Consider the following 144,179-nt stretch of genomic DNA (forward strand, 5'->3'; position numbering starts at 1 on the left):
AACATAAAGCTGAAGATTAAAAAAATAATTTGTTAAAAATGGTTTAGAATTACTAATTCCCTCATGTAAACATGAATAAATATTTCAGTTCTTTAAATTCCTTATTCAAAACCATTTTCAACATGTGAAATAAATTTTCCAACAAAGTTTGTCTTCTAAAGATAGGAAAGAAATCACTAATAGTAGTAATTAACTACAAAAATGTAGTTTTTTGGCCCATTGTATATGCATATAGAATTTATAATTGGACTAATTTAATCTGCTGTTTTGTAATTTCAATTTAAAATCTATTTTGATCAAACAGGTTATTTTGTATACACATTTAAATACTTGAAGACGAAAAACGCTTAGTAAATAAATGTAACAAAATGTATATTTTTGCATCGCTGTCTGGTTTCTTGCAAAGATATCACTTTTGAAATGGCAATTAATGTGCATAAAAAAATAAGGGAGTGTGGTTATGAATAGGCCACTAAAAATATATGAAAAAGTATTTACATAAAATTAATTTAAATGCTACCAATAAATGAAGTTACTTGCTGTGTCAAACACATCAAATGTGAAAAATTTACGAGTGATTTTTTTCTGCAAAATAAATACTACCTAAAAAGGTTATTTAATGACAATTATAGAACCTTTTGTAGACTAACTTTAAATACATGTCAATGTTTGAATTTAAATGATCTTCAGAATTATGAATACACCACCTTTGCCCTGATTATGAAGATTATTTTTCGAATTTAGAATCTCTTTCTCTTTTTTTTTTCCTTTGATGTATGAAACTTTTATATGGCTGTTAAAGATTTTAGATTAAATGGTAGTTCAAAAGGCATAGTTTATAATCATTTCTAAAGAAAAAACTTGCCATATGATGTATTCAAAATATTAGTTTTTTAGAAATTAATTACGATTTGATTATGTGAACACAAAAACAAAATTAGACAGAAAAATTGATGACACAATTTTAAGAAAATAAAGAACAAATAGTGTTTTTCTAAGCATTTATTTCATGAAAGATAAGAGATACATTAGGTAACATACTAAATAAGCTGAATAAAATAAACAAATCACAAATTTTCTGCTCATTTTTAAATGAGAAAATAAATCTTGCTGCACTTATTTAAGCAGAATTATTTCAATACTCAGACAAGACTAATTCACGACAGACAAGGTTGTCTCAGCAAGATCCGCCAATAATCTCTATTAGACCTTGTGGTCTATCAGTCTTTGTCCCTAAATATTTCTTATGGTCTACATTTACACAAACCATCCATCTTGAGTAAGGAATTCCTATTTTATGAACACCCTATACACTTGTAAAGAACCTTTTTTTTATTTAAAAAAAAAACAAGATTATCACATTTAAAAGCAGTCCAAGCAATCTGATATGGCACTTATTTCATTACAGGGTAGCTTAATTATTAAAAAAAAAAGGAAAATCTGAACTTACTTTATAACAACTTTTTTAAGACCGTGTTAAGATTATTTCTTTTTAATATTGCAATTTATAAGTTGAAAATATATTTCCTAAATCAAAATTTAATGTGATTTTGGAAATGGTGCTTTAAAACTGGGAGTAAAACATGAAATTAAAGTAAATTAGTTTTTTATCTTAAATTGAGCTATCAATGCTTCCAAGAATAAATTTTCTGGTGAAAAGGCTAATCCCAACGCAAGTGAACAATGGAAATTTAATGATAAGCAACATCATGAAATGATATTGCAGAATTACAAATTTTGAAAGTTGGTTCGAGTGAATATTTTAAGTAGCTTACATTCGTCAATAAAAATATAATACAGGGTTAAAGAAAACATAGAATCACTCAAATAAAATAGGACAAAGTGTGCAAAATTTCTTATTAATTTCATTTCGGAAAAAATATGGTGACTGAAGGTAAGAAATGCTAAAATTAAAATGGGGGACTTAGGAAGCATTTATAGGCTACAAAGAATACAAATTTAAAATAAAATACATAAAACTTAATTTATGATCTTAGAAAATAAATATTTTATTGCTAGCTATAAGTAGGCTTGTAAAATAAAAGCATTATTTACAAAAAAGAAGTAATTCACATTCTTTGACATAAAATTGAATTCATTTTCTTACGAAAAATCAAACTAGAATAAACTTAATTGTAAAAGATTAGCCAAGGGTCTCAATTCTTGTTTCCGAAACGCGTGGCAATGCCTTTCCGTGGGGAAATGTATGGAATTAAGTTGCTGGACGTCTTTTTCTGTGTTCCATATACTTCTCTCTAAAAATAAATTAAGCCTTGTTATATAAACAAAAATATTTTATCGTAAAAATGAATTAAACTACTCAATTAAAAGAAAAATATAGAATTTAAATATTCACTCTATTAAAAGGAAGCATTAAATCGAACAAATATTAAAATATACGAGAGCTTGTTTACTTATAGAATTAAAATTTTTTAAGAAAATAACTAAGTAACAAAAAAATTATGAAAAAAGTACGCTTTAATAAAATAAATAATAGGCTAAATTTTTAAAATTTCTCAATATAAAAATCATTATAAATTCTTAAGTAATAGAATGATATTTTAAAAAACTTTTTTTAAGAAAAGAAATTTAAGCATCTCCAATTCAAATTTTAAAAAAAAAAGTATGCTTTATCAAAAATAAATGAATAAAAAGGATCATCATTACGAAAAAAACTTTTCTTTAAAAAGTAAAAATTGAAAGTCTTAAACATAGGACAAGATAAAAAATAATGTGCTTAAATCATTTGTTTATACCTTGCTTGCCTATGTAACAAATAGAAATACATAATTGAAAAAAATTATATGTTTAATTCTGTGTAAAATAATAATAACCTAGTTAAGTTCTAATTCTGTTGTTTTCGTGTCCATGGATCTTCAGATAACATCAAAGGTCTGGACTATTGTGGTCGCTAGCTTTGGTGCCTCTTGACAAGTTCTAGTTCTTCCTAGTTTATTAAAAAATGAAATGTAATAGAGATTGAAGTTCGAATAAAACATTTCATAGAGATATTAAAAATTATGTATAGTAGTATGTGACAGGGAAAAAAATGCTATTGAAATAAAATAATCAAAAAATAATGCAACCAAACAAAAAAGTTAAATGTAATTTTTTATAGTATTATTTAATAGCAAAATTTAAATACCTTCTGATACCTCATAAATTTATTATTGCAGTGCCTTTTACTGCAAGTTATTTTTACAATGTGTAAAGTAAAAGAATCCTATATGAAAACTTGAGGTTGTCAAAAATTTCAATATTCTTTTATGTTACTAAATACATACTTCATCTTTTTTATTAAAACAAGAAGACTTTAAAAAATTTTTTTTTATAGAAACTAGTATCTGCAGCAAATAGCTGATCTGATAAACTAAAAATTTTAAAATCTAAAAAATATAATTGCAACAATAAAGTCAGAAGATCCATCAAATGTTAAGACCCCATAATGTTAGTTCTTGAAAATTTTGTTTACATATATCATGAAAAATGATTATACGAATTGAAAAATTATAGTACATTATAAAACTTATTTATCCAAAAATGTTATGATGGCTAGATACAAAATATAATTTTTCATTATTTAATCTACTAATGATTAATAAAACTGCGAATTAGATGACTAAAAAATGTTAGTATGCCTAAAAGTGAACAATATTGAATGACTAAATAAAAATAATAAACAATACAGATTTAAATTTTATGGAGAATTAAAAAAACACATTTTCTCAAGCAAAATATAACACGTTTTTTTTTCTTTCAATAACTCAAAAACAAAAAACATAACTTAACATTTTTTGATAGTTACTAGATTGAATAAATTGGGATAACTGTGTGTAAAATAAGATGTCCCTAGGATTGGGCACTGAACTTTGGAGCTTTTACTGACCATAAATTCTTATTATTTCTTCGATTTCTTTTTTAAAAAACCTCACTTTTAAATAAATTTCCAGTTTCCTGTAAGAACATAAAAATCAGCTAAAATAAGAGGTGCACCAATTTATAACGTCTAATTATACGGCCAATTTTTTATGTTCTTATGAAAAATAGGAGAAATGGTTATTCTACATTCTATAAATCTTCAAGCAAGTTATTTTTTAATAACTGTTACATTTTGAATAATATAATTATTAATTGAGCAAGAATAACTTAGCTGACAATGATTTTTTTTTAACATATTACAGTCAAATCATTAAATTTACAGTAGTATTCAAAATGATTCGATGATTCACTATGATAAAAATACATACATATATATATATATATATATATATATATATATATATATATATATATATATATATATATATATATATATATATATATTGAAGCAAAGCATGCAATTTACCACTAAAATGTTTGAAGTGAACTTCATTACATCACACCTTTGGAAAGTGAAATTGTTGCGAGCGTCACACTGGTAATTATATTCTAAAAGAAATATAAAGTGTCCATCTTAGATTTAAAAATTAGCTTTATAGTTTGAAGAAACATTTCATACTTATAATAGAGAACACCAAACTTTTTCAACTGATAAGTTTCATCAATATATTAAAATCAAGCGACTTTCTAAACTATTCAAAAACAAAATCGGTTTAAATTTTTTAGTGAGTATAGTTGACTCTCATTTCTCTCAAGCACCCAAATTTGCTTTGATTCCAAAACAACTGAACCGATTAAACTTTTTGTGACATTACGAACTATGAATTCGGCAACGGATTTAAACTCAAAATTGAGGCCCTCAAGATCTCAGGAACACAAACACGTCCTAAATAATGTTATTAAAATAAATTTGAATTTAAATAAATGACATGTAATTCGTTAAACCTATTGGAAATGTGCTATAGTACAAAATCTGAAGATAAAATTTCTAAAACTGATATCTCTTTAAAAAGGTTAAAATTTTGGCTATAGTTTCGTAATATTCGAAAAAAAGCGCTTTCGACAAAATTCTAAAATATAGAGATCTATCGACGAAGACTACTCACTTCTGCTCGCTCTGGTTATTTCAGTTTCCGTTTTTAAAAGCGTTATATGTTGAGCCATCTCAGTTAGATTTGGCATGTGACATTGTTAGCGGCAATCATTGGTCGATTTTCTAGGGGGGTTGCCATTCGGGGAGTTGTAATGAGGCTTTTTTTGTTTCCGTGTAAGAGAAATATATATGGGTCATTCTCACAAAAACAGTCATTTTCATGTCCCCAGTATATTTTATGTTTGTTTTACAACTTACGAAAAAAAAATTTTCAGGGAAAGTGTCCTTCAGAATGCAAGCTAACAAAAGAATAAAAATAAAATTATCAATTTTTATTTTTTATTAATTTTAGGTAATAAAAATATGCCAATATGTCATTCCCTCACTTGTCCCCACTGCTGCTTTAAAAAAAGAAAAAAATTGTTTCTGAAATAAAATTTTTTTTTTTACAAATTTGTGTTTTTTATTTGAGAATATTGAAATATAGAATTCAGAAAATAAATTTTAAATTTAATTTCTGATTAAAATATTAACACAGCACTATTTTAAACTTTGTCCCCAGTGCTTCGCGTCATTCCCTCACAACAATGTTCTTATCACCTGCAATCATCTTAGAATAAAAATATTTTCATAAAAACTTCGGAAGTTAACAACTGGCATCATAGAACAAAATTGCAGTATGTTTCCATCTTCAACTTAAAGAAGCTTTGCTGTGGAATAAATTTGAATGAATCAAATCAGGTAAAATTTTTTACATTTGTCATTCCCTCATGTCGTTTTTTAGAGTAAAATAAAATACAACTTCATCGAGAAAGTGGATAATTATATGTTGCTTTCTTGTATGAATATAATTGTACGTGATTGACTTCAGAAATTAATAAAGCCTAACTGTTATTTTTAAATTTTATTGAATTCATCATTCCCTCACTAGTGTATAAAGTGAGGGAATGACGCTGAAGTGAGGGAATGATTCAAGATGAGTATATTATTAAATTTTTTTTTGTTCAATCGTGCCAGCCAATTTTATTTCCCAAACCTGTAAAAACTATTAAATATATAAGACTAAATTATAATAAATATTAGATATACTCGTACTTAGTATGTTATCATTTTCAAACTTTAGGTAGATGTAACTTAGATAAAAACATGTATTAAAATAAAATATCATTCCCTCACTATTAGTGTCAGTCCCTCACTTTTTAAATAGTGAAAATAATTAATTTACTTATTAATTAATTTGAATAATAAATTAATAAATTGATTTATTAAACTAATTAATTTATTTATTAAATTAATTAATTAATTATTATAAATTAATAATTATAAATTAATTATTTAAAAAATTTATTAATTTAAATATTAAGTATAATTTATAGGATATATACTTTCTTTATAATGCCATTACATATTTCTATTAATATAGAAAGTTTCAGAGCTTTTTATTCACTTTACTTTTTTGGGATTTTATGAACTGAAAAATGACAGTTTTCGTGAGAATGACCCATATAGATATTTTTATTATTCATTAGAAAAATGCTATTTAATTTTTATACTAAAGTAAAATTCTTTATTGCTGTGTATTGTTGCAATTGCACTAAAAGAAGTTCGTTTTTTAAATTAATTGATAGGTAGTTGAGAAGCGTTTAATCGTTAACGTTTGATGTATCAAAGTTTACTTTTGATACAAAGAATGAAAAAACTAATTTAAAAAATTTGCGTTCGATGCACTTGCAAAGTAGTTATAATGGAGAAAATCTGTATCAGAAGTATAAAAAAACTAATTAAAAGAATTAGAGTTCGATGCACTTCAAAATTAGTTATAATGGAGACGCTCTGTATTTGATATAGTATGACGTTAGTAATCAAATTATTTAATATCAAATTAATAAAATAAGACATTTTTAGAATTAAAAGTAAAATAAAAATATAACGATGAATATTTAGACACTATTTTAGGGGGGGAGGAAGCTAAATTTATTGCTGTAAAATTTTTTACATAACCTTTTTATCTGACTTTGTCGATGAAATGGCTATGTCTAAGAAATGATACTGTCGATTAGAATGACCCTGTCGACATATTAACTTACTGAATGGTACTGAATTTTATTATATTAGATCAATAATCTAGCAGCCTATTGCTTTTAAATTTACGAATGAGGGTTACTTAGTGTTAGATGCTTCTATTATATGATAATTGCTGTTCATGTCTTTGGCCGTCCGTGAGTTTAACATCGGTAGCGTGACGTGTGCTATGAGATGAGCATATTTAAATGAGATGGTGGTGAAAAGATTTTGTTGTAATTAAATTGACTAAGTTTTTAATGAATTCAATATAAATTGGAAATAAATTTGTAATGAAAAGTAGATTTAAAATTGTTTTGCACAAAGTAATCTGACTGAATAGGCTCCATAATGCAGGAGCCCCTGTCTCTTAGTCCATTCGTGATGGCAAATATTAAATTCTTTTGCTAAAAGAATATTCAGTCAGCGAGTGTCTCCACCAATTATTTCTTCCTCAGCTAAAAATTTTTTTTCTTCGGTTGTAAAAATGACACACACACAAAATAATCTTTTAATTACATAACTGGCTTAGCCCTATTAGCATTAAATATTATATAAATAATAGTTATATCAAATATACTTTATAACAATTTTAGTAACAATAGGTACGATGGAAATTGTTTCTGCCATTTGATGATCTGCAGAACATACTGCATTAGCTAGGTTACAAAGCGACTACATTAAACGTTTGAAATTTGTCGACAGGGAAAAGACCTGTCCTTCTGCTTATGCTATTAATTGTTGTGAAGGATGGTGGACTAGTGGTGCTCTTAGGGCGATGGACTTGATCTATATATTTCTGGACCAGGGTTGGACAGGAATCAGAGGTTATGTCATTTCCTGATTACATAAGTAAATCTTTAATTTCTCATCACTTCTTATTGAATTCAAATTTTTCCACAGATTTGACTCTTGTTACAGACCCTGTGAGAAAAAGTATATATTTAATATCTTTTCATAACATGTTTTTACAGCTATAAAAACTACTATAATAAATATAACTATTTTTTTTTTATTTATCTCTGTTTCCAGTTCAAAAATTACCTGAAAAATTTATTAAATACTTTAGCGGTCGGGAATGAAAACCGAAATAATTTGATGGGTTAATGCAGGGAGGATGCAGGACAATACGTGAGACAAATTGCATGCTTAGTAATTCTGAGTTCTACCCATTGAATTATATTGTAAAAGATATCACAATGTCTTAAAAAACACTTTCAAATTAAATAATCAAAGTTTTAAATAAATATTAAGTGCTTAATAGTCTTAAATTAAGTGTTTTCTATGAAAAGTTATACTTTTTTTCTCGTATAATTTTAGCTTCGTCTGCTGGATTTACAAGCTAATCTACCAGAAAAGAATAATTCAATTTTGAGATGCACTGCCGGACACTGCAAGTCGAAAATAATACACTTTGGTAGAAGACTGGGGGCCGTAAGTATGATCCTGACAAAAAACAAAACAACTGGTGTGCATTTGCAACAAGGTGCACTTTAAGTCTCTCGTAGATTAAAGTAGTCTTATTGGTTGTTGTGTAGAAGTTTGAAGAAAGGCGCATGCCTGTGTGATTCATCCCTATACTTTGTAAAACAACAGTGAATATACACAATATTCACTGTTGCTGATCATTTTATAAAATCCTTCAAAAAAGCATTTCAAGATTCCTTGGTTTATTGCTTGAAAATATATTTGCAAGTAAACAATAACTTGCATTGATGGAATAAAACTGTACAAATATTCAACAGGGAAAATTTTTTCTCGGAAAATTTTTTCGGAAAATAGGAAAATAAAAATTTATCACTTTAGTAAAATAAAAGCACATAGTCCAATCGTTACTTTTTATATTAAAGAATAAAAATTATTTCTTTTAATAACAAGTATGTGTTTTTGACTTGTATTTTAAATATAGCTTATCTATGTCATAATAAACAATGACGGTCAGAACGTATTGCTTTAATAATTGAGTGATGTTTATTTTTATATTAAAGTTTATTTTCATTAAAAAAATTATGTTGTGAAATAATGTTTGTCGTAATCTTTTTTTTAATTCTTAACTACTGTAGTGTGTAATTTGTTCTGAACTTCGTCATAAATCTTCAAAATTTTATATAATGGTAGTTGACAGATAAGATATGTTCGTTAATAAAACTTAATAAAATAAACTGCTGTTTGTAGAAAATGCAACACCATGAAAGAATCATCAGAATCAAATGAAATTTAATGCAGAAACGACTTGTACTGATACAAATAAATGATGAAATTTTCAAAACAAAAGAAACAAATTAAGCGTCCGAAATCAGTATTTGGTGCAGCCACCACGCGCTGCAATAAGTGCTGCTATACGACGTGGCATGGAGTCAAACAGATGTTGAATATCTGCTTGAGGAAGAGAATTCCATATCGCTTGTATGCGCAACCAAAGTTCGTCTTTGGAAACTGCAGGACGCGGATCACGAGTGAGACGCCGACCAACCATATCCCACACGTGCTCAATAGGCGACATATCCGGCGAATAAGCAGGCCAAGGAAGAAGTTGCATGCGTTGTGCTGAACAGAAGTCTCTAACAGTCCGCGCAACATGTGGGCGTGCATTATCCTGCTGAAAGATAGCTCCAGGGATGCCTTGAAGGAAAGGAACGACTTCGGGCTGTAGCACTTCACGGACGTATCTGTTGCTATTGAGATTACCCTCAATTCGTATCAAATTGGATCGTCCATGATACGAAATCGCACCCCAGACCATAACTCCGGGTGTTCGACCACTATGTCGTTCAATAATACACTCAGGAAGGCAGCGTTGACCGGCATAACGTCTAACACGAACACGGCCATCATGGGTCCACAAATTGAAGCGTGATTCATCTGAAAAGACAACTTGGTGCCAATCAGCTCGCCAGTCTCTGTGCTCAAGAGCCCACTGCCGACGCAGCCGTCGATGATCCGCCGTGAGGGGAATCCTGTATAATGGCACCCTTGCACGCAATCCACGGCGCAGCAGACGACGACGAATTGACGAAGCCGACAATTGTACACCTGTAGCAGTAGACCAATGTGCTGCCAGCTGCCTGGAGGAAGCTGTGCGATCATTCACCGCCATGCGGAGCAGGTGTCGATCATCGCGCTCTGACGTCACCTTCTGTCGTCCAGTGCCTGTTTTTCGAGTTGTTCGGTGCTCGTCGGTCCACTGCTTCCAAACTCGCATCACTGTGGAACTGTTCCGCTGCATACGAGCTGCTATTGCGCGATAGGAAAATCCTCCTTCTCGAAGGCCGATTATCCTCCCTCGTTCAAACTCCGTAAGTTGCTTGAATTTCTTATTCTTCCGTCGTGGAGGCATACTCAGGTCTCACTAAACGTTTGCCACTAACAAATAATCATAGACTATTTTCAACGTCCCGCTACAGCACTTTATTTATACGCTTTCAGCATCAATTCAGAGGGCGCTGCGCGCGCCACGCACGCGCGATGGCTCTGAAACTTTATTAATTTGCATAATATCCTATAATTGACATTTGCTGCGAATTTCATTTGATTCTGATGATTCCTTCATGGTGTTGCATTTTCTACAAACAGCAGTTTACAATGCTTGGAATTTGTTTTAGTGCTGCTGAGGTATTATGAAAACAGATATATTTAAAATTTGGTTACTTTTAAATTTTCAACATGTCAAACTCATTTTTATTTTAACATTGTCATTAAACATTAACTCTAGCTAAGGAGTATATTTATACTACTAGCATTGTACTAGCATTTATGTATATAGGGGTGATTCTCACGAAATATGACAATTCACTGTCCCTTGCTCCAAGATCTAATACTATTATACTAAACGAACTTTTTTTAAAAAAATTAATAAATAGCATCGCTGTTAGCATTTTAGAATTACTCTGCGCTAGCAATGACTGTTTTGTATAATTAAAAAATTTAATTGAACTTCAAAATATCATTTTTCTGGCATGTCACAAACAATGTTTTCAATAATAACTAGCTTCAAAACTTCCCATACATTTTTCAATATATAATTTTTTTTTTATCTCAACCGATGTAAGCATTTCTAGAATATACTCAGAGGGTACTATTTACAAAAACTTCGTTTAAAATAATTTTTTCTGTCAATAATTTGTTTGTCCCAAGAAAATCTGTCATTTTTCTGGCTACTTTTATTTAGTGGTTTATAACCAAAATAGATAGAGCCAGCAATCAATATCTTATGTTAATAGATTGATTAGATACCTTCCTATACAAACATGTCTTGTTGCATGAATAAAGAACCAATTTTCTGGTTTAAAATATATTTCAAAAGATTTTTCGAGGTGAGTAGGTTTTTGTGTTATTTTCCTGTTTTCTTGAAATCATAAATAACAAACTACATAGATTTATCTGAGTTATTTTAAAAAATCCTGTTGTTTTCTACAGAATATAAATGTCTTAGGCCAAAATATTAAATTAAAGTAAAGTTATATGCTATAAAATGGTGAATTTGTCATTATCCTGGCTTATGAATGCCAGGACATTGAAGTGTTACCATAAATTTTCTTTAACTGCTAATATTGTAAGGAGGGAAAGCAAATATAAACCTAATACCATGTTTATGTATGATTGTAAAATGCTTGGATGTAATCAAAGTTATTTATTTATTTAATGATTGATTATTATACATAATTTTATTCTGTACATATCAGGAACAAAATTTTTTTTGATTCTTTCTACAATGGATAAAAATAACTAATTTAAGCAATTTATGGTTCATCTAACATAAAGGCTTAAGTTGAGTTACTTACTATTAAGTTAAAATGACAGTTTTTTAAACTTCTAAGCTAATATGTCATTTTCCTGGCATACAAGATTTGGTGAATTTCGATTTTATTTTTTTTCTCGAGCAAATGTCAATGAACTACACTGCTGTCTGTAAGATATTAATAAGTGTAACTAAAGAAATATACAAAAAATTTTAGATTATTTTGAAGATTTTTTGGTCCGAATTGTCATGTTCAAAAAGAATCACCCATATATATTTTTTTATCAAAAGTGATAGTAAAATAATGATAATAGTAAAAATTTCTTTGGCTTAATATTTAAAATTTAACTGAAGAGCGTTAATGTGTAAATACAAAAAATTTAAACGAATGTAGAAAAGAAGCTTGTTTAAATTTTAATCTGTAAGGTCCTTAATATTCTTTGCGAAAACAAAGTTTTTATGTGGCTAATTTTTTCTATGGCTAATTCATCAATATCAGAGACTTGAATCCAGCCTCTGATTATTACTTTTTTTAACTTTATTTTTATAAAAAGCTCTGTTTTAAAATGCTTACACGTTACACCAACTTTTTCTTAAATCTATTTATGTTCTTAATGTATTATCTATAAATAGCGAAACACGGGAAATGGAATTGTTTTAAACAAAAATCTATTTTATTATAGAAATGTTCTCAAAAGATTAATTGACTGTAGATAAATTTTGATAATTCATACTAATGGTAGCTTTTAAAAGATGATGTAAGAAATTAAATATTTTTCCGTCTATTCTCCTATGCAATTATATGTTTGTGCAAATTTACATTTGATAAAACATAATAACTATTCCTATTTTTCGGTTTTAAAATTAAAACGTTATGTAATTTATTTGGCTAAGATTGTTGGTTCAGTATGTAGCACCTCTAAATAATTATGGAATTGTAGAAAATGTCTGATGTGCCCATGTAAAGTTATTTTTGCATTTAAATTACTGGCTATTTTTCAGGACTCGGAAAACAGCCCGTCCGCCCGTCCTCGACGGTCAAAAATTCTCCGCGGACAACGAATTTCTCGTATCCGACGTCCGCGCAGACGGCCATTTTCCCGTTAATGTTCGTGATACATTTTAAATTTTTATTATCTTACAAGAGTCTTGTAAGTTACAAGGCAGCAAAACGACCCACAATACAGCAACATACTGCGCATATATTGATGTTTTCTCTGTCTGGGAGTACTGCAGCGGTTGAAAGGGGCTTTGCAGCAATAAACTTACAAAAAAAAAACACAATACGTACTGGTCTTAAACAAGAAGCTTTAAAAGCAATTATGAACATCTATAAATGGAAAACCCCTTTCAGATTTCTGTTCAGAAACCTCTGTAAATCTTTGGCTTGATTGTGGAACTGGCAAACGTCATATTTGATTCATTTAAAAAACGCAGTACCCTCGGATAACTTGACCCTTGTCATTTAAATTATTTTATAAAAGAAATACTAGGTTACTATTAGTAACCTAGTATTTCTTTTATTACTGTATAATGTAATCCTAGTAACGACTAATTCATTGTGCAATTTATATAAATGTTTGTAATAAATAGGAGAAAATTATATTTTTATTTATTTAAAAGCGACGGGTTAGTTTCAACGGAGGACGGGTGCATTAATGGACAAGCCGTCCTCGGGGACGGGTAAAATTTCTGAGTTTTTTCGAGCCCTGCTATTTTTATAATATTAGATACTTTCCTGGTTTCACACCCTAGAAAAATTTTACGTTTCATTTGGGATTCAGGTATTTTGTTAAGTAAAATTGCAGATATTGAAAGAATAAAGTTACTTAAGTATTTCTCCATTTAATTTCAGTGAAAAAAGAAGTGGAAGAAATATTTGTAGAAGTGAGTAATCTGAATATTTTTGAAGTATGTTCTTTTTTGTGTCAATTATTGCAAAAAATGGGAATTTAAAAATTAAAAAATTTTGTTTTAGGATTCTTAGGATTTTAGGAAAAAAAAAACTTTTTTTGGTGGTTAAAATTTTCCCTCAATTCAAATGTAAATTTAATTTTAATAATATAGATTGGTTTTTATCATATAATTTCAAAATTTGAACAATGCATGATAATTGTGAAATTACAAATGGCTAGAGCAAAATGAGAGGTGACAAGAGTTAGTAAAACTGCCAAGATAGATTAAGTTAATTCATTTGAAAAAAATATGAATTCATTTAAAATTAAAAATAAGCACTTGAAAATTATTAATGATATAAAATTAATCAAACAACCCATTGCATAAAAGATAGAAAAAATAACAACAAAAATTTAGCAACTCAAGTATTATTTCTTTATTAAATCTGAAATATTTATTCCAAAAAACCAACTGGTCACAAAGTATACTTTGGAATAAGAGGGAGAAAAATTGATGGCAGCAGAATTTGGTAAAATAATTTTATATAGTATTTCTGTACTGTTATGTAAATAATACGTGGAATGACATTATAAAACTATAGTTCCATGTTTTTCTCTTTCTTAAGAATACAAGGAATCAAGTAAAATTATATGGCCGAATTATTCTACTACCGTCTAAACTTTCCCCTTGCTTACTCCAAAAATGAAATGCGACGCAAAATAATATCAGAAAATGCGAAATTTAATATTATTAATCATAGATAATATTAGTTTATATGGAATCGAAACAAAAAGTTTTGTTAGTTAACCAACTGTAAAAAAGAGTTACTGTCAAAATAATTTTTGGCTTACTTTTTTCCAAAAACGTTTAAATTTTACTTCCAATGACAGTGTTAGAAAAGGCATGGTCCAATTAAGTTTTTCTCAAACCTTAAATAAAAAACTACAAGCTTTAAATTTAATTCATGTTTATTTTATTTAAAGCTGTGATTTTAAAACTTGAATCTATGAAACTAAATAATTTAAAATAATTAGTAATAGAAATAAAAATATTAAGTTATGTAATGAAAAGAACAATTAATGGAGATATAGTACTAATTTCTATAGGACAAGCATAAAAAATTGCCACTGTATTACTGACACTAATGATGCACTTTGTAGTAGGTTTTTATTGAAACAAAAATTATGTCCTTAGAAACAAAATGAAGAGGTTCTTTTAAGGGAACGGTGAAAAAAAGTCATATTATTATCGAATCCAATTATGCTTAATTTTGGTAATCTGTAAAAATTTAAATAAAAAAAATAAGTGTAGTACTAAAATGAAAAATTAATGGAAAAATTGAACTAACTCGTTTGAGAGAAGCGTAAAGAAATATAATTGGAGCCAATGCAACTTAATTTTGGTAAAAAGAACTAATTAAAAATTTAAAACAATAAGGTATATATTTAAGAACTATTAAGCAAAATAGAGAAATGCCACTAATTAGTTTAGGAGAAATGTAAAAAACTGCCATATTATTATTGACACCAATGATGCTGTGTATTTAATTATAGACACTCTTGAGAATTGAAGCAATTTTAATAGGTATTAAATGTACGAATATATAGGGCATATATACTGGGAAGCTTTAATATAGGTACTGCGAAAAAGAAAGTTTTCTCGCTTTCTTTAAAGGGATAAGTATCTGAGAAACACGATCTTATTTTTGTAGATTTATGTATATTAATTTAGCCTACCTTTGCGTTTTGTGAGCCAGGGAAAAGACAACATAAACATAAAATCGAGCGTTACAATTGATCATGAAAAAGGTCATATGTATTCTTTATAATATTTAAAGTTGTTTTTTTTAAATAATTTTTTTAAAAAAAGTTTTATTTTAATTATAATAGCATTTTTTTTATTCTGAATTATATTTGCTTCTATAAAACAAAAGAACTTTAGTTAATAAGACAATCTTCAGAAACATGTGCAGTTTTAATCCCATCCACATGAATACTGCTTGTGTGTTTATCAGCAACCATATCCCGCAATCTTAGACTCAACTCGAACTCTTTGATCTATGGAAGTGATGATCATACTGTTCATTTAATGTTTTAACAGTTGACAGTACCTTCTGAAAATATTTTGAGGGGTCGCTCTGCATGAAATTCAATTCAAAATTTCTCTTGAGGTGAAATTCTACTTGGATGCCTTGGCTCATTTTAACAATAAAAAAAATAATATTTTAAATTCAATAATATTTTAAATTCAATAATATTAATAATAAAATAATAATAATTACATTAATATCAAAACTTTCCTTTTCAGGATCTTTGTTGGTGAAAGGAGCCTTAATATGCAATAGTTGTAAATAGTTGGTCTCGAAAAAATGCTTCAGATTGTGAAATGTTTAAAATCTTTTCTGCATAAGAACGACAATTTCTCAATTTTTTTTAAATATTGTGGTTTAAAAAAAGTAATTAAAATATGGCTTGATTTGATTGATCTTTCCCTGTTTTAAAAATATAAGGGTTAAAATCTTGCTTCTTCTGTGAAATTACTTCAATTCCTATACATTTTATTGCCATAAATTACATTATTTTTAATCTTCTTTCATTAGCACAAAGGCGCCAACAACTTGAATGCTTTTAATGAAGAAAGAAGTTTAGGAAAAAATATTATCATAACCAGCACAAAGCCAATCAAACTATTAAACTATTAAACAATAAAACTATTTACTCTTCCGAAATTACCAGAATTCCAGAAGGTTATAAACAGTTTTTTCAAACTTCTAAAGTACTAGTTTCAAGAACAACTTACAAACAAGGAATGTATATAGTTTCAAGTTCTGAGAATGAAGAACCTGTGTTTGGAAAAACATTATTTTGTGAAAAGGCTCCAAAGTTTAATTTGTTTGTAATCTTTTTAAATCTTGTTGTTTTTCTTACAATCGACTGAAAAATGTGATGTAGTACAAGTAATAGCGCCAGAAAAATATATAACAATGAATATGTTATAAAAATATTGCTTTTTATCAAATACTCACCATCACTTACTAATATGTAAAAAAATGACAGTAATTTTTTTCCAAACTGAGTGAAATTTTAATCTTTTCATCAAGTAGTAAATTATGTTTGTTAAAAAGTGATTTAGTTATATTGTAAACTTTAATTCATATGAGGCAGAGTATATCAAGAAATTTAATATCTTGTTAAAATATTGAAAACTATTTTTTGATGATCCCAAATTTTAAAACTGTAAACATTGAGGTAACATAATTTTTTTTTTTAAAATTACTGTAAATTAAAAATAAGTTTGAATTGAATGCACTCTCTTAGTAACAAAAACATACAATCTATCATATTTTTGAGTGAATATTATGTATTTTTTTGATGAATGCTGTGATTTGTATAAAAATTATAATATATTTAAATTTCAAGATTTTGCATTAAAATTATTACATTCTGTGCATGTATACAAACATCAAAGTGATTGTAAATGAATAAATTATGTTTGAATATCGATCTAGATCTGTATATTTTTTGTTAATATTTCCATGTCATTATTTTTAAAATTTCTTAATTTACTTCAAATTTATTATTTCCATACGCCAATATATTTAATATTGAAATGTTTCCTTAATTAGAGAATGACCTATCCAATATCTTTTTTATATAAATCTTTACATGTGAAAGTAATATTTTCATTTTTAAATAATTTCAAAATACATTAATAAGAATTTGAATGAGCCTAAAATTAAAATTCTCCTTAAAACATTAGTGAGTGGTACTAACTCTATAGCATCTTTTGGTTCTTTGACGAATGAATTGAAAAAAATGATTTTCATTTTAAATAAATCATTTTGAAGAAAGAAAAATTTTTTTATATGAAAGACAATATTTTGAAAGCGCTAAAAAAGCAGAAAAGGTTAGCATCATTATTAAATTATTATAAAAAAAGAGACGATAATTTAAGTCAAATTCACATAAATCAAATTATAATTACTTAAATCCATAAAAATTTAAAAAAAACTTTTAATTTTAAATGTGTTTATTTATATATATGAATATTAAATGACACATTTAAAATAAAAATAGTGTTTTGAAATTTTCATAAATTTAAATAATTAAATTATAATTTGATTTATATAAAATTTATTTATATTATCGTCTCTTTATTTTATATTAGGTTCTTTCAAAATACCCATGTTTGGTGCAACCTTCTCTCGTTGTCTGGAGCGAGTAAGAGCACTAATATATAGTAAAACTGAACACGAATTTATGTAGCCAGCAAATGAATACCAATGTTAGGCGCAACATAGCTCGAAATTTTTTACAGCGCAGCTAGGTATGATTGCTTTAGGATATTAATTTTCGATTAATAATACATGAATGAAGAAAAAGAAGCCAGTACTTGAAATATTAAGTTTCTTTCATTTTTTTTTCATCTTTGATATATGAATAAAATAATTATACACGTATTTTTAAAATTAGGCTGTATATACTCCTTTTTCTACAATATTTACTTAAATTCTTTTATGTTGTTTTACTTGTCAATTGTAATAGCTTGTAATTATGTTAACAGTTATTTTACGGTATAAAAACACTAAAATGCTTATACCGTTCTGAATATTTTTTTAACATTATAGGAGGATATATTGAATATTTTTGAAGAATAAAAAAGTTGCGAGCTAAGAACTGGCGTCATTAGTAAGATATGCATATACTAGTGCCAATATACCATAAATCATAATCCTAAATTTATCCTAATGCATAAATAATCATATGTGAACTATCTAAGAGCAAATAACATGATTTGTTTTAAATTGTTTTGCAAATTTATCATTTTTGTTACAACGAAATGAATATTCTATTATTGTTTTTTGTTAATAATCTGAAAATTTACTCGAATCACACAAATGCTCTGAATCTTTATTACATTTTTTAATATTAGTTAAAATGTAAGGCATTAATTTTTATATTTTATTTGATGCAATCTAGCATATGGAAGGCTACTGCAAAAATTCACCAATTTTCTACAAATATTAAAAAGAACAAATTTAATGTTTTATGTAGAAAGTGAATTGTTACTCGGAAGGACGAAATATTCTTTAAAAAATTATTCTACCTGTTTTTCAAAATTTATTTATTATCTTTAGATTTTTGAGTTGAAGTTATTGGAATAAAATTATTAAATAATTGAAGAATGGAATTGTTTATTTTTTTACAATATATATATATATATATATATATATATATATATATATATATATATATATATATATATATATATATATATATATATATATATATATATATATATATATATATATATATATATATATATATAATAAAAAATAAATAAACTGCAAAACTAATAAAATACATTAGTTAATTATTCTTTTATTTAAATACTAAAGCAGCAAAGCATTTTTTATAAAAGAGTTGTAAGCTTAGAAGATTGTTGCACTGTAGTTTTTCATAGTCACCACCCATAATATTAAGTAAATATGTATGCATATTAGTGGAGTCACATTATTTATGAGAGGAAGAAAGAAAACATGATAAAAAACTGTCGAATCAAAAGTAAGATGAAAAATATCAAAACCAGTACCTGATTGAACTAGGAGGAGTTTCCAAATCACACTCAAACTACTCATTCTTTCCGACGGCATTCAAACATGTTTTGATTTTTCAGTAAGTACCATCTTCAATTTTGACAGATTTCTTCTCTTATCTGAAAAAATAGTTATGTTAATGCTATATACTATTTTGTTTAAACTTTAGGAAGAATTATAGGAAACCATATATATCAAGGGTAATGGTTATTGAAATGTATGCGTAATTGTTTGTTAAGCAATTTTGAAAGGTGTTCTGTAATAACCACTCTTAATATATATTTTGAAACCTTTGTCAACATTGAAGTAAAAAAAAATAACGAATTAGTGCTCGTCAATAAATAGTTTAGTGAAGAAAGAATTTAAATGCATTATTCAAGTTCAGCGAATCACTTTCAAAAGGAAAGCAAGGTTAAAAGCATCTAAATCAGTTTGATTGCCAAAGAAAATGGGAAGGAGTTGAAACGTGATTTTTGTGAATATTTCAAACTTTTATCAGACAATCAAGCTGGTTTTGTTGTTTTTATTTTTCTGATGTTCTGAAATTCGAAGAAGTTTGATGAAGCATTTCTTTATTCACCAAAAACTAAATTATCTCCCAATTAAGCATAATTTGCATCTCCCAATTCATTAAGTTATTTTATTTTTACTTTTGACAAGGCTACTATAAAGCCCTATAGTAAAGGTGGTTAGTACAAGCAACCCAGTATATAATTTTTTTAACAATTTAGTTTTAGATTTCAGGCTTTTTAAGTTCATATTCAGTCTCTGTCGTAATCGGAAATTCTGTCAAAAGACAGAAAAGCGTCTTCTATGATTTTGAACAGACTTGTCAAATACCTCGTGTTACGTGATTTCAAGACTTTTATAATATTTCCAGAGTTTAATTGTTGTATACTGAAACTGTTAATTAATTTCACTTTATTGCTTAATATCTATTTATACAGTTACAAGGCCTCCTAAAATTTTTATAATAAAAGACACTGAAAAGCTAAGACATTTAATTATATATGCAAAAATATCACTTTTTTACACTAATAGAGAGGTTATGGAATAATTTATTTTGTTGAACTTATTTTAAATTAGTTTTGAGTGAAGTTAACCAGCAAATAGGCAAATGAAATTTATTTCGTTATAGTTTCTTATAAGCTGCCAATCTAGTTTGATTAAATAATAAATTCATTGTAGGAAATCATTATACTAACAAAAAGTTTTGTTCGCCCTCTCATAAATAAAAGTATGGCCAAAACAAGTTTTACCTAATTTAGTACAAGAAAACTGTAAAATTTTGCTAAAAGTCGCAGGAAACTGTTGGCACTACAAAAATTTTCATTATCCTACCTAGTCTATAAAAATGAGGGGAAATTTAGTATGTTTCATAAGCATTGCTCATTACCATCTTCAAAGTCTGTCAGAAAAAATAAGCTTAGAAAATTTGGCTATATTTTCAAAAACCAGAAAATTGACGCAGCATTAAGTTGAAATTTTTTCTATAACTATGATGTATTCTATTACAAAATACCGATTAATTCTATGACGTAACTTAAGCTCCCCATAAAAACAATCAATTTTGTAAACCGCACGGAAAACAATTAGATTTCATATGAAATTATTATTACTTCAAAAGATTTTTTTTTTGTAAAACAATTATTAATAAATTTAGTATTGCATAATTAATATTCACCGCATAATTAATATTCACCACCATAATGCCTGGATAATTTATATGTTTCGAAACAAATACTCTAAGAATTAGATTACATGAGCACCATGACAATTCTACGACAACCTAAGTTTGCCAGCTATGCAAAACAAGTTATTGCTAACTTATGTTCTGAAAATCACAAGCTAGAATTTAGCCTCCAAATGTCAGTATATTGTACAAATTTGTTAACACAGTGTTGTATGTCTATCACTACAAAATTCCAATAAATATTCACTAGTATATAAGACATATTAACTCGATTCTATGATGGGGTACCTTTTCATAGATGACCATTGACATATTCGATAGCTACCATTCCCATGTTAGAAATTTATTTTGTTATAGTTTATAATAAGCTGCCAACCTTGTTGGATTAAATAATAAATTCATTGTAGGAAATCGTTATATTAACAGAAAGTTTTGTTCTCCCACCCATCAATAAAAGTATGGCCAAAACAAGTTTTAGCTAATTTAGTACAAGAAAACTGTAAATTTTTGCCAAAAGTTCTAAGAAAATGTTGGCACCACAAAATTTTTCGTTATACCACCTAGAAAAAAATATAGCCAAAACAAGTTTATGCAAACTTTTAATCTAGAAAGAATCTCAAACATAGGCTGACTTCACAAAATTATTCGAGCATATGGTGCTTTAACAAAACGTATCGTTAGCTGTCCCACCAGGAAAAGTTATGGCCAATGCAAGTTTCTCAAAATGTACGACTTAATATTTATAACCATCGTTGAACAGCCGGCCCAATTTTTCGGGTTTATGACTACAAATGTTAAACTCCATAGCCATGTAATTTGGAATCCAGTCCAGAAGAAGGGGGGAACTCCTGGATCAAGTATTGGGAGAAATTTGCCTTTGTGGAAGACTTTTTGATGGAACTCACCAGCATTTGTGTTACGTGGAAAGGAAAACCATGACAATCTACCACGGTCAGCCTGACGGCAAAGGGACTCTAACCCATGATCCGTCAACCTCTCAGGGTGTTTTACGTCAGCACTGTGTTCAGTGCAACCTGGATGCGGAATTCGTTTCGACCAGATATAGCTGGGATTCGAAATCTCGTTGGAAGACGAACGCTCTATCCACCGTGGTTCTACGACTTAATATGTACGAAACCACAAGTTTGAATTTCGCGATTAAACGCTTAACTAACTACTCTTAATTTTTCTTCTTCTCAAGAACTTAAAATAATATTAGTAGATTCATACAAAAAGCAAAAGTATAGTGGGCAAAATAAAAAAAATGACCACTTCTATATCTTTTGGCCTAATGATTTTATCTTCATGTGCTAAGATGCTAAATTAATAGAATTATTAAGATAACATCTTAGTGCATGAAAAATTATAAAGGTGCTCGCTTCTTTATTTTGCACATTGTATATAACACACTATTAACAAGCGCATTTAATCTATAAATTTATGAAGGATCCACAATAGGAACTCACTTGTAATTTTTACTTTCTTTTTAAAGAACTTAGACCAATATTTGCAGCATTCCTAAAGTAACAATATAAAGAAAGCAAACACTTCAATATTTTTTTACTTAATAATTGAATCTTCATTTACTGAGATGCTATCTTAATTAGATAGCCTCATTGAGATTATCTTAATGGTTTGATTAAGATAGCTCCTTAGAGCATGAAAATCCAACCGTTAGATCAAATGTTATTAAGGTACTTGCTTCTTTATATTGCACACCGTACATAGCACACTGCTTTAACAAACATTTAATCTATAAATTTATGAGGCATTCACAATGGGAACTTACTTGTAAAGAGGTAACAGAGACTGGTAATCGGAAGGTGAAGTGGTCTCAGGAAAATAACTGAGTATTCCCAGGCGGTGGGGGCAATGTTTCTGCTCACATATAAGTGAAAAGCGTTGCTACAGTTTCCCAATTAGAGTGAAAAGCAAACTGAATGGTCGCTTCCAGGCCACATTGAGATCGGGATCGTTTGAAAAACTTGGGATCAAAATGCTGTTGTGCTGCAATAGCACTACCTAGAATTATCCAGAGAACATAAAATTAGAATAACTTAAACAAAGTTAAAAGCTTGACGATGTTCACATTCATTAATTAAAATAATAAACCACAGCAGTATCTTGCAAATTTTAGCTAACAATTTGAAGCACCCTTGATTGATATTTTATTGTATCCTGATTGAATCCTAGGTGGTATTCCTCACTCAGATAAATCCTAGGTTTATGGTATTCTTATTGAACTATCTAGTCTAATATATTTACATACCTAGACTTATATTTTCTAACTGAATGAAAAAAAATTTCAAAATTAAAATTTCATTAAAACATTTTTTTTTCAAATATGGGATATGCAGGGCAATTTAATTTTTAATCCTTGAAGCCCATGCGCATAAAATAGTCAGGAGTTCTTAGATGGTATAGGGCAAAATTAGGAAAATTTGGCAACAGTCAGTTGTAACATTTTCAACAGTATAAACTTTTTCAAAAATAGAAAATTTTAAATGGTTAAAAATTGTCAATAAATAATAATATCAGGAATTTCTTTTAAAGCATCTCTCAAAATATGGTAAATATTACAATTGAAAAATGCAGAAAAATTTAAAAAAACAAGTGTGAAATAAAATAATTTTCTAAGTGTTATGACATATTCATATTAGTTCCATATTTATTTAACAAGAAAACCAATAATAAAGTGCACGTGTTTCACATTTTTAATAAAAGGTGGCAACTGGCAATTAAAGTTTTAATCACTATTTGTAGTAGTTAGCCATCCTGTGGCGATCGTTAATTTTGACGTAAGCCCTAATTCATAATCAAAGATAAAATATTATTGGCTTAATAGTTGTTAAATTTTGATGAATGAAAAAATTTGAATGAGAGATGACATCGATTGAGAACATAGTGAATCTGACAAATAATGACAGGTAATGAAACGGAAGATTTTTGTGTGATATAACATGCAGTATCTGCAAAACTAGGGGTGCACAGTTTGCAGCCCGTGGGAGATCCTAAACAAAATGAAATTTTCAAAAAATTATTCAAAAAAAAAAAGGAGAATGTGTAAAATTTTAAATCGCACTTTTGAGTCATCACTTTTTGACGCCCTTAATTTTCACAGATTTTATAGTAAATCTATGTCATTCCTAAAATCGCATTTTCAGCAGTTATTGTATGGAATTTCACAAGGTTTAAAGAAACCCAATGTTTTAATACGATAATGACATGCTAATTTAAAATTTTGGTGATCAGTTTTTGAGACCAGCTTTATTTTTACCAATTTCATAATAAATCAAAGAGACCTTTCGATCTTACAAGTACCGATAGGTGGAGTTTTTCTTTAAAATGTTGATAGTATGAATACGAAAATATTATGAATTTCGAAGTTGAATCACAAATTTAAATAATCACATTTAAACGCACTTTCTTTAAGACAATTTTATCGGAAATCCAAAAAAAAATTTAAACAGTAATTTCTATACTTTTCCACATGATTTGAAAATCCTGTATTTTTACGTAGACATTATTACGCCAGTTGAGTTTCAAATTGCACATTTAAGTAGGGGAGAGTGGGGTCAATTGTAACATTTTTTACTTAACTATTTTTAACTAACGAAAAATCCAATATATTATTAGTATTAATTGACAGACGAGTAAAGTAGACTATCCTCTACTAGAAAAAATAATAAATACCTAATTTTAAATGTTATTATATTAGTTATTAACAATTTTTGACAGTCGTGCACTTGTTACAATTGTCCCCACTTACGGGGTCAATTGTAACAGTTCATAAATTCAACTAAAACATAGTTAATTATACATAGTATCATAGTTGTGATATATTTCTTTATTGATCAAAATAGTAGTGATATTTTAGGAGTAAAAATAATAATGAGCAGAGACCTAAAGGGTTAAACTTTTAACTTTAAGGGGTTAAAAATTTTAATTTATGCTGTGAAAGGTGACAAATAAAATAATGCACATGCAACATAATATAAATGATATAGGAAACTATTGGTGGTTCTTAAAGAGTTAAGTAATGGTTTGTAAACATAGGATTATTTATTTTCAGCTGTTACAATCGTCCCTTTACTTATTGTTACAATTGTCCCCAAGACGCCATTTCAGCTTTATTTGTTAAAAACAATGCTAGTTAATTAGCAAAACTAATCTTTTTTTTATTGAAATGTTAATTTAGGTGTCCACTTACATATTCGGTTACTAATTTTTATTTGTTTTAACAAAATTACTTTGTTATGATATAGTATTCTAATACCAAAAAAAGTACTCGCGTGGCGTGAAAATATCTTTTGTGATCTAACTCCTTCAAAAGTACATAAAAATGATTGCCATCAGGGGTGTACATGTAGATTTATTAAATACACCTTGTGCGTCACCTAGGAACCAAATCTAGAACCCGACACTCGAAATTTTTGCTCTGTTACAATCCTACCCTGTTACAATTGACCCCACTCTCCCCTAATCAATTTTTGATGCACTATATTTGTGCTAATTTCCTCTAAAATCCCTAGTTATTTTTCAGCAGTGAAAACATCGTATTTTCATAAAGTAATGAAAATCTTGATATTTTTAATGTGATATGAATCTTGAAGTTGAATCCCAACATTAAATAATCACCTTTTTACACGTTTTGTGCCGATGTTAATGAAAACCTAAATGATTTTTTAAGCAGTTATTTTCGCTTTTCGAGTTGAGATATCACATATTTCAAGTTCTAATATCACGTATTTTTATTACAATATTATTAATTACAATATAATTAATTATTACCATATGCGAATTTCAAATCTCCTATTTAAATAATCATTTTTTGACACACATTTTTAATGCCGACTTCATTGTAAATCTAAGTAATTCTTTATCTTTTATTGCACTTATTTCTTTCTATTTTTCAAAACTTTTTTGAGGCAATTGTGCTATGCATTCACACGTAGTTTTAAAAATTCAAAAATGTTTAATACAGCATTCAAATTTTTTATCTTCCTTTTGACACGCTTAATTTGTGCTTATTTCATTCTAAATTTAAGTTTTTTTTTCTTCTTTTTTGACATATTTATTTCTATCTTTTTCTTTTCTTTATATTACGACATATGAATTTCTAAGCGTGCATTTATATAAAAGCAGCATAGCAACATTTAAACCGCAATTTCAATGCTAAAAATAATATTTCCGGAAAAACCTATTCATGAAACAAAGTTAAAAATAAAGACTATCAGAAACTCTATTAAGAATGCTGTGCTATCATAAAAATACCAATAAAACTAAATATAATATATGAAAGCGAAATAGAGAAAATAAAAATCTATCTTAATTCTCAAAAGGGAATTTTAAAGTAGAAAATCTCAGTTTTCCGATTTTCGAGAAAAAATGTTAATGAAAATCTAATGCCGAAAAACTTAACTTTTTCACATTGCCACATTTTTAGAAAAAAAAATTTGCTGCAAAATAAAGTTTATTGGAAACGCTCTCTAAAAAATGCTGTGTCATAATAAAAATGCTGATAAATGAAAAACTATTAGAAAGAACAAAAGAAAAAATTAGGAAAAAAATTATTCTTAGTTCCCAGAACAAACATTAAAAATCGCAGTTTTCTATGTTACCGTTTTATATACATTACAGTACAGGAAAAAACTGACAATAAACAAATAGTCTAACTGAAACGTTCCGTTAAAATGCCACACTATAATAAAACATGCAAAATGAAACAAAAAAAAAACATCTCAATTATTTGAACTAAAAGTGTCTAAAAAATGACGAAATTGACTATAGTTAGATAATGGGGAAGAAGTACGAAAAAGTATGGTTTAACATAAAGTAATCTAGTTTCAATCCTTCAAATTTCATTTTTCTATTAATCTTCCAGAAGATAAATTTGCAAGCACATTAATTTTAAAATCACAAATATGTGAAAAAACTACTATGTCTAATAGAGTTAAAAATACGATTTCAGATTTTTTATTATGTCTACACAAATTCCAAAAAAAAAAGAACTTAAAAAAAAATACTTTTCCAAGAAATACTCTGCTGAATATTCGGCCAATCATTCTTGCAATTACATTTTTGACAAAAGAGCATAATATTTGTTACATCCCTAGTTATATTACAATATTATTACTAAGTTGAAGGATACAATATTATAATACAATATTATCGCAAAGTGGAAGAAAACGTGAATTTTAACTGCTCACTGCTTGTAATTTTGATCTCAATTTATTGTTGCTTAAATGATTTTATAAGGGAAAAAAATAAAATATTTACTGCATAAAAAATCTAATCATTCAATAAAAAGAAATAATAACTAAAGTTTATTACCAAATGATTATTGAATCTTATTTTGAACAATAACGTTTTGTTTTTATTTTAGGCTTTAGCTTAAGCCTTATGAATTTTCTTCAATTAAAATTACGCAATATGTATTTAATTTTTTTATACTTTCCATTTGTGAGCATTTTTTGTTATTAGAATTAATTTTAAATTGAGCTTTTGTATTGCGTGATAGAATAATATAAAAAAATTTTTAAACAAACATTTTTCCTCAATGCTTATTTTTTATTTTATTTATTTATTTACTTTTGATAAATCTATTTTTGATATAAAAATTATTTTTTAAAAAAAAGGTATTAATTTTTTTTATTTTTGAACAAATTTTAATAATTAAAAGCATTTAATTTTCTGCAAATATATTACTAAATTTACTGTGGGATGGAGAGAGGTCGCACCCCGAGAGGTTCCACTGTACATAAAAGAATACATTGTTATTACCAGCATTGTTTGCAGTAACAGAGTGATCTGAAACTGAGACATCTGATGAGTTGCCTTGAGATTTGACAGATGAATTTTGTTGACTAGATGTAGAATACAATGATGACTGTGAATGAGAAACTTCACGACTAAAGGTTGTTTCTACTTTTGTATAACTTTCAAATGAAGATTGAGATATTACTTCGCAAGACTGTGATGTCATTACTTGGGCGTGGTTGAAATCAAGTTGATCAAACATGCATATGTCATCTGAAGAAGCACTTTGATTTACTAAAACATACAAAAGAAATGCATATAAAAAGCATTTGTTTAAAAGGAAAATTTTAATATTAGAGCTAGTAAAAAATTTAACATTTTAGCAAATAATGCATTTTAAATTTGTTTTTATCAGGATTGGACGGGTTAAACTGAATAAAATTTGTCAACAAAAAAAAATCTCGGCAGATTTTATAGAATTTTCTGATTTTTGTATTATAAGATTTATAACATAATTTTTCAGTTAGGCCTTATTCTTAAACATAAAACATTTTACTAAACACTTATATGTGCCATTTAAGATTGAAAATAAAAAATGTTTTTTACAAATCCAATTTTTTTGGAAAAAAATATCAAGCTTTAAGGCACCTCAAACATATATTTGTTCATTTTCCAAGAAATTTTGGGCATTTCAGTTGAATATACTGACATTTATCCTAATTTTACACAATGATAAAATTCCTTGACTTATTTCTTTTTGGTGGTGACCCGGGAAAAAATTACCATAATTTTACCCCACAAGTTAAATATTTTTTGAAATAATAATAAGAAGAATGCTGATAAGAAACTATAGAAATGTTTTTTAAAACAAATTCACTAGTTTGGAAATATTATTCAGTCCTACATCATTTTCTACTAACTGATATCAGTAGGCAGTTTTTTGATATTCTTATGTGTCTAAGATGCTGAGCTAAATTGCCCTAAAATGATGACAAAAATCTTTCAAAAATTTATAAAATCCTAAATTGCCAGAAAGACTGTGAATGCAGAACACTAATTAATTTGATTGATCATTATTATTTAAGAAACTTCTTTAACTATAAGTTGAATGGAATTATTATTAAAATTTTAAAACCAAGTAAAAATGGTGTAAAATTTAAAAAAAAACCTAGTTTTTAAAAAATACTTTTTTTGTAAATTATGTATGTTATATTTTAAATTGCAGTTTGTATAAATTTTAATTTAAAAAATTGAATTTCAGAATCTTGAAAATGCAATGCAAGTGCGAAAATATCCATTTCATAAAAATGAACTTGAATTTAAAAACATATTTAAAAATCATATTTAGACAGCGGTTTGGCTACTGATCATATTGTTTAAAGAAATAATATAGTGAATTTTCTCAGAAAAAAACTAAAACTTTTACAATTTTCATTTTACTATTTAAGATAATAAGGTCTGACTTTTACATGAACAAAATGTTACTAGAAATACTTTTTAGTTAAATAAAGATAAGGAACATAACAGTGGCCTCATGAACACTTTTCACCACTAATGCTTGAACTTTTTTTCTTTCATAAAAATATTTCATGAAAAATATTTTGACACTATCCAGGGGAAGGTTATATATTGAGAAAAGAGAATGTCACATTAACAGACATAAAATAATTAATAAGTATATTAAAACCGGAATAAAAAACCTACAGTTTTAAAATACAGGCTGAAAGGTGTGGTTGATGACACTATACCCCTGCCACACCTGCTTCTTTTCAACCTACTTTTGTTTGATTATCTTGTGCAAACTTGCTTTCTCTACCCTGCTAATCCACTCCATTGTTTCTTGTTATAACATGTTTGAGATTTTCTGCTGCATCTCAGTGTTTCTTTCATTCTGTGTCTAACACCGAGTAAGTACAGTATGCCTGTTAGTGGCATATTATTTGTGATATTTTCAAGTAGTTGAAACTTCATCCATTTAACAATATATTTTAGTTTCAAATTACTTGTGAGAAAGTATAAATATAACATTTAAAAAAATTGTTTTACTCTAGCACAATTTAAAAACTAAATTTTCAACTAATTATAATAAAAAAAAACAATAAAAAAGAATTTAAGAAAATTTAAATAAAGAGTAAGTACAAAAAAATATTCTTAAATATTTCAAAATAAGAAAGTAATAGTTTTACAACAAAAACTTTGAATAACATTTAATGTGTTAAAAAACTTTTTCTAAAGTCATAGATTTAAATTTATAAATTTCAAATAATAAATAAAAATACAAATATGTGTGCAAACAACTAGCATTTCCTAATATAATTCAATCCATTGAAAATTTTTCAATTTTTCAATTGAAAATATTTCACTGGGAATGATTTTAACTTAATCATTAAATAATATGGGCAAAATTTCATAAATCCGCAGTAATTTATGTAATGAATAAATCCTTAAAAATTCAATATCTTTTTTTATTAAGTGTAGAGGTAGTTTAGTGATTAAGTATATTATGTGGGGGGGGGAATTCAAATTTTGAAAATACTCAAATCCTAAGAATAGGTTAGAATTTACTTTTAACAGTTTTCAGTAAAAAAAAAAGATGATTTGTAACCAGGTTTTAGAAATTTCCATACAATATTAAAATGCTTTTTATAAATCATATAAAATGTCACAAAATATTTTTTACAAGGCTTGTTCCTCAAAAGCAACAGGTAGCATTACAACTAATGATTAAGTTGACTTCGATATAAAAAAAAAACTTTCTAATTTGTCACATAAAAGTGTAGAGTTAATTTAATTACATAAATACGATATATTCTCAATAATAAACTGGCAAAATTATATTCGTAAACATAAACTGTCGGCCATACAAACTTAAATTATTAAAAAATAGATCAAAGTAGCTTAAAAATAAAAGGTAAAATATAAGTTACAGTAGATTTTTTAATAATCTCCTAAATAAAATAAGTAATGAATGTGGTAAATCATAAATTAATATAACCAAATCACGTGTTTATAAGTTGTTATATTATCATACATTGATTCCGTTTCACGCAATCCAATTATATTAAATAATAATTCCAAGAAACTGAAGCGGTAAGATATTGCTTGATTAAAAACATCATTCGCTTCAGAAATAAAAGATATGAATAACTGACAAGTCCTGAAAATTGACACCTTTTTTTTTTGAGCACTTAAAAATGTCGAATATTATCCCCAATTTGTATACTTTTGAAGTGAAGTTTTTAATCAAGTAAAATCCAATTATGCGTTTGATATTGTTATTTTGTTGAAAAATGTGACAATTATAAGAAATTACTAGCTTGTTAATTATTTTTATCAAAGAATATGGAATAAAACTAATGATTTTAATATTCTAGGAATGAATTAAAAATAGTGGATTTAATGCAAAAATAGTAATTTAAACTTTTTAAAAATTTTTTTTAAGGAATCTCAAAATCAAAATTAATGAGAAATGCCTTATCTGAAAATATTGAAATAAATAAATGCAAAAAGATGTGAAAATGCAAAATAATTACTCAAACATTAAATTTATAAAAGTTACTTTTTTTTTAAATATTTGTACAAAAAAAATTTTTTTATGGTACTTTTCTGATACACGTGTAGCTTGAAATAATTTTTCATGTTGCTTGAAATAATTATTAAATGTTAATTATAATAATTATTATAGAAATATAATGTTATTAAAATCATAAATATTATTAACTAAATTTGAATTCAGAAGACTACAGGAATTATTATTTGTTTAAATAAACTGCTGTTTGTAGAAAATGCAACACCATGAAAGAATCATCAGAATCAAATGAAATTTAATGCAGAAACGACTTGTACTGATACAAATAAATGATGAAATTTTCAAAACAAAAGAAACAAATTAAGCGTCCGAAATCAGTATTTGGTGCAGCCACCACGCGCTGCAATAAGTGCTGCTATACGACGTGGCATGGAGTCAAACAGATGTTGAATATCTGCTTGAGGAAGAGAATTCCATATCGCTTGTATGCACAACCAAAGTTCGTCTTTGGAAACTGCAGGACGCGGATCACGAGTGAGACGCCGACCAACCATATCCCACACGTGCTCAATAGGCGACATATCCGGCGAATAAGCAGGCCAAGGAAGAAGTTGCATGCGTTGTGCTGAACAGAAGTCTCTAACAGTCCGCGCAACATGTGGGCGTGCATTATCCTGCTGAAAGATAGCTCCAGGGATGCCTTGAAGGAAAGGAACGACTTCGGGCTGTAGCACTTCACGGACGTATCTGTTGCTATTGAGATTACCCTCAATTCGTATCAAATTGGATCGTCCATGATACGAAATCGCACCCCAGACCATAACTCCGGGTGTTCGACCACTATGTCGTTCAATAATACACTCAGCAAGGCAGCGTTGACCGGCATAACGTCTAACACGAACACGGCCATCATGGGTCCACAAATTGAAGCGTGATTCATCTGAAAAGACAACTTGGTGCCAATCAGCTCGCCAGTCTCTGTGCTCAAGAGCCCACTGCCGATGCAACCGTCGACGATCCGCCGTGAGGGGAATCCTGTATAATGGCACCCTTGCACGCAATCCACGGCGCAGCAGACGACGACGAATTGACGAAGCCGACAATTGTACACCTGTAGCAGTAGACCAATGTGCTGCCAGCTGCCTGGAGGAAGCTGTGCGATCATTCACCGCCATGCGGAGCAGGTGTCGATCATCGCGCTCTGACGTCACCTTCTGTCGTCCAGTGCCTGTTTTTCGAGTTGTTCGGTGCTCGTCGGTTCACTGCTTCCAAACTCGCATCACTGTGGAACTGTTCCGCTGCATACGAGCTGCTATTGCGCGATAGGAAAATCCTCCTTCTCGAAGGCCGATTATCCTCCCTCGTTCAAACTCCGTAAGTTGCTTGAATTTCTTATTCGTCCGTCGTGGAGGCATACTCAGGTCTCACTAACGTTTGCCACTAACAAATAATCATAGACTATTTTCAACGTCCCGCTACAGCACTTTATTTATACGCTTTCAGCATCAATTCTTTTTGTACTTTTGTGAGAGACGGGCTTCATGTTTGCGAACGGAATCCTTCGTTTTCCCGTTTGTGTGTAACGTTTAAGGTATTCCCCCGTCTACGTTCTTTGGCTTTTCCAGCCTCGGTAAGTTTAGGCCTCGGCATCGCATTTTTCTTGCTACAACTCTAACTTTTGGGACCATGTCAATCAGGTTGGACTCCTTTTATTTGTGATATTCACCTGAATTAGTATTGAAAACAATCCGGTTTGAACACAACTCAAGAAATGCTAATGGGATCCCTCTGGTCCCATATCTCAAAAACAAACTCACCGAATTAACGCGTAACAAAATTAAAAGTGAACAAAAGAATTAAAAAAAATTATCAAACAGCAACGGTTGCCACAGCAACGCATGCGCACTGTTTACTATTACTCTAGATTATTGAAGCTGAAAAGTGGGGAAAACTTGAAATTCAAAAAAAGATTCATTTTGTCAATGGGTAAAAAAGTACTAAAGTACAAAAAAAATTTATGAAATATTTATGCAATTGGTGGACGAAATTAGGAAATATTAATCCTAAAGTTCTCAAGTAATTCTTAAATTTAATGAATAAAAGAAAGATGGAAGTTCTTAGGTGATGAAGCTTTGGGATTCTTCAATGCTCTGGAGATCCACATGGAAATATGTAATTAGTGAATGATCCCAAAGTCAAGTTCGAACATAAGGGTACTGAACTGTAAACAGAATATCACGGGAAGGCCATTTGCTTTCCAATGGCGAAGACGATGGCTCGTCATCCACGGTGAAGTTAACAAGAGAGATAAAATTTTATATCGGTATTAGGGAAAAAATTTGAAAATGTTTAGTTGGTTCGCGTTATCTGCAAAAGTTCGAGAGATTTTTTGCGGTTTGATTCCTAAGGGTGGAAATTGAAGTCTGAAAATGAGAATCTTTTGCAAAATACAGCAAAGTTGCACATGAGAGGGCAAAAATCCTTCCTACCGAATACAGCTCAGTATACGCACATGCGGACCCCCAAGTATTTCATCAAACATGTACGTTTTTTTTCATACACTACGACCCAACAGTACGACGAAGTAGATAGGCAGGGGTCTGTTTAGAAGAAATTTGGGTCCGTTAACGGACCCTTCACAAAATATCTTTTCATAAAAACGGACCCTTCACAAAATATTTTAACTTGAAAACGGACCCTTCACAAAATATTTTAACTTAAAAACGGACCCTTCACAAAATGATTTTTCTTTTAATCGGACCCTTCACAAATTTGTTTGTCTTCATTATTATTTTATTAATCGAATAAACCTTTACCAGGGCAGAAAACAAGAAAGATGGATGTAAACGAATTAAGTTTTGTCTTCGGCAGACGATTCTTCCATTATTCGTCCGAACTTAATATTATGCGTTCAGCAGTATAGGCTAAATACCAAATATTTGTATGTTGCATCTCTAATTTAGAAGCAGCAATTGTTGTTTATTTTTTAAAATTTAATTTTTTTAATTATAATTTTACAGTGTTGAGCATAATCTTGTATATCTTTACAATTTAAAATAATTGTAATTTTGCAATAATTACAATTACAATTTTGCAATAACGGACCCTATTTAAACAAATTCATAAAAGCGGACCATGGTTGAAAGAATGTGAGTAATTTTTTCACAATTTCACGAAAAACGGACCTTTCACAAAATGTCTGGACAAACCCCTGATAGGGGTTGAATTAATTTCGAAAACGTTGAATAGAACAATGTCTTTTTGCATAATTCATGGCGAAAATCAACATGGTAAAGAAAAAGTATCTTATTTTGGAAAAGGGAAAAATAAAGCCCTTTTTAAAAACTTCCATTATAAATAATGGCCTGAGTAAATACGTCCATAATGACTAGTGCAACAATTTAAGATAGCTTTCATCTTAAATAAACAAAGACCAGCGAAATTATTGGCAAACTTTGGTTAAGATATTAATTAATTATTTAAAAAAATATTAATGTGATCTTAGATAGTGTAAAAAATGCCTATAAACTATTCACACCATTTAAAAACGTTAACAAGAGGATACATTTCGTTTTAGACAATAACAAATATTTCTTACAGTAGTTTGAACTAGCCCACTACAAGTGAAACTACTGTAGTCGCTTCCTTTTTCGTAGTGTTTAGAGTAGTGTAAACAAGCAGTGTAACGATAAAAATAATAGCAACTATTTTTATCGTTAGTTGAGAAAAAAAGTACGGTTCAAACGGATTTAATTTTTCGAATTTGATTGGTGCAAATCTTCACGGGTTCGTCAATGGATGCAATGAAAATGAGCCTTTGGCTGCGGCTGAACTTTCACAGAGATTACGTAATTAAAATCACGTATAACTAGAAATTAAAAATAGCTATTACGTAAAATAGATCATAACTTTCACACTTTCCGGTCACACTTTCACATATAAATGCACACTAATAAAACATTCATGTTATTTCAAAGACGCGGAACATATTTTTATGCACTTAATTTCTAAGAGGAAATGAAAAAGCCTTAAACAATCAAAAAGATGCAATTATTTGATAATTTCGCATTTCTTAAATTAAATATTCGATGTCGAAATAGGTATAAAAAGTTGAAGGTTAAATGAATAAATTAAAAACAAAAATTTTTTTTTTGGAAAAACAAACTCACTCTTGTGAACATAAATATTTCTTAATTATTCCCTTATTTTTAATGTGAGCCAATTTGTTATTCAAAACAATTTTGAACATAGGTTTAAATTAAGTTCTCCGTCTCCTTAAATTAGTGAAGTAGTTACTAAAAGCTAATTCAAGAATTGGTCGATTGTCATTGCAAAATAGCCTCTATTTTTTTAAAAGAGACAAACGAATTACATTTACAATGATTGTTATTATTAATTAACTCTTTAAAGACCGAAGCAGTGGAAATTTTACCACCGTTAACATCCTCAGTTTTTCAGAAGAGAAAATTCACAAATGAACTCACCCTCTTTGTTGGGGGTTCTCTTTAGTCATTTGCTCCCCCACGTCACTAATAAATCAAAGGCGTGCTCTACTTGTCAGTGAAACTTCATGGCATTCAAACTGACAATCGGCTTGCTTATTTTTTCCCCTTGGAACGTTTTTCTGGTTAAAAATTCAAAAGCAGGAATTAAGTAAATAATGAGATTTTTTTTCTCCATATCTTCCTTTTATTTATACATAAATTTTTTGTTATTTTATTTATTTTTTAAATTTGGGGTTATTTTTTCTTAAAACAGATTATCTTCAAATGCCTATATCATGCAAAAATAGAAGAAAAAAATCATCTTGAAAATGTGTCGAAAATTCAGTAACAAGAACAATTTTTTTAGTTATTTTTTGTTTCAGTTAATATTAACTAAATTCACGCTTTTTTTTTTTAACTTTATGAGTCAAATAAATTTCAAATAATATTGAAGTTTGATCATGGAAATGTTTTTGCATTAATTATTAGAGAAATATTTCCTTGAGCTATTTTTCTGATTTAATTGAATACTTGGAAAAATAACAGATAACTTTCAAATGCTGCTTTCAAAACGTTATTTGGGTGTAACTGCAAGGAGAGAAGCTGGAACTGGTTCTTAAAATACTGTTAAAAACTTGCAAATTGAAGAATTTGAGTTTTAAGAAAAAGTGAATTTTTTTAAGGTAAATTTTGAAGGAAAAAGCAAATGCTTATGGGATATGGTAAAAAATTAATTCATTTCCTTTCAATTTATTGTAAAGAAAATTTTTTAGCATATATACAAATGTGTTTTCTTTAGTAACAACGGAAATTACATCTTATGTCTGACTTATCGGATATCCTTTTTTAATTTTATTTATTTAACTTCATCTGTTTTCTCCAACATCAAGTCGGTTGTCAACATCAAGTTTCTACAATTTATCTGTACCTGTCTTCATTCAGTATTTATTTACTTTTAATTTGAACGTACACTTTAGTGGTCTTGTAGGCACACTTTAGCTCTGTAAGTAAAATGGGATCAATTTGGTTCAGATGGACAAAAAATATTTCATTTGTAAAATCTTTTCTATCAAAAAAAAATGTGGAAAATTATCTTTTTTCCTTTTAACTATGAATTTTTTAAAAGGAAATTATTTTATTATTAAAATTAATAGAGGCTGCAATTGCAGTGATATATTTTTTAAAATTATAACATAATTTCATTAATTAATTTCGTTGGATAAAAAGAGAGCATAATTAAATATTTTTAAATCTTCAAAGTCATAAGTTTAAAAAATTTTTATTTTTATTATTATTATCATTAATTTTTAGTTTTTTTTTTTTTAATTTTTTTTTTCTTTTAATTTTTTTTCTCTCACATTTAAAGATGCAGATAAACCATCGTAAAAGTAAAGTATGCATCTTCCAAGCATAATTTTAAACACTTTAAAAATCCTTTCTTTTTAAATTCATACAAGCACATTTTTATTTATTGAAACTTTGCTTAACTAAATTTATTAATGAACAAAAAGTTTCTCTGTTGCAGTGAAACTTTATTTTCATATTTATTTCGGATAATACCTAGTTCAATGTGCAGAAATATCACGTAAAAGGTATTTCTGCACATTGAACTATAAGTAAAAGAGCAATAATGCATCAAAATGACATGGGAAAAAAATTATTTTTAGTTTGAATTACAATTTAACAGTTGAAATAAATTACAATTACATTTCCAAATTGGATATTAGCAACTGAGTGCAAATTAAATTTGTTAACATTGGATTTGCAGTTAGGTAATAAAAGAATTACAAACAATTTTGCGCAAACAAGATAGTTTTGTTCGATTATTCAATTGGCAATCTCAGTTCAACCTCTCAGTTTAGTCACAAAAGGGAAGGGCATTAGTCCCACTTTTTGACAGGAGATAATCTATGCTCATCTTTGAATGAATACTCCTTTGAAATCTTCAATTTATTGTATTCAGACTCCTTTTCACCTGCCTAATGATTTGAAAGGGTATCACATTCTTAGGTTTCTTTTTATCCTTAATAAAAATTAGCATATTTTTTCTTCAGCCGACTATCAGCTGGTTATCCCCCCCCCCTTTTTTTTTCTGCAAACCCCAAAATACCGAAAAAAAGCAACATGATTACACAATGATTACCCATTTTACTATTTAACAAAAGGCTAACACAAGTTTGAATTAAGAAATCATGCATAATCCTTTTACTGTGTACTAGAATCAGGGAAATAGCGATCCCTATGAAAACCCTTATATAAATGCAAAGAAAAAGAATTTATACATAAACATATAATCAAGGAAAAAGAATTAAAAGGATAAATTGGCTATTTATCGAATAAAATATTTTTTTTTCTTCTTTTTTTTAGCTTTTTCTGAAGCAGAACTATTGTAGTTGAGATAAGAAAAGCTTTCTTTCCCCACTACAAGGAAAGGTTAGCTATTTCTTTAACACCTCCCTGTACAAAACAATTTAAAATTCTGGTGTTTTCAAAAAAAGAATGAAAAGTAAAATATCCTTTCTATGCATTGCACCTGTTTAGCTGAAAGCGTTTCTTTGAAAGGGACAAAGGAAGCCTTAGTAACCCACCAACTTAAGTCCTAATTATTGAGTGCCATGCAAAGATAATCTATCCTTGATTATTTAGCAAATGTGTTATATAATGACTTACAAAAATAATTATTGACTAAATTTTCTTCCAGTTTTTAAGAACTATATAAATTCCCGTGAAATTGATTTTGTTTACAAATTTTGATATTTCATAGTAAATAAATTTTTCGAAATCTTCTTGATGCACCTATTTTGTATTATACTATTATATCAATTACTATGCATTTTAGTTAGAGAAATTTGTAGCGCGCATTTTACCTTTTGATTTGTTTTAAAACCGTTTGTTAGGCGCAGCATATCTTTTCTCTGAACTTGTGTCAGTAAACCCTGCATTAAATTCAACTCAAAATCTCCTCGTTACAACGTGTAATATTCAATTATTTAAATGCAATTATCTTTTAGCACCATAGTGTAAACAAAATTAAGAAAATAGTATAAAATAACTAAGCAAAACTATAAACGAGAAAAAATGTACAAGTTAAGTTAGTCACTAGTTTTAAGTATTTTTTAATGAAACTTTAATATTTACTTCCATAGTTCAATATTTAATAAAGGTAAATAACAAATTTCATTTACAAATAATTTAAAACAAATATTAGCACAAAGACTTTGCATTCAGTACTTTCCCCATAAGTTTTTTAAATTTAATATTTTAACTTGCACATCATGTTATTTTCTTACCGTCGTTGAACAGCCGACCAATTTTGGGCTTACGACAAGTAATGTTCAGCTCCGTAGCCTTACAATTTTATATCCAATCCAGAAGACAAGGGAACTCCTGGATCAAGTTTGCCTTTGTGGAGAACTATTTGAAGGGAACTGATCCCTATGTGCGTCACATGGTAAGGGAAACCGCGAAAACATCCTAAGGTTAGCCTGATTGCGGGGGACTCTAAGTCATGATCCGTTTACCACTGTGGTTATCAGCACTGTGGTCAATGCGAGCCGGATGCGAAATTCGCGTCGACTAGCCATCGCTATAGAATTCGAACTTGGTATACCTCATTGGAAGGCGAATGATCTGTAACCTGGGCCACAACGACTCTACATCGTATTATTAGAGCTAATGAGATTATGACAGCAATTTTGAATGAGGAATATTGTAACGTTAACCAAATATTGTGTAGTAATTTAAATTTTTATCGATTGTTTGAAATAGTAAGAAATTAACTAAAAAAGATGGATTACTTTTCAAATTAATTTTTTTTATTAATTACAGATTTTTGTGTCATTCTGTACAGAGTTAGTACTATTTAAATGAAATATTTTAATTCATTGATCAAGCAAATTAAGCCTGCAGCGGAAACAAATAATATTGTTAGACAAAAAAATTTACTTAAATAGAAAAATTTCTTTTCACAATTATTTTAATATATGCATTTAATTTAAAAAAGAATGAGTTTCTCCATTTATATTAATTTAAAAGTTTATCCGTTTCGCGTAATGAAAATGGAAGTATGTTAGCTATTTCTCTTTATATCATACTCATCAAAGGGGTAAAAATCTATATATTTTTAAATAATTAAGAAGCCTAGATTTCTCTTAGAAATTAATAGATGGTATCTTTGGTATTATTCAATAGTATGGATAAAATATTTTCTTTGAAATGCATATAAATGAAATACACTGGTTATCATAAATTAAGGAAAAATCACAAAAATAGCGATAACTCTTTCAAAAGTAAGCCAAACCGTGCAAAATTTGCATATGTTGTCCACTAAGAGTAGCTGAGTAAAATTGCAATATGCAAATTAGTGGCGCTGCACTCGGCTTACGTCATCTGCCTGGAGCATAAAAGTCCAAGTTTGAGAGAAAGCACACAAATTTTACTGTGATTGCGACATTGAAAATCTGAGATAGCCAATTCGTAATAATGACCTCTAGGCATCATTTGCCTGAAGAACTACGATGGAGAACCATCGGGAGACTAGAGGCAGGGCAGAGTCAATCAGAAGTGGCCAGATGGCTAAATGTGAGTCCATCTGTGGTTCATAGACTTTGGAGGCAATTTCAAACCACAGATTCGGCATCTAGGAGGTTCAGTCAAGGACGGCCAACTGTTACGACCAGTGCCGATGACCGATATTTGACATTAAGTGCACGCAGGAATAGAACCGCTACTCCGACACATCTTAGATCCTCTCTTGCTGCAGCCACCGGAAGGTTGGTGTCAACGTCAACTGTGCGCAGAAGGCTCCACGAAGGTGGTCTGTATGCGAGACGACCAGCCATTTGCGTGCCGCTCACATCACGCCATAGGAGAGACCGTTTGCAGTGGGCCCGACAACATGTCCACTGGACGTCAGATCAATGGAGGCCTGTTCTCTTTACGGATGAGTCCAGGTTTAGTCTAGAAAGTGACAGTAGACGTTATTTGATATGGAGAGAACCTGGGACCCGTTATCATCCATCAAACATCCGTGAAAGAGATGCATACGGAAGAGGCAGTGTCTGTGTTTGGGGAGGCATATCCTTAGGAGGGCGCACATACCTCCATGTCTTTCCAAGGGGAACCGTGAATGCTCAGGTTTATCGAGACAACATCCTTGATGCTTATGTGCGCCCATATGCCGGGGCAATTGGTGATTGCTTCCTGTTACAGGACGATAATGCAAGACCACACAGAGCTCGCATTGTTGATGATTATCTTCAACAGGAAACAATTACTCGCATGGAGTGGCCAGCTCGATCCCCGGACTTGAATCCTATCGAGCACGTTTGGGATGCTCTAGGGAGGCGTGTATCTGCCATCAATCCGCCCCCTCAGACCCTTGCCACGCTTGCAACTGCTTTACAAGAGCAATGGCTCTCACTTCCTATTGAACTGATAGACCGCATAATTGAAAGCATCACACATCGCTGTTTGTGCTGTATTGCTTCTAGAGGCAATCATATTCCATATTAAAGGTACTTTTTCTATTGCAAACCGATACTTCCAATTTGTTTATTTTATACATGTGCTAATTTCTATACTACTATTAATGTCTGATAATTTCTTTTTATGTTGTTTAATACCTTACTATGTGTTGTATATTGTGGGTAAGTTTCATAAAATTCCATGTGTAATTTCTTGAGTTATCGCGATTTTTGTGAATTTTCCTTAATTTATGATAACCAGTGTATATGAATCTGAACCAGTCTGAATTATTTTGAATGATGTCTAGTTTTATCAATAAATATGCTACACCTTCAAAGCTATATTTTGCTCAACATAAAATGTCTGAAACATATTAAAACAAGAAAAAAAATAATACTTAAACAGTTCTTTATAGTATGAAATTCATATGTAGCTACAAAACTTCCTTTATAAACTTTTCTTTTATAAACAAATTCCTTTTATAAACAAATAAATATCTATTAATTCAGCAATAATAATACTGTTCTTAGAATTCAATAATAATACTGCTTTCAGAAGAGTATCAAATCAAACTCGAAAATTAACGTTTTAAATAAGGTATGGTTCTTTTTAGCTGGTGGGTTAATTTTTATTTTCTTTAAATAGAGATTAACTTTTAAAATTACTATTAAATTAAATAATTTATTTATTTGAATAAACTATTGATGGGGTTAGATTTAGCATTACAAATGAGCGTATTGTCAATTCTATTTAACCACCTGCACTCATTTACAGACTTTACCTACTAATCATATGAGAGTACTACCAAATGGTACAGCAAATAGTTGCGGCGTTTAGTGAATGGAAATAGATTCCAAGTATTTTTCAAAGAAGATAAGTTGCTATTGTCAATGCCTACCTATTAGCTTCCCTTTTCGGCTTTGTCACAAAAGAACTGGATTTACTATCCTTTCCCCGTACGGTGATCAAGGAAAATCGCTTTCAGCAATTGTACTGACTGATGATTTTTTTTTTTTTTTTTTTTTTGGAAATCTTCAATTTGTTGCATTTAAACTCGTTTTTAGCAACAAATGATTTAAAAGGTTCACTATAAAACTTTTCTCTTATAAATCTATTCATTTTGACATTTTCCCCTGTATATATATATATTATTATTATTATAATTATTAAAATAGTTAATGTAATTTGCTCAATTTTTAAGTCAACTAATGTATCTAGCAAACTGACTTAAGTATTTAAATGAGTGAATAGCAATTAAAATTACACCATTAAAAAAATCCAGATAACAGATACTATTATGTATCGTGACTTGAAGATAAATTTTTAATCGGGATGTTTTTTGCTGCTATCTGATGCAGGACACAAATTTATTTTATACAAATTTATTTATTTATTATAAGACTTACTATAAGATTATTCAATTAAATTAAATTCATATCAGCAATGTCATTTAATAACTTTGCATTAGTCATGTTTTGCTATAAAGGACCAAATTAAAACAATAAACAAAACAATAAACTTAATTTTAAGCTGATTTGGAAATTGTAATTGCAGTGAAAAAGTAAATAATGATTAAAAAGCTCTGGTTTACAATTAGAATATATAACTTGCTGCGGAAAGAAAATGTATTCAAATTTAATAAGCTATTTCATAACAATTACCTAAAAACCTTACAGGTGAAATCAGAAAAACCATTTCATTCAGAAAAATCTGCGACATTGTTTGACTATACCTATTGAATTACTTATATACAAAAACTGCATTATCAAAACTGCTTACATATAAGTGAGATGGCATTTATAAAAATCCTTTATGTGTGAAAGCAATTTCCTTTAAACAATAATTTTATATAACTTCTTATCCTTAAAGATAATTTATATATTAATTGATAGGAAATTAATACCAAAAAGAACGAAATTACTATACCGAAATTATATAATACAATGTAAAAAAATTTAGAAAAAAAAAGCTGGATTATTTTTTTTTTAAATATTTGTATAGTATTTAAAATTATGTATAATCATAAATTTAGATATAATGGAATTTAGTTTTCTTTAATAAAGCATTAAATAGAAATTTTAATAAGAATTTTAAGATTTAAAAATTTTTTTGTTAAAGTAAAACAAAGTCTAAAATATCTGCACTAGCTCAAGTTTAAAAGATATATTATTAAATTAATGTATTTTAAATTATTTTATCTATCGTTTAACATTCACTAATGAAAAGCACACTGTAATAAAATTGATAACTGAAAAATACCAAACAGGTTAGTGGAGAACAAAATGGAAAGAAATAAAATATTTGATAAAAAAATACCTATAAAAAGTTTATTAAATGATAAAAATAGTAACCTTTTTTTATTTTATTCAGGGATCAAAATTTCCATGAACGGGTTTAATGATATTTTAATGATACTATTTTAATGATAACATTATCATTAAAATATCAGTGATTAACAGAAAGCATTATACAATGTTGGCTTTATTCAAATTTTTTTCTGTAATTTCGGTATTTATGATAGTGTATTTGTAATTATACAAAAAATTAACGTTTGGTAGTCAACAGTAAGCACATTACAATTTTATTAAAAAGATATTTGTTTTAATGGACTCTGATATTTCAAAAATAAATTCCCAAAAGAACGCCATTCCCGAATTTTTAATAAATGAATAAAATGGTCCAGTTCAAACAACAAACAAATCTGTTACAAATTAAGAGGATTTTGTGTTTCCCTAATATAATAGTGATAGAAATAGACTTTCTAAAACATTATTAGTGTGAAAGTCAAAGAAAATTATTTAACTTATGGAGAGGCTTTAAGGAAGCAACACTTGTAAAGAGGCTCAAAAATGATAATCAAAAGCCTTACATTGAAAATATTAGACTGAAACAACTTAATTTTCCGAATAATTACTATATAAATTAAAGTAAGAGAATAAACTCTCAAAAATACTTTTTTATTTTTACCAGAATTTTTTTTTTTTTTTTTTTTTTTTTTTTTTTTTTTTTTTTTTTTGCAAAATGAAAATATTAGGAGCTGGTTTTTAAAAATAATTGCTTTTGCAGATTTTGTTATTTAATTCTCAGAAACTTCAATAGAAATGTATAATACTTCATGCTGTTATATGTTTCAAGTAGAAGACTTTATAAATAAAGTTAACAAGACAAGGATAAAATGAAAACCTCATTCATTCATTGACTAAATTAAAAACATAATTGAAAATTTTATTTTGTAATCTTCTCTTAATTGAACGGATTTTATTCACTATTCTGATGTCAGATATATTTTTTTAATTGCCTCGACTTACAAAATTCAATGTAAATTCTCCTTTTGCTGATATAACACATGTAAAAAAATCGGAAATGATTTAAACTATTTAAGAGGAAAAAAAACTTTACTAATTTAATTGATGTGAGTAAAGTTAAGAAGTTACCTATTCAAACACCATAAGGTAAAACCTAAACCACAGTAAGGATCAAGGTAAAGAGCTATATGTCTTGATGAATATAATTCACAGGCAAGTTTCATACTTGTACAGAAAAAGGTTGATGCTGCATGGGACATCTAAAATTCTTTTTAAGTCAAAATACATAGACTGAATAAAGTTATAAATATCTAATCCCAATTCATTTAAAACAATATTTTAAGAATACAAATAAAACAGTAAAATATTTTTATACCTTAATACCAGATAAGCATTCCAGTTGTGCTAACATTTAAATCCAAATAAGCTATCATTTCAGGAGTTGGGGCTCTACTTATGCCAGTTAATTTCTTTTTTGGAATGTAATCAGTAAGGCCATGACTTTATAACAACAACAGTGACAGCTTCCTATGGGCAAAAAAAAAATTAAAAATCTAATTTAAAATTAAAAATTTTCATTACTATACAATAATAATTTTCAAAAAGTTAAAAAAAAGTACAATAAGCCATGTTAAATATATCAATTACACCGAGCATATAAATCATAATTAATAGAGAAAAAAAACACTGAAAGAACTTGTAAAACACTCCTCCTTATCTATGGTAAATATTTTAATATATGGTAAATATTTCTAAGATTTTTAATAGACATTTTTAAAAAGTGTTTTTTTAGCCATAATCCTACATAACACAATACATCTAACAGATATTCCTGCAAAATCAACCCTACATTCATTTTTGAGATGAATTTTATACAAATCAAGTATTGCTCAGCAGCATAAGTAAAAACATCTTGATTCTTTTTTAATGTTTGTTTGTCCTTAAATGAGTGTTTTATTTCCATTGTAAAGATATAACATTTCAAATTTATTCTTACCTCTATCAGTTATTATTCATTTTTAAAAATCAGAAATTGGTATTAAATGAAAAATAATTAACTTTAAAAGTACTACAACAATAGGTAGTGGCAGGTGGCACATCAAAGATTGTTTATGGTAAAAAAGTAGTACATATTTCAGGCACATAGATTTGGCCCAACCATGATCAAATTCATATTTAAAGCAAAAGATTAAACTGATCTTCAGTTCGATTGTGTTTTTATAACATAAAATGTGTGAGGGTAACATAAAAATATGCTACCCACATGCAGGATCTTGGTGTTTACCTTAAAAAACCATGAGATTTACCTTACCTTATGGTGTTTACCTTAAAAAACCATAGATGCATACTATAAACTAATACAGGGTGCGTAGACAGATTTTTCAACATAAATAAGCACTTTTTAAGAACTCAAAAAATATTTTTAAGCACTTTCACAAACAAAAATCATAATTAGGATCCGTACAGTAATAAAAATTGTTTTTTCGATCATTAAAATTTATAAACATAAATACAATAAATTCTAGTTTCTGATAAATATTACAGCGAAAATCATGCATCTTTTGTAATTTAGAACAGCAATCGACTCGGCAAAGAAAAAAATCTCTTTAAAGATAGAAAACTAAGCACTATTTACAAAAAAAAAAAAAAAAACACCTTTAAGGGCTTATAAAATACATAAATCAAAAATAAGCACCTTTAAGCAGTTTTTAAAAACGCTACACTACGCACCCTGTAATATACAGTGAAGAAACTGATAAAGCATTTAGACTGAATCCAATAGACTTTTCACGTTCAGCGTTTTATGCACAAAACATTTTTCAGAAAGAAATTCAGTTTAATCATCTTAAAAAAAACACTAAAAAAGTGAAAAAATTTTTAAGAGTAAAAAAACTAACCACTAATGCTTACCAAATACACCATTAGGAAGAAAAGTAAAAAAATCGTTGCAGAAAAGGCAGACTTGCCTGCATAATTACTAAACATCTGCACAAGATGTTACAATTTTGAAGTAAGACCATCCAGTTTTTATTTGACTAGTGAACAAAAATTATATTTTGATAAATATGACAAAATAATCCTAATTGAAAAAAGCAAACCTTCAAGAGTAAACTGGTTGTAAAATCTATTTTTCTATTGATATTTTTACTTACTTTTGCAAACAATTGGACAAAACTAAAGCAAGACAGCAAATTCCAACTTGATGAATACTATCAATAGCTTGCAGTACTCATCCATTGAAAACTCTAAAAAGTATAATAGAAACAGTTCATAAGAATTATCATCACAAAGCAAATTACACAATTATATTTTTTTAACAAAAAAAATTGAGTGAAAAAACTTTAACAATACTGTAATATTTTGTAAAAAAGCACGGCAGAATTCAACACTTTTAATTGGTACTTTTAGCCTAATAATGTCTTGGAAACAAACATAAAAGTAAAATTTAAAAAATAAATATCTAAGATTAAATATTAAGATAAAATTGTTTTATGAATTCAAATTGTCAAAATTGAAATAGAATACAATATAGTGAACACCATGCAGCAGTTTTGCCAAAACATAATTTTTTTTTTAAATTTAGTACTGCCATAGTTTTGAGAGGATTACCTTTGGTTCATAAGATTTTAAGCATTACATTTATGAACATTTCTCTTAAAATACAGTATATTAAGCAGTATTTTGAGACGCAGCATATCAATGATCATTAGGCTTCTCAGTTCTCAAGCAATTTTTATATACTTTGGTAAAATTAAAGAGAAGAGGAGACTCCTAATCACCAAAAATCGATGGTTTCCTCAACAACCAATGATAATTAAAGATGCAGGGGAGATAAAACCTTGTTTCCAAGATTCAGGGCTTTCAAGGAGATAAGTTGAGTAATTTTTTTTCATTAATAATTGGACTTTCCTTTCATTTATTTCTTTTCTGATTAATAAAGAATAAATGAGAAGCTGGAAATTCATAATCATTTCAATTTAAAATTAAGAGAAACAAGTCACGTTCATTAATGTAATATTTATAGTAGCAATAATAATTAAGTACCAATAATAATAGTAATATTGTGAAAACCCATTCTTTACCCACAGCACTAAATATGATAATACGGCCTATCTGACAATTATTTAGTTTAAAGAAACTAAATAATTTTCAAATGGGCCGTCTTTAACATCTAATTTTGCTGGTGCTGTGCATATGTTAGTATGACATCTTCATAAAATTATGGCACGTGGGGTCTTCATAGTCATATATTACAACTTAAAAACATCCATACTAAATTTACTATGAAAGTATTCATGAATTCTGATTCAAGATTCATAATTAGCAAAAAATACTATCGTTAAGTTTTAATGAGACAATATGTTTACCATATTTGAAAAACTAATTTTTAGCTTTTAAGATGTGTAGCTGGCAACCTGAAAAGACTAAAAAGAATTTGAAAATAATTTTTTTTCCCTGAATTTTTTTTTAGTTGTTATAATTGTACTTGACGGATGCCATTTGGGTAAACTAATTTTAAGTTTGACCTTGCAACTTAGATTTGTATAATCAGCAAACTTAAAAGCATACCAGAAATTAAAAAAAAAAGGTATACTTTGAAGAAAAGTTTTTTTCACTTTAGAATGGCTGGCTTGGATTGGAAGGAAATTCAAAAATTAAAAACTTGACAATTAGGGGAAAACAAAATAACAATGTGCTAGAAACTTTTACTAGTTGCAAAATAAAAAGTTACCCATACAAACTTTTCCTCTAAAATTTGTGTACATTGACATTTTGGAAATTTCCCTAGTGATTCTTGGTGTAAAAATCCTTATAAACTGGTGAGTTTACTTGTTTTTAAAATGTGACTGACAAAGACTCAGCTTATAATGAATTTACTGATATGGTAATTGTAATAAATCAGTTAATTATCAACTTTCAAATTGAGAGATAGAAAGATGCATCTAATTGTCAATTTACTGATATAAAAATCATGACAAATTAGTTAACTTACCTGTTTATTAAACAATGACTTATAACTTAATAGTAATTTTAAATTTGATAGAACAGTAATACTTTAATGTAAATATCAATTATATTAAATTTGTAAATTTTTTTAAATATTTGTTAAATTGCAAGCTAAGAAATGAAAAATATATCAATCAAAGAAAAAGCTAGTGAATAAGGTGAGAATTACAAAATTAAGAATTTATAGAACAAGAGAAGAAATATTTACAAGTATACTTAAATTACTTACCTCTTCTTCAGACTAATCTGGTCTTTGTTTTGCAATTACGCATATCCGTTCATCCCGTAACACTCTGACAGAAAACACAGTGATTCTACAATGTAAATTTATAAATTTAAGAAAAACATGTTAGTAAAATGTATCTTTAGTACCGCACACAAATACAAGACCACCCTATAAACAGAAGTAAGAATTACAGAAAAATCATAATGGACTACTGAAAATAGAGTTTAGTTTTAAAGGATATCTATTTTATAATTTCATAACAAATAATAATGTTATTTCTTATATTAATTTTAAAAAAATGGAAATTACTATACAAGGAGTTTGTTGAATAGTATTTTAATTACAAATAAACTCTAATTTTACACAGCATATATAGTATATGAAAATTTAAAAGAAAAATAAGCAACATCAGTTATTATAGATTTTCAAATAATCATTTTGCTTTAAAATACTCTAAATTAGAAAATTATAATCTTTCGATAATAATACTTTTTTAAGAACGAAGACTTTCAAAATATTAGCCTTGACCGATTCTTTATGACAAAAGAACATGAATTCCAAGAAAAAGTTTTTTATTGTGCAAAACAGCTAACTAAAATAAATTGATAAATAAAATGCTATATACAGGGTATCTGCTACATTTTGTATTTTCAAATTCATGACTTTTCATGATTTTCTATGACTAATTCCAAGAGTTTTTCATGAATTAACAAAGTTACTATTTTCGCGGACAAAAACAGAACAATAAATTAAAAAAAGCATTATAATAACATTAATTAAAATTATAGGTATAACCAAAACTTCTATACTCTGCATCTTTAAAGTTATAGATTTTAAATTTAAAAAACAGAGTAAAGAAAATATATTATAAGAAAATATTATACACAGCTCAAGAAATGCTAATGGGATCCCTCTGGTCTCATATCTCAAAAACAAACTCACTGAATTAACACATAACAAAATTAAAAGTGAACAAAAGAATTTTAAAAAAAATATCAAACAGCAACGGTTGCCATAGCAACGCATGCGCACTGTTCACTATTACTCTTCTTTATTATAGTTGAAAAGTGTGAGGAAGTCTGAAATCGAAACCAAGATCCATTTTGCCAATGGGAAAAAAAGTACTAAAGGATAATAAAAGTTTATAAAACATTTATGCAATTGGTGGAAGGTTCGTCAGTTGGAAATATTAATCCTAAAATTCTCAATTAATTCTTAAATTTAATGAATAAAAGAAAGAGGGAAATTCTTAGGTGATGAAGCTTTGGGATTCCTCAGTGCTCTGGAGACCCACAAGAAACCACGCAATTAGTGAATGAGCCCAAAGTCAAGTTCGAAGATAAGGGTACTGAACTATAAACAGAATACCGCGGGAAGGCCATTTGCTTTCCAATGACGAAGACGATGGCGCGTCACCAACGGTCAAATTAACAAGAGAAATAAAATTTTCTATCGCTATTAGGGAAAAATTTGAAAATTTTTAAATGGTTCCTGTTATCTGCGAAAGTTCGAGAGATTTTTTGCGGTTTGATTCCTGGGGCGGAAATTGAAGTCTGAAAATGGGAATCATTTGCAAAATACAGCAAAGTTGCACATGAGAGGGCAAAAATCCTTCTCACCGAATACAGCTCAGTATACGCACATGCGGACCCCCAAGTATTTCAGCAAATATGCATGGATTTTTTCATACACTACGACCCAATAGTACGACGAAGTAGATAGGGGTTAAATTAATTTTGAAAACGTTGCATGGAACAATGTCTTTTTTCATAATTCATGACGAAAATCAACTTGGTAAAGAAAAAGTATCTTATTTTTGAAAAGGGAAAACTTAGCCCTTTTTAAAAACTTCCATAATAAATAATGGGCTGGGTAAATACGTCCATAATGACTAGTGCAACAATTTAAGATAGCTTTCTTCTAAAATAAACAAAGACCAGCAAAATTTATGGCAAACTTTGGTAGAGATTTTTTGAAGCTATGATATACAAATATTTATATTAATTAATTATTTAAAAAAATATTAATGTGATCTTAGATAGTGTGAAAAATGCATATAAACTATTCACACAATTTAAAAACATTAACAAGGGGATACATTTCGTTTCAGACAAAAAAAAATTTCTTACAGTTTTTAGAACTAGTGCACTGCAAGTGAAACTACTGTAGTCACTGCCTTTTTTGTAGTCTGTAGAGTAGTGTAAACAAGTAGTGTAACGATAAAAATAATAGCAACTATTTTTATCGTTAGTTGAGAAAAGAAGTACGGTTCTAACGTATTTAATTTTTCGAATTTGATTGGTGCAAGTCCTCGCAGGTCCATCATTGGAAGCAATGAAAATTACGCTGTGGCTGCAGCTGAGCTTTCACAGAAATTACGTATTTAAAATCACGAATAACTAGCATTTAAAATAGCTATTACGTAAAATAGATAATAAGTTTGGTCACACCTTCGCATACGAATGCACACTAATAAAACACTCATGTTATTTCAAAGAAGCGAAACGTATTTTTTATGTACTTAATTTCTAAGAGGAAATGAAAAAGCATTAAACAATTGAAAATACGCAATTATTTGATAATGTCGTATTTCTTAAATTAAATATTTGATGTCGAAATTGGCATAAAAAGTTGAAGGTTAAATGAATAAATTCAAATTAAAAAAAAATATTTTGGTTTTCTAGGGGAAACAGTTCCTATGACAAATCTCGTATCACCCCCCCCCCCACTTGAGAAATATTATATTTTCTATTTTGTAAGATGCAAAATAAAAGGGTTATCTGAAGAATTAATCATTTTCACAACATAGTAAAAGATTGTTTAATATATGATCAAATATTTGCAAAAAAATTATAGCAATTCAAACTTTAATAAAGCTGCATTTATCCGTAAATTCTCAATATTAAGTCATAGTTTAATATTTATGTCATTCACTACTATATCAGATGAAACAATGTAGCGACAACTTAGCTGATTTAATGAAACACAGTTAAAGTGCAAAGATTTTTATGGTTAGGAAAATGATGTTCTGTTTTTTTAGGGGACAATAACACAATGTTGAAATAATTATCACACTTTCTTAGAAATTAAACTAAAGGAAGGAAACTAATATTTGAAAAAGTAATAATTTTTTGAAGCAGTAAAATAATAAAAATTTAAGAAGCTTTTGGTAATACGGATTATGAAAATTACTAATGAAGTATAACTGCCTATTTCGGTTCATTTTTTAATCATTAAATAAAACAGCGATTGTAAAAATATTGATTGTGATAGCATCATTATATATAGCACTCTTCTTGCATCCAAAAAAAAAGAATTAAGCTTTCTTACGAAATATTTTTTAAAAAAATATTGAAGCACTCAACGCTATTGTTTAAATTGTATTGCAAAGAACATTTTGAAAAAAATTAGAAGTGGCGATTAAAATTATGAAAACCGCTATTGTTTTTACTACTTTTCTAAATTTATACAATTCACAAAATAAAGGGTGAACATCCCGAATAACGTATGATCTAATGATCGGATATTTTTTTCTGGATTCTTAGGACTCAATCTTAATAGTTATGTTTTAACCTATAAAATTTAATTATCGAAATTCAGGCTAAAAAATAATATCTGATAAATATTTATTATTTTATTAAGTAATAACCGAAAAAAAACTTGATATCTGAGGTATAAAGAAACCTTCTATAATTTTAAAGTATCTAATTTTAAGTAATCAATAGATTAATTTGATAACTTTAATTTATCGAATTTCAATACAAAAATCGAACAAAATCGTTTGAATAGTTTTCGAGGAATCAAATTTTGAATATACGATTCAAGATATAACATTAAGAAAAATATATTTTGAAGAGTATTTCGGTGTCTGAATGAAAAACCAATATAAAAGTTTGATGATGCGTTTCTTGCTAAACTTTCTAGAAAAAAAACAGCGATAAAGCTGGAAATCTATTAATTTATGAATGAAGCAAAAATAAATTATTCTTAGTCTAATTAACAGGGCCATTGGCATGTAATAAACACTAAATTACTTAATAATATTTTCACAAGAAATTTCAATGCATAGAACGAAAAATTCGAAATTTCAAAATTGGTTGCTGTTATCATTAAGATAATTTCAATAGCAAAATAATGAACAACGACACTATTTAATTGCATTTATTTTTGATTTACCAATGCCCATATTTAAAATTGATTTGTCATAAAGGCTTGATGGAGTGTAATTTTTGAACCCAATCCAAACATTAAAATCCCAACATGCATGGAGTAATTCCAAGGATAAATAAAAATATTTTCAGAAGAGATTGCAAATAGCATCAAATTATTTTAAAAATTATGTAATATTTTTAATTTCAAAAAATACTTATATTTGTATTATCTTAAATTTTCAAACAAAATTTTAATAAATCTACTTTAACAAAAACTTTAAAAAAATGTTTTCAAATCTACTAAACCAAAGGTTTTCGGTACGAAGTTTTTTTCTTATTATTTCAACTTAATAGTAAAAAATTAATAAAAATTATAATACTTTTAACTGAATATAGCATGCGCAATTGTAAAAAAAATTTTTTTACTGTTGTATTAATATTTTAAGAAACGTATAGTTGTAACAAATTTTAACATATCTGACGGATGTAAAAAAATCGGGTAAGACTCAATGCATTTATATAAATGTTTAGAAAAAGAGTACGTAGTCATTCTTACTTTATAGGATGAAATAAAAATCCAAATTTTTTTTTTTAAATTTTCAAACTATAACGATATTAAGTAAATGCATCTTTAAACATACATCTCACATCTGTTTTTATTTTCCAGAAAAGAACGGGGTGTGTTCAATCTTAAATTGTTTGATGGCTTTAACCCTTTTGAAGGCCGTGGTAAGTATACTTACCACCACGTTTTACCATTTTTAATTCAGCTTTCTTGAAGTGAGTTTGAATAAAATTGGTAGCCATTTGTCACTTTTAAAAAACGTATAAAAGTTATAAAATACATAATTCCTTTTGAAGTTTGTAGCATTTAAGGCATTTATTTTATAAATAAAGAAAAATAAAAGTCAGTAAGCTCCTAATAGGTCATGTTAAATACATTTATCACCAAAAAAATGGCATTTTCATAAACTAAATGAGTTTTTTTTTTATATATATCAATTACTGTTTTTAAAACAATTTCAATTCCAGAAATACTTTAATTTACCTTTACTAGAAATAAAGGGCCCGTTAAAGGGTTAAAATAGTTGTCAAACGATAGACAAAAAGCGTCTCCTTAGTATTTATTATAAGGATTCCTCATCTTGGGTGGCACCCTCTGTTGAGGGAAATGTATTTTTTCTTCGTTCTCACCAATTTACAAAGGGGAGTCGTGGTGGCTCTGGGGATAAAGTGCTCCCATGAGGTGAACTGGGTTCGAACCCTAGCGATGGCTGAGCAATACGAATTTCGCATCCGTCTCGCACCGATCACAGTGGCGACGCAAAATATCCTCAGTGGTAGATGGATCATGGATTAGACCCTTGCCGACAGTCTAACCGTGGGAGGTTTTCGTGTTTTCCTCTCTATGAAACGAAAATGCGGGTTAGTTAAATCAAAAAGTACTTCACGAAGGCAAATTTCTCCCAATACTTGATCCAGGAATTCCCTTGTCTTCTGAATTGGGTTCAAAATTACAAGGCTACGCAGTTGTTGAACATTAGTTGCTGTAAATCCCTAAAATTGGGTCGAATGTCCAACGACGGTTATAAAATAAAATTTGCAAAGGAGTTAAATCAATTCTACAGATTTTCACAACTGATTAAATGGTAGTTAATTAAGCCTCGTTGTTTGATGGGCATTGGACAGGGGGACGTTTAATGACCAGCGTGTAAAAATACGTACTTTTTACTTTCGTATAAAGTAAGAAAATTGCCATGCATCCATAAAAGCGAAAAATTTTCTTGATGGTATTTTTCCACTAACTATTTAGATGAATAAGCTCTTTTTAAGTTAAGGAAAATGAAAAAGATTGTGTACATCAAAATTCAAGTTTATTGAAAGTATTCCTCTTGTGTTCTGAAATCTGCTGTTTTGAGCGGAAAAAAGAAAGCTAGCAAAAAGAACCGGTAGCAAAGTTATTAAGGGTTTTATATAGTATAAATAGTATTACTGTAACTAGAAAAAAAAATTAAAAGTGTTTTTGAATCTTAATTGAGAAGTTAAAATTGAATTTTTGATGGAAACAGGTTTAGATCTTAAAATTTATGGAATATGAGAATGAAATTCTTACCTTAATTATGGAGTATCACATTATCAGAAAAGAAGGCCGCAACTTGTTCTGCGAAAATTGCAAATAAAATATATAAATATGGTAGTAGGCATTTCAAACCATAAAATTCAATAAAAAATTCATTAAAAAAATTAATGATACTTATATTTTTCAAAATGTAAGTGTGCACGGTGCAAAAGATCATAAGAGCAGGGAAAAATGAGACAGTAACTTTTAGTTTGTCTATTTAAAGAACTCCCCTTAGGACAAAGTCTAAAACCGTCTACTGTTATGGAAAACAGAAAACAGCAGAAATAATTTATCACAAGAGGGTACTTTTAATAAAGTCAATGTTTCATTAACTTTGGTAATAAGCACTGCTGGTATGATGGTAGTTTAAATTGGTGTAGTTTTAATAGGTAGCAAAAGTACTAATGGTACAGTGTATTTTATTAGTCTATTTGGTACCTATTAAAACTGCATCAATTCTGCGCAGTTTCATTATAGATATTGTTATTATAGATTTTTATTACTAATGTGAATTATTTTTATACCCAAATCCCTCCAAAGGCTCAATTTTAAGAACTACCCTAATTATACTATAGATCTGATTGGATGGAAATTATAAGTAAATCAATCAAGCAATTTATTTCTGATTATTAGTCGTAAGTAAATTATACTTTTACAAGCTTTTAACTAATGTACTTTATTATACATGCATATACCTATAAATTAATTATATGTTTTGTACTCAAATAATCATCTCATTTTCAAGAAAGTTGAATCTTAGTGAAAATAAATTTTAATTTAGAAAATTTTGTGTTAGATTGTCTGCATTTTTTTACTCTTTAGCATTTTAAGATAGTAGTTTAAAAAAAATCTAAGTAAAATTTAATGAAAGTTGTTAAAAAATTCACTGAAAATTTGAAAAAAGTTCAGAAGAAATGTATTGTCTCCGATACTATAACATAATTTAATAATATATATTAATTAGTCAATTGTTAGCATTAATTAGTTAGCTCTTGAGTTCACCCTTTTGAGCTGTTCAGACCGACACTTATTAGTTTTCCTAAATCCGATCATTAGAACAAAAGTTATGCAGAGTTCTCACTTTCTCTCTTTTTTTTTTTAAGTAGTCCATTTGAGATGCTAAATTTGAATGAAATCAGAATGGGATGTTATTCATGCAAATTCATTGTTTCTACAGCAAAATTTATTCCTTTAGTTGCATTTGTTTTTGCTATTATTGTATGAAAGGTTAATACTTTACGAACTTGATATCAAAACAGTTTGAAAAGATGGTACAATCGTGTCGATTTATTTATTTTTACAAATGATTTTTTTTTAAATAATTAAATTTTTTTTGTTTCTTTTTGGTAATTTAGTATATTTAATGTCGCATTCATCATGATGCACTTTTTTTGGATCTTGGTCCAATAGATGCGATTTTTTATATAGCAATTTTGCCAAACGTATTTCATTTTTTTTTTTGTTTTAATATTCATTTTCAGCCAGTTTCTTCAGGAAAAAAACCCAGCCAGAATGTTAATTTTTATAGAGATTATTTATAGAATACCTACTTCTCTTATTTACTAAGGAAACATGATATATACTTATTAGTAAATTATATAAATAATTGATAAATTAAGTTATTAATTAATATCATAAACTAATATTCAATTTTATTAATCAATTAACAGAATAATTGATAAATCGATTTTATTAATATGAAGAGATTGAGTCGAAAATAGAACTATAGTCATGAATATTAAAAAAATTCTTTAAATCTGAAACAAGTCTTATAGTTGGAGGTTTTATGGCAATTGTTTCGCTTTCAAATTTCGAACTTCTCCAAACTGAACTTTTTAACTTACTCAAGTGGAAATTGGAATTTAGTTAATTTTTATATCTGAATGACAAAACTACCCATCGAATATTTGGGGACTATCATGACGCCCGGTGGCTGAGTGGTAGCGCTCCCGTGCCACAGGTCCTTGGTTCGATCCTTGGGCCGGGCAAGGTTGACTCAGCCTTTCATCCCTTCAGTAGGATCGATAAATGAGTACCAAGCATGCTTGGGAACTAAACACTGAGAGTTTCGCGTTCGGCTGACCCCCTAACCGGAACATCTGCTCCTGCACTCCAGAGCCCAAGGTCAAGAAAACTGAGATGGGCACAGTAGGCCTTGGCCCTCTATGGGCTGTCGCGCCACTGAGTTCAGTTATTTCTATATCATCAGTCCAGAATCTTATTTTCAATCAAGATTAATAATGTTCTTTGTAGTCTTGGAAGTAAAGGAAATGTCTTTTAGCTGTCACCAACGTTTGTGATTCTGTAGTGTGTCTACCAATACATAACTACAATACCAATTCACTGGTATGTAATACATGTTAACTCGATTTTATGCTGGGGTACCTTTTTATAGATGAAAGCTGACATTTTCAATATAATTCTCGCCACATTGGTGACCCGGACGTGATAGAAACTTCCATTTCGCTCTTCACAAGCCTACTTCGAAAGGAAGGTCTACATTGTACAGTTGACTTGCTACTCGTGACTGTGACGTTATCCATCTCCTCGCACTGTTGCTGCTCAGTATTGATCATTCTCAACGTCGGCTAGTATACACTCGACCTTTAATGGCAACACAGGGGCGATCACCACCACCGTGACCTTAATACAGCTCTCCCGGCTTCTCACAAAACAGCAATGAATCAAGTAGTGGTTCACCGAATTCTGTTACAGATGAAACACACAATTCTAATTTACTAGTATATAAGATATGTTAACTCGCTTCAATGTTGGGGTACATTTTCATAGATGACTTGTCGATATGACTCTCCCCACAATGCAATTGATATTAAACAACCTTGCAAATTTTATTTTTAAAGCTTAATAAAATTTATTTTCACTTTTGTTTTACTTTAAGTCTCATGTAATTCGTTTTTGAAGATTAAGTTATAAATAATTTTGTGCTCATTTTGTAGCTCACTCGAGAATTAAAAAAAATTTTGTGACATCTGAATTTTTTTTACTACTAGTTATATTTCTAAAATAAATTTTGTTACGTCTGAAAGTTAAAAAAACTGTAAGCAAAAATTAATTATTCACGCAATCTGCCTTGTAAAATTGTTTTTGTGAATGACCTAAAAAAAAATGATCCTAAAATAAAATTTTCTTTCAAGCCTGCGCAATTTTAACAAATTTTTATATTAACTATAAAAAATGGTAATAATAGATCCTAGAATGCCTTATATTCTGGACAAATATTTATTTCTATATAAAACCCTTATAGGCTTACAATATAGGACCAATAATCAGGTGTCTAAATTTCACAGTATTGGTTCTGGGACGATTTTAACATTGGACCAATATTAATTTCTATATGGGAACCTTGTAGGTTTAGGATATATTGGAGTGCCTATATTTAATATTGGTCCTAAAACTTTCAATAATGGAACAATATTTTTTTCTATGTAGGACCCTTATAAGCTTACAATATTGGTAAATATCTGGATGTCTGTTTACAATATTGCGATGTCCAGATTTTCTAATTTAAGTACTAGAATAGTTTTCAGTAATGGACCAATATTGACTTGTACGTAGGATCCTTATAGACTTATAATGTTGGGTGAATAGTGGGGTGTCTATATATATATATATATATATATATATATATATATATATATATATATATATATATATATATATATATATATATATATATATATGGGTTCTAGATTGAAGTGAATCTTGTTCCAGTATTGAAAGCCATTCTAAGACCAATATCGAAAAATGTAGGCATCTCAATGAACCCTTGGTGCATGTTCTTATAAGAGCCTTAGGCCACCATTCTTTGGCCACCTCTGCCATGTAAAAGAAAAAGGGACAAAAAAAAAATTCAAGTTGAGATATGTTTGGCATCTTTCTATTATAAGCTACTATCGGAAATAAATGTTTTTCAAAAATTTGTTTTATCAGTTTTAGAAAAATCCATTTTAGCGTTTATAGCATTAGCAATAGAGAAAAAACAGTTGTGAAGCCACTTTTTATTGAAATCAGTAACGAAGCACTTGCATTGTTTTTCATATTGCACGACAGAACTGGAGCCAAAGTAAAATTGTTGCTTGGGTATTGTTTTTGGTTATTATTTTTTATTGGCGAGGTAGCTAACCAAAGATTTTGGTGCGATAATGGTTTTTTTCATTATTATTTTTTATACAAAAAACTGGCGCTTTCGGTAAAATTTAAATACTGCAGTTTGAGAAAAATTACATGAACTTGAAATTAATTAACTTTACATAAACTTCAGATAAATTAGATTTTGTTAGGGTGAACGAGAGGACAAAATTTTTTAATGGGCTAACAATGTGCTAAAATGGGAGACAAAGTTCTAACTGATGTTTTTTGATCGGAATTGAGATAAAATTCGTTAGGAGGCAAACTTTAAGCTTGCGGTTTCTGGGAAAAAGAATCGCAATATTTTGTCAAGGCCATATTGTAAGAGAAGTTAAACAAAACGTTTTAGTGGGGTTATGGATTGCCTACTATGGATTTTGTTTAAAAGCAAAATTCAAGCCTGGCGATTTTTTTAAGTTAAAAACTTGTATTGGCCATTAATCACTTTCATTTACAAGTGGGTTTCCCTTATATACACTACCGGTCAAAAGTTTGCGAAAATTTTGAAATCTACAAAAAAAAGGTCGAAATTCAAATGTTCATAGAACTACGAAAAATCATTCAAATTGCATGAAAATTTGATATGTTCTAAAGTTAACCCTCTACAGTTAGATACATATGATCAAATTGCAATACTTCGTTTTTTGCGAACTGAATCCAGCTTTTCATCATGGGTTGTTTCTATGATGAAAAAAGTTGTTAAGTTTGAACACTTGCCAAACTTGTAAAAAACATTTTTTGTTCTTTCTGCTGATAGAAAATAGTTATTTGAACCGTTCTATGTAAGCCCTCAAAATTTCAGATTGATTTCATTTTTTTTGATGAAGTTATAGAATTTTGAAAAACATGTGTACTATTCTCGATTTTTGAGCACTCCACATATGCGGTCTTTTGGTCCATACATCTTCTACCAAAGAACTTTTTAATTTTAACGTTTTCTATATTTTCAAATAATTAATATTTATTATAAAACAGATATTCGTATTCATTATTGTAATTATTGTTATTAAAAAGAATTTATTATGAATATGATTAAAACAATGTCTCTTAGATGTCACATTTCATCGAAAATTTGTTTGTTCTTGCAAACGATGCTCTGATATTTCGAATAGAAATCAGTTATGGGACATTTTACAACAGGAATGAAACTCTATATCACTTAAAGTGATTAATGGTTTGTTATAACGAATGCCACGCATTTGTAAGGCTATAATAAAAGCAAAAGGTGGATGGTTCGAGGAATCTAAGATTTGAATGTTAATTTATTTAATTACAAAATACGAATAAGAATATGTTAAATATTTGACCTGTTGTAAATAAAATAGTTTGGTAAAAATGCGAATTTTTTATACTATTGTTATTATTTTTTTAGAATTATTTATGTAATTATTGTTATAACTTTTTATTTTAATTTAATGTAAAGTAAAAATATCACAACAAGACTAATACACATGAGCAATAAATATAACAATAATAATTACAATAATGAATAAAAGTATTTGTTTTATAATAATCATTAATTATTTGAAAATATGGAAAACATTAAAATTAAAAAGTTCTTTGGTAGAAGATGTATGGACCAAAAGACCGCATATGTGGAATGCTCAAAAATCGAGAATAGTACACATGTTTTTCAAAATTCTATAACTTCATCAAAAAAAATGAAATCAATCTGAAATTTTGAGGGCTTACATAGAACGGTTCAAATAACTATTTTCTATCAGCAGAAAGAACAAAAAATGTTTTTTACAAGTTTGGCAAGTGTTCAAACTTAACAACTTTTTTCATCATAGAAACAACCCATGATGAAAAACTGGATTCAGTTCGCAAGAAACAAAGAATTGCAATTTGATCATATGTAACTAACTGTAGAGGGTTCACTTTAGAACATATCAAATTTTCACTCAATTTGAATGATTTTTTGCAGTTCTGTGAACATTTGAATTTAGACCTTTTCTTTGTAGATTTCAAAATTTTCGCAAACTTTTGACCGGTAGTGTAGCTTAAATTTCAAGGCAAAATATTCAAACTTTCAGTTTGTAGATCAAAAATTATCTAAAACGTTTCTTCGTAAATACTATAATGGACTAAAAATATTTTTCGGGGGTAATGGTTTGCTTAACGATTTTCTATAATGGACTTGCTATTAGGTTAAAAAAAATAACAAAACTTATTTCCTCTTATGCTTGATGACTTTGGGGAAGCTAATGATAATTTGTTTGGTAGGATAACGATTTACAATGAGTACGCTAACGGCAAAATTTCTTTTGTTTAAGCGACGAGCTAACGAAAATGTTTGGAGGGCGGTCGTGATCTAAATGCTTCTTACAATGCGTTAAATTTTATGACGAAATTCAATTTTATATTTGCCCACTTTACAGTTTAGGCTAAATTCGCTTTTCACCGAAAATTGCTTGGTGGGATAACGATTTCCTACAATAAACTCTAATTTCAGGCAGACAATGGTGTTGGTGAAATGGGAGTTACGAGGAGAGAAAAACCATGAAGACCTTCCACGGTTAGCCTAGCGACAAGGGGACTCTAACCCATGATCCGTCTATCACTGAGGATATTTTAAGTCAGCACTGTGGTCGTTGCAAGCTGGATGCGGAATTCGTATCGACCAGGCCTCGCTGCGATTCGAACCGGATTCACAACATTGAAAGGCGAACTCTCCTGAGTCATTGTGGCTTATGATTACTGTATTGATAGTAGCCAATCAATTTTAAAATCATATGATACGATGGTTGTAAAACTACGAAATTCAACCTACATGATTTGTTGCTGGATTGGCTGAAAATATTGTAAAAGTGCATGAACTTAAATTCATCACCATTCTAGTTAAATAGTGTATCAAATTTTCATTATTAATTAAAAATAGAAAGATGTTGGGTTGAAAATCGACATTTCTCCATTTATCGATTTGAGCAGACTATTTTAAAATCCTCATTTACTAGTAGAAAATCGAGTAGAAGACAGAGGGTTTTCTGAACGTGCACAAAATTCGGGAATATCTGAACCCATATCTACATAAGAATTTTAAAGTTTGTGATTGTTTTTCCTATTAAAAAAATCCCTTGTAATTATACAAGTATTAATTTTGAAATACATGTTTCTTAAAATTTCAAATAGCATACAATTGTCCTAAAAGATTTATATTTAAATAAAATGAGATATTTTTCAGTAATTCAAACATAACAAAAAAAGGTTAACTATTTTGATACACTGTCAAATTGAATTCAGAAACAAATGTTTTGGTTTTTTTAAAAAACACAGTACTTCTGTACCAGCTATAAACGGCTAGTTTACAGCTGGTAAAAGTTAAAATGAGAGAATGTCGTGCTAATGAAAAACTAGCTAAAGTGACTAAAAAGGCAAAACATGACTCGTGATGAGCTGAGGGGATAGAGCGTTCGCCTTCCAATGATGTGAACCGGATTCGAATCCCAGCGATGTTTGGTCAATACGAATTCCGCATCCAGCTTGCAACGACCACAGTGCTGACTTAAAATATCCACAATGGTGGACGGATCATGGGTTAGAGTCACCTTTTCCTCTGGCTTACCGTGGATCTCGTGGCCACGAAGGAAAATTTCTCTTAATACTTAAACCAGTAGTTGCCTTGTCTTCTGGATTGGGTTCAAAATTACGAGGCTACGTAGTTGAGCACTAGTAGTCGCAAATCCCAAAAATTCAACGACAGTTATAAAATATAAAATAAAATTGAAGATTATTTTTTTTCAAAAAATGTCAATAACTTTTAAAATATTTAAGATATTGGTCCATTTTAAAGCCAAATAATTATTCACGTGAAATGGTATTTATAGATTAAAATAATCTTTTTGCTTCTAGTGACTGGCACTTAAACTGCGAATTTTTTTAATTTTCCTGGGCGACAGAACTTCGAAAGCCGGTGTTAATCGCATTCAAATTTCGACAATTAACGTAAGCACCTGTCACTCCTCCGGCAATCTCATTTTCGTGCAATGTAATTCTCCTCCTTAACCTTGATCAACTTTTTGAATTTCGATTTAAATATATTAAAATATAAATGAGAGATAAAAGAATAAAAACCAATTTGGAAAAGATTAAAAAATAAATAAGATCAATTTGGAAAAGAATCGAAACCAAGATGGATTTCTTTTCTATTTTAAATATAACATTGAACTAGAAAATAAATTTTCGTATTCAGAGCCATCAAAGGTGGGGCAAGTGATCGTCTGCCCACAGCTCTAAGAGGCTTCACGATGTTAATATTCAAAACATTTTTTTAAGAATAAAAAAAATTGCACTTTATCGTTATGATAAACTTTTTGTTTTATCATTAGGATGATATGGGAAAGAAGGCAATAGAATCCTTATGTGTAGGGGAAAAACTTTCGAAATCAAAATTAGAATGTTTAAATTAGAAAGTAAGACTTATTTAAGAAAAATTTAGACGAAAATTTGAAGGACAGAAAAAATTTTACAAACTAAATTGGAGGAATTTTTTTTCTTCAAAATTAAAGATGAAATTCTTAGATCTTGCGATTCTATCCGAAGGACACAGCATAAAGAGAATATTTTATGTTAGTATTGGTGTAACTTAGTTCAGTGTTTCACTAATAAGTTAATTTTTTTATTTTAAAATTTTCATACTGGGAACATAATGATATCTTAATTATATTTTTTGATTTACGCTTTCTTTGCAATTTTGAAATATATTTTAATGACCATAATAACCCAAGATTAGAATGATTGTGAGAACTGGTAAAAAAGAACTTTTTCATTTATTATTCTATTGATATTTTTATGACGTATTCACATTAATTTAAAAATTCTTATTTAAAGTAATCAATTCTGAAATTAAAGTGAATCACTTTTTAAAATGAAAATGCCAAATTGTTATTGAACAAAAAAAAACTATTTCTATAATAAAATTGTCAAATTTTATATAAACGTTTCCTTTATTTTTAATATAGCTTTATTAAAACCTTTTTGTATCTGTGAAGGTGAAATTTTAACCACTTTTCCACTTGCCAGTGCACTCAAATCTCTTTTTGCTGCACTATGCCTGGTGTCAATGGAGGTTTCAATGGTATCATTATAGCTACAAGAAGACTTTTAACACCAAATGAAATTTTTCTCTAATCTAAAACGTCAATGACATTCCGAATAATCTGGGTACTCTTACTTCAACTACAGCTCTATGTCTGAGAACTACACAAGTTTAATAAGTAAAAAAGTTTTCCTGATCAAGCAGAATTTGACACTATTATTATTTATCATTAGGTAATATCTTTGCCACTTTTTGACTAGCTAGTGTGCTTAAATTTTAACTGGAGTATTGTGTGAGACAGTACCAAACGTTTTCTATAACGCTCAGCTATAATCAAAATGTTACTAGTTATTTCAACGTCTAAGAGATGCCCATCGAAATTTCGATTACTTTTCAACAAGCTATCGAGCTCAAAATTTAACTTAGTGCGTGATGTTAATAATCCAATTTGATATTATTCAATTACTACTATTAGTTCACGCTCTCCCTATATATCTTGTTCAAATCGTTCATAAAATACTCATCCACTCAACTTCAAATGCATTTTCTTTTTAATACTTGTAGTGGGTGTGACACTTGATGTTAATACAGTTTTATTCAAATATTAATTCATTCATTAAATTTAATTCATTAAATTTAGTTAGGAAATTTTTTTAATTATTTAATAAAAAGTAACTAAAAAAAATTTTTTTTTATTGACCTAAGTAAGAATTGAGTTTATTTTTTTTTTTATATTACTTTTTTTTTAAAAATAATGCCAGTAAAATTAACGGCAATCTTATCACTACTTTAACTAAATTTAATTTTAAAGTAGAAACTCACAAAGAAAATTACAGACATCAAACTAAAATAAAAAGTTTAACAAATTATTTTCTAAAATGTTTTAAATTGGAAAAATATTTTAATTTTTGTTGGACCTAAAATGGGTAACAAATCTTAACCAACACAGGGCACATTATTAAAATCATTATCGGCGGACCATGCGATACTGGAAACAGCGCCCTAAGCTTTATTTTGAAAAAAAGAAGCTGGATTAAAATAATAATAATAATAATATTAACTTTTTTTTTTCTTGATTTGTCTCGCTGTCATTGTCATAACGCTGTGTAAAATAACTTTTTTATATTTTAAATTATTATATTTTTACCAGAAAAATATAAAATCTGTATCAACTCTAAATGTTGATTTAAACATATGAACAAGATGAATAACAATTAATGATAATTGTTAAAAAAGAAAGTCGTTAGTTTAATTCATGAGAATATAAAGTATTCTAGAATAAATATTTATTATAGGCAATATTTATTATAGGCAATATTTTTAATAAGCATAATCTTTTATGACTAACAAATATCAAATCGTAAACATTAAAATTTATTTTTTTCGCTCTAAAGTGAACTCAAACAGTGTCCGATTCTTCAAAATAAACTATTTTTGTGGTTTTATTTTCAATAGAAATTACTGAAAAAGAATTTTGACTCACTGTCATTATGGACATGTCGATATTAGACATTATGTAGCAACAATTCTCAATATGTTTTGCTCCATGCAGTTCTTTCATCATTGTTAGATCACTTGCTTGTCGAAATCTGAAATCCGTAAAGGAAACTATGAAATCTAATTAAAACGTGAATAAAAGTATAGTTATATGCTTTCATAAATTGAAAATAAGGACCTAAAGTTCTAAAAAAAAAGAAAGCGTAATTATTTTAATGGAAAAAGTTCAATTAACGTGTCTGCACTAGGTGAAAAAAAAGTTAAATTTGTCTCAAATCGTCAATAATGAAAAGTGCTCTTCTTAAATAGAGGCTGAGATTTATTTTGATGTTTTAAAATACTTGTTTTTAAACCTTATAAAATGCCAGTCGGGGACCAGCTGGTTTGTCTTTTAAAGAAGTAGAATTTCAAATATTTCGAGATTCAAAATCAAAAATTAAAACATTATGTAAGCATAAAAAACAGATATTGTTCAAGTGAGAGGGGATTTAATTTCTGCCTCTGTTAATTTCTTGCATGATCTTATGGTATTGTGATGAATTTGTTATTAAAATGTGCAGTACAACATATGCTAACATTAAAAAAACATACGCCAGTAATGTCAATGGCGTCTTGATAAAAAATAAAATTATCAACCTTCCCAAAATCAAACTGCGCACTTATTTTATTTATTAATTACCAGTATGGGGTGAAAAAAATGCATCAATAAATCTGTAATGAACAACACTGCAAAATAGTTCAAAAAATTTTCACACAAATACCGACATAAACAAAGTTAAAATAATTAGAATGCTTTTTTTTATTTATTATTATTTGTTGACTCTTACTTCCTTTACATTATTATCTTAAGCAAAGCTGATTTTTAGCAGTCCATCCTATCAAAATAAAGGTTAATTTTATTCAGCGTCATCTGACATATCTATTCACATAATAAGTCTATTACAAAAATTTACAGTATTGTTGCAGCTGTAATCTGCACCAAATGTACTCTAAAATATATTGTACCTATTTAAAAGTATATTTGGTATCTATCAAAACTTCACCTATTACCATAATAGCGATCATTGCCAAACTTAAGTATCATTGATGTTAATAATAGCATGCCGACGGTGCCACGTAATAAATAAATATATTTTATGTACATAGCATATCTTTATGTCACTTATTTTTATGTCATTATTTATTATAAAAACTAATTCAGCATCACTTTTTATGCTCGCTTAAACGAGTCACATTTCTCTGTTTATTTTGACTTTTAGTACATAGCTTATTATTGTACTTTAATTAGTAATTTGCCAAAATTAGTTATCCTTGGCGTCCATAATAATATTAGTGTTTTTTATCTTTATTCCTCATTGAATTAGTTCCATGTTTCCAATAATTTTGTCTTTTAGTGCAAAACTTAAGATTTTATTTCAATTAGCGTCAATTTTAAATTGTTTAGTTTTGTAAAATCACGATTTAAAAGCATAATTATAAACAAAATAAACGCTTGTTTTCAGATAAACTTAGAAATAATAATTTGGTGGTGCAGTTTGCTTATTCATATTAATCACACAGATAACCTGTCATAACAAATAAAATATAAGTAAGTATAACAGGAAGCTCAATAAACAACTTTTTTATGATTAGAGCTATAAGCTATAATTTATCTTTAAAATATTTGAAGAAACTAAACCATCCACAGCTTATTTTAAAACACTGGCTTCCACTAAGTCTATGAGAAAATTTTGTTCCTAAATGCCTCTGTATTTAAAATACAATTTTAAAAAATCAAAAATCGGGCTTCGCAATTAAGTTTATAATCTTACTTATTTAGATACATTTTTAATCTCGTATTTTTACAGCTACTCACAGTGTACCCAAAATTCGGCATAGAGACACACAAACAGACACTCAAATTTTAAATTTATGTATATAGATTATTTGATACTTTTCTCGGCAACTTTAACATATTAGGTTAAAGTAAACACATTTTTAGCAGCCCATCTAGTAGACGATCCTAGATTGTCCTTGTAGACGATCTTTTATAGTACCCCTAATAGATCTCCATTTTGTTTTTCAGTACAAAACTAATATTTTTCATTTCAATTACCGTCGATTTTAAATTATTGAGTATTATAAAAAGACGTTTCAAAAGCAATATAAACACGATGGTTTCAAATAACCATAGAAATATTAAATGTGCGATATAGTTTGCTTATGCTACGACGATTACGTTAATCAATCAGTTAACCTTGCATAACTAATAAAATATAATTAATAATAACAGAACACGCAAATAACATCTTTTTTGATTAAAGACATAACATAACTCATGATGTCTTTAAAATATTTGAAAATCGTTATTTGAAACAATGGCTTCAGTATTATCTGGCATAATACTGTTTCGCATGGTAACTCATGATAGTGAAAATTTACCAAAGTCAAGTTACTTTCTCCTGTACTCATATCTCCGGACTTATATCTTATAAAACTCTACAGTACTGGTGTCAATAATATTATGGCGGCATTTTGCGGTATCCCGTAACGAATGAATACATTTTCTCCATCAATTTATATTTTTAGTACATAGCTGATTTTTTTTAATTACAATTAGTACATATTTCCAAAAATAATTAAGCATCATTGACATCAATATTATTTAACTGATAAGCGAATTAGTACCACTTTTCCTATGACTTATTTTTTTTATTTCAAATTGTAACGATTACCAAAATTAATTATCATTGACGTCCATAATAATACCGGCATTATACTTTCTCTTCAACGAATTTGTACTATTTTTCCCTTAATTTAGCCTTTTATTTCAATTACCATTGATTTTTAATTATTTATTTTTGTTAAAATCCGTTTTAAGAGCATAGCTACAAATAAAATAAACTCGTAGTTTCAGATAACCATGAAAATATTAATCAGGTGACGTAGTCTGCTGATGCAAGCAAGATCACGTTCATCTTTCAGATAACCTGGCATAGCGAATATTGCAGAACGTGCGATAAACAACTTTTTTTTTGATTAGATCTATAAGCTAACAAACACTACTGGTGTTATCTTTAAAATATATAACAAAACTGAATCGTCTTTGGTTTACTATGAAGCAAAGGCTTCCGCTAAAGCCAATGAGAAAATTCCATTTCTTAAATGTCTCTGAATTTAAAAATATGATTAAAAATCGAAAATCGAGCTTCATAAAAAGCACAAAATATGGTTTCGTAATCTTACCCGCAATTACAAATACAGATATACATACACACGCACAAATAAATTCTTTATTTCATTGTATGCAAAGATAAAACAATGAATTTCAATTGTAAGGGTTTTTTTTTCACCAAAACGAAACTAACATTAACTGATTTTTTTTTCTTTTAGTTAAAAGAATAAAAGGATTTGAACAGCAAATAATACATTTTCAAGCAAAATTCATAGTTAAATGGCACTTTTCAAGTACTAAAAGAAGTGTAAACAAGCAAATGAGTTTTTACGTTAAAAAGTTAAAATCAGTCTTCGCATTTATTTGACTTGGTGATTAAATTTCATTATTTACTGAATTGGTAAATAAAATGGACTTTAGCTGCCAACCAGTTATACACCAAAGAGCCATTACATTATGACCACTCTGCTAATAACATGTAGGACCACTTTTAGCCCTCAAAACTGCTAGCACCCGCCGTGGCATTAATTCCACAAGGTGCTGATAGGTAGTCTGAGGTATCTGGTACCAAGCACTCACCAACTGGTCCTGCAATTCCCTCACATTGCGAGGGGGTAGCGTGGCAGTACGAATTTGGTTTTCCAAGTAGGACCACAAATGCTCTATTGGATTAAGGTCAGGTGAATTTGGGCCAAGACATGACTTGAAAGTCACTGAAATGTTCCTCGACGATTCGACCCTTATGACATGGTGCATTATCCTGTTAGTAAACACCATCCCCCGCAGAAAAAACTGTTGCCATGAATGGGTGAACCTGATCTGCAACTATGTTCAAGTAGCTTACAGACGTCAGGGATAGTTCTTTGAAGATTATGGGTCCTAATGTGTCCCATGAAAACATTGTTCCTGGGCTAGAAACCATGAAAACCTGGGCGAGCCCATTGTTATAGATGGAGGGTGATCATAATGTAATGGCTCTTCGGTGTATTTGATTTTTGTAAGCCCACATGAAAGATTTTTTCTTTTCTTAATATTGAGACCCTTGTTTAAGTCAAAAATATTATTTATTTACAGAGCTCAAAAAAATAAAAAATTAAAAGGAGTACCTAATCTAATGATCGGATCTTTTAAGATCTAAAACTGAATCTTAATGGTTCGAGGAGGGGGTCTCAGATATGCCAATTAATTAGATCAGACTATATTTTAGGTAACGAAATAAAACACAAAAACTGTCACTCTAAATATATCTTTTTTATTCGACCTCCAAATTATAGACGGTAGCCAAAATCTGGAAAATATGTCGGATTTAAAAAAAATCGACTTATTTAAAATTCAATTTCTCAAATACTCTTCGACCAATTTCGGTCAAATTTTACAGTTTGCCATGTAAAATTATGTTCTTTAAAATGATGGCGAAAATTGTACATGACAAAATTTGTTTGACTCTAATTAAATAGTATAATAAAAAAACAATAAATATATATTGAAATATACTTTTTTGACTGAAATTAACTTCAGATAAACAAATTTTTTAGCTGCGTGCAAATTTTGTTTCAATTAGCTTAAAAAGTTTTCAAGTTATGGCGAAATGCACAAGAAATATAATTAAAATAAAGGGATTTAAGCTTAGAACCGCTCTCTGACCACACTATGGGGACCATGTTTCCTAGATTGCAGCTACTCCCTTAATTTTTGGATCAGAAATTCGGATTCATCTGAAAAAGATCTATTTATTTCGAAAAAAATACTTTTTTGTGTCGGATTTCGTAACTTAAAATATCGTATGAACGTAATTAGCATATTTTAAACAATCCCTTTGAAACTCTAAAATTAAGTTCTAGAACAGAGGTTTCCAACTGGCGGCCCGCGAAACTTTTTTTTGGGGGCCGCGAACTAAAATATATTAGTTGTCATTTTTATGCGGACAATTTTCGTAAAAAATCAATTTGGGTTTAAAATACTTTTCTCGTTAATAGAAAACAAATTTCTTCGTTTTTGTGAAATTTAACATACCAACGGTGCAAAAAAATTATTTCTCAGGTTTTGCTTCCAAGAAAATGTTTATTCAAATAGAAAAATAATCGTGTATGTTGCTCTTTTTTATTTTATTTATTTATTTATTTTTGTATTTTGTGAATATAATTTAGCATGTGTGTATCAGAAATTTTCTAGAAGAAATTCCCCGATTTAACTTTTTGAAACCACTCATTTTTGACGAAAATATTTGCACAAACATTTGTAAATTTTAAATTTAAAACGTAAATATGTATTTATTCTCTGGTGGTTGCAGCAGACAAACCTCAATTTTCTCATTGAACATTTTGTGTGCTACTAGGCAAGTCTTAATACTAACCTTTCTCAAGTTTTATATCTTAACAATTAGATATCTGTTGCACATTAGTTGGTTAATACATAGGTGCACATTACAGTTATTGTAGCCCGAATTCCTTAATATGCAATTAAATATCTTTAAAAATCTACTTCTTAGTTTTATTTGTAATTCAATACTTTTGTTTTGAACAACTTCGTAAAAATCCGACAGTAATATTTAATGTTCCTTCAAACATGTAAGAGTCCAACATAAAATTTTGATAAAGTTGCGGCCCACCATTTGATTTGTGTTTTTAATTGTAGCCCCCGGCTTCATGTAAGTTGGAAACCCCTGTTCTAGAACGTGAAGATCCTATCAAAAGTTATTCTGGGTGGTCCGTTTATTTATTTGTTCGGCGCTCTACATATATTTAAATATTATAAAGGACTTTTGCATTAAATATATTGCAATTTTGTTAAAAATTATTTTAATAAGCGAAAAATTGTCGTTGACTGTAGTAACACATTATGAATTTATAAACTCATTCACTTGCCCATAAATAAAGTCACTGCTGTTAATATACTTACTCGTTTTTAATAAGCTTATTCACTGATCTTAAAGCATCCACCCCTTGTTTCTTGAATGGAAATGATCCTATCTGGAAAATGCAAAATTTAAATGAAATTGTGCTTTTTCTGCTGTACAATTATTAAAACTTTCGCAACAAGAACTCTAATTATAAAGAAAGTTAACGTTAACATAACAATATTTTATTTCTTTATATTTTATTTTCTAACCGTCGTTGAACAGGTGACCCAAATTTTGAGTTTATGGCTAATCAACTCCATAGCCATCTAATTTTGAATCCAATCAATAAGATAATGGAACTCCAGGATCAAGTATGGGTAGAAATTTGCCTTCATCTAGGACTTTTGGAAGGAACTAACCCGTATTGATGGAACTAACCCCAGGAGAACCTCCCACGTTTAGCCTGACCGCAAGAGGACTCTAACCCGTGATCCGTGTACCACTGAGGATATTTCACGTCAGCACTGTGGTTGGTGCAAGCTGGATGCGGAATTCGCTACAGGTCTTAACTAAAAAAAGGGAAAAAGTAGGAAATTTAATGATATAATAAGCATTTCGAATCACAAAATTAAGTAAAAATTATATAATAAATTCACGACCTTCTTATTTAAAAAAAACACTAGCTGGAAAAAAAAACTAGAAGAGGGAGCGATAAGAGGAGGTTGACTCAGAAGAGTTTTTTAATATGCTTTGAATGGATTTTTCAATTTTTGGCTGATAAATTAAGCAAATATTTTGTGGGCGTTACCTAACGTTTAAAACTTAACGTTAAAAGCGTTTACCTAAAACTGGAAAATGTCTGAAAGGAAAATTCAAACTTTTGATTTGCCTTGCTTGAAAATAAGCTTAATCTTTTTCCCGCCATATTTTTGTCAGGTTGAGTAACTATTAAGAAACAAAAACAAAAAAACAAATTATTAGATTTAAAGACTAATTTATATCACGTGTTTTCTAAGCCAAAAATAAGCTAAAACTCTTTTTAGCCTTATTTTATTTTGTATTGGGAGGCAAGCTTCAACTTTTTACTTTATGACAAAAATAGCTAATACTTATTTTGGCCGTAACCTTTTTTGGAGAATGGACTACGAATTTTTTTATGAGTTAATGTTTGAAGGACAAATTTGAATTTGTGGTTTGTAAGTAAAAAACTGGCTAAAAGTTTTTAAACATTATTTTTTTAGAGGGTAAGGTAAGATTTCCTGAATATGGAATAACGCATAAATGCAGAATTGAAACTTACGAATTTTTGGTTAAAATTTTACAAACTTGTTTCGACGTTGTAAAGTTAAAATGGGCTAATGATTTCCATCTATCGTGGGCACATAAGTTTTTAATATGATCAAAACTTGAAGGCAATATTAACCCTTTTGTTACGGTAACCTGCTCTGCTGAAGTACCACCAAATAGTACAACACACCAAGAAATGTGCACATTTCACGTTACAATTCGTATTACACTATACTTTTATACCTGACTAATATTTCCCTCTTAAATATAATAAATAGCAACTTGTTAAATATTACGCCCTAAGACGCGATGGCTCAGGGCTAGAGCGTTCACCTTTCAGTCAGGTGAACCGGGTTCGAATCCCGGCAATTGCTAGTCGATATGAATTCCACATCCGGCTTTCACCGTAAACAGTGCTGACGTAAAAAATCCTCAGTGGTAGACGGATCATAGGTTAGAGTTCCTTTGCCGTCAGGCTTACCGTGGAAGGCTCTCGTGATCTTCCTCTCCTTGTAACGCAAATGTGGGTTAGTTCCATCAAAAAGTCTTTCACGAAAGCAACTTTCTCCCTATACTTAATCCAGGAGTTCCCTCGTCTTCTGGATTGGTTTCAAAATTGCAAGGCTACGTAGTTGAACATCAGTAGTCATAAACCCAAAAAGCAGTTCAATGACGGTTATAAAAAAAAATATTATGTTATTTCAAATGTAAGGAAATAAAAAGAATATAAAAATGTAAGGAAAAATGAAGGGGGAAGACGCTGGATTGCGTGAAAATCTGTTCTGTTTTCTAGTGGGCAAATTCTGAATTACACTTCAATAGTAAAAAAAGAATAACCATACCATATTGGCGAATTGTTGTTAATTTTACAAACAAAAGCAATTCAATAATATTGGATCCAATCAGCCTGATTCAGTCTTTTCCTGTTATAGGGATTTTTCAAAAAAAATATTTCCCTGAGTATAGGGACAATTCAGTAAACGTTAAAAAAAACGATAAAATTTTAATTTATACGGGAGAATCACGCAAAATCCAGTAGTCTTCCCTAAAAATCCAGTAGGGTTGGCAGCTATGTGTGTTGAAAGAAAAAATGGACCACTTTGAATAACTTTTGACATACTGATCGGATCTTCACGTTATAGGACCCAAACATAATTGTCAGAGAAGGTGATCTCGAATATACTAATTGGAGCAGACAATATTTTAAGTTTCGAAATCAGACATAAAAGCGCACTTTCTCCGTATAAACACGCCTTTTTTTTTTAAAACGGATTCGGGTTTTTAACAACCAAAATAAAAATATTCTTATTATTTTCATTTTTCGCAAATATTTATTATTTTTTATTATTTTATTAAATGATAGTTGAAAAGATTCTAAATAGTTAGATTCATAATTTCTTACGCTATTTCAAAAGTACGCAATTTTGCAAAGCAAAATGCAAAATTTAAAAGAAATTGGTTAAAATAGTTTTTGACAAATCGAAATAATTCAAAAGAAGTTGAATATTTATAATTTAATTTCTCAACAACTATTCAGCCGATTTCGCTCAAATGTTTTGCCTTGTAAAATTACAAACTTTAAAATGACGTAAAATTGTATACCTTGCAATTCAATTTCCGACTATATATATATATATATTTCTCTTACACGGCGACAAAAAAAGCCTCATTACAACTCCCCGAAAGGCAACGCTAAAAAATCGACCAATGATTGCCTCTAAAAATGTGCCAAATCTAGCTGAGGTGGGTCAACATAAAGCGATTTTAAAAACGGAAACTGAAATAACCAGAGAGAGCATTTTCACCAAATGTCAACTATCACACTATCAGCTGCGGCAATCTCATACTATTAAGCTAGGCAGAAGTGAGTAGTCTTTGTCGATAGATCTCTATTTTAGTATTTTGTCGAAAGCGCTTTTTTTCACGAATTTATATATTACGAATTTATTTGACGATTAATTATAGCCAAACTCTTAAACTTTCGAAAGAGATAGCAGTTTTAGAAATTTTATCTTAAGATTTTATACTATAGCACATTTCTAATAGGTTTAACGAATTACATGTCGTTTATTTGAATTCAAATTTGTTTTAATGACTTAGTATTTGCTAAAAAGATGCAATTTTTTTTTTTAAAAAAAGTTGCTATATGGATTTGAATGATTGTTTTGAATTCTTAGAATTTTGTGCACTTGCAATGTACCTAAGTTAGAAGCGAGCGAAGCGATCTTAGTTTGCGAAGTAAACCATATAAGATTGCGTAGCAATTTTCGGGGGTTGGCGAGCGTTAGCGAGCAGGGGGCGCATCCCACTAGTTATTAAATAAAATTTAAAAATAAAATATTAAAAATTTACCAACATTTATATTTTACTAGGAATTATCTTTGGAAAAACGAATTTTATATTTGTGAGCAATTTTTTTTAAAATCGCTTAAAAAGTTTTTGAGACATGTGAAATATCCAAAAAGTGAAATTAACATTAAGGGGTCCAAAATTTGGATCGCTCTCCTGACCAAACTATCAGGACCATATTTCCTGGGTTGCGGCTATAATCCGAATCCGTTAAAAAAAGGTATTTTATTTCAGAGAAAGTGCATTTTTATGTCTGATTTTGAAACTTAAAATATTGTCTGCAATAATTAATTAGCATATTTGAGATCACAGCCCTCAAACTGTTAAGTCAACTCAAAAAGTCAAGTTGGCGAAAAGTAATTTTTAGCTAGCAAAAAAGCTTTTTTGAAAGTGTCCTCGTAGGAGCAAACATTGCAGGATAAAATCTTAAATTTCGTTGCAAAATATTAGTTACTTTTTAAAGTTAAGAAAAAGCTATTTTAGCCGTGATTTTTACTTTGGTTGCAATTTTTTTTTCCTGGTTAACGAGTTTTTCAAGGTTAATAATCATTTAAAGGGTTCAACGTTTCGAGGCAAAACTCCAACTTGAAGTTTCTAGCTCAAATATTAGTAACATTTGCCATAAAATAGTTAGTAACAATTTTTTTATAGTTTAACGTATGGATCAACGATGTATTAAAACAGATATAAATATGGAGACAGATATAAATATGGATAAATATGGAGACAGATATAAATATGGAGACAGATATAAATATGGATATAATTCAAACTTGTGGTTTTTATTGTTAGAAATTAGATAGAACTTATGCTTTTCAAGAAATGTTTTCGTTTTTTGGGGAAACAATTTTTAGGCGAATTCATATAAATATTAAAATTTCAAAGTTTGTGTTAGTTTTTCCTATATAAAAAATCCCTTGTAATTATACAAGTATTAAATCTAAAATAAATATTTCTTAAAATTTGATATAGCATACAATTGTTTTCAAACATTTATATTAAAATGAAATAAGATATATTCTTCACTAATTCAAAAATAACGAAGGAAAAGTTAACTATTTTTCGTTTTTTTCTAAACCCACTGTACTTCTGTTCAAGCTGTAAATAAATTAAAGCTCTTAACTATTTGCAACTAGAACGGTCTACAGGTCTTAAAATGAGTGAATGTTGTAAAAATGAGCTAGTAGTAATTTTAAAATGCCGTAAACTAGCAAGAGTGTCTAAAAATGCAAAAAATGTCTGGTGATAGCTCAAGGGATAGAGCGTTCGCCTTTCAATGATGTGAACCGGATTCGAATCTCAACGATGGTTGGTCGATATAAGCTCCGCCTCCAGCTTGCTGCGACCACAGTGCTGACGTAAAATAGTCTCAGTGGTAGATCGCGTCTGGCTAACCGTGGGACGTTTCTTTACTTGTTATGTAATGCAAATGCAGGTTAGTTCCATCAAAAAGTTCTCTACGAAGGCGAATTCCCCTCAATACTTGATTTCGATCATTACTTCGTTCAATATATCCAATAGCCAATGCAATAATCGTGGTAAAAATGTCATTAATAACAGTACTTGTTGAAAGAGCCATGGAAGCTCAGGGGATAGAGAGTTCGCCTTCCAATGAGATGAACAGGGTTCGAATCCCAGTAATGGCTGGTGATACGAATTCCACACAAGGCTCACACCTGCCACAGTGCTGACGTGAAAAATCATCAGTGGTAGAGGAATCGTGGGTTTGAGTCCCCTAGCCGTCAAGTTAACGGTGGGAGGTGTTCGTGGTTTTCTTCTCCATGTAAAACAAATACGGGATAGTTCTATCAAAAAGTCTTTCCACGACGACACATTTCTCCCAATACTCGATACAGGAGTTCCCTTGTCTTCTGTATTGGATTCAAAATTTGAAGGCTACGGAATTGAACATCAGTTGTCGCAAACGCAAAATTGGGTCGGCTGCTCAACGACGGTTATAAAATAAAATAAAAATGCAGATGTCATCAAAATTTAGGCTTTACTCATCTGTTAAAAACCAATATAGTTTATCGCTGACTGATGAGCAGCTTAAAAAACTGTAGACAATTTCAGATTCATCACTGTAAATCAAAATTAGCTCTTTGCGAACGAAAGATTTTGATGGGTTAAGGATTTTTAATAAAAGGGCGTACTAATTTTAATCTCTAATAACATTAATCTTAATTTAGGAACGACGCTTAGATGTGAACAGTTTATATTAGACGGTTGTAGCTATCTTGAGCCATTAAGTTTTAAAATGTGAAGATTTGATTATTAGATCACAAGTTATTCATGGTGGTATGCTTTTTTTTAAAAATAACTTATCTTAGAATTCTGAATTTTTCACGATAGTTAAACAAAAGTACAAAAATGATTTAAGTGCAAAGATTTTCGTGATACCTCGATTTTTTAGAAATTATTTTTCTTTAGATTTAAATGGATCTTAACAGTAGTTTTGCTGTAACTTATGATTTTTTTTATACTTGGGTTAAATTGCTCAGGATAAAACAGGTTATAACGCCTGTTTTTTTTCTCAAAAAATCGAAACTTTTGTAAGGAAAAGTCCTCGCTATCCCATAAGGGTGCATGATAGATGTGTGGTAAACAAAACGTGCCTTCTTTTGAAGAACATGCAGAAAATTTAAGGATAACAGTAGAATTTCTTAGTTATGCATAAGATAACGTAAACAGTGGTCACACACGCATTGCTTTATATGTTAAACGAGTCCCTATAACGGGTTACGTTTTAAGGCGAAATTCAATTTTGCATTTGTTTATTTCGCAGTTAAGCAAAAAATATATATTACTGAATATTATTTGGAAGATAGGTTTCACGGATTTTTTTGGTGGTATAACGATTTCTTACAGTAATTTTAAATTTGACGGCAGACAGTGTTATTGGTTGAATGGTTTATGGTGTTTCAGATTTTAAGAGGATAAGTTAGTTAAAACTTAATTTGACCATAACTCTTTTTGAGGGGTACGCTAACAATCATTTAATGATTACAGAGAAATCGAATTTTGAAAAGGTCATATTTTTAAAATTCGATTTTTTAATAACTATTCGATCAATTTTGCTCAAAATTTTTATTTTGCAAGTAAAATTACATCCTTTAAAGTGGTGTAAAAAATTATATACTTTACAATTCGAAACGTTTCAGACTTATGTTAAATAAATTAGTATAAAATGCTAAATATTTACAAAAAGTTATTTTTTTAATGGATAGAACTGTATACGAGCTGTAACTGCGAAACCGAAACCGGTACGAGCTGTAACCGAACGAGCTGTAACCGAACGAGCTGTAACCGAACGAGCTGTAACCGAAAGGCGGCGAAATACGCAAAAAAGTATAATTAACATTAAGGTGCTCAAATTGCACCGTTCCCCTGATCAAAATATTAAGACCATATTTCTCAGGTTGTTGCCACCACATATATTTTGGAAGACAGTAATCCAAATCCGTATGAAAAAAGAGGTATATTTATTAAGAGAATACGTTTTTCTGTCTGATTTCGTAACTCAAAATCATCTGCACTAATTAATTAACATATTTGAGGTCACCCCCTCGAACCATTAAGATTGGGTCCTAGAACGTGAAGATCTGATCATTAAATGAAAAGTTATTCAGAATGGTCCGTTTTCTTTATTGCCAACCTAAAATATCTCACAGAAGAAATTTGACCTATAAATAAAAAAAAGTTATTTAAGATGTCCCCTCTAGCCTCATCTTCAACACTAAGTCTTATCTCCTTTACTAATTTTTCATACAAACAAATTAGAAGCTAAAATTAGGTTTGAATTAGCAAATAATATGATAAATACTGCAAATCTTAAATAAAACAAGATAATTTTTAATTACATATTTTTTTTTTCATTTCATATTGTCGACACAAAGTGTTCTTCAAGGAAATAAAAAAGGGTACATTTATTTCTTAAAGAAAATATTATTTAGACGCTAACAGTAAATGCCTGCGTAGTAACCTGCACATGGAGACTTTAAGATGTTGGTAAATCATACAGTAACTTCTGCTAGTAATACAAGGCTAACACTTACATGAAGAACATTTTTATGTTAGCAAAAAAGTTTTTTTTTAATAACACTCCAAATTGCCGATTACTGATCAAGTAGTTACTGTACTGGACTAAGGGGCCAGTGGCTATGGGTTCGAATACCATGGTAGGAATGGATGCAACTTTCTCTCTCCCTGTATTCTAATGTCCTTTCTTCCAAGTGATTTTATTTTATTTTATGACCGTCGTTGAACAGCTGACGAGCCAATTTTAGGTTACGACTATTAATGTTCTACTCCGTAACCTTGTAATTTCCAACCAATCCAGAAGACAAGGAGACTGCTAAATCAGTATCCCCAGAAGTATGATTTGTTACGGGAACAGGAAGGACTTTGTGACTAGACAGATTTAACTTGCATCAGTCACCATTTACTACATGGGGAATCGTCGACCGGTGGGGATCGGACCAACGACCTCTTGGACATGGGTTCAGTGCCCTACCAACCAGGCTATCCCGTCCCTTCTTCTGAGTGATTGTGTGAATGTAACCAGCCGAGCCGCGATGGCTCAGGAAATAGCGCGATATCCAATGAGGGGAACCGGGTTCGAATCCTAGTCGATACGAATTCCACATCGGGTTTGCACCGACCACAGTGCTAACGTGAAATATCCTCAGTGGTAGACGGATCATGGGAGTCCCCTTGCTGTCAGGCTAACCGTGGGAGGTTCTCGTGGTCTTCCTCTCCATGTAACACAAATGCTGGTCAGCTCCATTAAAAAGTCCTCCACAAAGGCAAATTTCTCCCAATACTCGATCTAGGAGTTCCCTTGTCTTCTGGACTGGGTTCAAAATGACAAGGCTACGGAGTTGAACATTAATAGTCGTAAACCCATAAAATTGGGTCGGCTGTTCAACGACGGTTATAAAATGTAACAAGCCTTGTAAACGGGTTTGTGGTTCAATGACATGGACGTCAATACTCCACCGTCGAGGCTTAGCCACAGATGCTCAATGGGTAACGATAAGTGAGGAGCAATTCTGAGGCCAATAGAAGATAAATTTAAGTGCACGACATTAAAAAAAATGCTACAAATTAGATTATTTAAAGATTCTGATCGTTTCTATGGAAAATTTTGAAATAAAAAATATTTTTTTAAAGATTTATTTAAATATATATATTTACCTGTGATAGCTACTGATGTGCTTTCTGATAGCAAAAAGTGAGCATGACAGAGTCAACCACTTCTCATTCACTCGATAAAAACACACTGAGAAGGACAAATTTTGACATCTTTCCCCTCCAACTGCAACAACCATTTCTCCTGCAAGAGACATCGTTTTTCTGTTACAAATTTTCCCATATCAAAATTTTTGATGGTGACATTAAATTTTTTTGATAGTTTCAGTGTGATTCATGATGGTCCAACATCATTTGATGGTCACCATCATCAAAGATTTTCCATTACATGTTCACGGTTTTCGATATACCAACAAACTTCCATCATTCCATGATGGAAAATAATACTTTAGCGGTTAACCATCAAGAGAAGTTCGACTCTCATGGATCAGCAACCCATGATGGTTTCAACTATACATTTTTTTGATGGACTAATGGGAATTCTTGTTGGTTCTCAGAAAAATACCATCAAAACAATTTGGGTTTTTCATGTTGACCATCATAAATCCTGTTAGGTTATCAGTATTCCAACGTTCAGATGAGAGTTGCTCATCATTTGATTTTTAAGATGGATATTCGGATGGCTCAACATGAACGAACCTTGAGAACAAATTGTTATTCTTATCTTGGAACATCATAAATCAGTCCTACAGTGAGGTGATGGTTACTTATGTTGGTTACCATCAAAAAACATAATGTTTCAGGATAGAATTATTGATGGTTACCATAAAGACTATGTTGTTCCATCAAGGGAAAACTTGTGTAGAGCAAAAATCATCTCAATACCAAAAATGGTGGCAACTACTTTACACCACTTTGAATCACTGTACATAACTCTTGGTACTTAAATGTTTTGCTACACAAAAAACCAAAGATAGTTTTGGTATATAGTTTTGGACCAACATTTTGTTAACAACTCTAAAATTTAAGACTTCAGTAAGAAATGATACACATAGGAGTCGGTAAAGTTATTTTTATGATACAACAAGTAAGAATCATTAATTTAGGTTGAATATATATGTTACCGTGAATAATCAAGAGAATGTCGACTTTCACTGGTAAATGTCAACAATCACATAGTCGTGTTGGTGATTGTCCGAAATATTTCTTATGTCCGATTTTAAATTAACTTATTCGTTTGTATTATTATATTAATTCGATATTTTAATATCTGATGAAAATAGTTTTGGGGAAACATCAGTGTTTGGAGTACCGGTTAAATGCATTCTAGGAAGTGGCACTTGACCTTAGAAAAACTTTGATATAGGGCATACCGGACAAATGTATACCGAGTAAAGGCAATAAACTAGACCTAGTTTATAATTCGGACATTTACCAAACAGAATATGTGACTGCCAACTTAAAAATCACCATTTTCCGTCATTCATAGCAACATATATATATATATATATATATATATATATATATATATATATATATATATATATATATATATATATATATATATATATATATATATATATATATATATATATATATATATATATATATGCATATATACATATACATATATACATATACATATATACATATACATATACATATATACATATATATATACATATATACATATATACATATATATATACATATATACATATATATATATACATATACATATACATATATACATATATATATACATATACATATACATATACATATACATATATATACATATACATATACATATATATACATATATATATACATATACATATACATATACATATATATATATATATATATATATATATATATATATATATATATATATATATATATATATATATATAAACGAGGATGTAGGCACTTAATTAGACTTTTAGTTTGTCTATGGTAAGAACTCCCCCCGCCACAAAGTCTGAGGCCGTCTGCTGCTACGAAAACTAGAATAGCATATTCCAGTGCGGAATAGCTTCTATTCTCTTTAGGGCTAACACAATAGACCGGAGAAAAAAGATTTCTTTTCTCTGGCCGACCAGAGCCAAAACCTGTCCTAAACAGTGACCCCACACCCCTATGTAAAAGAGTTATACCTCATTACCACAGTCATAGGTGCAAACGAAAGTCATGGGGAATTCTTACTTTAAACGAACTGTAGTAAATATTTCGGACTCTTACTAGCAAATATATAATTGTCAACATTCACCGGTGGAAGTTAACAACCACAAATTTCGGTCATTCACAGTATACTAATTTTTAAAATAAAATTTGCTTACAAATTGGACTTGCACACAGCAAAAAGGAACATTTAGATGAACTCAAACTAGGCTGGCTGACTAGCTAGACGAATGAAATTTAAATATTATAAAATTAACCATAATGTAAAACCATACATTTAAAATTACAAGTGTTCCATCAATTATGTTCTTGAATTATTTTAACATAAACTCTTTTATTTTGAAAATTACTGACAAAAACTCAAATTTTGGTGCAGAAAATAATGAATAATTATAAATAAAAATATATCAAATTGAAATTTATCCAATAACTTTAATTGTTAGACTATTAAAAATAAAAATACAAAAACACTTAACAATGATCTTATTCTTTGTATGTAAAATCAGTTTTCATTTACTTTAATTTTTACTCTTCTTCTCCCAAACGCAAAGAACTACAAAAAAATAGTTTTAGAGCCGATATTTGAGACTGTTGTTTTGTTTGATGCTTAGCTGTATGGACTAGAATGTTGACCTATTAAACTATTAAAACATTACAAAATAACAGGTAATTAAGAAATTAATTTTAATAACTGTGAATATTGATAGTAACTCAACTAAACAGATAAATTGACTGATTTAAGAAATTATAACTCATTTAATCAAACATTTATGTATATATTTCGTAAATTATAGTTAGATTACTTATAAGGTAATATATTATATTCATGATTTACAGAATATATTCCTGCACATATAAGCAGGAGTGCAGAAAAATCCCTGTCCCTAATATATTTTTTCAAAATTTCCACCAAAATTTTATCATTTCTCTTTCTTTTAGTACCATACCTTTTAAAAAATATTTTTGGAAAGTTAAATTTTTACAAGAAAAGGCATTTGTTTGACTTTACATAAGTCTTGAATAAACGAGCATATGTTAAAATTTTTTAGAAATCTAAATGCAGCAGGACTTCTAATTAAGGAACTCCCATTTTGAAAATTTCTCAGTTTTCCGATTTTTTTCAAGGAACCAAAAGCATTTTGAAGATTTCTTCGTAAAATAACTTCCAAATATCGAAGCGAATTTTCTATATATCGAACTTTTCTTTGAGATCCACTTTCCCATTATTATTTCTGGACATTTCAAACTTGTTAACGCATTTTATGTAAGAAATGACATTGAATTGACTTTCAAATTTTCGAGAAAGCAGTAAAATCCCTTTTTGTTTGCAATTCAGACGAAAACCTCAGACAAAATTGGCGGATTTTATCAATTCAACATAAGAGCGCATTTTGTATGAAATTAAAATTACTTTTATAATTAATGCAGCTATAATTTCGTAAATAAATTCAGCTTTTTTAGTTGAAAATGTATGTAGCATGATACTGTAACACTGGGTAATGTTTTGCTGAATTCTTGTTTTACATGCAGATTTCTTTTATGGCTGAGATTTGCAAAATAAATCTCAGATACTAGTTTACAAGACAAAGGTGTACCAATTACTATTTTAATTATGTCCAATGTTTATGAATTTGAAACCTGTTTCGTGTTGCTTAAGTATTTCAAAAGGTGATTTTCTATTTAACGAATTTTTCATGTAACGAACTTCTTATCGCGACTTCATTAAATAGAGGTCCGACGACTGTATATTGAAAAAGTAATAGTTTATTAAATTAAAGATCCTACTCATAAACTTAAGGAATTCTAACTAATAAATACACAAAGTGACATTTAATGTTTTTTAACAAATAAAAATATACAAAGTGACACATTTTTTAATAATAAAAATTTTTGTAGGAACTTTTTTAGACGGAAAAGTTTTCTTTGGCTACCTGAATATCCCTCAAAACCTCATTCGCATGATTAGACATTATCTTCGAATCTACACATAAGTAACGTAAGTAGTAATAACAAACATTAAGAGTCAAGAAACTTTTTTCTAATGGGTTAAGATCAATTGTTGGCGACCACTTTAATATTACTTAACTTAAAAAATCTACCTAAATTGTGGCATAAAATATTCAAAATCAATATTAAGATTGACAATAATTAACAACTCATAGTTATTCCTTATATTAAGATTACCATGTTTTTAGAAAACCCAATTTATAATTTAACGATTTTGGCTATATTTTTAATAAACGGTATATAATATAAATGTTAATTATGGTAGTATATAATGCAAGTATTGTGTATGATTTGATGGCTAATAAAACGTCCCCCATTTTGACAAAGAAACTTGTCTTAGGTTTTTGTCAGCTTTCGACAATTTTTGAAATCCTTCGACAGATTTTTGACGTGCTTAATCAAAAGCCGCTTGTGACGTCAATATCCAACACTGTAATTAGGATATGAACACTAATAAAAAAAATGTCTTCTTCCTATTGTTAAACGTTCTTCATAAAAACATTATCAAAATGCAAAATAATTTCCAAAGACTTATCATGATAAAATAACTAGTGGATGATGAAGAACTCTTTTTCTTGATTACATTAGCCACCACAAAAACAATTTACACACACTTTTTAAGCTATTCAATATTAAGTGGCTCATTTTATTTTTAAATCAATAATTACTTTATTTAATTATGTAAAAAAATTAATTCAAAATTGAAATTTAACTATTATTTTGAAAAGGTTACTGAGTGTGTTTTTTAGATTAAAATGAAAGTTATTTATAAAAGCATATTCAGCGAAACATTAACAAGATTAATATTATTGATCATACCGAAATTGTGTAAACATATGTAAAAAATTAAGCAAACTAAGAAAACTAAAATAAATTCATATTTCATACGTAAATTAGTGCATTGACCCTAAAAATGTTCATTTTTGTTATTTGGTTCAGTATTTCTTCAACACTAGAAAGACTGAAACTTAGTATACACCTAGATTGCCCAAAAGTAGTCAAAATAACTGGATTGTTAAAGAATAACTAATGTTGAAAGAGAAATTTGTTTAAAATTAATTTTATATTTTTTTAAATAATTTACAGTTATATGACAAGTTATTAGTAAATATTTACAATAAAAAAATTATACGTTGTACAAAAAGTCACAAAATTCTAAGAAATTGTGTCATTATATTCATCATTGTTTTTCTAATTGAAATTAAAAAGCAATCAAAATAACTTCCTTAATGAAATGATTGAAAATATTTTTTAGTGATTTTGATATGTAAATATAATGAGTTTAGAAGCTAAGCATTTTTGTTAGAAGTAAATTATTACATGGTTCCTGCATTCCTAATATTTAACAAATATGATTTAATTGAATTTTTGGACTACAATTGTTTACAAATAAAATCATTAAGAGATTAATTAAAGTTTTTTGGAATAACAAATCTGAATTTGTTTACATACCTAAACGTTGGATCTTTTTTGCTGCATTTAAAATACTAAAAACTCCTCAATTCAAACTTTTTTTAAAATATTGCCTCTAATTATTATTGAGTTCCCATAAAACTACTTAAAAATACTGAAAATTTTAGAAGTAATACTACCATAATTAATAAAAATACAATTCACTACAAAATCACAGGTTATCCATTGACAAAATGGCTGTTGTCTAATTTTTTTGGGCAAGTAAACTTCACTGTGTTTTCATCTTGGACATCTTCAACTGTTAATCCTGAACTGCTCTGTATACAATTTCGCAGATATATTTAAATGTAGCTCAGAAACATTCTGTGTAAATTCCTTTCATGACTGAATAGACAATGAACAATCGAGATCATTATTAATATTTTCGGATTTATGTTTGATGGAGATTGTAAGCTGCATCATACACCCGCTTCGGATTCACAAGTTCTTACATGAAATATGACTTGAAATCTAGGCTTTTTTTCAATTTTATATGAATAGTGAATGAATCATTTATATTGCGTGAAAGACAGTCTACGGTCTTGTGCAAGTTATTTTGTAAGTTGACAATGGATCCGTTTATCTCTAACTGGTGATCAACACCCCGTTCTATTTGCAGGAAAGGGGTTCGGAGAGTCACCATTCGCTCTTAGGTTTCAATTCTCTCAACCACTTTGGTACTTTCGTGAGAGACGGGCTTCATGCTTACGTTTGCGAACGGAATCTTTAGCTTTCCCGTTTGTGTGTAACGTTTAAGGTATTCCCGTCTACGTTCTTTGGCTTTGGCTGTTCCAGCCTCGGTAAGTTTAGGATTCCTCTGATCCCATATATCTCAAAAACAAAATCACCAACTTAACGCATAACAAAATTAAAAGTGAACAAGAGAATTTAAAAAAAAATATCAGACAGCAACGGTTGCCATAGCAACGCATGCGCACTGTTTACTATTACTCTTGATTATTGTAGTTATTATTGCAGTAAATATCAATCTCAAAATTCTCAATTAATTCTTAAATTTAATGAATAAAAGAAAGATGGAAATTCTTAGGTGATGAAGCTTTTGGATTCTTCAATGCTCTGGAGACCCACATGAAACCACTTAATTAGTGAATGATCCCAAAGTCAAGTTCCAAGATAAGGATACTGAACTATAAACAGAATATCGCGGGAAGGCCATTTGCTTTCCAATAGAGCAGACGATGGAGCGTCACCAACTGTGAAATTAGCAAGAGAAATAAAATTTTATATCGGTATTAGGGAAAAAATTTGAAAATGTTTAGTTGGTTCGCGTTATCTGCAAAAGTTCGAGAGATTTTTTGCGGTTTGATTCCTAAGGGCGGAAATTGAAGACTGAAAATGAGAATCTTTTGCAAAATACAGCAAAGTTGCACATGAGAGGGCAAAAATCCTTCCTACCGAATACAGCTCAGTATACGCACATGCGGACCCCCAAGTATTTCATCAAACATGTACGGTTTTTTTCATACACTACGGTCCAACGGTAAGCCGAAGTAGATAGGGGTTCAATTAATTTTGAAGACGTTGCATAGAACAATGTCTTTTTTCATAATTCATGACGAAATCAACATTGTAAAGAAGAAATATCTTATTTTTGAAAAGGGAAAATTAAGCCCTTCTTAAAAACTTCCATAATAAATAATGGGCTGTGTGAATACGTCCATAATAACTAGCGCAACAATTTAAAGCTTTCTTCTAAAATAAACAAAGACCAGCAAAATTCATGGCAAACTTTGGTTAAGATTTTTTGAAGCTATGGTATACAAATATTTATAGTAATTAATTATTTAAAAAGATATTAATGTGTTCTTACATAGAGTAAAAAAATGCCTATAAACTATTCACACAATTTAAAAACATTAACAAGAGGATACATTTCGCTTCAGACAAAAAAAAATTTCTTACAGTGGTTAGAACTAGCGCACTATAAGTGAAACTACTATAGTCGCAACCTTTTCTGTAGTTTGTAGAGTAGTGTAAACGAGTAGTGTAACGATAAAAATAGTAGCAACTATTTTTTATCGTTAGTTGAGAAAAGAAGTACGGTTTTAACGGATTTAATTTTTCGAATTTGATTGGTGCAAATCGTCCGTCAATGGATGCAATGAAAATGTGGCTGCAGCTGAGCTTTCACAGAGATTACGTATTTAAAATCACGTGTAACTAGCATTTAAAATAGCACACTTTTCACATACGAATGCGCACTTATAAAACACTCATGTTATTTCAAAGAAGCGGAACGTATTTTTTGTGTACTTAGTTTCTAAGAGTAAATGAAAAAGCATTAAACAATTGAAAAGACGTAATTATTTGATGATTTCGCATTTCTTAAATTAAATATTCGATGTCGAAATAGGCCTAAAAAGTTGAAGTTAAATGAATAAATTCAAATTAGAAAAATATTTTATAAAAACAAACTCACTCTTGTCAACATAAATATATCTTAATTATTCCCTTATATTTAATGTGAGCCAATTTGTTATTCAAAACAATTTTGAAGGTTTAAATTAAGTTCTCCGGCAAAGTTATCTCCTTATGGTAGTGAAGTAGTTACTAAATTCTGAATTAGTTTGTAGTCACTACATTTAAAAAAAAAGTAATTGTAGTTGCAGTTAACTGCATTTGTAACACAGTAATTGTTATAAACTACAAAAATAATGCAATTTTTCCGACCACTAATCTTAAATATAATATTTCAATTAATTAGCTCTAATATCGAGTCAATTCTTCGAAAAGGTAATTTTTCAATGTAACTCAAAATATTTTTTACACTAATAATTATAGGAACTTCAGAGTTTTAAAATGCTGAATATTGAAATATTTGTGTGCTTTTTTATAAAAATTTTTGAGAGTTAAGAATACGTACCGAAAGCTTTCTGAAGTCACAGATGCGTGCGATCCGGAAGATAGGAGTTTTCACACTGAGTAAACCACTGCCGCAACTGTTGCCACTCAATCATAAAAATTATAACTCATAGAACTTCTTCTAAAACCTAGAAATGTACAAACACTTTGTTGCAATATTAAACATATTACTTTAAAAAACATTTACCTTATTCTAACTATTATTTTTCATTGGAAAGCAATTTAATAATTAAGTATTGACAATTTTTTTTTAAAATTCAATATTGAGAATTACATGGAGCTATCATGGTTTTGATTTTCAAACAGGAATTGTGTGTAGAAATGTCATTTACGTTTTGAATTATATTGCTTGAAATAATTAATTAAATTACGATTTTTCAAAAGTTATTATATTTTTTACAGCTGAACAGGGACTGAGCATTGAAACAGGAGGGCCATCACATTTTTTTTGCTGTAAATTATAAACATATCCTGCAGGTACTAGAAAATTTCTGTACTTTCAGAAGATATTTTTCTTTCCTAATAGTAGCAAAAATTTTGTATTAACGCATTAAATACAGGGGTTGGACAAAATAATGAAAACACTTAGACACTAACACGTTTTTTAATATTGCTCAAAAAAAAAAAAAAATTTAGAAATGATTAGATCGTGTGATTTCTCAAACATATAAATGAAGTTTAAACTTTTTGAGGTTTGTGGGATTGACAATAAATTAAAAACTAAACTCAGTGGCATGACAGCCCATAGAGGGCCAAGGCCTAATGTGCCCATCTCAGTTCCTCACCTTGGGCTCTGGTGTGCAGGAGCAGATGTTCCGGTTAGGTGGTCAGCCGAATACGGAACCCCCAGTGTTTAGTTCCCAAGCATGCTTGGTACTCATTTCACCGACCCACTGAAGGGATGAAAGGCTGTGTCGACCTTGCTCGGCCCGAGGATCGAACCCAGGACCTGTGGCACAAGAGCGCGAAGCGCTACCATTCAACCACCGGGCGTTTGACAATAAATTAGGAAAGGGAAAAAAATTAACATCCTATGGTACGCTAAAAGGGTAGTAATAAATTTATCCACCTCCACATAAGAACGAATTAAACAGATATATGTTCCTTGCGCAAAAATACAACCTGAATAACTTTCGCTCTAATGATCGGATTTTCACGAAGTAAGTATCTATCTCATTGGTTTTCGATTAAGAGTTCCAATCTTAATGGGTGATTTCAACTTCGCTAATTAAGTAGTGCTAACTATTAATTAGTACTAACTATTAATTAAGTTACTAAATCGAACACTAAAACGTACTTTCTCGCAATGAAAATGAATTTTTTTTACAGAAATGGATTTCTTACTTTTAAAATCTGGGGGCTAGCCGCAATCTAGAAATTGTGGTCCTTACAGTATACTACAATATACTAACTAGATACTATTTTTCATATTTGTCTTATTTTGAACAAAGTCTTTAAAGTTTTTAACACAATTTAATTAATAGAACACTAAACAATTCCTAATAGATTAATATCAATATATAGAAAATTCCTATAGTAATATTGCATTAAAAAAATAAAGAGCATCAGTTAGTCAGTATTCCTTTGTAATAGATATCATATTTGATTAAGATTTTTAATATATTTCAAGAATTTCTTAGTCAAATTACATACCACGTAGTTACATACCACGTAGTACCACAAGTAGGATTTCAATAATATGAAAGAAAAAAATAAATGAAGAGAAAAAATAAATTGCAAATTGGTAAATGATCCCCCAATTCCAAATTCAAAAATTCCATGATATGATTACTGTATTGATAGTAACCGTAATAAGAAATCAAAATAATAGAGCAGTTAGAAACAACACTTTAAAGTATTTTTAAAATATTAAAGGTTTTAATCTTTAAAAGTCATGGGGGTTTTGTTCTTTGTCTAGGTTTCGAGTTAATTTTTGTCTAATTGATTCCTTGCTGTTCAGGTTAAATTTAATTTTATGCAAAGTACTATTCATAATTATTTCATAACGCATGACTCGTAGCGCGCCAAAACAAGGAGCACTGATGTTAATCTTGACTTGGAGATTACTTTGGATAAAAAGATACTAAGTCAAATTTTGAGTTTAAATAAATTAAAAAATATTAAAAAATTTAAAAAGTTTAAAAAAATTCAAAAATAAAATTTGCAAATCTTGTTCTTTTGCTGAAAATTCACAAATTGATTGCCTTTCCAATGTATTTTTTTTGTAAGTGCTTTACTATAATTTATTTAATTCAATGTAATTGTTGCAATCTGTGTTATATTGCACAAACTAGTTTAGAATTTCATAAGAAAATTAATTCTCACTGATTTGTTATAAAGATTTTTGTAATAATAATAATGGTACTTCAGATTAAAAATTTTACATTTTCAATTTCATAATTTTGATATTGTTACTCTTTTTATTTTGGATTTTATGGAAAATGTAGATAATAGGCTTGATTTAGAAAATATTTATATTAGCAGTATTAAAACTCTTTTTCCTTAAGGTTTGAATAGTAAATTAAGGTTTGAATAGTAAGTGGGGAAAGTACTATTAATATTGATGATTTTTGTATTTATGATAAATTTAAAGGTTTTAATTTTCCTAGATCTTTTTATTCATAGTATAGATATAAAAAAGGTAAAGGTAAAAAGATTAATAAATCTATTAATTTTGATGAATTTTTGAAAATTTTTAATTTTTGTGTTAACCTGACTAATATTTTTATTACTAGGAAATATATTTTTGGATTCAAAAATAAAATTCTTAAAAATTTCTTTTTTAAATTTGGGAACAAAATAAAATTTGATATTGAACTACATTGTTTTGGATTTGGTTAAATCAAAACTTGGTGTTGATAAAATTGATATGCTTTTTGGAAAAGTTTTAATTGTTCAGAAGGTTTTTTGTACTATTAACTTTCATGATTAAAAATTTGAAATTGCTAGGACATCACAGGTTTTTCATTGTTTTTCTGATATTTATCCTTTAAAACAACTTAAAGTGTTTATAAATATTCGTCTACTGTTAGAAAAAAAGGTATGTAATTATAATTTAAATCGGAATTTAAATTATATTTCAACGTTTGATTGTTTTTGCAATAAGGACGAATTTTCTCAATACATTGATGAAGATTATGACTATGTTATTACCGGAAATTTAGAGATCGTTGGAGATCAAGACTTGATTAGTATTTTGAGTAGAGGTTCAAAATTCAGAACAAGGTTTAAAATGAAAAATGATGATTTTATTTTATCGGTTAAAAGAGATCTTGATTTTTTTTATTGCTGAAATTTCTAGGAAATATCATTGGCCCGTTGAGTGTTTTACAGAATAGAATGGAAGACAGAAATTGTGGAAAAAGTTAAATATTATTCATTTAATTCCATATTTTGTTTTTATCCTAGTGGTACCGTTATCAATTATGATTTGTTTGAAGAGATAAAAATGCTTAAGAATAAGCTTATTATTACAGTTGTTGATAAAGCATCTAATAACTTTTGTATCATGCGTAAATATTTTTTTAAAAAATTAATTATTGGAGAATATAATGCTAATAATACTTATTTCAAATTAAGGGAAGATAAAAAATTTACTGAGAAAAGGATTATTGCTTTTAGTAAAAAATTAAAATTTAAATTGAATAGAATTACTTTTCCATATTTATTTCCTATTGCTAAATTTCATAAAAATCCAGTAAAATTTAAATTTATTGTGTGTGGTAAAAATTGTTATAATTCTAGTATCAGTAAAAAGTTTAATATTCTTAAAACTATTTTCCTTAAAATTAAAGGTGAAAAAAGTATTGTTTAGTAACGTTGATGTTTGGAATTTTATTAATAAAAACGTGGTTTCTTATATTAATACTTTTAATTTTGAAAACCTTTATACCAGTATACCTCATGCATAAATATTTGATATTTGTAGTTGCATTTATGATAAATATTTATTTCATGAAAATATTAATAAATTTTATTGGTTAGATATTTGTAAATTTAATCTTTTTGAAATCGCCTTTAATCGCCTTGATTTTTATAAACAAAATATAGGGATTTCACAAGGTAATTCTTTTTCTGGAGCTTTTGCTAATAATTTTTTACTTTTTTTGAAGCCAAATTGTTTGAGTTTAATGATTTTAAAACTTTTAGGTATATTAATGATTTAATTTTATTTAATTGTGATAATTATGATTTCATTTTAAATATATATCTTAAGGGTTTGGTTTTGAAGCAGACTACTGAAAGTTGCTTAAATGTTGAATATTTAGATTTTAAATTCGATATTGTTAATAAATAAATTAAAATTGGTGCTTATGATAAAAGGTAGGCTTTAAAGTTCGTTTTTTTTCAGTAATTTTAAAACTAATTTGTGCAGTAAAATTTTCAAAAGTTTAGTTTTTTCTCAATCTAATAAAATTAATAAAATTTGCAATAATGTTGGGAGCTTTCAAGAGGCAACAAGTAATTTTTTGAAAAATTTGGAAAATTAACATTTGATTTCCTTTATAATAAAAAATTATTGATTATAGTAAAATTTGGTTTTACTTTTAATTTCTGAAATATTTAATTTAAAATTAAAGAAAAAAGATTGAAAACTATTAGTTTCGTTTCTCAATAATGAGGGCGACTTTTTAATTCCTTCTACGCATTAAATTTGGGAGCGTTGTTTTTTCGTTTATTTCAAATTAGTTGATGCTTGGTAGTCAGTTGTGTACTTTGGTTTTGGGATTTATTTTCAAGTAAGTTTTTGTGCATTGCATTCTTATGTATTAGTTTAGATTTTATACTTTTGTATTTTGTTTTTGTAATTTTATTGTATTTTCTCTACCTGGACTTTGGCAAAATCCAGGGAGTTGGGTTCAGAGAGAGCAACTGAGACATTTGTCGATCGAAGAGGTTTTGCAATTACGACTTCCGGGGCTGGTACCCCCTGACTACGTAAGCTTCGACTGTCATATTTTTCATTATTTTTAATTGTTTTTCTTTATTTATTCTTTTGGTTTTTGATAGTAACCAATCATTTTAAAATCATAAGAAACGATAGCTGCGAAACTACTAAATTCAACCTTCCCCAAGTCAAACTTTTTAATAGCTCTCCATTGATGGATCAACATAGTCTTGATGATACGCATTAATAATTCCATCATGAACCATTATATTTTTTATAGTAACCTACATAAGTAACCATCACCCCAATGTAAAAAGTCGGGCTTATATACGATGGCCCAACATGAAAAGAAAATTGTTAAGATAGTATATTCCTCCTGAACCAACAAGAATTTTCGTTAAATCATCATAGAAATTATGGACCATCATGAATTTCCATCATAGTATCCTAGAAATCAAATGTTGAAACTATTATGAACAACCATCATCCCAATGTAAGAATTCTGACTAATTTATGATGGGTCACAATTAAAAAAAACTGTTTTGATTCCTGAGAACCAACAAGAATTCCCACTAAACCATCATAAAAATATATAATTGGAAATATCATGGATCATCACGGATGGTAGGTCAATGAGAATTCTCTTCATGGTTAAAAATCAAAGCATTCAAGTAGCATTTTCCGTCTTGAAAAAATGGAAGTTTGTTGGCATATGAAAAACCATGAACACATATTTGAAAAAGCTGAATGATGGTGACCGTCAAATGATGTTGGACCATCATGAATCGCACTGAAACCAACATAAGCCATCAAATTGTTTTGATGGAACCATCAAGAATTTTGACCAGGGATGCCAATACTTTGATGGTGGTTCATTCATTGTGTAGATTATTGCAGCCATTTTTTATGGATACAAATACAAGCGGTCTCTATTTTTTATTGTTGTTGTTGTAGTTCATTTACGTCGAACTAGAATTTGTACAATGGGCAATTAGCGACTGTTTGGGAAACATCCCTGAGGATGATCTGATGACATGCCATCACACATTTGATCCTCTGTCGAGGGGATGGCACCCCCGCTTCGGTGGCCCGACGACCTACACTCGAAGGCGAGCACTTTACGGTGGAACAGTTTAACGAGGACCCATACCGCACACCCTTCGGTCCATACACAGACTAATCCAAGTGGTCACCCACCCACACATTGACCGCAGCAAGTGAAGCTTGACTTCGGTGATCTGTTGGGAACCGTGTCTTAACGATCAGTTCACTGCGGGACTCAATTAATTTTTAAGTTCGAATAGAAGTATTAGAGATGTTTAATATGTTCTAGAATTTTTTGTCGAACTTCGAATTATGGAAAGTTATCTACTCTATTTTATTACAATATTAACTACACGAGGTTACTAATATTGACTACACTTGGTGGTATAATCTTTAAGGGTTGCTATAGCTATGTAGGGTTGCTAGAACTCTAATTTTAAACCTGATTCATTCGCCAAATGTTTAGAGATGAACATTAGTCAACATTCGTGAGTCTGTCCTTCAAAAATCCCCATGTCCTTCATACCCCAAGTCAAAATTCTTGATGGTCCCATCAAATCATTTTGATGATTTTTGCTAGTTTCAGTGCTATTCATGATGGTCGACATCATTTGATGGTCATTATCATCCAACATTTTCATTGATTCTTCCTTGTTTCTGATATGCTAACAAACTTCCTTCCAAACATTCCATGATAGAAAATGCTACTTTAATACTATGAGGGTTAACTATCAAGAGAGGCTTAACTCTTATGGACCAACAATTCATGATGGTTCATGATGGTTCCAACTAAACATTTACATGATGCTTTAATTAGAATTCTTGTTGGTTCGCAGGAATATACCATCAGAACAATTTGTTTGTTTTTTTATGTTGGACCATCATAAATCAGTCCAAATTTCTACATTAGAATGATGATTTTTCATGATCTTTCCAACATTGGATTTCTAAGATACCATGATGGAAATTCGTGATGGTTCAGCATAAAAAACAATCGAAACAAGTTGCTATTCTTATGTTGGACCATCATAAATCAGTCCAAATTTCTACATTAGAATGATCTTTCCAACATTGGATTTCTAAGATACCATGATGGAAATTCGTGATGGTTCAGCATAAAAAACAACCGAAACAAGTTGCTATTCTTATGTTGGACCATCATAAATCAGTCCAAATTTCTACATTAGAATGATCTTTCCAACATTGGATTTCTAAGATACCATGATGGAAATTCGTGATGGTTCAGCATAAAAAACAATCGAAACAAGTTGCTATTCTTATGTTGGACCATCAGTCCGAATTCATACACTAGGATGATGGTTACTTTTGTTGGTTACTATCAAAAATATGTTTCACGATGGAATTATGGATGGTTGCCATCATAATTATGTTGATCTATCAATGGAAAACAATCAAAAATTTTAACCTGGGTAACAATACATTTCCCCCTTTGACACATTGATGGATTATATCCGTTGATATGACCTTTGCCCCACAAGCAGGATGGAATTTCTGTGAGAGGATGGGCCCTGTCAAAAGTATTTTTGGAGAGATAAAGGTTTGGTTAACGATTTTCTATAATGAATTTGAATTCCGATGCAATATTTAAACATGTTATAAGGCAAAAAAAAAATCGCAAAACTTTTTTCGGTTAATACTTTATTAGTTTAATAATGGGGAAGCTAATGATATGTTTTGATAGGATAATAAGTTACTACAAGTAGGCTAATGGCAAAATTTAAATTTGTGTTTTCATAATAAATTGTAGTTACATTCTCTTTGAGTAAGACTTTTTATAGGAGGGATGTGAGAGTAGATATTCGGTGGACAAATGAGAGCTAAGCAACGTCCAAATATAGGGCTTAGTTTTCGAGGCAAAATTCAAGTTTTGGAGAATGGGTAAAATTTAGGTTTAAATGGGCTTACAATAAGTTAACGTTCAAGGCAAAATTCAAACTTTGTTTGTCAGAAATTGGCTAAAACGTTTTTAAGACGTAACTTATTTTGGTGGGTGGGCTAACGAAAATATTGTTTTGGACGAACGAGTTACTAAATTATACAAACATTCCGAGCTCAAATTCAAACTTGTGATTATTTGTTCAGAAATCAGATAAAGTTTCCCAATAATTTTTTTAACAGTCCGGGGGAAAAAATTTTGGCTGAGTAAACCCATAGACATGCACCACAAATGCACACGTAGAGTACGCGTAAAATGTACTTTCTTATAGCTAATTTGTAATGAACTTTTTTAAAATACAATATCATTGATGAACATCTTCAAAAATTTTCAACTTAGATTTATAACTTTCCAACGCAGTGTTACCCAAAGTGGTCCATATGGAACACCAGGGGTCCGTGGTACCAGTCAGGGGATCCGTGAAAAAAAACTGATTTAGGGGTCCCTGAACAACGTCAGGGGGTCCGCGTGAGGTTTAATATAAAATAATAACATTGTGATTGGTCTTTATTATTATGGAAATTAAGATAAATAAAATAGTAGCGATTTTTATATCCTAAGTAAACAATAAATAATGGTGGGTGCTTATAATTGTTAACAGTGGTTTGTTACAAATTAAACAGTTGATTTACAAATTTTCTTATATCTTTTGTTCCCTTTGTAAGAGATAACAGTATGAATGAGTTGAAACAAAAACGCCGAAAATACAGTGTGGAATATTTGAAGTATATCTATATTTCTTCACCAGGAAATAGTACTTTACCTATGTGCCTTCTATGTAATAAAACTATAACAAGTGATTCAATAAAACATTCCAAGCTTAACGAAGAATTGATAAAAATCCATAGTGACAAAAAAGATAAAGATTTAACTATTTTTCAAACAGTCAAAGAAAAATATCTGAAAACATCGTCACTGCAACAATTTATTGGGACAACATCTGAGCGATGTGACGATGGATTGCAAGTTTTTCATAGTTTCGCATGTTTCTACATATTACATGATTGCAAAATCCGGAAAGCCTAATACTATTGAAGAACTTATTTTACTATCTGTAAGTGAGATAATACTCACCGGGTTGCACAAACCAGCTCTTAATATTGTAAAAAGAATTCCAGGGAGCAATAATAATGAACAAAGAAGGACTGACAAAATATCTCAGTGTCTAGAAAATTCCTTATGTGTGTACTTAAAAATATCTGAATTTTCTATTCAGCTTGACGAGTCCACTTATCCTGGAAACGAAACTTTTACTTTTAGCTCATGAAAGATTTGTAAAAGAATAAAAAATTTACCAGGAATTGTTATTTGCTAAATGTTTGGAAAGCGATACGAAAGGTGAAACGCTATTGACTGAATTAAAAGCTATACCCTTGACTAATATCATTCCTGTAGCTACTGACGGTACTCCGGCAATGGTAGAAAGATACCGAGGTTTACTGGCTATTTTCAGTACATTTGCCAAACTTAACGAAACTAATTTGAAACTATAAGATGAACAATTAATTTTAATCAAAAGTAAAATCGTAAAACTGCGTTTGTTGCAAAACTTTTTCTGTATAAGCAAAACTTGGGAAGAGGATATTGTTCTCTCAGTTTCAGTGCCGTAATAAACCCCATCACAAAAAAAAGTAATAAATATATGATTAGAAATCAGTGCTCACAAACATTGAGCCGGATATAAATACACTCTTAAAATCTTATCAAGTTCATCCAAGTCATTAATTTTTTATTTTATTTTAAACAAAAGATATAATTTCAATAAATAGTTCTCCAACAAAAAGTTTCTTTTTTTTTAATTTGTAATTTTTATACCGTACATATATGCAGTTTTTCACTTGGGGGTCCGTGGGCAAGTTTTGACTATAAAAAGGGGTGCATGGGTCAAAAAAGTTTGGGAACCACTGCTCTAACGTAACTCTTTCAGACGAATGCGCTTACGAAAATTTACGATAAATTCATGATTTTCAAGAGACAAAATTACAATTTCTGGTTGAAAAACTTGTTTTAGTCAGATTTTTTTGTTGGGTGATTTATCGAAAGTTTTTGTTGGCCAAATGACTTTCTAAATTGTGCTAAAAATTATCTAAAATCTATTTTGGTCATTACTTTTGTTTGAGTTAACGAACATTTTTGGGATGCGGGAGCGAGATAACGATTTTCTAAAACGGGCAACGTTTTGAAACAGAAGTTGAGTGAAGTTAACCTGCAAATAGGTAAATGGAAATTATTTCGTTATAGTGTATTATAACCAACCAACATTGTTAGGTTAAATAATAAATTAATAAGTAATAAGTTAAAATCTTTCACTGGCATGAATAAATAAAATTAAAGTAATAAAATATAGAAGCCAAATCTTTTACTGGAGAAGCTATTCATTTAAAATGGTAAAAATTACTAATAGAATTTAAATGGAGTTCAAAAGTTCTGATTGTGATCATTTTTAAAAATAATTTCTTCTTTAAAAAGTAGACGGGGGGAGGGAAGTTAAATGCTTTTAAGGAGGGCGTCTTTTGGGAGATCTTAAGAGAGTTAAAATCTCCAATAAGTTATTAAAAAAAACTGTTCCATGACTGGTGCGCAAAATTAAAAAATTACAATGCATAAAACAGTTGAGACAGAAAAATAAGGATGGAACTTTCTACTTACAGTCTTTATCTTTCAAAAGCTGCCATTCCTTATGCTGCTTCACGAAAAGGAGTCAGGCAATGCTGGAATTAATCTGGCTGATTCCAATAAGTCACACTTATTCATTTATGTGGGGTAATTGAGCAAATCCTGAAAAGCTGAAATATAATAAGTTTAATAATAGAAAATAGAAACTAAATACTGCTAAGAATTGGAAAAACAGAATGGAAAAAAAAGAAGAAAAAACAGAATGGAAAAAAACCCACAGGAAAAAAAAGAAAAAAAACACTGAAATAATGGAAAAAACGAATGGAAAATAGCAAATGGATAACAAATAGGATATAGAAAATAAACACTGCTAAGAATTGGAAAAACACAATGGAAAAAAAAGAGAAAAAAACAGAATGGAAAAAACCCACAGGAAAGAAAATAGAAAAAAAACACTGAAATAATGGAAAATAGTAAATGGATAACAAACAGGATATAGAAAATAAACACTGCTAAGAATTGGAAAAACACAATGGAAAAAATAGAAAAAAAAATGGAAAAAACCCACAGGAAAAAAATGGAAAAAACACTGAAATAATGGAAAATACGAATGGAAAAAAGCAAATGGATAAAAAATGGGATACGGAAAATAAACACTGCAAAGAATCGGAAAAACACATTGGAAAAAACCCACTGGAAAAAAATAGAAAAAAACACTGAAATAATGGAAAATAGTAAATGGATACGAAATGGGAAATAGAAAATAAACACTGCAAAGAATTGGAAAAACACAATGGAAAAAATAGAAAAAAGAAACAATGGAAAAAACCCACAGGAAAAAAATTGAAAAAACCCTGAAATATTGAAGAATACGTATGGAAAATAGCAAATGGATAACAATTGGGAAATAGAAAATAAACACTGCAAAGAATCGGAAAAACACAATGGAAAAAATAGAAAAAAAAAACAGAATGGAAAAAACCCACTGGAAAAAAATAGAAAAAAACACTGAAATAATGGAAAATAGCAAATGGATACGAAATGGGAAATAGAAAATAAACACTTCTAAGGATTGGAAAAACACAACGGGAAAAATAGAAAAAAAAAACAGAATGGAAAAACCGAAAACAAAAAAATAGAAAAAAAAACATTGGAATAATGGAAAATACCAATGGAAAAAAGCAAATGAATAAAAAAATGAGAAATAGAAAATAAACACTGCAAAGAATCGGAAAAACACAATGAAAAAAACCCACTGGAAAAAAATAGAAAAAAAAAACACTGAAATAATGGAAAATAGGAATGGAAAGCAGCAAATGGATAACAAATGGGAAATAGAAAATAAACACTGCATAGAATTGGAAAAACACAATGGAAAAAATAGAAAAAAAACCGAATGGAAAAAACCCACTGGAAAAAAATAGAAAAAAAACACTGAAATAATGGAAAATAGCAAATGGATACGAATTGGGAAATAGAAAATAATTACTGCAAAGAATCGGAAAAACACAATGGAAAAAATAGAATAAAAACAGAATGGAAAAAACCCACTGGAAAAAAATAGAAAAAAAAACACTGAAATAATGGAAAATAGCAAATGGATACGAATTGGGAAATAGAAAATAATTACTGCAAAGAATCGGAAAAACACAATGGAAAAAATAGAAATAAAAAACAGAATGGAAAAAACCCACAGGAAAAAAAATAGAAAAAAAACACTGAAATAATGGAAAAAACGAATGGAAAAAAGCAAATGAATAAAAAAATGGGAAATAGAAAATAAACACTGCAAAGAATCGGAAAAACAAAATGGAAAAAACCCACTGGAAAAAAATAGAAAAAAACACTGCAATAATGGAAAATTGGAATGGAAAACAGAAAATGGATAACAAATGGGAAATAGAAAATAAACACTGCAAAGAATCCGAAAAACACCAGGGAAAAATAGAAACAAAACAGAAAGGAAAAAAAAGGAAAAAAAAACACTGAAATAATTGAAAATACGAATGGAAAATAGCAAAAGGATAAAAAATGGGAAATAAGAAATAAACACTGCAAAGATTTGAAAAAACACAATGGAAAAAATAGAAAAAAAAACAGAATGGAAAAAACCCACAGGAAAAAAATGGAAAAAACACTGAAATAATGGAAAATACGAATGGAAAATAGCAAATGGATAACAAATGGGAAATAGAAAATAAACAATGCAAAGAATCGGAAAAACACAATGGAAAAAATAGAAAAATAAACAGAATGGAAAAAAAACCCACTGGAAAAAAATAGAAAAAACACTGAAATAATGGAAAATAGCAAATGGATAACAAATGGGAAATAGAAAATAAACACTGCAAAGATTTGGAAAAACACAATGGAAAAAATAGAAAAAAAAACAGAATGGAAAAAAACCCACAGGAAAAAAATAGAAAAAACGCTGAAATAATGGAAAATACGAATGGAAAATAGCAAATGGATAACAAATGGGAAATAGAAAATAAGCACTGCTAAGGATCCGAAAAACCCAAAACAAAAAAATAGAAAAAAAACACTGAAATAATGGAAAATACGAATGGAAAATAGCAAAAGGATAACAAATGGGAAAGAAAAAATAAACACTGCAAAGAATTGGAAAAACACAATGGAAAAAATAGAAAAAAACCAGAATGGAAAAAACCCACTGGAAAAAAATAGACAAAAAACACTGAAATAATGGAAAATAGCAAATGGATAACAATTGGGAAATAGAAAACAAACACTGCAAAGAATCCGAAAAACACCAGGGAAAAATAGAAACAAAACAGAATGGAAAAACCCCACTGGAAAAAAACACTGAAATAATGGAAAATAGGAATGGAAAACAGCAAATGGATAACAAATATGAAATAGAAAATAAACGCTGCAAAGAATCGGAAAAACACAATGGAAGAATAGAAAAAGAAATTGGAAACAATTAGAAACCAATAAAAAAAAATAGAAAAAATTACGAAAAAAAAAATAAGAAAAACATATGGGAAGAAAATGGAAAAGAAACAATGATAAACAATTTTAAAATGCATCAATAAAAAAAAATTATAAAATAAGCTAAAAAAAGAATTGGAAAAGAAACAATGAAAAAAATAAGACGTGGAAAAAGCACAATGGAAAAAAACTTAAGAAAAGTGGAGAAAAAAAAGTGGTAATAGTCTTAGAACACAAAGAAAAATTAAAAAGAAATGGAAAATACTGTGAAAAAAGAGTAACCAAAATATGAATGCGCAAACGCAATAAGATGACGGAACGACCAAATTTCGTTGCATGTAACGCAAACGTAGTAATGATGAATTTTTCGACTTAACAAGCGGCGATGTGAGACGGGATCCCTCGGACGAAAATGTACCAAACGGGGAAAAAAAGAAGGAAAAAAAAACCGGACAAAATGTTGCCTTTTTTTTCCCGAAGAAAAACGGCAATATTAGATCAGCCACTCTGCCTTCTTACGATTACTTTGAATATCATAAGAAGCAGAAATGCAGGAATAAATAAATAACTTACCTTAAAATTAAGAATTATTAGTAAGCTTACGAAGAGTATCATACTATTTCTTGAATACATAGAGCCTAATATTTTTTAAGCTAGTAAAACTTACCTGTAGTTACCTTACCTACAGATTAATGACTGTTAGATGGGTCTTTACAAGCCTTCTTGCTAATTTTTCTTGATATCCTGAGGGAAAATTAAAGATCATTACATTAAAATCATTACATCAATGTCGTAAAAGTAATAGAATGATTGTATTTTAATGGAATATTTTTGTCCTCTTTCTTAAATTTCCTAACATTATGAAAACTAAGATGTCAGAATCGAAAATCCCTATCTAGATAATTTGCAGATTAACCGAACTGCTCCGTTAAAGAGCAGAATCAAGTATTTTCCTCATTGTCCCAAGGTAATGAGATCATATACGGCTTCATGTGGTTAAAGTTCAAAAGTTTGTTAACTAATTGGTTGGCTATATTTATTGACTTGATTCTAAAAATAAACAAATGACATTACGATTTTCTTTCTTTAATTGTACAAATTGTAATAATTAATGTGAACAAGTTTGAACATTACATTAATAATAAAAGGAAGTGTTTGTGTCCGTGTATTCCTCCTATAAATCCAGAATCGTTTGCGTATAAGGGTTCTAAAATTTGGATAGCGGCTTCGAGGAGAAATTTTAACCACCCTTCCTAAAAATGATTCAAGAAATTTCATTCATTTGTTGGGAAAAGACGTTTAAAAAAAGAATATTTCTTATGGGATATGCATTAGCCATTGTTAAAAATTAAACTGTTGACGATTCTGTTTTAGTACTTCAAATATTTAAAACATGCAATCTTTTTCAGCTTTGCAATATTTATCACGGTGAATAGCGATAATGCTTGTGTTGAAAGAACTTAATAACGAAAGGATTGAAAAAAAGTTGGACTGTAGATATTGTTTGAGTTACGTGTTTTATTTGTATGATAAAGAGTCAATATTCTGACCCGTTTACAAAACGTGAATCAGTGCGCGTGTTTTTTTTGTTTTTTTTATAAAAAAATTTATATTCAAAACCAAATTTCTCTATAACTATTTGTCTATTTCGTTGAAATTTTCTACATGGTAATTTAAAATTATTTCTTTAAAATTATGTATAACTTCGTATACCTGACGATTCAAACTTTTATCAAACATTAGTAAATAAGATGATAAATAATTATTTAAAATACTTTGTTGCATGGAATTGTCATTGGATAAATGAATTGCATAATTGAGTACAAAAATTATTCACTTTGTTTAAAAAGTTCTAGAGATCTGACAAAATACACAAAAATTAAAATAAATGCTCCAGGGTTCAAATTTCGGCCAGCTCTCCTGATCAAATTATTGAAACATTTTTTTCCTGATTCTGACTATCCCCACCCCCATATTTTATGGGTCCGGAATCCAAATCAGTAGAGGACAAAATGTTTATTCAGAGAAATTGCGTTTTTGTATCAGATTTCGTAACTGGAAATATCATCTGCACTAATTAATTAGCATATTAAAAATTTGACCCTTGAGCCATTAAGATTGAGTCATATACTACGTAAAAATGCGCCCATTAGTTCAGTTTTTCTTTCCATTTTGACTAATTGTACCATTTTAAAAATACTACATTTTTCTGAATTCTAGTGGATTTCACTCAATAGTAAATAAAATATCCTTTTATTTAATTTAGTTTTTATGTAAATGGGTCTTAAATTCTTATGAATTCATCACTATACAATTGTTAAACTTACCTAACATACAAAAAGACTAGTTTGGATAATTTTTCGAATATTTCTGCTCTCTTCATCTATGCAAACAAAAAGCCATTCATCCATACGAATAAGATCAGAGAACACTAAACAGCGACTTCGATAAGCTAAAAAAATCTATAATATTCATTAGTTTCTCCTGTAAAAAAAATTTAATATTAAAATCATAAATGAAATACTTAAAAAGTAGACAATGCACAACAATTTTTAAAGAGTAAAAAGTAGACATATGACTATCGATGTAGTAAATTTGATAGTCAATCGACAACAATTATTTTCTCTTAAATTTGGCGATTATAAAATTCTTTTTGCGTATTTTCTTTCACTAAGCGCAACCGTTTGCGGTTGATAACACAACACGTTAATATCACTAATTTGTAAAATAATATACAAATTTTATAGACAAATCGCAATTCTTTGATTCGTTTTTGCTAGACGTATGTGATAAGATGTTTGATAATCAATTTTTTGACCATTAGATCAATCAACTTATTTACATATTTACTGCATTATATACATATTTGTTTGAAACATTGAACTCAGAAGGCATTAAAAACATTCCATTATCCACATTTACTTAAAATATTACTGTCTGTTTTATGTAAAGCACAAAACAGAATAAATAAAGTTAGCTACACATACAGAAGAGTTCTTTCATAGACTAATAATATAGGTAGACTGCTCATCTATGATTGCCAATTGGCGACCAGGAAGTTTCTTCACCAAACCTAACTGAGTTTGGGTAGGGGCGGACTAAGCAATCGCTAGGGAGTGCCAAATAAAATGGGCAGAAAATTCATTCGTGATTTCTTTAAAAATATTACAAAAAAAATTTTTTAACTTTTCATACGTGTTTCTTTTAATTTTTTTGACACTCTGTTTTCTGATAATTTCCATTAAAAAATTTCATATGCGATTAATATTTTCTTTAATGCTAAAGCAAGGTAAATTATTGCTTGTAGAACTCAACGCGAAAGTAAGATGGAAAAAAAATCAATATTTTTTAACAAAAGTTACTGTGTCAAGATGTTTTGTCTGAGATTATCACTAGACAAATCAAAATGAAGTTTTTTTTGATTTTTCACAAACTTATTTATGATTGTATAATGCAACGAGTATTTAATAACACGTTTTTAAAAAAAAAAGATTAGTGCTTTTAAGTTATTTTTAAAATTTATTTTTATATTCACTTCAATAAAATTGAATACAAAATAATTTTATCAATATTTTCTTTAAAGACAATTTTAAGACTTAAAAGCTGCATTTTTAATAATCTCCTTATTGAAAAAATTATGAAAATTTGCACGAAATTATTTTGAAAACTTGTAATTTTTTGTTCAATATTTTGTCTTAATTTAGATAAAAATTCAAGATATAACCAAAACTCGCCAAGTTTATATTATAGCTTGCTTTACTTAGTTGCTTTACTAGTTTGGGGTCTTTGAAATTAAAAATTTAATAAAAAATGTAAGAGGAATTTAAACAAACGTTCAATAGTCCCCCGGCATCAAATTTTGGTTTTGTATTTAACTATTTAAACCGAAACTGTATAAAAAAATAGGAATTTCATAATAAAATATTTCTTTATTAAATTCAAAATTCGATTGAAAACAATTAGATTGAAATTAAATTTATGAAATATTTATTTGAAAGAATAATTATACTTTGTCCAAACTCTTCGCAGTTACAAATTCTTTTCAATTACCTACATTATATTTTGCTCCGCATGAGTAAATTTTACTTTTTCCTTGTTTTAATTTTAATTTTACTTATTTTAATTTTACTCAATTTAATTTTACTTATTTTAATTTTACTCAATTTAATTTTACTCAATTTAATTTTACTTATTTTAATTTTACTCAATTTAATTTTAATCTTTTTAATTTTACTAATTTTAATTTTACTCATTTTAAATTTACTTCCCTTTATTTAATTTTATTTTCCTTCATTTTTCTTAAAGTAAATCTTACAATTTTAATATAGACGAAACTTACCGATTAAGTAAATTTGTTACTCATAAAGTTTAACATTTATAACTCAACTTAACAATATATAAGTTGACTAGTTGCAGAGAAAAAAAATTTATAAAATCGTTGAACATTGAAAAATAACTGTCAATTTTTTTTTTAAATTTATTTATTTGCTTATTTTTTTTTTTCAGATTAGCTTTTCCATTTGTTTAACCCACATAAAATTATTTAAACGAAACCAACCAAAAAAATATGTCTTCTAAAAAAATATTTTCGCTAAACTTGAAAACCATTGAATCTTTCTAAAAAATTAATTATTCCCGGAGCCTGGTTTGATTAATTTAATGTGATAAAGGGGGAAAGATAATTTTTCAGGGTAAATTTGTTTTAAGAGGAAGGGTGGTTTTTACGATTGGGGTAACAGTCTAATCCGATTTTATTTGTCTATGGGTAATTTTAAACTCCTGATTTGAATGTTAAGCTAACAATCACTTTTTCTAGAAGCTTTCTATTTCGGAAAACACATATTACAAAACATATTTGAGAGGACTAATATAAATTATAAATACTGAAGGCATATAATAATAACTCATTTGTAATAGATTTACACAATTATGAATTCTTAATTTGCATAACTTTGGTCTCAGAAGAGCACTTTAAAAGCTCTTTAGAGAACAAGTGCAATAGTATCATTAAAACCACAAATCCGAAATTACTTTTTTTTATATATTGGAACAAAAATTTAAGGTTTTTAAAATCAAGGAATTAAAACTAAAAATAAATAAAGAAGTGCCAACTTTCTAAACTAGATATCAGTAACATACAATAATATATACAATAATATATATAACCTAAACATATATAACATATGAAATAATATGTATAACATAAGTAAATTTCAAATTAACTACTTAATTCAATATAGGTATATACCTACTATTAATGATATTATGTATATTTAATACTTAATTGATACTTTTTTCGAATACTTGCTGTAAACGGAAAAAAAAAGATAATTGTTTTCAGCAGATTATTCGGAAAATATTATCGCAAATAATACCAAGCTGTAATATCGTTATTTAGACTAAAAGAAACTTCAGTTATGGATAAATTGCAATAGTTGGCGCTTCTTTAAATAGAAGAAATAAATAGAAAGTTTCAAAATATAGAGCTAGTTTACTTCTTAATTGTATCAAAGATTTATTTTTTAATTTTCCGAAGCCAAAATTTTTACATTTCTTAAATCTTAGAAAGATTTTAGGATGTTTTATTCCAGTCTAATTAAAATGAAAATAAAATTGGAAAATAGGTGCTAATGAGCCTCCTCAACACCTTTCATACACGCATTTAAGTTCGTAAATGCTGAAAATGTTTAAAAGTAGCGTTTCGTTGAACACTGTAAGTTTCTCAATTATAAAATGACATCTTAAAAACTTGTGTTTAGAACTGGAAAATATCGCCAAGATTTTTTTTTAAATTTAAATATTTACTAACAAAAAGAATTCATTCATATAAACAAACTACTACATTTAACAAACTTGTTTCACTCTTTTCGAAAATTTTTGCTCGTTTGTGCTGCATGTGGTTGATTATGAAACTTTTTATTTAAAACTCACGTTTTAAAACAATTTAGACAAAAATATCATCCTCTAATCATAAACACATAATGAAACAAAAATTTATGTATTTACATGGCACAATATTGTAAATGCGCAAAAGTCAGAATTACAAAAAAGATTCCAAATTAAATAATAGTTTGACTCTTTTAAATCCAGGAAAGAAACAAATATTCGATTGAATCAATTACTAAAATTTTCCTATTGAAACGTCTTAAACTGGTAAAACGCGCGCAATACATGAGATAAAATAGAATAGTTTTTTCCTAATAATTCATTGTAACAATGTAAATACACAAATGTAACAATCAGCTTTTAATGAATAAATTTCTTAGTTATAACTTTTTAATCAAAGGAAGCAGCACCTTTTAAATATTTTTTAATTGAGAAGATTTTGATGTTTAATTTAGTTAAAACATTAAGTAAAAGAAAGTAAATTTAATGTTCTCCAAAGATACATTTTAGGTGCATAATATTTTGTAGGTGCAAAATTGAAACTCGAAAATAACAGTTAAGACATTTTGGCTTCCCTTTTAAGATATTCAATTTAAAACCATCTCGTGGGAGATAAAAGCCATGATTTTTATTACCAAAAAACTCAAACTATTTAGAATGACAGCGAGTCCACTGCAAGTATTTTTTTTTCGTCTACACAAGCATTCCTTTTTCATATTGTAATGTAAAGCAAATCTCTTGAACAAATCATTATTTTCAGAAAGGTATTTTGAAATAATGATCTGAATCAAGCAATTCTGAAACCATCAACTGTGATAATTGAATACTTATTCAACCATCATAATTGATATTCACAAAATGAAAACTTTCCATACTCATTTTGTGAAAAACTTATAAGGAAAATTGTTTCAAATGGGAAAACAATGAATACTGTAAAGAGTATTTTAATATAGAAATTAATCAAAATAGATAATCCAGGTCTTATGAAAACAAACTTGCATTTAAGTTTTTAAAGAAATTTTATTCCATTTAAGGATTTATTTTGTTTACCTTAAAAATTTCAACAACACAGTAAGGATTTGTTGAAAACTTTGCAGTTTTTCAAGGCATAGAACATAAATACATATACAAAAATTTATTAAAAGAATGTTTCTGCACTTAAGAAAGCTGTTTTTATTGCATCTGTTTCGAAATAAAAATAGAAAGACAACTTCTTCTCTTTTTTTAAAAAAGTACAATGATTAATACTGTGAGATATGCATAATTTGCAAAATAAATATAAGGATCATAACTTTTAGCCACACACATTTTTTGTGCTCGGTTTTAAAGCAAAATACAATTTTGCGAACAAATAGTTTTATATGTTGTGATTTAAAATAGCTGCAAAACTTCTTTAAATTTAGAGCAGAAACTTTCAATTTGGAAAAACAAATGCATTGGAATTTAAGTTAGGAAAACATTCTATTTTCACTCTTTAATCAAACGACTATAATAGCAGAAAGAAATTGAGGTACAATTTTTTTGGATGGATTTTTTCCAGGTAGGTTGGTTTGATTTAAAAATCAATAATTCATTAAAATAACACATATTATTAATGAAACTTTTTGGAAAATATTTCCTTCTGAGGGCATTTGTTTTTCCATACATTAAAAATATCAAAAATCTAACTACATAATAAGAGTGAATAGAAAACTCTAGAATATTAAACCCATGAAAAAAACAAATATTACTGGATTTTTCTTTCAAATCAGTTTAAACTTTCCTTTTTCAAAAAAGATTTTTCAACAATGAAAAATTGAATATGTTTTTAATAATATGTTTAATAATATATTTTAAACAATACAAATCAAATACATTAAGTAAAAATGAATAATGGAAAAACATTTCTAATTCATTCAACTTTCCACTTTATACAAAATGAATATTTTTATTTCCATTATTATTAAAAGCCAGATATAAATTTTTTTTTGAACAAGTCATATTTGTTTAATGGAGTAATAATTTTAAGTTTTTGGGGGCCATTTTTTGTAATTGAATAAAATCTTAACTAATATCCAAAAAGTCACCGAGAATAGAGTTGAAAAATTAGTTAATACGAAAATACTGTGTAACGATAAGAAACCGTCCATCTTCATTTTTATGGGAGAAATCCGAATTTATTGCAGAGACATCAGACATGATGGAATTTATTCCAAAAACACTTTCGAACTATTTAAAAAAACATAATATAAACAATAATTGAGCCTTAAAATTTGTTTTGACATTTACATATTTATCAATTATTTCCTTAAAAAGAATCAAAATTAAAATTCTTGTCGTTAAAAGTAAATATTATAGAAATTTATTAAGCATGATTTACGCCAATAATTACTGATGTAAATGAAGATGGACGTCACTGGGGCACCCGGGTGCGTGGAGCCCGTATTTGCTTAACACTACAATTTAAGCCGATGAAGTAACAACTGAAGATCCATGGAAGGGACTGTTTATGTACATGAAAGCTGATTCTGAGAAAAACGAATGTCAAGGTTAGTGAATTTTTCAGGAGCTATATGATTAAAATTTTAAAAAAATAAAACAAAATGTTAATTTTTGATGTTGAGAAAAGTAAATTATAAAATCTGGTTGGACAAGAATCGCTTTTTCCTCAATTTCCTCAATAAGTCTTGTCTTATTCACGATACTTTTCTTAGTTCTTCTCGTTTATGCATGGATATGAACCATTTTTTTCAAACACGGTCCATTTTCACAGAGTAAAAGCTCTCGTGAAGATTTCTCATGATTATGATTTGTCAAAAATTAGTAACCCTCATATGGACAACATGACGATCCAATCGAAATTTTTGTAAAAAAAATGGACATAAGCCGTTCTTCTCTTTTGATCTTCAATTTTCTTTTTCCTCTTATTGATTTGATCTTAAATTTTCATAGTTTTTTTTTAATATTTAAAAGGTAAAAAATTTGACTTTTAAGCTTCAAAAATTTCTTTAAAAATTTGCAAATAAATTTTAAGACTTTCTGAAATTAGAAGTATTAAAATTTTGAAACTGATAAATTAAGAAAAAAAAACAGAACATTTTATTTATTTTCTGATTTAAAAAAATTTATTTTCACTCTTAAATGAGAATGTTTTTTTTTCAAGATAAGTACACATGAACAAAAGCTATTCCAAATGTGAGTATTAAAAAAAGTGAAAATTCAGAATACAGTTAAAAAAAAAAAAAAAAAAAAAAAAAATTCACATTGTAGGGTTAAGCAAACCCCCTGGGGGAAATTTTGATTTAGTTTGAAGAACAATTAGCTAAGTCAAACACACCTTCTAGTTAAAAAAAAAACTTAACCTTTTGAGGTTCGGATTCCAGCTTTGGAGTTTACTGTTTCGCGTGTGCTTTAAAAAATATCCCTAATAAACAAACAGATCATAACAGTCTCATCGGGATTATACAAACGGGACACTTTTCTTTATTATTTCTTACATATTCCTTCTTTGATTATAGTTACTATATAGCTCTATGTAGTTGCTTTTTGCCTTCTGAGTTCCGTTCAAAGTTACGAGGATTTATAGACAAAACATTAAATCTATAAAAATTGCTTTGTGAGATTCCACGTCGATTTTGCATGTCGTTCAAAATGCAGGAAAAGCAATTCGTGGAATTTGTCAATTATTCGCATTTGTAATCAAACATATATTACGAAACTCTAATTTTAACTGTAACGCTATTATACTGACTAAATATGATGATTCCAATCAGATTTCCAATCAGATTATAAGTAAAAAATATTTTTTAATATAAAATTTTAAAATGGACATTTAATTGATTATGCATTTTCAAGAAAATTTCAAGCCCTGGATTAATAAGCAGAAATAATAAACTGTAAAATAACATGCATAAAATATGAATAAAAGTAAGGTATAGGTATATAACGCGTAATTAAAATCTAGTTATTAGAAATAAATAAAATCTATGGACAGAAAGGTGAAAAGCAATTATGATATAAAGCTAAAGAGAAAAAAGAAATGATTATTTAAAAAAAAAAACAATCGAAATTAATAATATTTATTAAAACTGGAGTAGCAAGTTTTAAAAAAAATAACCATAAAAAATAAATCGGGAGATTTAAGAAAAAAAAAATATGCAAAAGGAAGTAAATATGCGGGAAAAAATTTTTAAATATACATCTGAAAAATAACCCCCCCCCCTCCCATTTTGATATTATACATTAATATGAAAGTAATTCAAGAAGTAAGTTAAATTTAGTATTTTCGTAGAAAAATGAAGAAAAAAAATTTTGAGTGCGGCCTAATGTATACTCTTTGAATATCTATCGCAGCCTCTCATCAATGGAATATCACAGATCATACATATGAAAGCACTACTTTATGAAAGCACCATCGAGGAAACTGTGGTAGAGTGTGACACCCTATAAATTTCAGGGTTCTTCAATGATCAATGATGCACTCATGGAGAAGTACGTTCATACATTTGCCTCCCCGACACACCATTGACTGAGGCAATGATGAATATTCCACACGTTACCCGGGGCATATGCAACTGGGAGCATCACATCTGATACGCCCAGGCTACTTTTGCAAATATACAAAATTTGATTTACTTTTTGAGTTACTTCTGTTTACTTCCTTTTGCAAACAGTAACCATGAATTTTAAATTTAATTGCCCTATAAAGAAAACAAAAAAAGGGAATTTGTATTGTATTTAAGGTCTAGATATTTTTTTTGAGTTCATTGAGTTGACCAAGAAACTCCATAACTTCATTCATGATGGGGAAAAAATGGAATTTTTCAGGGGCGCATTGTTAATATTCGTGTTAGAAACCCTTCTTATTTTTTCTAGCATTCGAAACAAGCAATCGAACATTCTTATTTTGATTCTCCCTCACACCATCTCGAATTCTGTCACTTTCATTGTCCACCGTTGTTACATTTTTCTTTCTTTCTCTCTCTTTTTGTCATTGACCCACTGTTTTTATGCTAATCACTCTTTTCATTGCTATTCCTAACCTTTTCACTGATAAGAAAATGAAAGAGGGAATTTTCTTTTCAAAATGGATCGTTGGCATACACCCAGTCTTGCTTATTTAATAGTGTGACATTTCATTAATTTAAAACAAGTGTTAAGAATATATTAACCTTGTGTATTAAAATTAAACATAATTAAATTACGTCTAGTTATTCCTTTCAATCAATTTTTAAGCAATCTTGAAGCTTCCTTCTTCGGTGGAAATTAACCTGATATTACTTGTAAATACTAATTGGACACAATTTCAGTACTGCATCTCAAATCTAGAAAATATTTTCTTGTACTAATTTGATTATCACACGAGCTCAGGGGTCCAGACCAACGCCCCAAGCAAGCATTAAGCATGTATAGTGCACACCATTTGAGCTCAGTCAACAGGTTCAACTAATTCATTGTCAGAAACAACCTATCCTTGTATGATACATATTTAGTAGTCAGAAACTACCATATAAGTATGATAGAGAAGGGGATAAATAAGCGAGGAAATTTTATCCAAGCGATTATGAATATTGAAGGCGAAAATATTTTCCCCTCAAATTTATGGAATTTCCCGGTTTCGCTGCATTTTACTGGCTTGTTAAGAAACAATTTGGTGAGAAAAGATTAACTCTTCTAGATCTAGCTCCCTACTTACAATATTTTCTTTTCAATCTATAAATTTCATTATATTCTAAAACATCATAAGAAATAGTTTAAAATTTTTACTAACATTATAGGTTTAAACAACAATTGATTACATATCGAACATTAAATTTGGAATAATATGAAGCTTTGAAATTCTTTCTCTTAGGTAACGTAAGCAACCTAACATTCACGCTGCGTTATCGATGCTTTTTTGTATCATCTTGCAAGAGAAGGCAAATATCCAATACCAATCCTAGCAAAAATGTCATGTTTAATAACAATAATTGTTGAAAAAATCCAATATTGATTTCCATACAGTTGACTCATTTGAACTGAAGAAAAATGAAAATGGTGTTTACGATATTCAGATTAACACACTCAACAATAAGAACGAGGTTGGAGAATGTTAACGGATGCAAACCATGGACGGTAAAGAGATTTACTGAACAATTAATAAAAATACTATGTCTATTTTCGTAAACAACCTTTCAGAGATATTTTCTATAACGAATGTCTAAAATTGTCCAAGAATTTCGAAATCTAACATTATCTAAAATTATGAGAAAAGATTTCATATTTTTGTATTTATTAAAATATTTCATTAGTAAAATAAATAGAAAATTGAACACTTTATTTTTGACCTTATCAAAAATAAAAAAAATAAAAGTATGAACTAACAAAATTAGTACATTTAAAGTTATTTGACATTTGTTATGGGTGAAGTTCACGCGATCAACCCAAATTAGACAAAACTCAGAGAAAAAACCAAATTTGACTATCCAAAATTTTTGGAAAATAATAAAAGGAATTTATTATATTTTTTCTCAATTTTCTTTAGTTTTAAAGTTTTTAGCTAAATAAAAAAATAAGTTTTAGTTAGTTTATATATCTGCAAATTAGATTTGAATTTTAGATGAAACAAAAATTTTTGCATCTACAGAGGTAGTAATCCTCCCCCCCCCCCCCCATAGTACTTAATAGTTACCCTTTTTCCAAAATTTTCTTTTTTTTTTCTTCATTTCTAACATATAAAAATTGAAATTTTCTACAATTGCAAGACATGCAAAATTATCTGAAAAATTTTTCTTTAGTTTTAATTTAGTACATAACGAACAATTTATTTTTGCTTTTCTGTCAATTCAGCTATATATTTTTGATTGGAAATTAGTTTAAAGACGTTTTAAAAAAATAGCCTAGTTGAAAATGGGTAGCTTTGGTAACAACAGTTTAATGTTGAAACTTTCTATCTTTTCAAAGTCAATTTTTCTATTTCTCCCAAGAAGTAAAAAAAATCTGCAGCGCCCGTGACCATGCTGCCCGGTTTCTGCTTACCATGTTTGCAATATATATATATACTATATATATAGCTTTTGAGACATTTTTTCCTCCTGTAGTTGCCGATTTTTTCAACGTTCATTTGCAAATTTATTTTGAATAATTTGAAACAGAAGTTTACTAAAAACTTCAGTCAAGCTTGTTTCGAGACTTAACATCTAGTTTTATATACAATGTAATCATGAACCGTGGAATGAAATTAAAATGTATCTTACGTGGCTGTCAAATACTGAAGGTTTATCCAAACTAGATTACTTGCGGGGCCATTTAGTAATTGCTTCATTTCAAACTAAGGTAAGCCAAAAATCAAGCAACTTGAAGTTATAAAAACAAAAGAATAGGTAGAGACATCATAAGTTCAATTCTTCTCTTTTTCTGGGTCTAATCTGCTAGTTACTTATTAGTTTCTAGTGGGCCATTGTGCAGAAATCTTTACGATGATTTTAGTGTAATTGCCGAAATCTCACCCATTCAACGGATAGTGGTAACTGATTTTGTCAACAACGACGCAAGTAGTATTTAATACTGTTAAAGGATCTCAAAATAATTATAAATAAATGTAGAATAGCTGTTTATTATTTTTTTAGCTGTTAACATTTATTAATTATTTTTTTCAAAACCAATACTGTTTATCAAAACTATTTAATTTTTTAACCCTTAAACTCCTTTTAAAAATTATTAGACTTTATCTTAACTTTAAAAAAATGCTATTTAAAGTTATCACACACCAAATACAACTGCAATTTATACTTATGAAATATTTAACTCTCTTAAGTAAAATGTATTTAAAGGAACGTCAAGCTACAGACATTAGATTAAGTTTTCATAGTTCAATTAATAACCTATTATTAAAAATAATTAGTTCAATTAGCCGGATCGATTGCGAATTTTCAGCTGCATTATTTTCCTACTAATCATGGGATTCATCATTAATGAGGATGGGCCTCTATGATGAAACTAGTAGAGATTTGTAAATAATGTTCCATTTAAGTCGGTAACTAAATAGCACATTTTAATCATTCTAGTTATTTCACATGATGTCATTTAAATCAATGATTTTGAAATTCTTTCAAATTGATAATAATGTTCAATATGATTTTCTTATGACTTTGAAGATGAATATCAAAATAATATTTTACAATATTATATCAAAATAATATTTTACAATATTATATCAAAATAATATCTTACAATATTATATCAAAATAATATTTTACAATATTATATCAAAATAATATCTTACAATATTATATCAAAATAATATTTTACAATATTATATCAAAATAATATTTTAATTATAATTAATTAAATAATAAGAATCTTACTTGTGCACAATAAAATTTTATTTGCCGTTATCATTTGATTTTTTAAATATTTTTAAGGCCACTTTCATAAAAACAGTAATAATTTGACAAACGTAAATATTAATTATCGTATTGCTTCAAATCACTATAAATCAGAAAATATCTACTTTACAAAAATAGATGAGCAACCATTCGAAGCTTTTAACTTGTATGCTTATTTTTATCAATAAGAGTAGAATAAAAAATTATGGTAAAGTTTTCTCCTTTTGAGAAAAGAAAAACAATTTTAATTTATTTTTTAAACTTGTTTTATTGCTCTTTTTATTTTCAAAATATAGAAACGGTAACTAAAATCTGTTGATAAGTTATCGTTGCTTTATTTACTTGACTATCTTATGTTTTATGACAACCTTTCTGAGAACGGATTGATAGAATAAATAAATAAAATAAAAAATAATAAAGAGTTTAAGAAAATTTGAATTAAAAAATGGCAGTTTTCTTCATTAAGAAATTTTTCCTTCTAAAAAACAACTGCAAATATGTTTTGCACCAGAGATATAAATATTACCGGTCTAAAACTCTTTTCTATTAATCAAAATATTCGGAATATATTTGTTTTGAAAACTATTAATCTTTAAAAAAGATGAATCTGAAACTTTTTTTTACTAATAAGGTGCACCAATATAAAGCGTGTCAGAAGATATTTTTTTTCCTTTTAATAATGAAATATAAAACGCATAAAAAGACTCAAAATATTTAGTTTCTGGGACTTTTAAAATATTTTCCGTTCTGATGAACGATGCCGTTAACGATTTGTATATTCCCAGTTTCTCACTTTCTACCCTTTTGCATTGAATTGTTGGGAGAAGTTTTCTCACCTATTGTGGGAGGCAGCAATCAAATTCATAAGTGAACAACACTCCAAGAAAACTGATTAAGGGGACTGGACAATGTGAATTTAAAACAAAAAAAATTGTGTCATTTTTTTTCCAATAATTTTGAACTTTTTGCAACATATTGTCATCACTAATTTGAGTTTGTTTCAGAAATTTTATAAAACTCTTAATTTGTTAAGTTATATTCTTTTTCTAAAAATAACTAATAAGTTTTAAATAATATTTTAGAAAAAATATTTGAAAGAAATAGTAAGTATATAAACACTTACTCTAAATAAGTGTTTTGAGGATAAATGCAATTATCTAATGGAAATGTTTCACATGACAAATATTTTCAATATCACATGACAAATATGTCAATATTTGGTGAATATTTTCAAAATTAATATCGAAAATATATTTATTTCACATGCGTTTCATATTAATAAAATTATTGATTTTTTTTACAAGAAAGTATAATCCGCGCGCTTGTTTATAATTTCTAAATAGAACACTTGACATTATTCTCCTTCCAAAATTCCAAAGAAATTCTTTCTTTTAGAAAAATATTAGCGCAAAAGAAACCATTCAGTTTTATGTTATTTATAAGCTATTACTTTGCAAACTACATTAAAATATTAGACCAAGACAGTAGCTATAAATTAAAAAAAGTAGTGAACGTAGGACAAAGAATATTTAATTTGAAAGAATTAACTTTTATGTAGAAAAAAATAAAATAAATTACGCATTGAAATAAATAATCCATTCAAATTTATATTTTGCCCTTAAAATGAGCCTGAGAAATAAATTATTTTGTACCTCTTATTTTCTCAAACTTGTTTTATATCACTGTATGATTTCATTGCATTGAGCACGCAGCGATGTTTGGGCTGTAAGAGTGTCTGCAGCACTTGTGCTATTAAACTCAACATTCAACAACAACGATAAAAAAAATACTAATAAACTACATTTAACTAATCAGTAGTAGGAAAAATAGTATTAATTATGTAAGTATGGCTGAGCACATGCTACAACGTAACACCGTTAATTAACACCATTAATTTTCTTTCTTAAAAGTTAAGAAATAGTTTATACAATCATTATTACTAGTTGAGACATTTAAAGTAGTTTTCTAAAAAGATGAATTGCACAGATCTTATGAGCTATACTTGTTGATCAATAGGTTATACTATTGATTCTTTAAAAAAAAACATAATCATCGATTTTATTTATGTATGCATTTAAATTTAAAATTTTTATATATATATATTTTATATTTCTATATATATTAGATAGGATATTATAAAACACACCAAATTAGACTTCATACTAGAGTAGATAATTTGAAAATGCCCAATCATATTTACTAAAACTACATTGTTTTAACAAAAATATAAATTAATGGTACAAATAAGTTATTTTTCTAGCATTTACTTTCTCAAAAATTTCACCTCTTATTAGCCTTTTCCTTTTCAAATTTAATTTGGCAAATTTCATTTCATTAAATCTCTTAAGTTCTCAAACAAATCATTGAATTTGCAACTTCAAAAAGTTATTCAGAGAAGTGAAATCATTCGATCCAGCCAGATTGCGTACGCCCACTTAATATAAACTTATTAAATTTGAGGAACACAAATCTCTGGTACTTTTGTAAATTTTAAACAAGAAAAAGAATCCGAGAATTCTTTTGGAACGTTTTTTTCTTTATTACTCAAAAGGGTTCAAAACTCATGAAAACGTATTGGCAATTTCTTGGATTTTGCATTTTTATTTCTTTAAAAAAGACCCTAGTACTTTAACACAATTTCGTATATCGGAAGAGTATCGAGAATTTGTATAGATTTATAACTAAATCAGTTTTATTAAGTTTAACAATCACAAATTCAGAAAATAACACCTCATTGACAGTTCTATGGATTTTGCCTTTTCTTTATTGCTCCAAAAAAAGCAAAATGCATTTACTAGAAGGAACTTATCACAGATATTTGCAACTACGCAGAGAGTAATATTATTTAAAATGCTTTATGCATTTACCAATTAATAATGCTTCATTTTGAAACAACATTTTTAATTTTCAGATTTCTTACACTAACAATAAAAAAGATTTATAAAGGGAGGAAAGAAACTGAAAAACCATACGTGTGGATTATTTTCGTGAATTTCAAAAAATTTGGGTAAAAATACAGCAAAAAGACTTTCTTAAGAAATGTTTAAATGCAAAATTTGTCTTTTTATATAATGTTGAAATGACAGTTTGCAGGTAAAGCGTTAATCACAAAGAAAAGAGATTTTACAAATTTATTATATTATTAAGTGTATTAAAATTATTTCAAATAAAGAAAATAGAAAAAAAAATAGAGATAAGTCTTAAGTCGTTTGTACTTATGTTTGATCCGTTTAGAGAAATCTATGTTGTTAAGCTCATCAATCAGTTGATAATGGTAAATATTCTTCTAGCAGTCTTTTATTAATTCAATTTCTGAATCGATATTTAATTTCTTTTATGTATTTTATATAACGACATAAAAAAGTATTTTCCCTTAATGAAGTTTTATACTTAGTGAAATGGTTTCATGAACACAGTAAAGTATATAAAATACCAAAACATATTGGTTTCGTTTCAGAGATGTGTGTAGATAGATTTACTAGCAGCTTAAAAATACTAAAATTTGATGGTTTAGGAACGCCCAATAAGCTTAAATTGAGCGTTAACTAGTTAAATTTTAATTATTGGTCATCAACAAACTAAAGCGTTTCTAAATTTTTTTTAAAAAAACCTGGCATTTGTAAAACATTTTTAACTCCTTTGAAAAAATGATTAATTATTGATTCACAAGTTAAGAAAGAATTGACAGTTCCTTGTTTAAATAGAAGTGCTTTTAATTGCAATAAATTTTCATTGCATTCAAGCTCTAAAAATATTGATTAGTACACTATTAAGAGAATAAAAAGGATTTTACACAATAAGTCTTAAAAATAATACATTTATGAAATATTGGTTTCTTTATGACAATATGATTAACCAACCAACGACATAAAACTCTAACAAATTTGCAGTAGTTTAAGGAAAAAAAATTACTGTTCACCACTGTAGTTTATATACTGGTCAAATGCTAAACCATAGGGAGGACACAGATTTAAATTAAAAATATAATTATACTTGAGATATTTTTATTAAGCTGTAATAATGCCTATGTTTAGCAGAGACCATCAATTGCTGTTATAATTTTTGGTTTAATAATTAAAAGCAAGCATTGAGTTCATTAACATTAAAAATTCAGGGTACTTGTTTCTTTCTGCCAGTTTTTCTAACTTGGAAATAATTTTAAAAAAATTTATAATAGGAACAAGCGCGAACTTTTTAATTAGTCAAAAATTCAGTTTTAATCATTGGTAAAATATTAGATCAAAGAGAGGAAGCACGTTTAAACAAGAAAAACGTTATATTTAGAATACTAATTCTCTTTAAGAAATGTGACTCTTCAATTTAAAAAGTCACATGTATAAAAGTAGTTAAAAAGTCTAAGTTAACCCATTAATTACAACCCAAATTATTATATAGATACCCATTGCCAAACTGAGAACAAACTGCTTTTTTTCGTTGATTTTTTACACTTTGTACTTTGAAGTGAATACCTTCCGTACATAGTCAGTAGTGTTTATTTTAATCTAATAATTTTAAGTAAATATATTTAACTAAAACATTTTCGAAATAAATGTCTGAGAAACTGAGTTTTAAAGTTTGAACTAAAAATAAAAACGTAAAAATATATTTTGTATGGTAGTTACTCTTATTCACAAGTTTTGAAAAAGTAATGAATGAGTTTTGCAAAAATGTGAAAAAGAAATCAAACTATGAATAATTATCATTAATTACTGCAGATAAATTAAACATTCAACAACAATTATTTAGTAATAAAATTTTAAAAATAACAGTACATGATTAGTTCTTTCATTAAAAAATATTTTATTTCAGAAATCTCATGAATGAGTAAGGAGCCTTAAAAATTTCAAAACGATATCATAGTTTTGGGAAAATTTAATATTTTAAGTACTTTTTTGCTTAGCGAGCATCTTTTTTTAAAAAATTTTGATTAAATATTCATTTTTCCTCACTAAAATCATAAAAAAGTGTGCCTCAATAATACAGAAGACATAATACTTTATAAATAAAGTTAAAATAAAAAGCTTAGATTTAGGATATAAACGTTTCACCCAATTCTTGTATTTTTACCCACGGAGACTGAAACAATTTAAAGATCATTTGAGAAACTATTAATGCTTCCTGTTCATCACAAATTGAAATGAAAAACTTTTAAATGTAAAATTTGATAATAAATTTTAGTATATTTGAATTAAATGGATCAAAATTATATTCTTTTATAATTTAAAATTTGGTATTGACAAAAAATGTTCCAAATATCAATATAATCAACTAATAGAACCGAATCCTGGTTCCATAGTAAGGTTTTGATTAGATTCCTTATCCTGAGTCACGTGGTATACAGGTCAGGTATAAAATTATCCCAGGAGTAGATGAATCATTATTTTAAAGGTTCATTACTTTCACATTAATGGCGAATTTTTTTTTCTAAAAAAAATCTCCGTCAATGGCACAGGCAAATGCAACTAGCTATTTAATGCACTCCTTAAAAATAAGATAGATATGTAAATGTTGTAAATCAACAAGTCTATTGCATCTTTTCTGAAATTGATAAACATCAGTTATGGAAGAAAACTACTTCAAAAATAAACTATCTATAATAATTATTAATAAATATTAGCTTTCAAGACTTTACTTTGTTTTAGAAAAATTTATAAAATTAAATTTTTGATAATAATTCACAACATTAGTTACAAAAACAATTTTATTTTAATCAGGGAGGCTGATAAATACACAAAGAAGAAACATTTTCTGCCAATGTCTAGTACGAGTTAAGAAAAAAAACAGACAAAAAAATAAAAAGCTCAAAACTAATAAAAACGTTCATAAAAGTTGAATTGTAAATATTATTAATATGATTATTATTATAATTAGAGGTCGCGGCAAGCACAATACCGTAACTTAGCTAAATCGGAAAAAAAATAAGTTTGTATTTTTACCTATGCCAAAGCATAAGAGGAATTAATGTGATTTTTAATCAACTCATTTTCAGTTTTAAATATTGATTTCTGTTATATTTTAACTTTTATGACAGAAAATGACTTTAATTAAGAAATTTTTACAAATTTTAGGTTTTTGTCAAACATTATAAAAATTTCTCATAAACATTTAAAAAAAAAACATTTCTGGACATTTTTTGTCAATTGGTATTTCTTATGAAAAGTTACAAAGTTATATAGTTACTATATAGTACTATATAGATAATTGAACAGTAAGGAGTATTTTATTATATATTTATTTACTCTGAGACCTTCTGGAATTCATGCAAGAGGATATCGTGAAAAAGCTTTGCCATCACTTAAGTACAATCGCTTAAGCATGAGCGTGAACAACGCCACAGGAAGAAGAAAAAAAAACAGATTAGGTTTTAGTCAAACAAAAGTTTCAAAATAGAACTTGAATAAAAGTTTAAATTTTGAAATTGTATTTCAAGGTAACAAGTTAAGAAAGTCGGCGCAGAAATCTTATTGATTAATTACCTGCGTATGGAAAAAAGTTTTCACTTCAAAACGAAAGAAAGACTTTCCTTCACTCTGTGTTTAAAAGTACTTTGAATTCATAATTTCGTTTTTAGTAATTGGAACAATTAGTAAAACGAGAGGTACCGCTTCGCCCTGTTTTAAAAAGAATTTTAGTAATTTCAAAGTAAATATTTCAAATAACAGTTTCAACTTTCGAAAAACGTCCTCTTAATATCATTTTATCACACTGTTGATCATAGTTAAATATTATGTAAATATCAATAAAAAAGCTTCACAAATCGTTAATTTGATTCAATTTTTTTAAGGGTTCCATTAACCGATTCAAATCAAACGTTCGTTCAAATAATTTTATTTTTTAAAAAAGAGGTTATAGAAAAGAAATATTTTTGTTTATAATAACAATTACAAAGACTATTTTTAATTATAATCATTAAATTACAATAATCATGCACTATTTTCCCTTCAAAAATATTTCCATACAAAAAATAGCTTTAAAATAATATCTCAGAGAAAATATTTTTAGTGATAAAAAAATAACCAAATTAACTAAATTTATTTTTTCTTATATTTGAAGTATAAAGAAGTGCTTTTAAGCCTGTGATTGAACAGAAACGTTTTTGGAATTAAAAATCTGAAAAAATTGTTTCTTAAAAATTTAATTTTTTAAAAAGGCATAAAAATTTCTTTCATGGAAAGATAATGAGCAAGTTTTAGAAAAAGAACATTTTTAGAATAAATTTCTAAAAAAAAATCAAACTATATATTAACATTAATTGCTAAAGTTAACTTAAATATTTACTTACAATCATTTACTAATGAAATTCTGAAAATAACAGCAAATATGACCAATATAAATAACAGTACATGATTAGTTCGCAAATAGATAATCAGAAAAATAATTTGCTTGATAAATCCCTGTTTTCTGATTAATAAAGCTTAAGGGATTATTATAAAACTCCTAAACGGTGTTGTACAAGCTTCATTTTTGTAATGCATTGCATAGTGTGGATTCCTTTTTATAATGAATATATTCTTTGTCATTAAAATCATAAAAAAGGTTTGCATCAAAGTAAAAACTATACGTTAATATATATAAAACTAGAGCAAAAATATTAGTTTCATGCTTATAAACTTTTCACTCATTTTTGTGCATTAATTGGCACACACTTAGAGCTAAAACAATTCGAAAACACTTTAAATAAACGATTGAAGTTTGATTCAAGAATAAATATTTCAAAACTCATATTTCTTATTCATCAAAAATTGAAACAACTTAGTAAATTTAAATTTTTACAACTAAAGGCGCACTTAATTATGCTTAAAATTAATCCATAAATTACATTCTCTTTTTAATCAATAAATTTGGCAGCGTAAAAAATATTGCAAGATATAAATACCCGTTAAAAGAATCTAAATGCAAATCCTACTTCCATAGTAGTATTTTGATTAGATTCCTTATTTGATTAGATTTAGATTTATAGTAATTAACTTGCTCGGTCCAAGCCGGATGCGGATTCGTATTGACCAGCCATGCTATCGCTGGGATACGAACCCGGTCCACCTCAATGGAAATCAAGCGCTCTAGCCCCTGAGCCATAGCGGCGCAAGATTTCCAGTAATTCCCTGTGGTCGGTCCAAACCGGATGCGGATTCGTATTGACCAGCCATGCCATCGCTGGGATACGAACCCGGTCCACCTCAATGGAAGGCGAGCGCTCTAGCCCCTGAGCCATCGCGGCGCAAGATTTCCAGTAATTCCCTGTGGTCGGTCCAAGCCGGATGCGGATTCGTATTGACCAGCCATGCTATCGCTTGGATACGAACCCGGTCCACCTCAATGGAAATCAAGCGCTCTAGCCCCTGAGCCATAGCGGCGCAAGATTTCCAGTAATTCCCTGTGGTCGGTCCAAACCGGATGCGGATTCGTATTGACCAGCCATGCCATCGCTGGGATACGAACCCGGTCCACCTCAATGGAAGGCGAGCGCTCTAGCCCCTGAGCCATCGCGGCGCAAGATTTCCAGTAATTCCCTGTGGTCGGTCCAAGCCGGATGCGGATTCGTATTGACCAGCCATGCTATCGCTGGGATACGAACCCGGTCCACCTCAATGGAAATCAAGCGCTCTAGCCCCTGAGCCATAGCGGCGCAAGATTTCCAGTAATTCCCTGTGGTCGGTCCAAACCGGATGCGGATTCGTATTGACCAGCCATGCCATCGCTGGGATACGAACCCGGTCCACCTCAATGGAAGGCGAGCGCTCTAGCCCCTGAGCCATCGCGGCGCAAGATTTCCAGTAATTCCCTGTGGTCGGTCCAAGCCGGATGCGGATTCGTATTGACCAGCCATGCCATCGCTGGGATACGAACCCGGTTCACCTCAATGGAAGGCGAGCGCTCTAGCCCCTGAGCCATCGCGGCGCAGGATTTCCAGTAATTCCCTGTGGTCGGTCCAAGCCGGATGCGGATTCGTATTGACCAGCCATGCCATCGCTGGGATACGAACCCGGTTCACCTCAATGGAAGGCGAGCGCTCTAGCCCCTGAGCCATCGCGGCGCAAGATTTCCAGTAATTCCCTGTGGTCGGTCCAAGCCGGACGCGGATTCGTATTGACCAGCCATGCCATCGCTGGGATACGAACCCGGTTCACCTCAATGGAAGGCGAGCGCTCTAGCCCCTGAGCAATCGCGGCGCAAGATTTCCAGTAATTCCCTGTGGTCGGTCCAAGCCGGATGCGGATTCATATTGACCAGCCATGCCATCGCTGGGATACGAACCCGGTTCACCTCAATGGAAGGTGAGCGCTCTAGCCCCTGAGCCATCGCGGCGCAAGATTTCCAGTAATTCCCTGTGGTCGGTCCAAGCCGGATGCGGATTCGTATTGACCAGCCATGCCATCGCTGGGATACGAACCCGGTCCACCTCAATGGAAGGCGAGCGCTCTAGCCCCTGAGCCATCGCGGCGCAAGATTTCCAGTAATTCCCTGTGGTCGGTCCAAACCGGATGCGAATTCGTATTGACCAGCCATGCCATCGCTGGGATACGAACCCGGTTCACCTCAATGGAAGGCGAGCGCTCTAGCCCCTGAGTCATCGCGGCGCAAGATTTCCAGTAATTCCCTGTGGTCGGTCCAAACCGGATGCGGATTCGTATTGACCAGCCATGCCATCGCTGGGATACGAACCCGGTTCACCTCAATGGAAGGCGAGCGCTCTAGCCCCTGAGCCATAGCGGCGCAAGATTTCCAGTAATTCCCTGTGGTCGGTCCAAGCCGGATGCGGATTCGTATTGACCAGCCATGCCATCGCTGGGATACGAACCCGGTTCACCTCAATGGAAGGCGAGCGCTCTAGCCCCTGAGCCATCGCGGCGCAAGATTTCCAGTAATTCCCTGTGGTCGGTCCAAACCGGATGCGGATTCGTATTGACCAGCCATGCCATCGCTGGGATACGAACCCGGTTCACCTCAATGGAAGGCGAGCGCTCTAGCCCCTGAGCCATCGCGGCGCAAGATTTCCAGTAATTCCCTGTGGTCGGTCCAAACCGGATGCGGATTCGTATTGACCAGCCATGCCATCGCTGGGATACGAACCCGGTTCACCTCAATGGAAGGCGAGCGCTCTAGCCCCTGAGCCATAGCGGCGCAAGATTTCCAGTAATTCCCTGTGGTCGGTCCAAGCCGGATGCGGATTCGTATTGACCAGCCATGCCATCGCTGGGATACGAACCCGGTTCACCTCAATGGAAGGCGAGCGCTCTAGCCCCTGAGCCATCGCGGCGCAAGATTTCCAGTAATTCCCTGTGGTCGGTCCAAACCGGATGCGGATTCGTATTGACCAGCCATGCCATCGCTGGGATACGAACCCGGTTCACCTCAATGGAAGGCGAGCGCTCTAGCCCCTGAGCCATCGCGGCGCAAGATTTCCAGTAATTCCCTGTGGTCGGTCCAAGCCGGATGCGGATTCGTATTGACCAGCCATGCCATCGCTGGGATACGAACCCGGTTCACCTCAATGGAAGGCGAGCGCTCTAGCCCCTGAGCCATCGCGGCGCAAGATTTCCAGTAATTCCCTGTGGTCGGTCCAAACCGGATGCGGATTCGTATTGACCAGCCATGCCATCGCTGGGATACGAACCGGGTTCACCTCAATGGAAGGCGAGCGCTCTAGCCCCTGAGCCATCGCGGCGCAAGATTTCCAGTAATTCCCTGTGGTCGGTCCAAACCGGATGCGGATTCGTATTGACCAGCCATGCCATCGCTGGGATACGAACCCGGTTCACCTCAATGGAAGGCGAGCGCTCTAGCCCCTGAGCCATCGCGGCGCAAGATTTCCAGTAATTCCCTGTGGTCGGTCCAAGCCGGATGCGGATTCGTATTGACCAGACATGCCATCGCTGGGATACGAACCCGGTTCACCTCAATGGAAGGCGAGCGCTCTAGCCCCTGAGCCATCGCGGCGCAAGATTTCCAGTAATTCCCTGTGGTCGGTCCAAACCGGATGCGGATTCGTATTGACCAGCCATGCCATCGCTGGGATACGAACCCGGTTCACCTCAATGGAAGGCGAGCGCTCTAGCCCCTGAGCCATCGCGGCGCAAGATTTCCAGTAATTCCCTGTGGTCGGTCCAAGCCGGATGCGGATTCGTATTGACCAGCCATGCCATCGCTGGGATACGAACCCGGTTCACCTCAATGGAAGGCGAGCGCTCTAGCCCCTGAGCCATCGCGGCGCAAGATTTCCAGTAATTCCCTGTGGTCGGTCCAAACCGGATGCGGATTCGTATTGACCAGCCATGCCATCGCTGGGATACGAACCCGGTTCACCTCAATGGAAGGCGAGCGCTCTAGCCCCTGAGCCATCGCGGCGCAAGATTTCCAGTAATTCCCTGTGGTCGGTCCAAGCCGGATGCGGATTCGTATTGACCAGCCATGCCATCGCTGGGATACGAACCCGGTTCACCTCAATGGAAGGCGAGCGCTCTAGCCCCTGAGCCATCGCGGCGCAAGATTTCCAGTAATTCCCTGTGGTCGGTCCAAACCGGATGCGGATTCGTATTGACCAGCCATGCCATCGCTGGGATACGAACCCGGTTCACCTCAATGGAAGGCGAGCGCTCTAGCCCCTGAGCCATCGCGGCGCAAGATTTCCAGTAATTCCCTGTGGTCGGTCCAAACCGGATGCGGATTCGTATTGACCAGCCATGCCATCGCTGGGATACGAACCCGGTTCACCTCAATGGAAGGCGAGCGCTCTAGCCCCTGAGCCATCGCGGCGCGAGATTTCCAGTAATTCCCTGTGGTCGGTCCAAGCCGGATGCGGATTCGTATTGACCAGCCATGCCATCGCTGGGATACGAACCCGGTTCACCTCAATGGAAGGCGAGCGCTCTAGCCCCTGAGCCATCGCGGCGCAAGATTTCCAGTAATTCCCTGTGGTCGGTCCAAGCCGGATGCGGATTCGTATTGACCAGCCATGCCATCGCTGGGATACGAACCCGGTTCACCTCAATGGAAGGCGAGCGCTCTAGCCCCTGAGCCATCGCGGCGCAAGATTTCCAGTAATTCCCTGTGGTCGGTCCAAGCCGGATGCGGATTCGGATTGACCAGCCATGCCATCGCTGGGATACGAACCCGGTTCACCTCAATGGAAGGCGAGCGCTCTAGCCCCTGAGCCATCGCGGCGCAAGATTTCCAGTAATTCCCTGTGGTCGGTCCAAGCCGGATGCGGATTCGTATTGACCAGCCATGCCATCGCTGGGATACGAACCCGGTTCACCTCAATGGAAGGCGAGCGCTCTAGCCCCTGAGCCATCGCGGCGCAAGATTTCCAGTAATTCCCTGTGGTCGGTCCAAACCGGATGCGGATTCGTATTGACCAGCCATGCCATCGCTGGGATACGAACCCGGTTCACCTCAATGGAAGGCGAGCGCTCTAGCCCCTGAGCCATCGCGGCGCAAGATTTCCAGTAATTCCCTGTGGTCGGTCCAAGCCGGATGCGGATTCGTATTGACCAGCCATGCCATCGCTGAGATACGAGCCCGGTCCACTTCAATGGAAGGCGAGCGCTCTAGCCCCTGAGCCATCGCGGCGCAAGATTTCCAGTAATTCCCTGTGGTCGGTCCAAGCCGGATGCGGATTCGTATTGACCAGCCATGCCATCGCTGGGATACGAACCCGGTTCACCTTATTGGAAGGCGAACGCTCTATCCCCTGAGCCATCGCGGCGCAAGATTTACAGTAATTCCCTGTGGTCGGTGCAAGCCGGATGCGGGCTCGTATCTACCAGCCATGCCATCGCTGGGATACGAACCCGGTTCACCTCATTGGATTGTAGATTTTTCTTTTAACCACAGTTACGAAAAATTAACAGAAAGTGGCAAAACATTTTCTGCCGTTCCCTCCACAAAATTGCTTTGCATAAGTGAAAATTATATTTCTCTGCGAAAACAAAAATTTTAAATATTCATTAAACGACATTGTGGTGCTACTTTTTAATAAAGCATTAAGTTGTAGACTGCGATTTTAACTTGATTAAAGCTCGTGACAAATAAAATACAAAAAATTCTTCTAAAAAAGATTAACAACTTAAGAGACTTCTATATCCAAATACGATTTAAACAAAAAAGCAATTAATGCGTCATTTAGTCTTAGTATTGTTTTTGTTTTTAACAGTTTATTTCTACATTTTAATTTTACAGGCAGAAAAATTAAAAATGTAATTTAGATAATTTTATAAATTTTATGCTTTTTCAAAATATTATGAAAACTTCGCACACCTAATAATCGAAACAAATATTTAAAAATCTTTAGTAAATGGTTGCCTTAATTGAAATATTTCAAAGGAAATAATTCAAGATAGTTAATTGAACTGGAAAAAATAATTATTTCCTTACTTTGAAAACATCTGGTATTCAAGTAAGAGTATTTCATGATAAAAGTTGGTATTTCAGTAAGAATATCTCACGATAAAGGCTGGTATTCATTAACCTGCATTCAATTATGCTCTAGTTTCGTCCCCCCCCCCCCCCGAAAAAATCTGCACTGTTTAATTGAATTGAAATTTAAGTCAAGCTCAGTTTAACAAACTGAAGTTAAATTATTATTTCAATCGAATTTACACTTGAATGGATTTGAAGAATTCCAGTTAATAATATCTGCTCATAAAATTTTTTTGCCTGGCTTCCTGTAATTGAAACGGTGCGTTAATTGAGAGGTATTACTTCGCCCTGTTTTTCTAAGGAATTTTTTGACTTGATAATACAGGTTTAAAACTATAAAATCACAGGTTCAACTTTTTAGAAAAAAGTCCTCTTAATATGATCTAATCATACTGTTGATTATAGCTAAATATTGAATGGATGATCTGAACAGAAATACTTTACGAATCGTTCATAAATTCAATGTTTTTAGGACTTCATTAATCCATTCGACTCTATTAGTTTAAAGATATTCAAAAATTGACAAACGAAATTTTTTTTGGTTCGAATCACTTAAATTCGTTCTTACCATACTCTATTCTTCATTTAAAATTTAATTCGTAAAAATATAACCTTATGCTTTCAACATTTCCGGAATTAAAACATAATACATCACTCAATTCATAAAGTACAGCAAAAAAGTATGAAACACTGATGCAAAGATTTAATGTTTTTTAATTGAACAAAATGATTAAATTAAAAAAGTTAAAAAAAAATTATTTAACAATAAACAATGAAAGCTATAAAAAATAGAAACTTTAAATGTTAAACTCTTGCCTTACATATGAAAGTACTGTAATTAAAGAAAAATTTTCAATGTTTATAGATAAATATAATGATGTAAACAATTTTTAAGTAAACAGAATACTAAGCACAAAAAATGCATACATAGTATTAATTTGAATAGAATACTACAAAACATTTTAATCATATAAATTGAAAGGTAAGTACAAAAATATTACACAAAATATTATTACCACAGTTTGCTTTTTTAAATTTTTCATATTTTTTTATATTTTCATTTTTTTACCTTTTTTTTTATTTATTTTTTTTTTTTATTTTTTATTTTTTTTATATTTTTTCTTTTATATTTTTTCTTTTATATTTTTTTCTTTTATATTTTTTCCCATTTATATTCTTTTTTTCTTACATTTTTTTTTCCTTTCATATATCTTTCTTTTACATTTTTCTTTTTTTTTTCTTCATAATTTTTTTTTTTTTTTTTTTTTTTTTTTTTTTAGAAGCAAACTGTCAGGTTGTTTACATATATATAATACAATTGATTACAGTCAAGTAAACATTAAAACCAAAATGAATTTGCAAGGTTTCATGGAGGTTGAATTGGTCAGTTATATTGTTTACATATATAATAACTGAATTTTTGAAGAAATTTTTTAATAAATCGTTTTTAAAAAAAGTTGAGTTTGTTTCCACTGAAAAATTGTTTTAAACTTAAAAAAAAACATTCTAAATAATAGCAAACAAAAATATGTTTCATACCAAATAATGTAATAAAAATACCAAAAATGATTAAAAAGAGATTATCTTTCTCTAATAATAAAATAAAGCTTTCTAAAGTAATGAAAATCCCATTTAGTTCATTTTTTGACTACTTATTTAAAGAAATAAAAAACACTTTAAATAATTTGGAATAAAAGGGAATTATAATTTGGAATAAACACTTTAAATAATTTGGAAATTTTATTTATTTTGATGGGTTGAATTGGATTTTTATTTTCTTCAATAATAAAACAATGTTTAAGATAGAGTTAGATGCAAATAATGACAAAAGATGAGAGAAATGTGAAACATTTGCAGATGATAAAAATATAAAAAGATAATGTGATTTAACTAAGTATAAAACTTTTAAAATACGAACGAAAATCCATTTAGTCCGAAATAAATTTCTTTCAAAAAAAAAAAAAAAAAGAATAATTCATATTTAGAGAAATAAAAAAAGGTAAAAAAATGTCTTTAAACCCCCTCATTTTTTTGTTACGATGAGGGGGAATGGATTTTCTTAATTACAAGAATTAACTAAATAAGTGAACTAAGTAAGCATAAAAACAAAAATTTAAGAAAACCCATTCAATCCGATAATAATTTTTTAAAAAAATTTAAAAAAATAAATTACATTTAAAGAAATAAAAAAAATTAAAAGAATTTAGACAAAAAAAATTTTGCCCCATCTTTATTTTTTTTTTGATGAGTTGGAATGGATTTTCTTTTACTTAAAGTAATTAAAACAACAATGAAATATAAAACACTTTTAGAACAAGCCTCCATAAAAACTGTACATATTTTACAAAGTATCCAGTACATTTACATAGAAAACACCCCAAGAAAAATAAGCAAAAATTACAAGCTTTTGAAACGAAAAGGAACATAATAAATAAATTAAAGCCTATTTCTTCAGTCAGTTAGTCGATTTTTTAATCACCCCCATTTTATTTACTTCCTTGCTTCAGATAATTGACGTTCTACACTGTGACTTAGTTTATATAGAGAAGAGAATTGAAATATAGAAAAATAGTCGGGTCAAATCTGCTTATATCAGACAATCGAGAAGTTTGTCGCACATTTTGTGCGCATTATTGTAGAATGCTGCAATGCTATGCTAAATTGTTTGATTACGAATCAAAACGGCGCCTTGCAAACTATAAAAACAGCCACGAGATGTCCATGTGAAATAAATAGTTCATTTTATTTCTATTCCTTTGCAACATTTTCATGAAGTATCAGTTTCAATCAATATTATTAAGCAAATAAAGAATGAATTATTTATACTGATTTTTCTTTTCCAGACGTCTTTGATCTTCAAGATGCTTATATCATAGAGGAATGCTGTAATAGTCCAATCACTAACAGTCTCGGGATCTTCATATCTAATAGTTTCCTTCACTCATTTTAAATGAAGTATCTATTTAGTCTTTATTATTCTTACGAAGGAGGAATGAATAACTGGTACTGGGACTCAACGGACATGTGATTTTTATTCTCATTAGTCCACTTTTTTGTATCCTTCGCAACTTTCATGTTGTTTCCTTCATTATTTACTTCGGAAGAATAATTTCTTGGAATTTATTTTTCTCCTCTAAACATTTGGTGTACATTTCTCTGTCATCTTTCAGGCAGTATTACTGACTGTATCCATTCTTTACCATTCCATTTTTATCTTTGAAACTATTATAATCTCTTAACTGACTCTTTTTCGTATTATATTTAAAGACAGGCCAGACCATCTCAAAGTGTAAGTTCAATAGCAAAGGCATAAATCAAAATGTCGTCGATCAGTGAGGAGTAGTACAGGACTCTTACAAATTGGTTATGTGCAGATTTGAGCAACCCTTTAGATATTCTCTTCCTTTTTTATATAAAAATAAACACCAATTCACTTTCTTTAAAAGATAAAATAGAATTTTGTTACCCTCTTCCTTGATTTTTTTTAAATTTATGCGTAATGAAAATTTGAGTTTTTAGTGGATATCGCTTAAAGAGTCTTTTTACCAAGCTTTTGAAACTTCAGATCATCAATTTCTTCATTTTGGTTTATTCAACTTGTACTTGCTAATAATTTAGCGGTTCACTTTTATTTGCGAATTAGTTACTGGTTCATATGCTTGAAATAGGATTGCCGACGTTTAAGGTTGAAACTTCAATTTTCAAATCAAATTCTGTGTGAATGTCGTGTTTTTCCATCAAAAATGAGTCGATCAGCAATTTTTTTTTGTAAGATTGTTCGGCCACTATCATTAGAGCCTTGAAATTGGAGCTTGTCTCATCATTTTTGTTTTTTATGAGCCAAAATGCCTTTACTTAAAAAATGGTCCCTTAAATCTTCATGAACTGTTCTTTTAAGCTGATCAGTTTAAATTTTAAAAAATCAGTTTTTTGATAATTTGTATCAGGCTTCCTCGTAACCTTTAAACTTTTGTTGATATTTTAAAAAGTATCACAAGCCCAGATTTTCCTGGAATTCCTAGGAATTGAGAGGGTTTTCCTGAAGTGTTTAAAGTTCTATTTAAGCAATTTGAGTAAACTGCGTTTTTTTTAAAGTTTTTTGTGAGCGTTTTTTGTAAGTCATTGAGTATGTCTTACTCGGCAATTCAGGTATTTAGATGATAATTTAGATGGCATAATAGATATAAGTTGACAGATAATTACAATTCATACACTATGCTTGCAGTTTTTTTTAAACATTTCTCGATTTTAAAATTGAAAATCCTCTTCTTATATTTCAAATTGCGAAAGTTATCTTTGAATCTTTCAATTCGTCCTTCTAAAACTTGTTTAACTAAGTTACTTTTTAGATGTTTATTTTGACGAACGTTTGGATTTTCCACTTTGATTTTCTTTTATTTTCACGCTTCTTCTATTCTCAGAGATTCATTATTTCCAGCTGATTCTGCTTATCTTTAAACTCACTGTTCAAGAAGCTACTCAATTTCGAGCTATCGTTCAGTGAGTTTTCGAACAGAGTTCACACTATTCTTCGAATTCCAAAAGTAAAAATTCAGCTTATTGACCCGACTTATTGCTTAAAATTTTTAATCAGTTTGGAAGGGGGTGATTATCAAGTTCAATCAAGTTTCATTTTTCAAGTTTCATTTTTCTAAAAATGTTCATTGATCTTCTATAGTTATCTTCCATTTTTGTTTATAATAATAAATAGGTCAATTTTTACTTATAATACAAAAAATACAGTAACAAATGCACTTTACCCTTAAATTGTAAATGTAACCATATTCAAATATACAAACATAAAAACTTAGCTTTTAAATATAATATTTTAGAGAAAATAAGATAAAACTTAAAATATTTTTTAAGTTCAAGTATTATTTAATAATATTGATTCATTTAGCTACAAAAGCTAAGGTTTTAACATAGAAAAGAAAAAGTTACTTTAGGAAATAAATTTTTGAGAGAAATTTTCAAGTAATTTAAGTATGAAACATTTTGAACTTGAGAATGCTTAAAATAATCCGAAAAAGAATTTTTGAAAAATGTAAAACTCATTGTTTTAAAACAAGATATTCTAATTTTTATTTGTGAGAAATTTTAAATTTGAAAAAGTTTAAAGCTACCAAAAGATTAATATTAATAACAGTTTATAAATAGAATAGTTCAATTTTTATTTATCTATAAACATAAAACACAGCTACTTGCCATAAGCTAAAAATGCCATATGTTTAAAACTATTTAAAAACAAAAAATAAAAAAAAAACTACTTAGATAATGCTTTTAAATAAATCTACACATCATCTTCCATACTTTTTAAATATTTTTATACGTTTAAACAAACATGAATTGAAATTTGTTTTCAAACTATTGAGTGATAATACAAGGTTTTGAGTGATAGTACAAAATTTTGATATAGGGATTTGATATACATGCCGGCAAAGCTGACATGCTTTGAAGGTATTACTATGATCAACTAATATCATTATTAAGAGAACATTATGGGGATACAGTAAAAACCCAATCTAACCCTTACAAAAAATAATTATTTTCTAAATAATTTTATTTTTAAAATAATTACTCGGGGCGAAGATTCATATAAAGTAACGGAATTTAGAAAAAGATACTTAAAAGAATTTGCTTTTTAATGTAAAAAGCAGGTTTACAAAACTTTCAAAGTCTTGTAAAAATATTCTCATTTTGTAAAAAATTTTCCTATACCTCGATCGATACGCACGTTCAAAACGAGAAGCCAACAAAAAAATTATGAATATCCAAAAAATTACCCACTACAAATTGATGTTTCGTTTTCTTTCATAAATTTGTTAAGATAGTATCTTTCTTAAAAAGGCGATGAAAGTACACTCAAATGAATATTGTTAGATATACCAGTCCTTATCACGAGCAATCGGAAAAATTGTATAAAACATGAATAACTGTCAAGAGTTAACACCAATATTATTCATTAAATAAGCTTTCGTCATCTTATTGAAATGAAACATTTTGTGGTAAGAGAAAAGATTTTTCCGTTAGTGATCGTTAAAATATTAAGGCAGCCATTTGGTACTACAAGTATTATGTGCTGTAGAAAAAGGGATAATATTATCTAGGATATTTTAGAGGTTTAAAATATTTTTAAACTGCGAAACAAAACTGCAATTTGCAAAAGATTTTCCATTTTAAATTGCTTGTTACCGTTCCATAACTTGCTCTTATGATAATTATGCTACTAAGTTTAAAACACATATCGAAAAAAAGAAAACTCTTACTAATCACGTATTTTCTTGTAATAAAATGTTTCCCGATAAATTTTTTAATCATAGATTATTATTTATGTAACTAAGAACAGAACAGCATATATCGTTTTTAGACAGCTTGTTGCTGTCAATTGAAAACTAGAGAAGTCTCCTTGTGGCAGAAAATGCTTCACTTACTGTTAAACCTTGTATTGGAGAACATCAAAAATTTAAAAGAACATTTTATTAAGGATTTTTATTTAAGGTTTCTTACCGAAGAAAGATCTGAGAATGGTCATTTTTATAATTCGACACTCAACATTGAGCATTCATGCACAATCCGACAATATTTCCACAAGTATTTATTGTCAGGTGAAATGCATTTTTCTCAGTATGCGTATTTATTAAATATATATTGCATTCAATTAATAAAGCCTTAAAGTTGATTTCCACAATATTTTATAATCTGTGTCTATGAAGTCTATTATATATATATATATATATCAAAGCATCAACGAAATTTCTAAAAAGTAAAAGCATTCACTTTTCTTAAATACATATTGCATCCCTTATATCAAACTATATTGCAGTTTGAGACCAATTTTTTTTCTTTGGTAAATAAAACACCCTTTCAAATAAATAAAATCGCTAAAATTCATTAATTTGATTTTCCCACAAATCAGAAACACTAAGATGAATTTCAAGCATTTATACAGCAAGCAAAGGGTACGAAAACGTTAATTTGTGTGTGATCTTGTTCAATTTTATGCAAATTAAGAATTGTGATTTTGTTAACAACAATCTTAGATGCAAACTTTATTAGTTTCTTAAAACAGTACATTTATAATTATAGATGACAACAAATTAGCTTGCAGAGAACATGGAACAGTTAACCTATTACTTCTCTGGTTGGTTACAGTTATTGAATTTCTTCATTTTTTTCACGAGATTTAGATGCTGTACGTTTTTTAAGAAAATTATAAATTTCTTATGAAATCATTCAATGAAAAATCCAATAAATAGAAGGATTACCTTGATTTCTAAGATCGAGATTTAGCTTTGAAATTACATTTCGAACAACTTTCTCTTTTTTTCAGTTTCTTCAGGTTTTGGGACGACTAATCATGTACTGATTTATTAAAAGAATGTATAATTTCATAAAACTATTGAAAAAATTCTTATACTTATCTTTTTAATTCAAAAAGGACATTAAATGAAAAGAGAAAGAAAATTAACATTAAAACAAACCTTTTTTTTTTTTTTTTAAAAAGCCTCAAAAATTTATTATTTTCCCAATAATAAGTTAACATATTTTTCTTAAATAACTCGAAAAACTTTTTCAAAAATTCTTTATTTTTTAAGCAATATTCAGATTTTTTTTGTTCAAAAACTATTTGCAAGACATACTTGATATATTTGATAAATTGATACTTTTTTTTAACGTATTTGATGTATTTCAACTGCTAAGAGCTAAAATTTAAGTTTTAAAGATTTCGTATATTTTTGAGTGAGAACACTGGTTTTTATAACGATAAGATTCATATTCTAAAATTTTTACACAAACGAATACTTCAAACAAGTAAATATACTTTTCTGGCATTTGTCGATTAAAATATTGAGTTTAAAAATGAAATGACATTTTTGAATTGCATTTCAGATTGCATCATCGTAAATAAAGATACTATCGGCCAGGTAATTTAAGCAATCTAAGTTAATGCGCCAATAATTTTACTGAACAATTTTTTAAACAAATTAACACTTTTAAGCAAATTGTATTCGCTGCTTAATAATTTCAAAAAAAACCTTTCAAAGCTTTCTCAACAGTGTCATTGTATGAAGAGGACGTTACGCGGATACAGTTGAAACTAGTTATAAATCTTTAAAAAAATAAATACTTTCCAACTGTTTTTATTCATAAAGAATTACGTGGGGTAAAGCATTCACTAAAAAGAAACGTAATCAAAATAAATATTTAAAAAAAAAGAATTTAAATTATTTAGAATTAAAAGAATTAAAGAATTTAGAATTAAAAGAATTTCAAAAAAAGAAGATTCTAAAAAGAATTTATGCCTTTTCATGCAAAAAGAATGTTTACAAAACTTTGTTTAATAATTCAAAGTTTGGTAAAACAATAAAATGTTTTTAAAACTTTATATACCTCAATCGATGCAAACGTTCACAAACGGGAAGTCAAGAAAAAGTTATGAATGTTCAAAACTTATCAACTACTCACTACCAAGTAATACTTCGCTGTTATTTAAAAATATGTTTAGAAGTGATGAGATCACAATTTTAAAAAGCAACAGTTCACTTAAAATTCAATCTTTTCCTTAAAAGAAAGGATATTTATTTAAAATAAAAATTAATTCAGAATACATAATTGTAGCGATATCGTAAGGCGATGCATATAAGCAATCAAACTCATGCATAAATAATATGGTTAGATATGACATTCCTTATTACGAGCAATAAGAAAATTTCTTCAACAGACTAATAAGTGTTAAGAGGTTACATCAATATATATATATATATATATATATATTAAATTAACATTCGTCATCTTGTTAATAACAATAATAATAGTAGAACATTTTATGGTAGGAAAGATGGCGTTTCGTTAGCGATGGTTTAAATATTAGGGCAACTATTTAGCACTATCGGTATTTTGCGCAACAGAAAAAAAGCTAATATTATCGTAGATGCTTTATTAATTAAAAGATCAATTTGGGAAGGATTTTTAACATGCGCAACAAAAACGCAAATTTGTAAAAGCTTTGCCATTTTAAATTTTTATAACTACTAATGATATGCCTTTTGAATTTAAAAAAGGATTTTTTTGCAAGTTTTTTTAATTAATTTCATTTTTATAATACGAAATTCATGCCTTGCAAAAACCTTAGTGTGCGATGAACAGAAATAGCTATGGAAATAGTGAAATTTTATGCATAAATTAAGTAACGTCATTTTGACACATGCACATCTGAGATACTATAGCTTAAATTGCTTCTTTAATCAATTAATTTTTTTAATTGTTAGATTCAACAAATTAGGTTGCACAGAACATTTAGTCATTATCTTATTTTTAGCTCTTTTAAAACAAAAAAGAAGAAAATCTGAAATTCCTTTGGAAACTTGAAGTTGCCAAATTTACCAGTTTTTCTTGAAATTTTATTAAAATAATTTACTTTCAGTGTCTTCCCAAATGTTTTCATTAAAAAAAGAAAAAAAGATTGAGAACTAAAGATTGGTTTTAAATTTTAAAACAATTTCTTAGTATCATCAAGATTTGTTTTTCAAATCCCTCACAAAAAACGTTTTTCCGTTTCTTTCAGTTCTGAGAGGGCTAATCATGTACTGATTGTTTAAATTAAATCATGGTTTTATAATAGAGTTTAAAATTATTGAAAACTCGACGATTCTCTATATAACGTAGAAATTCAAGTCTAAACGGGTAAGCCATCAGCAATTGACTGAGACCAGTCAGAAATAAAAATTTTCTTGTAAACACAATATAAAGTAATCTTTATGTTATTAGTTCTGCTTTTTTTACTTTAAAAACCAATCTTAACTATTGAAGTTATCTATTATACGCAAAATAAATGTTAAATAACTATTTAGCACGCGTCTTTTGATTATAGTTTTACTTCGCAGTTGTTTACTATATGATAACTGAACAGTTAAATATTGATAAAAAGTTTTTTAGATAATAAAAAGTATTAAAATAATAATAGTTTTGAGAAATACAGTTATACAGCGTAATGATGCTAGATCACGGCTTTCATCTTCACAGTAATGAAATTCCCAACCACTCTAATAATCAAATAAACTAATTTCTCAAATTACTTTTTTTTTAAAATTGTTAATTTTATTTAATAAATTTCTTTTAACATAAAAAAATGTAGTGATTTTAGATTGCAAACATGCTTCCACACTCTAACTCTCTACAATATGTAATACACACCTCAAAAACTCTTTTTTTTTTAAATTTGTAAAAATTTAAATAGTTCTATGGCAGAGTTTCACGTATGCATAAATATTTTTCGACTTAGAAAATTTATAACTATAGTATACATTTAGTTTTAAAATGTGAACAAAAATCTTACTTTGACCAGTAACCCATGTTTAACACTCCAAAAAGAAACCAATACTATAAAATAAAAATTCGAATTTTCTGCTAACTTTTTTTTTTTTGAAGAAAAAAAAAATCAGAATTTAAAAAATTTATTTCTATCCTGATCAGAATTTTTTTCTAAATAAAGAAATTCTTTGATAACTCAAAAATATTAAAATATTCCTTTTTGTTTTCGAGAAAAAATTATCATATTTTGATAAAAAAAATAATATTTATTATGCATTAGAAGGATATATCTTTAGAGGGACGTACAACCGACATCCATTAAAATCCATTAAAGCCAAAATTTTAAATGCCGTGACGCAAAAAATGTTCCTGCTTAAAAAAAAAATACTTTTTTTTAAAAACTAAATGAATATTTTTCCTGTTAGCTACAACTTTATTATTGAAAAGAATGAAAAACATTTGCTTAATGTAAAATCAGTCCAGTTTAAAATGAAAAGTCTCGTAATTCTTGCGACGCATGTCACGCTAAATCAACATGGGTCTTAACATAAGAAAAATAAACTCTCAAGATTTATGGATTATCTGGCTTACTGAAATGTACCTAGCATCGGTTATACTGCGCTAAATTAGCACAATGATAGAATACCAGTTAACGAACTTAAATGGTGCAGTAAACTATGTATGGCGCAGAAATAAAGTGAAAACCAAACAAAACAAAACAGAATGAAGCTGGGAAATTTCATGGGTTGAGGAACCCGTGTTAGCTTTTAAAATGTAAATAATTGTTAATTAAGTTTTTTTCGGGAGGGCAGACACACCCCCAAAAAATTTGATAAACTTTTGAAAAATTAAAATTTTTATGAAAAGTGTTTGCCTTTCTAGTCTTATAACATAATAATAACGAAAGTTTGAACAATCACATGAAACTTGTGTACTTTTATGGCGTGTAAATTTTTTTTATAAAATATACAATAAACTACTGAAGATTTTTATCATAGAAAATTTATATTATCATAAAAGAAAATTGCTTTAATTTCAATCATTGAAAACAAGCATAAATAAAAGAAAAATTTAAATAACAAGTATTTAAAATGGAACGATAAAATAAAAATGCAATCGAGAACTTGTTAAACGACAATTAAAATTTAATTATAGCTTGGTCAAAAGTGCAACCCTAATTATTCGTTATTTCTTGTAACAAATTAAAAAATCATAAATACAAGTTCTTGTAGAAACTCTTCTACGTATGAACAATCAAACTATGAACAAGCAAACTTTTTCTAGCGAATTCGAAAAAAAAACATTTACTTCTTATTTTCAATTTAAAAAATTTACAGAATTAACAGAAGCAATGGACAGAAATTTATTTTACAGTTATCTAGTATCATCGGGTCAACAAATACAGGGTTGTTTTCTGTCCAGTATAGTCAAATGTGGATTAGTTATTTAAAAAAAACTCTATAAAGTGGAGTTTATATGGGTATCTGTTTGTCCCTAAGTCCTGAACTAAGTTAAAATATATGGTTTCAACAAGTGGCTAATTTGGTGCATTAAATGCATAGTTTAACAGCAAATAGCACTAAATCTGGAAGCAGTTACTGAGTTAATCACAAGCTTTATTAATTAGTCAATGCAACAAAATCAAATAGTTTTAAAAACTAAGTATTGATCAAATAGGGGAGAAGGTTACTATTCTCCGGCATTTGAGTTCATAGAAATGGAAATAATTGTATTGTATAAGATTTTGCAATGGAAAATAAACTTGATTTCAACTATTAATGAAGTTCGAATTGAGTTTTAAAATAAAATATTTCTTAAAGATTTATGATTGCATTTTGAAATGAATGATTAATAAAATAATCCGAGCATTTTCAAGAAGAAAATGTTTTACTTACACTTATACGATTCAATTATTAAGTTTACATATGCTATCATTATTGTCGGAATTTTTATTGAACGAATTTAATATGCGGTGAAATAAAGGGTAAAAATACCAACGAAGGGGGAAAAAATCGGATTCGTACTTAAACAGAATTTATAAATTATCGTTTTAGTTTTTAGATTCCTCCAAAGTCTATCGACGTAAATGGAAAGTCGTTCAATATTGCAAAATCAATATGATTCTTCGTTGTGATTGCTGAAAACTTATGGAACAAAAAAAAGAGTAATTTTTTCAGAGAATCGCTTTTGCAATGAAATATAATATTAATAACAAGGATTTTATGATCGGTCTTAAGAAAGCTATTTTAGAAGTCTTAGATAAATTTAAATTCTAAAATTTCCATTGTCCATAGCTTACTGCTGGATGCAAAAGTTTAAAACAAATGTTCAATTTTTTAAGAAATATTTTATACGTACATGGGGGAGCTTTAACAAATTCAAGCAATTAAGAATTTGAACTTTACGAATTAAGAATTCGAAATAAGATATTTCAGATTTCTTAATAGTAATCTGCAGTATAAACTTATAACCATAATTTTCTGAAAATAATGCGCAGCAAATACAATTTGCAAATTATATCCAATATTTAAAAAGTATATACCCAGTTGTGTTAAAAAACAGTTTAAATGTTAACATTTCGAAAAGAAAGATTTAAAAAGTAAAATAAATAGAATATTGGTTGCTCATCATATTTGCCTGTGTGTAAAATACATTATAGAAACAAAATTCAGTTTCAAGCATAAATGTGCGATCATAATTAATGTAGTGGTTTATGATAAATGGAGTTCTAATTATTACAAGTTTATTGTAATTCCTCATTGATTTTTAGTTTTATAGAATGCAGAAAATTTTTATTGGATATTAATTATGTTGTGATAACATTTTACACTTAAAAAAATGGTCAAAAAACTGCAAAAATTAGTACTTCTGTTTAAGGGAAAAGTTCTTCACAATGAGAAACATTACTATTATTAACTATGAGCTTTTCATTATTATTGATATTACATTTTGGAATCATTCTATGAAGAGAAGAAAATTTATTCTACTTTTATTTGGTTTATTTAAATAAATTATTAAAACGGTTTTACAAAAATGATCTATATTTTCCCAGAAAACATACCAGGCGCGTATCCACAATACTTGTCAGGAGGGTGATGTACACATTTTTTTTAATTGCTCACTATTTTTTTTTTAATTGATCACATTTCTTCGCTTCATTCATTACCACACAAGGCCTTTAAAATTGAATAACATTCACCAGTTCATAATTGTTTAATAAACGGCGTAAGGGTCTAATTGTATATAACCTCTTTTACAATAAACCAATTTTAGTGCAAGTTATCTAGCTTGGATAATACAAGTAATCTAAGCATATTATATAAAATAGAAAGCTCTGTTAATCGTGCAATGAACCTTTGCTCAAGTCGTTTTACAATGGGAATTTTTTTTCATAGTTTTAAACAATATTATCACATCTCAAGTAATTTACAGGGCGAGAAATGACGCCATATCTATGCAGCCGTAGCTCTCTCATGGCGAAATATCTCGTTATACTCAGTAAACTGATTAAGTTTGATGTTTAATTTCGTTATCTAAATTCTTCTTTTAGAAAATATAACCACTCAAAAGACATTCGTTATAAACTAACTCCTGTTCGGGAACAGTTTTACAAATTAAATTCAATTTTCTAATATTTTTTTGAGGGGTAAATTAAATTAAACAATTTTTTTTTTTTTTAGTTTCAAAAATATTATTAAATGTTCCACAAATCATAAACAATAATTATACGCGTCTGAAGCATATAAAGAGTTTAGAAAAAGATATTTTGATAACAGATACTACTAGTTAGAATTCGAATGAAACGATTCTACTGAATGAAAT

The 144,179-nt window shown here is 29.3% G+C and overlaps 1 protein-coding gene and 2 long non-coding RNA genes across 4 annotated transcripts; all 3 read right to left on the minus strand.

The window, feature by feature from the left end:
- Positions 1-987: 987 nt before the first annotated feature.
- Positions 988-4,763, minus strand: LOC139426018 (uncharacterized). Of its 2 annotated transcripts, XR_015434062.1 has the most exons (3): positions 4,346-4,763; positions 2,835-2,947; positions 988-2,255 (listed from the first exon to the last, which is right to left on the minus strand). It is a non-coding gene; the product is annotated as an uncharacterized LOC139426018 (long non-coding RNA). The 2 variants fall into 2 exon arrangements; XR_015434063.1 differs by lacking the exon at positions 2,835-2,947.
- A 17,977-nt stretch (positions 4,764-22,740) lies between these two features.
- Positions 22,741-28,023, minus strand: LOC147810040 (uncharacterized). Its single transcript, XM_087164854.1, has 2 exons — positions 27,740-28,023; positions 22,741-22,978 (listed from the first exon to the last, which is right to left on the minus strand). Exons 1-2 carry the CDS (start codon positions 27,975-27,977, stop codon positions 22,839-22,841), a joined length of 378 nt encoding a protein of 125 aa, XP_087020980.1. The 5' UTR covers positions 27,978-28,023; the 3' UTR covers positions 22,741-22,838.
- Positions 28,024-43,496: 15,473 nt separating this feature from the next.
- LOC147810041 (uncharacterized) lies at positions 43,497-100,160 on the minus strand. The gene is made up of 9 exons (XR_015433564.1): positions 99,475-100,160; positions 88,938-89,064; positions 80,516-80,654; positions 71,743-71,813; positions 65,677-65,782; positions 54,998-55,045; positions 48,737-48,821; positions 46,653-46,745; positions 43,497-45,027 (listed from the first exon to the last, which is right to left on the minus strand). It is a non-coding gene; the product is annotated as an uncharacterized LOC147810041 (long non-coding RNA).
- Positions 100,161-144,179: the final 44,019 nt, after the last annotated feature.

Source organism: Parasteatoda tepidariorum, chromosome 5 (genome assembly GCF_982258835.1).
Source record: "Parasteatoda tepidariorum strain Cologne lab strain chromosome 5, Ptep-v5.0, whole genome shotgun sequence".
NCBI classification, from domain to species: domain Eukaryota; kingdom Metazoa; phylum Arthropoda; class Arachnida; order Araneae; family Theridiidae; genus Parasteatoda; species Parasteatoda tepidariorum.

Coding starts and splice junctions, on each gene's coding strand:
- LOC147810040 (XM_087164854.1), bottom strand. CDS start 27,977: ATGTTTGATCAACTTGATTTCAACCACGCCCAAGTAATGACATCACAG. Junction 22,979..27,739: donor TGTTACTGCAAACAATGCTG/GTAATAACAATG, acceptor GGATAATTCTAG/GTAGTGCTATTGCAGCACAA.